This window comes from Trichoplusia ni, chromosome 8 (genome assembly GCF_003590095.1).
Source record: "Trichoplusia ni isolate ovarian cell line Hi5 chromosome 8, tn1, whole genome shotgun sequence".
Taxonomy (NCBI): domain Eukaryota; kingdom Metazoa; phylum Arthropoda; class Insecta; order Lepidoptera; family Noctuidae; genus Trichoplusia; species Trichoplusia ni.
Genome location: NC_039485.1, coordinates 11,663,714 through 11,797,793, shown reverse-complemented (window position 1 = coordinate 11,797,793; position 134,080 = coordinate 11,663,714). Strand labels below are relative to the sequence as shown.

Below are 134,080 nucleotides of genomic sequence, written 5' to 3'. Positions count from 1 at the left end.
AACAAGCATTCGTGGATCACACAAATGCTTGTCCTACACGGGGATCGAACCCGCGACACGACGCGCACAGTGGGTTTGGCGAGTGGTGACCTTAACCACTCGGCTATCCGTTACTATAAATCCTTGTTGCTACTGTAAAATTGTATAGTTCTCTTAACATATTTACCTTTTCTAGTACCTGTTGCAACGGTACATTGACTTTTCAGACCTTTTAACTAAGATAGTTGTAAATCTTTAACACATGTTTGTACATCTCATTTAGAAAGCTTGTTTACATATTCCATTGAATGTAGCATTACTTGAGGAGTTGTAATCCGTCTTAAGTGTGCCTATTTTAATAAAAAACTTTTTTCTCGAACTGAGAGTGACAAAAAACTTTTTGACTTATATCAGTTTTTATTTTATTGTATGCTTTTTGAGAAGCTTTCAAAACGGTTACATTCTAAAAGTTCGTGTTTAAGAATAAACGACGGCGTAGAAACGGCAAGCAGCGGAATGACTAAGATGCTCTTTTAAAAATGAATATGTCCTGTACAGTTTTTTTAATATACGCAACACCATCTGACTGAAAAAATGTGTAAGGGATGAAAAAGTAAAAAATGAAAAGAAATTAATTCTCCTTAATACGTACATTTAACTAAAATTTACTTTACGAAAAATTAAACAAGCTCGACAAAACTTTTTGGAACGAATTTAGAAAAACAGTTTAAACAATATTAACTTAGGTATACCTACCACCAAGTATGCTCAGGAGTCAGGTATTATATTATATTAGCTGTAAAAGTGTGAGTAATAGTTTTTGCTCTCACTTATCGTCTAACTTTCAAAGCCAATTAAGGGGCTTGGGGCAGCAACAAATTTCTAGACTGGTCATTAAACTCGCGGTAACTAACGTTTTGTGTACTATTATTAGCGGTTTGTATTTTAATAATATTGATATTGTTGTTTAGATAATATCTAGTATTGATTAGAGGTTATGTAATAGAGAATAGTATTAGATTTTTGTTTTTGTATTTATTTATTTACACGCTTTTATAAGCTTCAAGAAATGAATTAAAGAAAATTTTGGTATCTTAATTCGACCCACTTCCTGGTCTTCGATTAATATCAAATTTTGCACACGCTTTGACTTCTGATGACAATGCTTGACTAGCTAAGAAACGTCATCACAAATCCAATATCTCGGCCTCCCCAAGATGGCGGACAGGCTATTTGAATACACCCCCATGATACGGGTATCAAATGAAAAGGTTTGCTGCAAGGAATACGAAAATTAATGTCACGTGACTTAAATCGGATATGGCGGACGTCCAAGATGAGGGACAGTGTATTTGAAATGCATCCCCATAATATGGGGTATCAAATGAAAGGGTTTTGCTGTCAGTTCACCTGCATGTTAGTTTATTATAATTTTACAGAGCAACTGCCCTAAACAAAACACAGTTTAAGGGCGCTAATCGATTGATAAATATCACGTTTCGTGGTGCGCAGCCTGTTGACACACGGGAGGACAACGGTGCCTGAGTAGTTTCGTTTTTGAGATTTAGGTAAAGAAACAAAAACAGAATTAAACTTGTTTTTTGAGTAAGCCCGAAGTTGTGCTTAAATAGTAGACCGTATACCGGAGACAATGATGTAATATTTCGTGGCCAGTGATATTTTACCCTTAAAATAAAAATCTTCTTTTATTTTTTTATCTTGTGCATTAGCCCTTTCTAAAGAATTATGACCATAACCAACATATTATACGTGTATGGATGGGATCATTCATAGCGTCTAATAGCTTAATTTATTTTTATATCGGGCGGTGTGCGCACGCGCAGTTGCTGGTGCGTGAATGCTAATCACTACAGAACACAATGAATGGCGGCGTACTGACGGGCACAGTAAATATTATATGAAAAAAATAGCTAAAGCGTTTTTATAGCTTACTTTTTCCGTCATGTGTTTCATTTTGTAAAATAAAGGCAGTTCTGGATGACAAACAATACATGGAGACTTAACTACAATTTTTGTTTTTGAAATTATTACTTAACTTATTAATAGGAATACGCTATTCACTATTTTGAGTGTAATATGTATATGTAAATACAACACCTTCGTAGCAATAACAAAAATAGGCTTACTCACTCATCACTTAAATGAATAAGATAATTTTCTGAAAAGAAAATTCAAGTCTTCTTTATCATAATCCACAGCCTGTGTTTACATACTGCTAGGCAGAGGCACAATTAAATTAACAATACAAAATGCTCAATAAGTATACTACAATAATTCCGTTCCTTTAAAATAGGTAACAAAACACTTTTTCACTCACCATTACCAGTAGAGGCACGCGCGCATCCTGGTAGCATGTTTGGTAAATATGAAGTGAACTCCGTGACCCTAGCTGTGTCCACGTGTGCGCGTATGTACGCAGATTTCCTGGTATTGCCTATTTGTTTACCTGATTTGCAGAACACATCTACCTATAGCACCTATAGTACAGTACCTAGAATATATATTATGCGTACGAAACTGCTTGTTTTGATTTCGTGTTTAAGTCCGGTTTCTAGGATTTGGTTACCTACTGTCTCCAAGCTGGTTTTAGGACTTATTTTTTTTTGTATATGTGTAGTGGGGCCTTGTAGTGCAGGTGCCCGGGTTGTTTGATAAAGGGCAAATTAAGGAACAAGAGTGGGTTTAAATCAGTAAAAGTTTGACACTCCGATCCGCTTACTAAAAAGAGAGACGAATCGTCTCAGTGTTTAAGCAGTTTAAAGTGTTTTTTAAAAGACACTTTAAACTTGAGTCGACATATTCTCACCGCTTTTTAGAAATATTTTCAGCCATATTTATGAACATCCCTATAGAAAGCAGCCTTTAAGAGTCCTGTGAAATGTAGAGACAGCAAATATTTTAGAACGTCAATTAGCTACACGTCGTTCTTAATACATCATTAATATTGTATAACAGGCAGTCTACGTCATGCATAAGAACAAAAAGCAAAAGAAGAACTCAATCATTCCAAAAGGAAATTCAGATAAGTCATGACTTAATTAGCTCCTTACATCATCAAATCATTAGAATCTCGTTACGCCGAAAATACATGTCTCATCGACTTTAGAACTTGCTGTTTACGCATACATCTTGTCAAATCCTTTCAAAAACTCTTTACAAAGTATGTAATAATATGTAGCTTTTACCTTACGTAACTAATTCGCAAACTGGATATAATGTAGCGGTTAAACGCTAAAATAGAAGCAATCATATATCAATCAGCTAGCAAGAAAAAACTGCAGTCTGTAAATGCATATTTAAAGATCATAGCTTAGATTACGTTGAACAAGACATGATGACGATGGATAGTTACTAGAATTCTTTTAACTACTAAGTATAGAAATGTTTTATGAAGACTTTAAGAAATTGAAAAACCGTCTCCTTTCTGTTTCAAGTACCACCTATTACTCATACCTTCGTTTTGCGTCTCATCAAGATTCTTTTTAACAACTACAAGCATTGGTAGTTAGTCCTCTTTCGAGTGCTTTAGAAAACAATAGGCGAGCGGCTAAAGACGTACTTAAAGAGCAAAAGCGATAAACATCTTGACTAGTGAACGCTGTGATTACGAGTGGCCCTATTTAGTTACACATATTTTAATTGTAAAAGCGCGAAGGATGGTCGAATCAGTACCTTGTACCTACCTTAATTTAAATAAACGATATTGAGTTTATAGTTCTTCAAACCGTCAACCTTAGAACGATGAGCTCAAATAGTGGTAATTATTTAATTCTAAAACTTATTCGTGATAGCTTAATAAGATCAAAAGGTATTTAGCTTTACGCATTTGTAAGTACAGCTATTTTGTACTTGTTGTGAACTCAGTAACCCTTTGAGGATCATAATGTGTTGTTAGCACATTATACACACTGTTAACAATGATAAACAACTTGAATAAGTTATGCATGTTACCGAATAGTGACGATTGTTGCTTTTTCTTATAATATGGCAAAATATGTCAAAGAAAATAATGCGGTCTACGGCCGCGTCTTTTTTGACGTCATTCGTTTATTTTTTGGGCTCATAGTTCTATCTAAAAAAATGTTTTTAATGTTTTTTTATCATATAAAAATAGGATAAGACCTCTTCGGTCTAAAGAATTGGCCTTCCAATTCAACGTGAAACAATCGCTGTATCTAATATTTTTTTTAATGTTAAATGTTGTTAAATTTTGCTAACAATTTACGAAATTCCGAGAAAGAATATAAAGTAACAAGGTTCGCAGTCACACCGCGACATATACTTGAATAACAAAACTAAGTAGAGTCTGTCGGTTGCTTCGTTAAATAAATTGCTGAGAAGTTCGTTGCCCTTACTATCAACAGTTACAGCATTTATTATTTTAAATAACCGCGAATGTTAGTGATCTATTACGTTCAATTAATTTGAAGTTACGGCTTTTCCGCGGTTTGCAACACCTGTAGGCATTTTTTTTTATTGATTGGTGCTTGAGCTGTAATTGAAGAGTAGGGTAACATGTTAACGAGTTTGGACTATTCTTTCTAAGGCTTTCTGTACACGTCGTAGCTCAAGTACCGTTAAACTAGGTAATAGACAAAGACAGTGTTTTTGGGTGTTACATACCTACGTTTATTGGCTTAAAACTGATTTAATATTATTTATTGTTATTACATGCTTAAGAATCATCATTTTATTATTTTTGTCTCGTAATATATTCGTAACCTAGAATCTGGTTTCTATGCACAACGAATAAGTCTCTATTTGCCTCGTTTCACCTGGTGCCCCGGTTTGCAGTCATCGAATATTACATCATAGAACGGGTTACACGTATGTATCGGGGTCTGACCGACTAGTTTCGTATCAAACCAGGGTGCTTAATATTTAATTCTTCGCAGCTTCAATTGAGTAGCCTCATGTGTGGGGAGCCTTAGTTCAAACTGGTCACTACAGGTGTTCCTTCCCAATGTAGATGGCCCCTTTGGCGACTCTGCCTTAACATATTATTCATTCTAACACGCAAGATACAGCGATAGATCAAATTCTATATGATTTATCTAATAAAAGTTAGGTCTTGTTATTTAATTGTTGTTTTATTCATTAAGATGTTATTTTTTATAGTGGTGAAGGAGATAACAACAGAATATCAACTTTCTATACTTGAAAATAGCTCTACAATGACAATGTTTTATAAGTTTAAAATTTTGCCGCTTTAGTTCTTAACGCAAAACCGAGGCCCTTTGTGTTTTTTCTTCGTTTGAAAAATTAGTATTGTTTTTTATAGCATCATCGGTTTATGAGATACAGCCTGATGACAGGCTGACGGACAGAAAGCGGTGCCCCAATCATAAGGTTCTCTTAAAACTATTTGTATACGGAAACCTCCAAAACCTCACCTCAAATTCATTTTACATTCATTTTTAAAGACTTATCTACACCTAGCTTCAGTGATTAATTATAATTACCTTTCCAATGTCCGAAAGACATTCGGAGACTTTTTTTTTATCTTATGAAGATATTAAATGCATAACCACGTTCATAGAATATTTTATGTGACCGAATGTGGACACAATTTTATTTTAATATTTATTGTTAATCAGATTAGTATGGGGTTATAAAAAGTGGCTGTCATGGCTGCCAACATAATGGGTGGACCACCCGGGTATAGTAAACCTCTTTGTTTGTATTGGGAGACAAATTAGAATAAGTTAGTGTAAGCAGGTTTTATTTAACATGTTCCCAATGAGTCCAATGTGTGTGTATTTCCGTTTAGACTGGCCATTTATAAAATGAATAACGCCTTTTGTAAATTGGTGTTAAAACATTTTATAATTAGAAAAAATAAGAGAATTACTGGTCTTTTTTCTCAATTAAAAAGACTGGCTACCTAAAAAATGAGGAACGCCTCTTTAAAATTGGAATGAAATCCAATTAATATAATATTTTAAACGCAGGTTATAAAATAAAATAATAAATTTAAAATCTACGTATATTTTCTTTTGCTTGATGTGTTTTTAAAACGTTGGCTGATAGAAATTTAAGTTGAGAGAATTTTCTATATTCGCTTAATCTATACTAATATATAAAGCTGAAGAGTTTGTTTTTTTGTTTGAACGCGCTAATCTCAGGATCTACTGGTCCAAATCGAAAAAATATTTTTATGTTGAATAGACCATTCACCGAGGAAAGTTATAGGCTATATACTATCACGCTGCGACTAATAGGAGAAAAAAATAGGGCAGGTATAAATCATATATATCTTCTAACCACGCGGCCGAAGTCGCGGGCAACAGCTAGTTTATTGATATTTGTAACATTTTTCACGTAACGTAAAAAATCACGAACTTTAAGTAAGACGCATACGATATGACTGATAAACTAAGAAAGAAAAATGCATAGCTTAAAATCGTGGCGCCTAATATCTACACTTCATAGAAATAACTCATTGATATAAAAACAAATTTTAAGTGGTTTTTATAAGCACTTCACAAGCAATGATTATACATAAAGCATGTGTTAATATGAATTGAAATGTTTGGTCCAGCCGACTCTCTCTTAGTTCTCGAGAAATAGGATGACTTGGCTTAAATTGATTGACTGTTTACAACAAAAGAAACAAAAAATTGTAAAGGCTGTATTAAAAAGCAAGTAAACAAAACTGTATAAGTATTGAAAAAAATTGGAGATTAAAAAGCGTGGTTGATTTAGTAAAGAATATCTTTAGGAATTGAAGTTAGTCTTTACCGTACAATATATATAAAATAATACTTTTAAAACAGTAAATTGTATACATATGTTTTTCTAACGTAACTTATATCAGAGCTTTAATTCCTATTATGCTCTAACCTTTTTGGAAGCCAGATAGCGCGTTGTATACGGTGTAGAGGGGTCACTTAAAGTAGCATACCTTGCTTAAAGTAGCTCTCCAATAAAAAAGTATCACTCCTGCCCCAAGAGCATACAGTATTTAAACTACATCCCTATAAACTCTTAATGAAAAGTATAAATCATTACGTCACTTAAAATTTAAAGTTCTAAATTTAAAATTATTTTGATGATCTTCTTTACAACCTTTTTATTCGTATTAAACCTTACTTAACCAACATTATAAAGGCGTATTGCACGTGATGCCAATCTAATATTGGTTTTGAGAAAGCATTACTTCAATACACAGAATTACTCGGTTTCCATTTCTCGTTCACAGAAAACGATACGATCGGATTACGACGACATTCTTCACTCACTATGTAAATGTTGGCTGTCATTTGTTTAAAGTAGTGTTGGGACGCGGCTCTGCCCGCGTGGGAGTTGAGTTTTGCTAGGGCTCTTGTCTAATGTTATTAATTGTTTTCAGTAATTATTTATGATACCGTTGTGACTTGTTGATGGGCAGTTACTTTATTATGTAACTTGGGTACTTGGGTGGAGTTTAAGAAAATATCTTGTCGAATTGTATTGAGTGATTTAGCTGTAAACGTTGATATCGGTTAATACGAAAATAGTGGCGTTTGTCCTTTTCTGAAGTTTGACTTTTCTTCATTCTAGACGAAAATTTATGAGAATCGGATAAGCGGTTTAGAAGTATAGTGTATAAGTTTATTAAAGCTGTAAATGGATGTGGATGTGGATTTTTTTTTTTTATATTAGGACAATTTTCATGATTATATTATGACTTTTATTTATAGGTACACCTACATCTTGATATCTCCGCATCACCCTATGGTTGACTGGTAGAGAATGCCTCAGGCATTAAGTCCGCCATTGTATAAAAGTGTAAATAAATAAATCTTTTAAGTACTTAACGAATGTATTTACAAACAGACAGAATTACTTTTTAAAATGTTTTATTGTAATAATGTACTACCTACGGATAACAGATTCGTAAATTATGTGTCTTTACGTTTTGTGAAAATAACATAATTACTACCAGAGGTAGTTTTTAAAGAAATAATAGGTTTCGTAACGTAAACAAAAGCTTGTTTTTGTAATAACTGATGGTTTGGTCAACATTTTGCATTTTAAGGTTATTTCGGATATTTCCCGCTCCATTAAAAGTCGGTCAAGTTCAATAAATATTTAATGGCGTCTGAATTTTATACAAGCTTTTCCTTTTTCCTTCCTTATTGTTTTAAATTGAAACAATACGAAACTTGCGATTTTCTTTATAAAACGTTAGTGTATATTAGCAATCTATAAAACGACTTCAAAGAGGAACAGCTTTTTTTTTTGTTTTTTTTTATTAACTCAGAACTTTATTGTGTTTGTTTTTCTTTGGGTTGCATAAAAATTACATCAAGAGTTTCTCAGTAGTTTTTATTTGAAGTTGGTTGTGTGTGTTGGTAAAAAATAATATTGCTTTAACACTTTGCTTGAAATATAATGAAAAACTGACTTTCGTTGTTCAGCATTTTTTGTTACGATACATAACTGAATACAATATCGTTTTACTTGCAATAGAAATATGATTCGCTTACATGCATGCGATGCGTACCTCTGAAGTCTGTGCCAACTTAGCAACTATAATTCTTTGTAATATGAGTATTAGAATTGAAAGTTTTAATTTACTGCTCATTAACTTATTCGTATTATTTTTAAGGTATTTCGCTTGATTTATTGCTGTTTCTTTGTTTCAAACCTCTCCTTCCTCTTTATACCAAATCTGTCAGTAGTCAGCGGTGTAGCTGAATTTTTGTAAATGTGTTAAGGTGTAAAATAAGCAAGTGCGTTGTTACCTTTAATTTGCCTTTCAACGTTCTGGGTTTCTGGTAGTAGTTGGATGGCTAGACAGACCGCTACAGTAAACTACCTAAGGTGCAAACGGCTCAGATTTTATAAAGCGAATTAATTTACCAAGAAGATATCTAAATTTGGACTAAAAAGCTCTCTAATGAGTAACCAAGAAGAGTCCACATTAAATAACCACACCCATCCAGTTTGTTGCAATCTTTTTATCTTATTATTCCTAACCTCAGCGTCTAGCCAGACACAAATTGTATGAAATTGTCACCGCATGAGTGTTACCGACATCCATGATCAGTCTAGAACAAAAGAGGGATCATAAAACCACTTCTTCACATTCAAGAGTTTCGAATAAAAATAATACCAGCCTATGTACGTCTCATTGCTGGGCACAAACCTCTTCCGTATACTATTTACGAGTTTACTAACTACATATTAATGCAACAATTCGATCGCGATAGTCAAAAATAGAGACATTAAAGAGTACAGTCGGTCGTGCGTCGAAATCGAACAATGAGAAAGGTTAACGCGCTTCCGTCCCTTTATTATTCATTTACAACCTTCCCTTTGTCCGCGGCTTCCTGTCGTATACTCAAGTTTTTTGACAGATAAATTATTGTTTATCTTTTATTTTGTTGGGCCACGAAACCTGAGGACTTTAAACGCTGTTAAAATAGGGTAAATATGTAGATACACTCGTCCAGTCAGTAGAAAAAAGAGTTCTTGAAAATAACATTTTGTGCACGTGCCTTGTCGCGGACATCCCGCCCTTCTAGGTCCGTCCCACGTCCATGCTAGAGGGTGTGAATGTATAATTTGAAGTTTTCAGAACATATTATACACATTTTCATTATACCTATTTCAAAAATACATATTATGTATTCAAATGTAGTTATGCAGATAAAAAATAAATTCAAACATTGTTTTTTACCTTATGGGTTCTTCATAATATGGTACTAATAATTATTAAGTGTATTAATTTATACATAGCATAAACTTCAATAGATTTACCAAAAGCTTATACTCGCCCGTTCGTTTCGTGGCCCAACGTCAGTACTACGCGCGGCTGTCAGTGTCACTTTTTGTCGAAACATTCATAGTTTGTCGAAAACAATTGTTCATTTAATCTAATTGAATAAAACAAACAAAGGGGTTTGTTGATTTGTTATCTTCATCTGCAGACCTCAATAGGCAGTTGTTCGCGATAAACTATGATTCAACGTTAAAAGATTTAGGTATGACACATTCATTTGTAATGTCTTAGGAAGACCGCATACTGAAGCAGAATACAACTTGGACAGTAATTAAGGCCATTAAATATTTCTATTGTCTGGACAATAAAAAAGTATTTATTCAAACCGTTCCTATTTGCTCTCAAATTTTGACTTCTCAGATAACCGAGTGTTATATTTTTTGTTAGTGCTCTATCATATGACTACTGTGCAAGATAAACGAGTCCGATCATATCATTGAACAACCTTTTTGTAAACTTGCCACATAACGATGTAATTTCTAAATTCCTTGCTTATAATTAAATGTCCATGTTGCATACTGGGTGTGTCCTACTTCTGTGTGCGCCCTGCCTTCATTGTACTTGCTTTTGTTTCGCCTAATTGATAAACAAATTGCTCTTACTTGTTGTAGGTCATCATCGGACTATTTTATAAAACAGACGGACCTTATCATGATAATTGGGTCATTGTAATTTAAATTTATGTTACGAGTATAAAGAACTGTGACGTAGAGATTGAAATGGCGCTTTTTTTATTTGTGTGCGTGTGAGTTAACTCAATTCTTCGTTTTATATTTCAATAAGGTGTACAAATTATTTAATTTGGGCACCTTTAAAAATATTATGTTAGCCAAATCATGGCTACGAAAATATATATTTGTTTCTTATTAAAGTCTTGTGTTTAGTTATAAATTTTACAAAATATGCCAGTAATGTAAGTAACGAAACTGTTTAGTTAAATTTTGTTTTTTGGTTGTTATTCTTCAACCATAAACATCTACATTACAGTGTGTTTTGACATTCCAGTAAGAGTTACATAAAAAGTCCCAACATTACAAAACGAAACACTGAAGCAAGCAAAAAATAAAACCGGTCAAGTGGGAGTCGAACTGGCGACCTAGGGATTCAGTGCAGAGGGTAAAGCAATACAAAAGAAAATATTTTTCAAATTTATAACTGTATCAACTGTTGTTGAATATAGAGTTTGATTACCTTCATCATTAGTTTGTTCGTCAGTTTTCCACAGGAGCTTTAGTAATTGGATTCTGTTTTTACCGTTTATCTCCAGAACCCTAAATACGAAATGTTCCAATTTAAAAAGTTAGTTTTCGGTTAAATGACGTACATTGCGAAGCTATCAGGACCATGATAGTGGTTAAGTAACAAAGAGTTTGTAATCCGTGAAAGTGGACATTATCGTTAGGAAGAGGATAGCATTATCGTGTGAGTAATATCCGGTGCGCACGCGCATCGCGGTTCGTTGCACTGTTGCCTTACAAGTTTTGGTGTAACTTGCAGAAGCTATATGGAATATTCTAGTCTTGAGGCTGTATGGATTTCCGGGTGGTCACCGCGTCAAACCCACTGGGCACGATGTGTTGTGGGTTCGATACCCGCGTACATAAATGCTTGTTCTAAGTCCGAATGCTTGTGACTTGAATCTATTTAAAACCCTTGCGATACAGGGGCTAAATTACTTAGTGTGCAAAAAGTTGCAAAATATGTAAAACGTCAGTTTTAAGTTTATTGCGCCATCTCTTTTGAGGGTTTCAAGAAGCGACAGATCAATTTATGAATGTCTGAAACATCTTTTCAAATTCAGGCGTTAAAAGTTAAAATCTTCATGATTTCAGTTCGGTAGGTTTTGGCATGTAAATAAACTGTTACTTAACTGGTAAGTAGAGTATAAGTAGGTTTAAGGCATTTGGAACTTTGTTTACTAAGAAATAAAAGCGCAATTATCAAATTATAATATGATAAAATGAGTATAATTAAACTTTAAATGATGAAGCATCGTTTTGTGTGGTCTGTTAAGTTATCATTAAAATAAAACGTCTGCGCAATTTATTAATCTTTCGAAAACATTGCATGTGTAACATAGAATTTTCTGGAATTTGTTTTATTAATTAATTAAGTACAGATTTAGCTCCCAATTGACATATTACGCTAATCGTAGAGAGTCATTTTGACGGTTTCCTACATTTAACTATGATCTATATCTATACTAATATATAAAGCTGAAGAGTTTGTTTGTTTGAACGCGCTAATCTCAGGAACTACTGGTCCAAATTGAAAAATTCTTTTTGTGTTGAATAGACCATTCATTGAGGAAGGCTTTAGGCTTAAACCATCACGCTGCGACTAATAGGAGCGAAGTTACAATGGAAAATGTGAAAAAAAAACAGGGCAGGTATAAATCATAACTTATATATTCTACCCACGGGGACGAAGTCGCGGGCAACAGCTAGTATTTAATATTGCATCGCGGGGTGTTTCAAAAAGTTTCAAGTTACGTGCTTAGACAAGCAAATTAGAGCATAATGACCAGTGTCACTGTTATCATTCAAAATCAATTTAATTTTTATTTTTCGTATGTTTGATATGGTACAACCTGGTGTCAGAGTTTTAAACCTTATGCTTAAAAAATCCTCAGTCGTGATTTTTACCCACGATGTGCCCCTTCATTTATTTTTGAGTAATAGAGGGCAAATAGGCATATAATACATATGGGATAGCCTAAAAACTCTCCCCAATACCGGAAAAAAGACTGAGCAGAAGAATTAATGATATCACAGTAATGATTGATTTCGACAAGACAATTGAACTCTGTAAATCATATTATTATGCTATAAAAATAATTATACTTAATAAGCTATTAAACAGTTGATTTACTATGCATTTATCAGTACACGTCATCGTTATGTAGTCTGGCTGACAATGTCCGAGGGCGATGACCCCGCGATGTCAATGCATGCATAAACACCTACTCATAATATCTAAGTACCAATAAAATGTTATTTATTTAGTAAAAACTTTTTATACTGACAACTAATACCTACTAAATGAGGTTCTTCGTTTTTTTTCAAATCACAAAAAAAAAGAATGTCGTCATCATCGGCCTAGCCTTTTCCAACTATGTTGGGGTCGGCTACCAGTCGAACCGGTTTCAGCTAAGTACCAGTGTTTTACAAGGAGCGACTGCCTATCTGACCTCCTCAACCCAGTTACCTGGGCAACACGATACCCCTTGGTTAGACTGGCTGTCAGACTTTTTCAAGCTTCTGACTACCTGTAACGACTGTCAAAGATGTAGGAATAACAGCTGGGACCCACAATTTAACGTGCCTTCCGAAACACGGAGGAACTCGTTATGACAAAGATGGTCACCCATCTACGGACTAACCGCGTCAAGCATAGCTAACCTGTGATCGAATCACTTATGCGTGCTTAGCCGAGCTCCTCCAAAAAAAAGAATGTAAAATGATGAATTTGAAATACGAAGTTACATTCTTTTTTTTAATAACATTTGCGTAATCCTAATAAGTACATAGCATTAGTAATTATTCCACAAAGTCTCTTGTATTTAATTACCACAATAAATAAAGAACTCACTAGCTAATACAATACAAATGATTACAATACACTGAAGTATTAAAATATAAATATTATCAGCCAGTGTTAGGACACTTAGAATTACCGCAAGTTCGATAACTATCTGGAAGTTCTCGATCTTGCCTTTATTAAGAGCACAGATTAAAACCTATATCGATATAATTACGAAAGCAGTATGATTGTATACAGACCTATGTTATATCACCTTTTTGTTACATAATAATCAAAACGTACCGAATGTGTATCGTATATTATTCGTTTGGCATTTAACAAAATTAATTTTTCACTAGGGATGTTTTGTGGAATACGAAAGAGATATTGTAAATCTGAAAATGTTGTTGTTTGCCAAATGATAAAGGATGAATATATTTTGTTATTGACTCAATTATGATTAATGTAGTTTTGAGAATTTATTGTAATGCAGTTACTTTCAATCTGCTACCTAGTTGGTGACTTTTATTCATAGTTTATAATTAAAGGACATTATGGCAATCACAGAAAAGAGATAAGCTTTTATTTTATTGTGAAAAATCTAAGTTAATTGTAAAACATTTATGTAAGTTGCTGAAAACCTGTATTGATTCACCAGACAATAAATAAAGCTTCTAGTAAACATAGATTTTCAAGTTCAAATAATTAATTTCAACAATACTTTTGCCGCACAAATAGACATTGATTGCGGCTCAAAAAAGGACCGCAAACAAAAACACATTGCTTGTAATAATACTACATCGATTACGACTCAAAAAATAAAATGAAACATTCATGTTACAGAAAACACAATTAGATCTAAACAAGACGCTAAAACGATCACCGATCATTCTCCCAACTCTTACATAAGTTCATTGTCATGTCATTACAAAACAGTTGAACGTCTATCGCCTGAGACGCCAAGCCGTCTGAAAGATGGCGTTACGTCACAGAGGTCGTTGATCTCATGTCGCCATTTTCTCGAGAAAACTTTTACATGAGTCGAGAGCTGTCTGGCGAGCCATGTGGTGTCTGAGTGTTCACGATGTCACGATTATAAACTTTAAGAGATAGATTATAAAGGAAAGTTTGGTTTAATTTAGATTTGTATTAAAACTATTTTTTCGTTCCTTATTATAAGTTATGAGAACCTGTAAGTATATTATTATGTTAATCAAATAACTGTATGACCGAATGAACTGTGATGACCGATGAAATAAGAATTTAGGAAAAATAAAGTAAACTTAGAAAATAAGCGTTTCACGTTGACACGCGTTAGATAGACACACAAACATAGTTCAAACTTGTGTCACCCCTCTTTTATATTGCAATGGAACTTAAAAATACTGCTTAGTTTTTTTAGGATCTGAGAAAAGATTTTTTACTTTTCCACCCTATACCTCTTTTTAAGCTTCTATAGCCATGGAGAAAAAGCGGCACAACAAACGTCACAACTCACCTGTAGACAATTAATAGATTAAAAAGCTAATTAAGTATCTAAATATCAAACCTATTTTATCGAGACTACATTTTACACGATTAGAGGTTCTCCAACTTGCCTTATAAAGCCAGCTCATTTACTACCGTGATACCAGTACATGTAAATGACATAATAACGTGTTGCGCGGTTAATGTCGGTCACATTTCTCGTATCGCGCCACTCGACGCGCATTATCACCGCTCCGGTTGCAACCCAGTTTCTATGCACGTATTGTCGGGTCGCTGTGTATTGGCCTAAGTTAAAGAAATTAAACTAGAAGAAGACACACTTGCACACGTAATACCTATGAGTTTACCTGGTAATACTCTGCAGGTGAGTGAGATGCAAGATGCCCGTAACAGCGTCTTGCTTTTAAGACTTACGGCAATATAGAAGGAGGTACTATATGCTCTGAAAAAACACATTTTAAGTCGAAGTAGTTCGATGGTTCTTGGACAAAAAATTAAGCGAAGACCATCAGTCAATAAATACGGAAATACTACGTTTACTACGACTTGAAGTTTAAAAACAAGTTTGTTTTTATTTGTTTGTAATTGCGTCAATTCATAAAAAGTTAAACTATTCAAGCAATATTGCTCGTGTCCATAGAAATCTAAATAACAAGGTAATAGAAATGGCATACACCGCGGCGATCTATCGAAACGCATGTCGCCGGTGGGCGGGGCTTCAACACATTCACAGCAAATAACTACGCAATCACGCAAACATTAACATCGAGAAGCCAAGCAAACAACACTAGGCCGTACGTCTAATGCAATAAGATTGACTTTGTCGTTATATGGATTCACTAACTCACACAGTCATTGCATTTTTTTGCATTAGTTGTAGTGATTACGTAAACTACACTAGGGATTGACTACGGATCCGAAATATAATGAAAGACGAAATTATGAGTGACAATGTTTTTTGTTGTATTCTTCTATGGATTACATTATAATATGTACCTACTTACAAAAAAAAAATTCGCTAATTGTCGGTTGACAAAAAAAAAATATTATTAGGAAATACTTGGTACCTAGGTAGGTTTGGTTTATACGGTGACTTTTTAGTCGTCTTACAAAAGCAGCCCAGTTCATGTATCGAATGACTAGTAAACGTTCATAATAAGAAAATAGGTATTTATGAGATTTGGATAAATTTAAATTGCAATTTTTATTCAATGCTATGCTATAGCGCATGGCGTACTTTTTGAAATATTCAGTTGCGAGTCCGAGCCGTAAAAAAGGAGAGGGGCGCGGGCGGCAAGTTATCAAGCATGCAACTAATTTCATAGTGTATATTCGGCCTAAGTTATAGGGTACCAATTTCGTTTACCCGTGGTAGTCATCTACTTGTCTTCTGTATTTATTTGCATCCTGCGGGATTCTGAAATAAAAATATATTCAATAATATGTTCACAAAAACAAACGACTATTAAAATTGTTACTTTTCGTATACAATGTTCATTTTGGATAATTTGTCCGCACTTAACCACATCACTATTTCCGACAGTTTTGTGCGGCCGTACCACTACAAATACGATCGCATTGATAAATATTATTTTTCGTTATACATTTCTCTTTTTACAACGGTGCATTTCTGTAAGTCTCTTACTGCAGAGGCAATGATTAGTAAAGAATGCAATTGTTGCAGGATGGTGCGATATAAATATGGTTTATAATGAAGGTTATGTTTTGAAATTTAATTTTGCAATAACATCAATATTACTGCAATAATTTACTTACCGATAAAATGTTATCTATGTATTTATGTTATTACACGATGCAGATGAATTTCCAGCCTGAGAAACGCCGCAAAACACCATTTTTAGTGGTTCTTGCTGTGACGACGTTCCGCGAGCGACTGAGCGTAAGTTCGCGCGCTGGTGTCGTCCAAGACACCAGTGTGGCGACAAGGTCACGCGGCGTTGGCACTTCTATTACCTTGTTATTTAGATTTCTATGCTCGTGTCACATTTTTTAATGACATAACTTAAAAGGTTAAGACACTTCTTTAACATAAGGCAGAAGCATGTCAGTTGACTACGAAAAGATATTATCTAAAACTGTATACAAATATCTTAGTCTCTTAATTTAAATTTAAAAATAATATTTTTTGGTGGTTTGAGAAATTAATTCGCTAATCGAATAAGAAGTATAATTTGTGTCATTTCAACCTATAAATTAGCTCAGTACCGAAGTTCAACAAAATCCATACCCCAGCGTGTAAGAGCAACAATTATCCATACAACTTCACGCGCTTACACTCAAATTCTTCTCGCCACAATTCTGCGCCCGCACTACACACGGGGGTGATTTCGTGAATAACGACGGTTACTAATTGTTACTTTATAAGTAGTGTGACGAGTCAGTCTGACTCCCACGTCGCAGGCGAGGTGTCTCCAAGTCATACGAGATGATGACCATTACCTTGAGAAATTGTAACCTTACGACGGTACTTAGCGAGTTAGACGATTAGCTGTCGATTTTGATAATACATTGTTGTTTGTGCTTAGATTCTAGACGGACAGATTTCAAAGAATCATACGTACTATTAAAAAAGGATGGTATTTTAAATTTAGATTTTTACTACACGGATAAGCCGATAAGCATTTGTATAATCAACGAATGCTTTTCCTGAGTTTGCATGTCTCTGTGTACGGAGGTCGATTAAAAAAAATGCTATACTTCAAAGAAATTTCTATATCATGGTGTTGGATGACATCGCGAAGGCCTGCTACCAGTTGGAGTAAGACTCTTGCACAAATAGAAGCTACAAGGCGCACGACAAGAATTAGAACGTCGCTGAACCTTTATCACAAGGAGAAGGCTTGGAGCTGCCAAGACCATCTCAAGTTGCCCAAGCAGCTGATTCATAGGAAGATCGAATATTTACAGTGGTTCATTTATGTATAAGTATACATAATTTTCATATAAACACATTGTATCCATTTTATATTGTGGTTTACAATAAACAATATCCAATATCTTGATAGCTTGAAACTATGTAATTATTATGAATAATTCTTAGTTGAATATAACCTTATCAGTACTGATCTTTAGCTATTGATATCCTGTAGTAAATGTTCAATGCAACTTGTAGATAATTACTCGGATATTATAACCTATGTCATGGTCCTAACATTTATGATAAATGAATTACGTAAAACCATATGGAATTATGTTAGCCCAAGAGCCCACTATAGAAAGATCTTCATTAGGTTAACATACATACGTATAAAAGATGGTATTTTTACGCCACATATCACCTCCATACAAACTCCATAGATACTCATAGAAACCAAAGACTTTTGGGAAAAATAAAGGTCTGCCCGACGAGGCCTCTTGATCTATGCGATTTATTAGCACACAATTTGTTCTCAAATCCAATGAGGAAAAGGACCCCTTAAATAATCATGGTGAAAAGAGTTCAGAGATTGAAGCGACAGAAGATCACTCTAAAAAGCACCAAGGGGAAAAAAAGTGAAAGGAAGAAATTTGAAGCCAAACTAACAACCCCACACTCTAAAATTATAATCAAACCATAACATAATAGCCGTAAAGAAAATAATGGGACGAAATTTAGTTCTTCAATAAAAACTGACAAATCACAGTCCTGAAAAAAAGAGAATTATGAAGAGACTGCTTTTGCCCAGTAGTAGAAGAAACAAAAAAAAACTAACCTAGAATCGGAAAACTAAATATTTTATCCAGTAATTGAACAACGCAATTGATTCTACATTGTAACTTAACCCTCTTACACCGAGATCATCGAACAACATTCCATACACGACCATCTCATGTTCCTTTGAATTGGACCATTCAAATATCGATGTCTGATCGTCGTCTGCATGTCCGGAGGTTGATTTAATGACCCCTGATCGTCACTTACCGGTATATAGCCATAACATGGTACCAGACCTACACACCTTATATATTTATCGAATAACAGTTCCCTTTGCTAAAGGTGTGCATAGAAAGTGCTTAGACGTTTCATTGATAAATGTTGTAGGGGGCGCTAGTGGCGCTATTGTGAATTGAATAAGCTGATGTGAGTATTGGGGGTCTGGTATGTAAGTAGGTAAATTAAAACGTACTAAAATATTTAATGGAGAAAATGTCTTCTAAAGAGACGTTTCTACGTATGTAAAATAGTAGGTAATTGAATGTCAGGTGTCAGACTCGACTTAACTACCAGATAAATCATGAACAAATTGGACAATTTTAAAATTGTAACACGGTGTACAACATTTGAAGCAGTTACTTCCATAAAATATTAGCCCACTATCCAATCCAACACAACAATAAATCCTTCTAAGTGCATAAAATTGTTCATACAGACATCCGAACTTTCCTCAAACATTCAAATTGAGACCTAACGCCAAATAAATAAAGTTTATTTTTGATTTTGAAATTCAGTGTGTAGCTGTCACATGTAGCCGATCGTACAAATGATTTACAAAATAATGTTCCCAAATAAATCCATAAATTGAAATTAATTCTTTAGAGCCTCAATCTATAATGGGACATATTAAGGCTTTGATAAATGTACCATTAACATTCCGTAGAGAAGGCCCTATCTGTCATCTTATGGGATTAGAGGTTCGAATTTAAGAGAGGTGTTTTATGAATAAAAAGTTAATTGACATTTTATCTAAGCGAAGGAAGACTTTGTTACGCTGTTGTGTGTTAAATGGATTTGGAAATTTTCTAAAAGTACGGACGGTCGAGGAATTGAGCTTGGAGGTTTGACACGTCGTGAATACGTTCCTTTGAAAGTATTATTATTGATTAAGTGAAAGAAAGACACCGCTCTTCGCCTTGGAGTGCCCAGTCATGGGCAAGAGAGGGAAGTGCTTGAACTGCCATAGTACTGGGGCCGGTGTCTCATATAAGATGAAGTTTGTAAAAAAAATATGGCAACTGGCAGTCATGTTCATAAAATCAATCGAAATCATGATTTTTAAGTTTAAAAATCGAGTGATAAAAAACGAACATAGATATTAAAAACAGTTTAAACTGAAAAGATAATAATAGGTACAAACTAAGACCTTTGCCTAAAAAATGTATTTTCGAAATTTCTTCCGGACAATCTGTTAGTTTTTCATTTATAAGGACTAGGATGAATTCAACAAGATTTAAGCAATATTTATCTCTCTATCTAAGCAGTAGAGTTAAAAGCAAGACTTGATCACATTGAAGCAGAAAATAATTGACCCCATCCTTGAGCAAAGAAAGAAAAGACAAATACTGTTTATAACGTAATAACATCTCACAAGAACAAAAACAACACCAGAGAAACCGCTGCCCTCAACGAGCAAGCGTCATAAATTATAACTCCAGCCTGTTAATTGATTGTTTCACTTAAAAGGTCACATGGTCGTGTTGTGAGACGCGACTTGGATCTCGGTAGGGGTCACATTTTATTGCCGTGTAAACAAATGTTAATTAGTAATATTTCAAATTGTTTTATTATATGTTAAGAGGATGTAATGCGGCTATTACTAGTTGAGATAAAAAAGATCCCGATAAACACACGTGTTGTATCGAATAGTAATGAAATAATAGGCTTCACCATACTTTTGGTATTAAATGTTAAACGTTGTTGCGTTTTATTATAAACGACAGTAGTAAGGAGTAAGGAATTTTATTATTTTGCTGCGAGGATTTCATAACCATCCAAGTCACATGCAGAAAGACACCCATGCAGAAGGACAAGCTGAGTCGTGGTTTACATAAACGCTTGTAAACGGGGATTGAATTCTAAGTGGGTTTTGAAGTTACAAAATTACACTATTATAACAATCACAAACTTTCATCGATAAAGTAAATACGCCATTTATTCTAGTTTCCTAGATGAAAACACAAATCTTAATAAAAACGGTAGTTTTGATTTAAATTTGACGTTTGCAAGTCTAGGAGATCATTAATTCCAAGTTATGAGATGCCATAAAAATGTAGTATGAAAATCAAACTAGTTTTTTTTAAACTTAATTTTAATTACTCTAATAAAATTCTCAAGAACTTTCTATTGATTATAAAAAACTTGTTTTAAGGAGTATTATTGAATGTTCATCTCATTAATTAGAAGCAAATATTATGGCTGTCATAAAATTAAAAAGTAATCAACGGCTAAATTGTCACTACTGTAAATTGCTGACTTTCTTAATAGCTTATTAGATTAAAGTGTTGTGACAATAAACAGTGAAATTGATTGAGTTTAATAATAATTGATTAATTATAACTCTGTGACATGAGGTTTATGACATTGGTTTTACTTTTTACCGATTTATTACTAGTTTAGCGATCATTAATGTTGAATTAGATTTATTATACTACTGGTTTTTGTTTTAATTGCATAGATGGAGTGTTTTGCAAGATATTTTTGCGTAATCTAGGTATAGTGGTAAATGAACAGATCTGTCAAGAGAAGTAATAATTCGATTTTTATATTTTGGACATAAAGTTTAGTCTGGTATTGACAACTTCTTTAGGTACCTAGTACTAAATATTTGAATTAACTATCTTATCATTTAAACTCCCCATTGATCAGAATTACATAAACAATTTAGTGTTTAGTGTATTTAGCCGCCGCATATGTGTTCTATTAAGTCTTGTCTTATTTTTTGTGAAAAGGGAAATCCTCGAAAGCTCCAATGGTTCTTAAGGTCTTAATTTTATCTCAGGGTCTTTACCACCTTCCTGTATAGTTACTAAATTATGATTCGCTGTTCTGTCTGTGTCCTATTAATTCATGTCTTATTTTTTGTGAAAAGGGAAATCTTTCGGAAGCTCTAAGGTTCTTAGACTCTATTCAATTCCATGGTCTTGCCCTGTTAAGCGCTTGTTACATTATGAATGAAGACGGCGAGTACGTAGAACCACTCCGTTATTCATTATGAGGACAAAGTGGAGATTTCTGTTACCTTTTAAGAAAACCAAAAACCCTCATGTATCTCGTCAATACTCAACGCTACCTAAAATATCATCCATACCTAATCAAAATCACCAACCCATTTATCTTCTAATTAATATCTTCCACAGTTAATATAACACCAATACGAAAAGTTCAAAGATCCCTCGCAGGTGTGCCGGCAGGACGTCAACGATTGTTCCAAACAGGATTGATCTCGCCTAGCGATCCAGTCGCCAGTCGACACTGACCTCTATTAGAGTATGCTGAACTGGACCTTAAATAACAATCATAACTTTTACTTTGAGGATGTTTTTCTGAACTGAAATAACAATCATGCTTTTATCACTTTCAGGGTGCTTTTCTTCTACATTCTGGCTATGTTTAAGCTTTGTAAAAAATGAGTGTCGCCAATGACACCTTGTGATTGTGCAGAGCATGACCTTGACCTATATGAATTAACTGTCGTTGGCTGTCAAATAGTCAGTTCACTACTTTTTTCCGTATTCAGCGTTAACATGGTGAAAATAATTAAAATTTTGAATTTTGAATGATGTAGAGGGGTTTAAGGCAGTTCTAACTGAGAATTAATCACTCGAGAGTTTTCTTCACTGCACCTTGATAATTTTGACACCGGAACAAAAGAAAAATACGTATCTTTTATTTCACTGATTGGAATAATAAATTCTACAAACAACCCTATCGGTACTGATCGTCAGTCTCGCGTATTCTAATACAGGTCAGCGCCAGTCGTCCTTTACGATCAAACGAGCTGAACGAGTTCAGACCCTCTTTGATACTTGTCGGAAACATGTATTAGTATAAAGACTATTAACTTCACAGGTATCTACAATTATACCGTACTTAGTGATTTGTCGAGCTTTTGCTGTCTGTGATGAGAATCTATTACTGTTACGGGATCTAGTACTTACTGCATGTAACTTAAGGAGGTTTTAATAATAAGTTATGTTGTAAATTATACCTTATGACGTGGGATTGAGAGATTACTCTCAAACTTGATGTCATTCGATTGTATTTTGTATTTTCAACCGACTTTAAAAATGAAGGAGATTCTCAATTTGTCGTTTTTTTTTATGTTCTGAACTTCAGGCTGGTTGAACGGGTTTGTCAAACCTTTTTTCGGTGAACGAGAAATAGCTTTCATTCATCCCATAAAATTTCATCAAGTTTGGATAAGTAGTTGTTTTGTCTGAAGTCGGTTGTATGCTTTCGTTTTGTAAACGGTGGGCAGTATTGCTTATGTTATGTAGGGTCGTAGGCATTTCTATAACTGACCGGCCTTTTAAGCCAATTGACGCTTTTAATATTGTTGACGTCAATAGAAAAAGCTCGAATGTATGAAGTTGACAGGTCAAAGTCATACGTTAACGGTTGTATGAGAGTGTCATTAGTAGAGGGTCCGGTATACGGTATATCGGTAGTCAAATTTTCTCATTTTCTTAATTGTTCCTATTCCATTTACTCTTAACTTACCTTACATTTAAATCATATTATGCCAAGTGACTCACTTCCTTGCGTAGCCTTGTCTATAATGGTCTTAAACCTGTGGTTTGTTTGTGTGAAAACAACATCATAATTGACGCTCACTGAATTTATTTTGTTCGTTTCTACTTACGTGAGCAGTTTAAAGAACCAGTGCAAGTACTGTGAGCCCTTAGAGTAAAACAGCTGACAATGTGAGAGCGAGACGACAGAGTATACTACGTATAGCGTTGTCCCTCTTCCACACTGGCAGCATAGCTACTTGAAAGGATTATAGTACAGGAAACTGATCGAGTTGAGTGAATGAACGGCGGAGTCGATTTACTGGTTTCAGTGAAACAATTAAAGGTGGTTTCATACAAAAACTTTTGAATGTATGAGAAATATGATTGATGAGTTTTTATTTAATGCTACATGCATAAATAACATACATATAATTAAATTTCTTTACTCAATAGTAAATTGAAGAAGAAATTGCACTTAGTTTCATGCATTAATTGCTTCTTTTCTTTATTTAAAACGTACAATCTAATGACTACCAATACCGCTTGATTCACAAATACATACATTAGATTCATTAAAACGATAACGATCGCTCGTCAAAATAACAAAATTATCTGTCTAAACAAAAAACAATCAAACTATTATCTACTTACGTGGATAACAAGCATCAATCAATGGACTTAAATTTATAGCAACAATTACGTCAAGATTGATAGACTATAACTTTCATTTTGATAAAAATTACGTTTTGATGTGGGCGAGTCTTTAGGCCATCACAGAAAGCGGCCAGGGGCTCTAAACCTTGAGCGGTGATTAGTTCGCTGTAAACGTAGAGCTGTGAAATAGAGGGAAGTGGTAATCATAAGCATTTATTTTGCGAATATGGGTACAAAACAAAAGGTCTTAAAACTACAGTGACAGAATCATCGTCTTCATCATCATGTCAGCCTATAGCTGTCCACTGCTGGACATAGGCCTCTCCATACGTTCTCCAGCGCGACCGGTTTACTGCCACCTGCATCCAACGAGACCCAGCGGTTTTCACCAGGTCGTCGGGCCATCTGGCAAGTGGCCGTCCCACGCTGCGCTTGGTGGTACGTGGTCTCCACTCGAGAACTTTTCTGCCCCATCAGAGAGACATATATATTCTGTGACAGAGTAATGTTATTTATTAGTAGTATCTTAACTCGGTCGCAGTAGGTACTAGAAGCAGTGAAGCGGTGTCGCCGAATTCTCATTTTTTCTCGTTTTATTTGTCGTACAAATAACTCAAATTCTTAAAATTTCGTCTTGTTTCTCTGTAATAACAAGCCACATTGACGAAAAAAAACATCTTGATTGGTTGACATAAACAATTATTTGTTTTAAATCCATCTTCTGTGTAAGCTAGGGTTGATCATTATCTCCTAACATCGACATGCTACGCCTGAACCACTTCCACTTCTGTCTGTTCGTTTGTTACCATTTTACGGAACGCGAAAGTTGTCCATTTAACAGGCTGACTGCTTTTTCATAGCTATTGATTGATGCGAGGTACGCGTTACTGAACCATTGGTTCTGTCACCAGAGAAAGGCGATGAAAGTGATTTTGTTATTTAATTATAAAGTGCGTTTTATGAGTCAGTGTTTTGTATGTTAATCTTTTTCAGATTAATTTTGAGTTACAAATCTTATACCTCTTAAAGAACAGTTTACTGACGCGTATTTATCGGGATCGCCCGAGTAGTTTCGCTATCCCGCTGACGGCCAAGTGTCAACTCATGTTAAAGACTTCGTTTTGAGTCCGAAACTAGTCGAGCGATCCCGATTAATAGTGAGTACACTAAGTTAGGTAATTAAAAAATAATTATGACTTACGAAAGTAACTTTAAAAAACTCTTACACGGATACGAATTGAATGCTGAAACAGATAACATTTTAATATTATCTTGACGTCTTCTAGACTGATTCGATTTTGAGTAGATATTAACTGTCTTTTTAGACTCTGACGCAAAATAATTCCATAGTTTAAAAAAAATTGTGACAAGGTTTTTAAATTTATTTTTAGCTAAAAGTTCCAATATGAATTTAAAAAAAAGTGTTAGTTCCCCCATAAAACTAAGTCCTAGTCAAGTCCTTGGCAAGTTACAAACAGGTAGTTGTTTATGACTTGCCAAGCAGTTTTTTCATTTGGCAAGCAAGTGTTGTAGCAATGTGCACTGCACGTGTCCTAATGCAATCCACATGTGACTTGCCAACAATTGTTTGCTTTGGTCCACCTTTTGTTCACTTGTTTTATTGTTACGAATAATGCATTGTTTGAATATATTATATTTTATGAAGCTTGAAGTGAAACAATGTGTGGTATTTTGATTGAATTATTTGAATTTTTAATGTCAGTCGGGTTAGTCTCGTGTGACGAATTTTGATACTGCAGTGTAAAGTGTAGCTTTTATGCATGCAGTTTCAGATAGAATACGATGTCTAGAATTTAAGGATGATCTATTATATTAGGACGACGAGTGAAAACGGTCTCTTTGCTATATATCTCAATACACCGGCGTTGTATCCAGAAAGTTGCTATTATCACAAATAGTGGCTTTTTGTTTCTAATTAATTCGTGTCTGGAATTTAAAAGGTGTTTTTAGCTTATTTGCTCGGCTCTCTCGGTTAGAGTAGAGTGACTGAAAAAGTTAAACGTCTGACTATAAACAAGGACATTAATCTAGTCATTGAAGATAAAATAATCGTAAAAAAACTATCCTTTATGAAAAACTTAGCTGAAGATATAAAAAAGTAAATTATCCATGAGTAAGTCCAATTGACCTGACCTCCTTACCACGGTCTCATAAAAAACTTTTGCCGTTGTTGGAGCGAGACAGTATGCTGCGTACGTAGAGCGGCATCTCTTTTCTTTCAATAACTTTATTTCTATTCTATAAGTTATTGTGTTAGGTTTTCTGCATCATTCAGTTTACGCCCCTCGGCCATCGCATTACGTTTGACCTCTCTGGTTTTGTTGACCTAGAAGAAATGACTGGCCATTGATAAAACTATTTCTTGTAACAATATTGTTATTATTATATGTAAGAAGTAATTGATAATGCAATGTAATTGTGTGGTTATCTTTTTCAATGTTATGGTCATTATTTCAATCATCTGTTTATAGCAAGTAGGTATTAATAAAGAAATTGTTGCTATCATGTGTAGAAAGGCAGGTTAGGCAGGTGACTTAGTTTCGGGAAAATCTTGGAAACTCACCCACATAACCTAGTTATTTTTCACACACGTAGTATGCAATATTTCTGCGTCTAGTTTAAAAACTTTATGACTGATCTTCCATAGAATATTCCAAAACGTTTTAGAACACGGTACGGTACTGGTTACCACAAGATTCTCCACCTGCATAGCCTATATTCAAGCTAAATTCCACGTATTACCACTGCTTAACTAAAAATTTTCATATTGGTAACAAAAAATATTATTCATGGTAACTTTTGACATGAGCAAAAACTTATGCCTTATAATGATTCCAGAAGAAAGTGGTCAGACATTCTGAAGCAGCCTCTTAGACTTGTTCATTATCCATTAACTGTCATTGAAAAATAGAGCTTCGTACCAGACAGAAACAAATGAAAGTCTATTGTCCTGCTCTACGAATAGCAGGCTGTTAATAATCAATACTAATATTATAAAGCTGAAGAGTTTGTTTGTTTATTTGCCTGAACACGCTAATCTCAGGAAGGTTCGAATTGTTTTTTTTTTGTGTTGAATAGACCATTTATTAAGGAAGGCTGTAGGCTATATAACACCACGCTGCGACTAATAGGAGCGAAGATACAATGGAAAATATATAAAAAACGGGGAAGATATTCTAACCACGTGGACGATGTCGCGGGCAACAGCTAGTTATAAATAGTTTAGCAGATTAGACATCGCATTAGTCAAATGTTTGACGTACGCCGGAGGATAAGTAACCGTTTCTTTTTGGTGTATTAAATTAAACAGCCCATAAATCGTAATGTAGGAAATGTGAAAGTAACTGTCTGGCTATGTACCTAGAATGTCTGGCATACAGCAGGTAATTTGTTAAAGAGACTAACAGTGCCTTATGTACAAAAAAAAAACAAAACCATTCGCGCCGTTTTAAAACGTCTAACCTAAATTTCAAATATAGAAACAAAGAATGACATATGAAATCAAGATTTAATCCAAAAAATATTTAAAAAAAAGTTGTTTTATTTTTATTGGTTGATTCGGAATACTGGCACTTGGCAAAGCTATACTGGCAGGTAATAATAATAGCGAGATCACCACACCATGCGACAATACTGTCTAATAACAAAACCTTGGAAAACGGCTGCCATGGTCACGCACTAGTCGTATTAAACGCTGCGTTTTTGTAACGTGTATTTTGATAAAATACACTTAGATCAAAGATGTAAAGTGTGGGCGTCGACTGAAAATACTTTTTTATTTAAAAAGTATTTTGTTCTCTGTTTTCAAAACTAAAGATGGCTCATCTGTTTTTTCTATCGATTTATTTTAGATCTAATTAAAAGCTACCATTTATAGTATTTCATACTACTTACTCCTTAAGAAAAAGACCGCCCCAAAACTGAAAACAAACGTTTTATCTGTTTTTCCATGCTTTTAGTATCCTTCTGCTTAGCATAGGCAATTCCTTTCAAAATCTCCTACACCAAGCTACCTCGAACCAATAATATTTTTAATAGCTCTACCTTTTTAGGCGTTTTTATTACCTAGTGCGTAACCAGGACATAGGTTCCGTTCACACCGCACTGCCAGGTCGCGACGAAGGCAAGCGCTGGACCGGAACGATACTCGATACGGTTGCCGATCGCGCCATCATCAGGTTACAATCAACCAACATACTTCTACACCCCGACACACTTGTTTTCATGCAATTCCAACCCTTATTTCAAAGGAGTAAAGACTAGAGTTAAGTAATTGATTGGATCTTGTACTGTAAATTGTGAGATCGCATTGGCGTCGCGCCAGAACTATTTTGCCTAGATAATCTAAAGTTGACAATGACTAGTTTGAGATTTGCGTACTATGAAACTACGATCTACAAGTGTTTGTAAACCTATCCATTTGATGCAAACACAGTATATTTTTCTTCCACACTTTTTGAGTAGATGACTTGTTTGTTACAGAACCTATTGTAGCTGAACGGCCAAGAGTTAGTTTAAATATTTTGAGAGAGTTCTACTTGGGGTCGAAAGTTTGGGACTGTAACAACCAACTGCAAAAAGGCTTTATAAGGATCTGGCAAAGTACCTTGATGACACTTCTCGTAACTTCAATCTTGGCTTTACCTAACATAACCGTGCCGCTGGAACATTCCCAGCCCAATATAACACACCATACGTACACCATGTAGAAAAAAATGAGTATTAAGATTCTGAAAATATTATATAACAATTGGTACAACGTTGCTCATTGCTACAGTAATCCTTCTTTAAAAGTTAATTCTATGTCAAAAGTCTAAAACCATGAAGACTTTTTTGCAAACTTTACTGCTATGAAGATGAATGGTCAAAAATCTATGACAGAAACTATGTAGATCACTACGTATTAACAAGTAAGAAATACAGTTGCCACTGTTATTCATATAGAATCAAAAGCATCTGAGAACATTCTAGAAGTTCAAACAAAAAGTAAACCAGATCAAAATAATAAAAGACTGCTACATTTAGCGGGCAGTTGTAAATGTAATTAACGGCTCTCTTTAACGATAACGACGCATCATCAATATCGCATTAAATCACTAATTTCCGCTTGAATTCGTTCGCTATTACATTTTTGTGAATGGTTTTATTGTGTGGTGATGGGACAAAAGAATATTCGTTATTGTCACGCTTCACTAGACCTCAAGTTATAAACTGGCATAACTTAATCTCTATCAGCTAATGTGTATTATATGAAAATAGTATTAAACTGCCATTTCATGAAAACTGAGTGTCAGACCCACGGCATTGAAGTTCATTACAAACGGGCTAAAAACAAAAAAATCCATCGTAGGTACTTAAAACCGTTTCACGTTTCTTAACCACGACTGTTTTGTGTTACCGGCAACATACATCAACTATACAACTGCCTAGCTAACGCGATACAGCCTAGTGACGGAAGGACGGACAAATAGCGGTGCCTTAGTAAGAGGGTTCCGTTTTTACCCTTAAAAGTAGCACTATAAAATGCTTACCTACGATTCAGATTCACACTAGCAAATGTCAACATAATCGGTTCAGACGTTAACACATACGTGTCAGTATATGATTTAAATAATAATGTAAGTACCTACTTAATAATACCTGCGGCCGGAGGGTTTCAATCAAACTCATTACCCAGATATATGAGTCCAACAAACCCTCAAACCATATTATTTGTCATTCCGCAACCGCTAAATTAGTTACTTCACTGCATTACCGCAACTAGATTGAAATGTAACAGATAACTTGATCCTACTAATAATAACTCGGATCTCTCGAATGTACACTCGAACTCATTAATACATAGTTTCCAAATTCGAGTGCATAGTTTCAAAAGTCTCGCTGCTGATGTCACAAACATTCAAGTCATCATTGGCCTAGCCTTTTCCCAACTATGTTGGGGTCGGCTACCAGTCTAACCGGTATTAGCTAAGTACCAGTGTTTTACAACGAGCGACTGCCTATTTGACCTCCTTAACCCAGTTACCTGGGCAACACGATACCCCTTGGTTAGACTGGCTGTCAGACTTTTTCAAGCTTCTGACTACCTGTAACGACTGTCACAGATGTAGGAATAACAGCCGGGGCCCACAATTTAACGTGCCTTCCGAAACACGGAGGAACTCGTTATGACAAAGATGGTCACCTGTGATCGAATCACTTATGCGATTATAGCTTAGTCACGAGCTCCTCACTTTTCAGTGCCAATATATAGGTGTAAATGTACGGACTGTACCAGATTCCCATACTTTATTGATTCGACCAATGAGAGTTCCGAAGTGATTGTAAAGTTTTGTACTTAACGTCTGTTTGTTTGACTTTAATGATGCCTTTGGGAAAGAGTTTATGGAGTCGTTGGTGTTTGCGATTGCGTTTCAAAACCGTTGTTAAGATAGGCACTAAAAAGCTGAAACCTTATCGCTGTTGATATAAAGTCTTTCAAAAAGCTTGTTAAAAATGTGGTCAGATGTTTTCGCACCTGCTGAAGCTAAATTCGTTTCTGTGTGTGTAAAGAAGCAAACGCGGACTATAAAGTTTTGGACAGCGTTGCCACCTGAAAGTCTGACAAGTCATGTCCATCAAAGGAGCGGTAGCCCTTGGAGCAGGCGAGTCCTTGGATGGAGAACATTAATCTTCAAACGCAGTGTACCTTCAGCCCGTAGGAATGTTAGCCATAAAAGGCATGCCTGGTTTGGACTGGATACGGAAAGCAGAGGAATGGTTGTAGTGGCGAATCTTGGGCTTTATATCCAGCAGAAGTCCTGGACAGGGTGAGTTCATTATTTGACTGATTCTAACGAGGACTGTGTTCTTTAAGAAACGAAAGAATCGCTTAATTTGCCAAGATTTTCATTTATTTACAAGGCGATTCTATTATTTGTACAAAACACACACCTCGCTTTGCATCGCTGATAAAAATGCAGTGCAAAAGTGACCTTCAACGAATGCTCTATAAATACATTTGAGATGTGTTTAAATAATGTAAGTCACATAAGTATGTAAATAACTGTTAAGATATCAGGTACGTGTGATCTTTCAAAGTATTCTTACACTACTGTTTTTAAGCAAACAATGAATACCATATCATTTCTAATCGTAATTATATTTGCGTATGTCTTTTATTTAAGTGAATATTTTGCGTTATTTAATGGTTACATAACGAACTGGAAAAACAGGATTCTATTACTGAGATTCCGTCGTCTGTCCATTTATCTGCCCGTTGGTGACAGATGGGCAGGCTTAATTAAAACACGGGATGGGATATGGAAAAAAATATATGCGCAACACAAATGTTTCGAGTACCAAGTTTTTTTATCGTCTTCAAAAAGGAACAGATTCTTAATACTTCTTAATTTCATGGTTGCTACCTCATCAATTCGAAAGTATTGGATGATATGATTTGTTGATTCTTTCATATAGGGTGAAACAGTCCTCAAGAATCTCTCGCTTGTAGAGCTAAAACTACTGATTTAAATAGTTTTTATTTGGAGTCAGATGTATGATTGTGTTCTTAATAGAATATTATCTCCTCCCACTTGTAGTTTTTTTTCTTTATCTTCATCGTTTCGTGACTGTAGTAACATAAAATGTTAAAGCACGTGGCATTACGAACTTGTGGAAGTCCCGAGAGAAAGGTTAATACTTATGTCTATATTATTTCAGTTATGTGTACCTACTAGCTTTCACCTCTGGCATGGTCCGCATGGATGTCAGTTATAGCTTAAAAAACATGACGTTCCTTATGACGCAGTCTTTTCTAGTTTATTTGCTATAAACTAGAAACCCCTAGCCGGATTCGCACAAAGCATGTGCAAGCGATTCCGTGACTGTGGCTCAGGCAGTTGAAGGCGCCCCGAAATGTCAGAATGGTTTTGAAGTGCTTTTTATAAAGAACAAGATAAAGTGTCAGCTAAGTTCACACCAAATTTTATCAAAATACAACCAGCTGTTTAAGAGTGAAAGAGCAACAAACAAACTTACTTTCGCATCAATAATATTAATAGGATACGTAGTATACGTTCAATCTACAGTGTAGTCACGATTTAGAGAAGATGCACTTTATATGAAGTTTCTATATAAAGTGAAATTATATGATAAATGGCGGTATCATACGACGCTGTGGCCACCCGCGTTGTGAATGAAGAGTCATTTGTCACTTCAATAACGATACTATCAAGACGCTCTCTATTTGTACAAACAACCTTATTCCGTATCAAATTAGATTGATTTTCAAATAATTTGTTCAACCGTTTTAGAAGTTCGACTCGGGCTAAGAAGAAACGGTGATGGAATTGAAGAGATCAAATTCAAGTTTGGCAATTTGATAAAATTGACACCATGTATAATGCGTCTTGTAAATTACATGGTGATGATACAATAGTATTTGTTTAATGGATCTGTTATGAAACTGACTAGATAGAGAGAGAGCTATAGCAACCTCGTGACGTCTCTATTTTATTCTGCGTCTCTATGACTACTTAAGAAAGAGATAGCTATACTGGACGAAAAGCGGCGTCTCGCTTCCACAACAAATCAATGGGCTGATAAACAAGACATTGTTTTACGAAAAAAAGTTTGTCGTAGACACTTTACCTGCTGCTACTTACCTTTTAAAGTTTATACTTCTTGTGTTTTAGATTGAATTCGCGTTTTATAATGCGGTGAGTGTAAGTTGGTAAGTCGGGAAGGAGCTACAACATATTGCTGTCTCTGTTTCACACAACTAGCTTGTATTCCTTACTCTCGCTCTAACACATGTATATCTCTTTTCCGAAGCACCAAGTTAAATTGGCCGCTAAGTATTAAATTTAGAAATATAAATGCATTTTGTAGTCCATAGTAATTACGAAATAGGTACCATCTCCAGAAAACTACTCGCCGTGAAAGTAATACATAAATCGATTTTAATATGGCGGCCATTTCAAATCAAATTGTCATCAATCAAACTCATGTTTATACATTATTGATTTATTATATTCATTTATCAATGAGTATTCAAATAATTTAAGTTATATGATTTGTTAAGTTCAATATTTATGTAACTAGATGGGAGAAAGGAGGTTTCTGATTAAAAAGTATTTAGCCTAATAAATGACAGGTTATTTTTAATGTCATGTCAGTAATTTGATTATCGAATCTATTTGGTCAATCAAGATTGGCTGAAATTTTAAAAGTACCTATTTTAAAAATAAAAGAATTGTGTTCTCAATAGAAGTGGATATTTAAAAACAATATAAATTCAGAGAAAAAAATAAAGATGTGTAATTAAGCATTGTATTAAGCTTATGTTTACCAATAAATTTCAAAGTATTGTGAAAGACGTTTTTTCCAAGAACTAGTCTAGGAGGCAAGATTCCAATGTTTTTGGCTTAATTTGGTTGATGCCAATTTTATTTAGTCAACCTCGGTGTAAATACTTTACGGTAAAATAATATAAATCCAATATTTAAATATAATCTTGTGTAACAATAAGTTGAAATATTTTATATTACGTGGCCCCAGTACCACGGTAAATCACTTTGATTGTTCTACACACAATTACTTTAATTACCACTATCAACCATTACGTGTGAAATGATTTGAACTGTTATTTATAAAATCAGTTATCGAGACAACGGGTGGCTTGAGAGCGTTCACTTTTCCTATGTGATGCAATCTCTGATATTTACTTTGTAGGTCGGTGCTGTACCAGTAAAGCGATGAAAGAGCTAGGCTGAAGCTATAATTTGTTTTAACCAGTGGTAAATTATAAAGAAGCTTGTGGATTTCAAATGTAGTTATCTATACAACGATAATACCTTTATATTTTTTTGGTATCCAAGAAGCAAACCTGTTGCGAGGTCCCCAAATAATCATTGGAATAAGGGCAGGGGAATGATTATTTATTAGGGAACGGTTTACGCACGTATATTTATCGAGATCGCCCGACTAGTTTCGAACTTGAAATCGACGCGGCCGGCGGAGTCGCAAATCGATCGAACTCTATATTTATTTGAATATATTCACTTCATCATTGGCGTAGCCTTTTCCCAACTACGTTGGGGTCGGCCACCAGTCCAACTGGTTTCAGCTAAGTACCAGTGTTTTACAAGGAGCGACTGCCTATCTGACCTCCTTAACCCAGTTACCTGGGCAACACGATACCCCTTGGTTAGACTGGCTATCAGACTTTTTCAAGCTTCTGACTACCTGTAACGACTGTCACAGATGTAGGAATAACAGCCGGGGCCCACAATTTAACGTGCCTTCCGAAACACGGAGGAACTCGTTATGACAAAGATGGTCACCCATTTACGGACCAACAGCGTCAAGCATAGCTTAACCTGTGATCGTATCACTTATGCGGTTATAGCTTAGCCACGAGCTCCTCCTATTTGAATATATTCACTTCCAATACAAAAAATAACCTTATCCACTAGACAAATCTTCATTTGACCGTTACTTAAAAAAAAAAACTAAGAACATATGTTGACTGTCACATCGATATTTTCATTTTAATAAAATAAAAATCTCCACTAATACACAAGTACATTTCCCATCACGATTTTGCCTAACACGATAACAATCAAACGAAAAGAGGAAAAGCAGGCAAGCTTCTTATTCTTACTTATTTCAAAGATACTAATATCTATAGCATCGCTACGTTGTGTGGGAGTCATGGCTGGTTGAGTAAGCGGGCGTGCCCCATTTCACATGAGCTGCTAACTTGATAAACGCAGTGAACACGACCGTCAAAGCTTATCGCTTACAATATTCATATCGAACTTTACTGCGTGAAATTGCATCGAAATTGTTATTGTTCAACAAACATATGACGTATTTTGTATAGATTTGTTTCTTTATATTGGTCTCAGAATCGAATTTGGGTTTGTAAATAACGTGAAGTGTATACTTTCAATAGCGTGATATTTTTGTTCTGTGAGAGACATGATAGTAAATTATCGATAGTTAACGATTAACTTCCGAAAGAACTTTGCTATATCATAAATATTCAATCACATGAACAAAGACAGCCAGACACAGGACGACGCACAGACGCATTCGTGGATCGCACAATTTTTTGTCGTCCTACGCGGGGATGGAACTGGCGACACTTCGCGCTCAGTAGGTTTAGCGTGGTGACCTCAACAATCAAAGGCACTGAAAAAAGAAAAAAAGCTAAAGAAGCGTCTAGAACTGAAATTACAAACAAGAACAACCGGCTTGGTCATGTTAACTCTTTGAAGAGTTCAAATTAGACACAGTTTTTGAGGACAGCGTAAAGTGAAGGTTATTAGTGAGTCATCAACTAGCTTTACAAGCAATGTATCTCTCGACGATCATCCGAGTAATGGAACAATTCGACCTACAAAATCCATCCACATAATTAGTCATTCATCTTAAAACATGTTTGTATGTCTTTTGTTTGGTCTTTCCAATCTCCGGTTTACATATTAAACTCTCCTAGATAGAGATAAATGAAAGGAAAAAATCGCTCAGAATCGCTTGTAAGTGGGTTTTACCTTATCACTTAACAAAGACAAAATACAATTATAATAATACATTGAAGTTGTAACGCTTTAGATCGCTGTGATAGAACTTTTTGTAACAACACAAAAACGCCCGGTACCAAAACCGACAGTATTCCCACAATGCCTCTACCAATACGATTAACGAAGTATACATTGCTCGCTAATCTAGGTTAACTTTCACTTATCTCAGAAGCTAAGCAGCAATATACGTGTCATGTAGTGTTGTAACAGTTTCGTTTCTCGTTTCTACTCTCTCCGGCACCGTCTGCCACCAGTCTAGTCGGACAAAGTCAATGGCAGGCCTACTTTTACAGACGTACCGCGTCATAATTTTTCGGCCGTTACTGTAACTGGACAGTGGGATTGTTATTACACGGAACGGACACTACAATTATTAGCTTCCATTTTGGCTGTAGGTTAATTATCTTGCAAAGAAATGTTCTAGTTTCCTGCTTGTACTAGACTGGTTATATAGGTCATAAGCTTCGTATACACGTGAATAATAAATCTAGTAATCTCGTTCCGATAAAGCCTTCGCTGTTTGTTTTATCAGTGGATTATTGGTATCGTTTTGACCTAAAATGGTGCTGTTTACAAGTTGCTTATGGCTATGGCGCGGGCGGTGTGGTGTGATTTACTTTTATCGCGAGCTTTTGTTTTCGATATCGCGCAAATAATGATCAAAAGTTGTGTGATATTGGATTGATAATATCGTTTTTTTTTGGGCTCAGTGCCTTAAAGTTTAATATCCTTATAATAAGGTTAAAGTGATTTTTCGTCACCTTACAAATCGTGAAAGCTGGACAGTTCTTAAGTTTTTACAGATGAGATATTTCTGCAGAAGCTATAACAAAAAAGATCGCGGATCAGCAGCAGTACGGTCATAAATTTAGTGATTGGCCAATTTAGCTTACAAAATTATTTTTCGGTAGCCTATTTATACTTAGACCTCTGTGGTGCGAGTCCAACTCGTGCCTTACCGGTATTTTAACACATTGAAAGTTGCTACACTAACATACCTTTAAAACACATAAGTCATTATAGAAGTAACAGTAAACATGTAGATACATACCTATTTAGTGTGTTATGTAGTTTACTTTTAATCTCCGCTTAGAGGGACCATTAATTTCTGCTACTCTATTGTCAGTTCCCTTTCACCTAATCCGTTTCTTACTCTTCTTGATTTGGGTCAGTGACATTTGCAATACTCGCACATGACTGAAGCGAAAAACATCTTTGTTTACCCCTTGAAGGTACGACACAAACAAATTACAGCAGATGTGATATTCGTTTGTTTTTCCCCTTTTATTTGGGACAGGCTTTGATTGTTTTCCATGTTTTTGTGGGAAGAAAAGACGATAGTGGCTTTGTAGGTTAATATTAGGTGAATATTGAAATTAAAGCGATGATGTACTGAGGTTAATCTCGTTAATAATATTATTCCATTTTCTGTCATTTGGACAATTTAATCAAGATTGGCTGAGTCCTGTTACTTTCAGATATTTTAGTAGGCCCTCTATCAATAACGCGGTAAATGCGTAACTCTGTCACTAACGAAATGATGTCTGTCTCTCACCAGACTGTTGGATCTCATGAACAGTAAATAGTTAGACTGTTTTAAAATTTTCACAGACGAAGTACAATTGGGTCGATGGTTGATGCATAAGTAGGTGAATATTTTCGCTAAATTTGTTTTTCCTTGGCCCTATTTGTGAGGGACTCTCAGTATTGTCAGTCCAACTTTTATTTATTCATGGCTAAAATGAGTCGTACCATGGACTTAGAATAAAAGACACGTTTGTCAGATAGATACTAGTACTTGCATGATGATATGGGATGATGTTATTAATTCATGTTTAAACGAATGTCACGTAAGACCTCCAATCGATAGATTATTGCCTTGCTACATAAATATGTACTTTTAATTAAAATAAATACAATTTTCCGTTTGAAAATTGAGGAAGTTGGATCAGTGTAGCGTTTAGATTAATAGTATTCATTAATGAAAGTGGGAATTTCGCAATAGCTACATTTCAAATAAATAATTGAGCATCTGAACTTATTGAACTTAAAAGGTTTTAAGATTTTGCACAGGTGTTAGAACGAATCTCTGAAAAAACATGTTTTCGGAAAAATATTTTATTCATTACATTGATAACTTAATTGCGTTCCTTAAATAAAGTAATTTACTTGTGAGCACTGGTTTTTATTTATTAAAAAATATTTTTCGCAATTGTATGACTTGCAATAAATCCTTTAAATTGCTTTAAAATATAGTATTTTTCATTACTTCCCTGTACTTATTTAAAAATGCATTAAATGTTATTATTTTTCCGTTATACCTACTATTTCGATAATAGGACATTTATTTAGCTCAAAAAAATCAAAATCAAAACTCACCACAATAGTAGCACTTTTTGAAGGTCAAATTACATCGGACAACACCCAGTTTTGCCCACCCTTCACAGCTTCCAAATTGCTGTTCCCTTAACCATCAAATTCCTAATAGACTCCAAAAACAGACAAAGATATTATTATTTGATCAGTGATTATCAGCTGCTAACAGCATAACAGTTCAGATTATAATTGTTCATATTATCAATGACCACTTGCAATTCGTAACCTCTTTAGATAATACAGGTGGTTGGCCTCCTTCCGATCAAGCACAGATGCGATCTGAACATACATACACTCAAATTAAGTAGAATATTATGTACTATAGTGCATTGGTTTCATTGCATTGTCCAGAGTTATGTGTGTTACGGAAAACCGGTCAAAAGTCAGACATGTTTTGGCCGATAAAGGGTGATAGTCATTTGCCTTATCCTAACTTACATCTGCCCTACTGAGGTTTGGTTAATGTATGAGTAAAGAGGAAGTATTTGTAGGATCATATTTGTTGCTCGAAATGACCTCCAATCCGTAAGTAATTGAGTTTTTTCTGGAATTTTCATCACATACTTTTACAGAAGGAGTTTGACATTACATATACATTTTATAACCGTGGAAATCCTTATTTACTTCCTTTGTCCTAAGGTACATGAAGAATTATACCTCTTTCTATCAATTTTCCGATACCTGTTGCCAGGGACCAAGTGGCAACATTTTCGCAGACTACCACAGCAAAGGATTCTAAATTATTTTTTAACTTACAACAGAAAAGTCTATAAAAACAATACATTAAAACTATTTCTTGTCTATACGTCTTATATTTTGCATACATCTAGGTCTCTATATGTTCCTGTATGCTTTTGCGTCATGATTTAAGAATGTTGTATAAATTTCACTATAATTATAATTGATTTAATTAAAAAAACATGTCCATAAAGGATTTGTGCGTCATATACTTATAATTATAACCCATGGAGTGATTCGTTTTGGTAATTAAAAGAGAATGTCTCTTTTAATTACCAAAACCTAACCTAACCTAACAATTTCTAGACTGGTTATCTCGTACATTTAAAAATGAAACCGGTCTATTGGGGGGTCTACTCGTATCACCAATCTGTTCAAATAGGCTAGATGAAAAATAAATTGGATTGCATCAAAATTATAACCATAGCCACCGTTGTTTATACTTGTTTTTTTTTTCTTTTTTACATAATCTGTGACAATTTAAACTGTCTACTTATCAACTAACAAACTGACAATACATGATCAAACGGAAATGTTCCAAAGCTATTTAGGACAATGTAAATTGAGAGCACCATCACTAGTTAATGAATAGTTTCAGTTCAAGCTGAGTCCATGTTTACAAGCGCACCTATTCTCTACAGACACTGGTCTAGTTCCAACCGTATAGAACTCTAAAACAGTTAAAGTCACTTATCAAGCATGTTAATTGATATCGAATCGAGCGATAGCAATACAATTGTAAGTACGGAGTGCAATGACTTTCAGGCCCATTCTGCGAGTATCAGACCCCGTACCAAGCAATTTAAAACAAAGTCTGTTCTCGCTGTGGAAACGAGATGGAGTTGTGTGTAGTGTAGAGCGTCATCTCGCTCGCTCGTTAGTGACAGTTTTGTTTCAAGATGTCGTGGTAGCGGTGCAGGTCAGCCACTAATTTAGTACAGTTACATGTAAATGTGCGCAGGATACACTTTAGAAATCGGGTTACTTGGCATTTACTTCATAACAGTAATTATCATTTACGATAGAAACGCAATTTCCTTTTTACGCTCCGGGCTGTGATGGGCGTTTTATTGCGACGCGAAACTTGAAGAACATGATTTTAAGTATAACTCATCTATTATACTATAAGCCTTCGAGATTATTTTTTTATAAACACATTATGTTTTGATGTTCGTGTTTTGAAAGCTCAAGTATTTAGATCGATTATATTTACGCGTGATTCTGACTAACACACGCTCCTCTTTCTATGTTCTACATAAAATCATCAATTTGTCGAACGATACTTTGTGCTACTTTATCAAACGAGTTTTGATCTGTAGTAGACAAGACAAAGACACTCTGACTTAGTACAATTAAATTATTCGATATATCACACAAATGCTTGTCCTAATCGGGCATCAAACCCGCGTCACGTCGCTTGCGTTGTATTTGGCGTGGTGGCCTACGACCTATCATGCGGTTATCTATGCGGTAATAATTACCTAAATAATGTTAATGCATCTCTTGATGACCTTGAAGTTCCTTATACACATTTGCAGTGCAGGTTCGATCCAAAGCAGGCTAGAACCAATGTGGCTTGGTCACCGTAGTAATTATGCATTTTCTTAATCATTCTAAGACAGCATTGAAAAACGATGAATAAAAAATCGTGAGGAAATTTGCATTACAAATATTGGAGTTTTAAATCGCCAATCCGCAGTGAGCTAGTGTGGTGATCAAATCTCAAATCTTCTAGGAAGCTATTATTATCATAGTCATTTTAATATATGTTAAAGCATACTCTTATATAGATATTAAGAAATGTAGAAAACTTATGCAGGAACTAGGAATTATTAGATAACTAGGTAAAGTAAATGTTAGTAGCCATAAAACGTGTCATTTTAACGATTTTCCTGTTCGGGAGCTCAGCGCCAATACCAATCGTGATAAATAACTTTTAATACGTACCTAAACTTTCTCAATAATAACAGGATGAATATAAAATTATCGATACTTATTAATATAAAATATAATGGTACCTACTACCAGTTTGTTCGATCAAATTAAAATTGGAATATGTTTATAATAATTAATTACTTTTTTTTAATAAGTTGGGAGCCATTAATTGAATGCCTTATTTTGCAGGTGCGTTGGCAACACAGTTCGTAAATAAGAAGTTTTATGTCTCTATGTGCCTCTATATGTTTATTTTTCTAAACTAAAAGATGTTTAATTTTTTTTCTAAAAATAGACAAGTCACTCCTTATTAGATCTTCATTATTTCAGAGATTAGCTTTAACCAATACACTTAATTAGTAATTTTAATATTAAAAACGGACACTCCAATTTTATGTACCTACATGTAAACAAGATATAGATCTCCTATTTTAACCTGATGTAAATACGAATTCATTTAAGGGCGAGGATTAGCTTTATGCATGTTACAAGCAGAAAAACACAAATAATGTTTCATGAATAAAAAATCAAAGAAGAAATATTGACAAAACTCGGTACTTCTATAAACAGAATATAACATTAGACAAGTCAAAAGGAACCAAAAAGCAATGTGTCATACACACTACTAGCTGTTAGAACAAAAATATTCTCAACAGAATCCCGCGAAAGTCTCCTGATTGGTCGGTTGTTCTCGTCAAGTGCTGCACTGACAGTTGATAAGGATGCAGCCAAGGATCCTGGCAGGTGAGTACGTGGGCACGTGTCCAGTGTCCAGTGTTCCTGTCGACGGACCACTTCTAATTGTGTCCTGGCCTCAAGGTCGCCGCAGACAACCGCTAACTATATCAATACGAAGATTGCTGTTGAAATGCGGGTGCGGAACGAGTACTGGGGACAAAAGAAATTCAACTTTTGTTTCTTTGCAGCTTTGGTGGAGTTTGTTTGGATGATCAATGGTTTTTTTAGTTAGTCTATTTTTTGAGGCTTTGAAGAAACCGCGGATCTTAGTTTCAATGTTCTGAATTTACTTTCCAAGTAATCAACAATCAGATTTTGGATTTGTGGTGTAGCTGGAAAGCTAATTGATTAACTAATACGTCGTTTCTAAATATTTTCATGTTACAAAGTCATGTCAATTGTTTTCTCTACCTATTTTTGCATTACCTTTCCATCTTTAGCACTTTCTTCGCTCTTTTTGCCATATGCTTTATTCTTAACTCACAAGCAGTACGTAAGTCTAAACTAACGTAAAAAAGAAATGTTGATAACCAATGGCCACAAAATATCAAAAATATGATTGAACTGCAATTTATCTGCTGTCAGTACCCAGTGCGACGGAGTCCCAGTTTAATTTGGCCACGTATGAAGATTGATCGCGCCCACCCTGGGATTATTTTGTCTACACAACAAACCGTCCTGTTTGAGGTGACGGTGCACTGGACCTCAGGACGTCCTTATTTTGTTCTGTTTTGCAAGGAAATAACATTTTGGACGAGACACTTTTATTGTAGTTGATTATATGACTTTCCTTTTCGGCCAGTGTATTTTTGACATTCATGTAACCCTGATCATGACTTTATGATGTCACGAGGAAGGAATCGGACCTTTTTTCTACGAATAGTTACTGACTTTTTTTAAATACGCCTTTTAAACACCGAAATTAACAGGTTACTTCAAGAACCGGTCAATTCTTAAAACAATCTTTAAGCAACGGTTGGCATGGTCATAAAATAGGTGGTAAAGATGTTGGATGACCTAATGTTTTGTTACTTACTCTTTGCTTCGGTCTATATGCTCGGAAAGTTCTGAACATAGACTCGCACTTAGCCAGTTTGGAATAGACTATTGCTTCCATGATCAGGAGCAATATTTAGCACGATATATATCACATTTACGATAAAATGTTATTAAGATATTAGCATATTAAACAGGTAATTAACGTCGTGACGAGAAATAATAATATTGATATTCCTTTCAGTGAAAGTTCTAATTATAAGGAATTTCACGTAGTTGGTAGTCGCAACTTTCCGTTACGATCCTGTTTTCAATGTAGCCTAGTAATATGTACAGGCTTGTTTTGAAAACACTGGAAAACAGTTAAGAATTTTCCATTGAGAAGTTTCGCATCTATCGTTTTCGTATAGTACATAGTAATTATTGAGCTTGCATTCTTATTACGCTTGCCATTTAGCAAAAGTTTTAAATACTATTAAGAAATATAATACAAACGAAGAAAAAAGGTCTGTAACTATTTAATTCAATCAGGCTATCAGTGATAAAAGATCAAGGCACAGACAAAGATGATAGATCATATCCTGACTCAATGAAAAACACTTTCATGTCATAACCCTCGAAAAGAGCTGGAAGAAGACCAAACAGGCTTTTGCTCTAGTTGAAGGTCACAACTCAAAAACCACTGATCACGACGTGTCTCGGCTTCTATTCCCGATTCGATTACGGTTAATGTCATCCACGAATGCATATATTATACATGTTTTGGGTGTCTTTGTGCAGTGATTTCAATGCCTGTGAAACTCCCCGCGATAATTACTGAATTTCTTTAAGTGGAACTGGAGTTTTTCCATTAGATTCTATAAAAAACTAAGTTAGTTATCATCATGTAGTTAGTAATAGTAACTTTCCGCCGTCCTAGCTTTCAGTATAGCCGCAAAACCGTGTAAATTATACGAGTCTCTGTTGAGATACATATATCTTAAGAAATATCGCTGTCTTTTGGTCATGAATATTGTCTATTTATGGTGCCGTTCCGAATCGGGAAATGGGTGTTTAAATTCAAATGATATGGTAGCTTTGTTAAAGTCAAGTTTAGTGTTAATATATACGCGACCTTGACCTTAACCTTAATCAATGTCAAAGGTTGGACTAAGGGCATTATTTTACAAAAGACTGCTCCAGTTACTGAACGTCTGATTATTGGAATCTGTCATAAAATTTGAAATGATCACAATAAGTAATTGGCTGACACGATGATAAGAACAGACAATCAGGTCATGAGGTCAAGGCATTTGACTTGTCACGTCACGAAACACGTTACAAAACGTCACGTAAGTAAGATCACTAATTGAAAAAGGTAAATGTTAAGATTAATTATAGTTTTTGATCAAAACAGCTAACCATTTGCCTTCGCAGTTTCCATGGCCAGATACTTCACTATTTATCACTTTATATTAAGCCACTTATCTATACTAATATATAAAGCTGAAGAGTTTGTTTGTTTGTTTGAACTCGCTAATCTCAGGAACTACTGGTCCAAATTGAAAAAATCTTTTTGGATTGAATAGACCATTTATCGAGGAAGGCTTTAGGCTATAAACCATCACGCTGGGACTCATAGGAGCGAAGATACAATGGAAAATGTGGCAAAAACGGGGAAAAATATTCAATTTCGAAGGCTTCCGTTCAAAAATTCCTAACTTATATCTTCTAACAACGCGGGCGAAGTCGCGGGCAACAGCTGGTATCGATATAAGCTCTTAACTAAAGGATAAGGACATCCCAGTTGGATTTCCTTATCTAAGAAAGCGAGATGACTTTGTTCCTGGCCGAGTGTCACTGCGTAGTGTTTGTAAAACTACCGGTTAATGACTTGTAATGCGATAGACGTTTGCGTACTATACCTACTAAGGTATGAAACATTCTGTTGTTTTTTGTTATACACGTAAAGCAGCGCGATATTCCAACAATCGTTACCAACGCTCTAATGGATGGAAATGATAGTTCGCTACGTGACTTTGATCTGTCATCTCCATAATATATTGAAGCATTTTCTGTCTACGCCAACGACTTTTAAACTGTCACTCAGTAAAAGGGTCTATATAGCTTTTGTTATTTAATTTTGATTAGATTGATCTTAAAAGTGCATTTACTCACTCGGAAATATTTAATTAATTCAATTACTTTCTGGATTAACTAATTAGACCTTTTTGGTTGCGCTCCTTGAATCTGTGTCGTACCCAAATGAGATCTAACAAGCCGATGATATTAAATCAATCCACTGGTTTCTAATAGAAAGAACGTTGTATTACTGAACTAAACATTTATATTTCCACTGTACCTCTTAAATCACCAATTATCATATCGAAAGACAGCATAACAGTTGTTGCAAATGAAACAATTGCCTCTCAATTCGCCCCTCGGTCCAGAGCGCTCCAAGGACAAAGATTAATAACGGCGAAGGGCATTCATACAGAATTGAATAACTGCGCGTACGAGTTCATTGTGTGCGACAAATTGATTCAGAATCCTACGTGCTAACACCTACGACACCCGGTTCCAGTGTTTTAAAGCTAAGCTTACACAGCCACACGATCTTCTTCTAGGTAAACACGGCACGCCTGTTCTCGGTTATTTGTTTACCTGTTTTACCCAGAAAAAGATGTTCGAAGTGCATGAAAGACATAATAAAAAGAGCAATGAATATGTATGTTTAAAGGACAACAAAAGGAAGAAAATAGTAACGATATGATTAAGAGGAAGTAAATGAGATAAGACAAGAAGATGGGACGTTTAGGAGACGGTAAAATCGGTCAATCAAGAGTTGGTGTCCGAACAAAACAATCTAAAGAAAAAAGGATACATATTAAATTTAGGACTGTATTGTTTTTGCTGTTGTTATAGCAAGATACATAAATGCATATTTCTGTGAAAATCACGGTTCATGAGATTCAGCCTAGTAGCAGTCGGACAACAGAGCCTTAGTCATAGGGTTTAGGTTTACACTTTGATTACGCAGACATGATTTTTAGATTTTACACCTGTGTCTCCGTGTAAACGTATCTCGACACCCACGGAACCCGGTTCGAATGGTATTTTAAGGCTAGCTTAGAATCCGAAAGGATTGTTATTGGGGTCTACTATCGGATCAGGAATTCCTTTGGTAGTGAATTTATACTGACTGCGACTGCAACGGTAACTTAAGTGTAGCGGAATATTATTCTTGTTATTGTCTGGGACTTCGCTTGGGCTAATAATGATCGTTTGGATTCTGATTTCCATTTTAAAGATTACTTTTCATATTTTAATAAGTAAATGTACAAGTATGAATCAGTTTAAATCCATGTTAAAGATTTTCTTACAAGATAGGCGTTTGCGTTATCAGTCTATCGTCGTTTTGACACGAAAACATCCATATTATTCAATTCACAACCAACCACAATACTTTATTATTTAGCGAAAAGTTACTGTTCCACCCAAATTTTATAAACTGTCGACTATTTCAGGTCGGCAATGTAAACATTTTTAGGAAGCAATCTTCTCAGAATAAAACCCTTATTGTGGTACGCTTATATGCAAAAATGCAGCAATTAGAATACAGTCGAATGATGACAGGTTCTTTCAACGTGATAATACTGAGTATTCATCTAAATTCCCCCCAATCAGGTTAATTCCCACAATTTTCCCCGTCACTAGTAGGCCTCGCGTACCCAAGGCCCTCGCCCACGCCCGTCTTGTTACACGTTTGCTGTCGCCGACATCCTCTAATTTACGATGCCATCATAATCGCATCCTAATCCGTTTCCCTTGCATCGCACTAGGCATATTTAGTGATTCGATTTTGTTTTGCTTCTGACGCGAAATCATCACTGTAATATTTGCCGTGTTATAAAGATTTCCTAAAGAGACTATCTCACCTTTTTTCCCTTTGTACCTAATAATACGTTGATATTTAAAAAAAAAGACTTGCGTCAGATAATGATGATAAATGCAAGGCTCAACCTCCGAAATAATAGTTATGAAACTGGTATTAAAAAACTTAACTTATCGTACAGAAATGACTGCGTTCACCTTATTACGTTTGACATTTTGGTAAAGTTTCAATAACCATGTTAAAAACGAACAAAAAAAACAATTTATTGAATTGACTGTTTAATTTAATTTATTTAAATTCATGTCACTTGAACGAAATTTCTTAGTGCGGGAGTAATTTTTTTTGTAACAGGGATATTACATATTTTTTTTCTACATTGTGCAGTCTTCAGGCACAAAGGTTTCATTCGTTTTGCCAGAACAGTCCAGAAACCAGTGTGTCTGGTTACAAAGTGAAATAATCAAGTGTTATATTGGAAGCCGATCGATCACATTCAATCGTCCACATACTTCACCAGGTCATTACGTATTCGATGAACGTAAGTTAATTGCAAATGAAACCAGTTCCGTTTACGCGTTATGGCGAAACACTTCATTCAGGATTTGGTTTTTAAAGGTGTCAGATTGTTTTATATGTTGCGTGTCAGGATTGGCTGCATTTCTGGCTGGTGGCTGTTGTATTATGCCTTATATTTGATAGATCAGTGTCATGGTTATATTCTATTCGTTTATCACCCTAAGATTTACAATTTGACACTGACAGCTTTTCTACACTCATGAAAATTTTCAGTTATTTTGTTTCTTATGGCTTTATAGGTAAATTTCGATTTATTTTTATTATTTAATTATTCGAAAAAATAGCACAATGGCGAAATACCTCGACGGGTTCCTTAAAAGAAGGGGAAGCACGTGTCCCTAAAAAGCCATAACTAAAATAGTTATTGTATGGAGACATGTAATATTTCTAGACATTGACTCAAATCCTCACGTAATTCAAGTTCTTTGACAAGCTCAAATTTATCTATTTACTTTTATGGTACTCACAAGTAGCAGTTTCTCCTTCTTTGTCATAGATAAAAGCTTCCTAGTAATTCATGTGCAGCCGTACCTTTGTTTCATGATAACAATTTAGCTTTTTTAAAGACAATGGGTTGTTTTGAAAATGGAAGGCGGAATGGTCTTTTGTTGTACTCGCGAATCATGTTCTTTAAATAGTGAATAATTGTTGGGTGATAAGGTTATGTGTACATTCCTACATTGTTTTTGGGGTCTGATAGGATAGGGTTGTGCTGTAGCAAAATATGTGACGTACCTATATTCTGTGTTAAGGCCAAAAAGAACATGTTTAGATGTAAATACAATATGAATACTAAAACCCCCATTGAGCTTTTCCCAGAAAGCAAAACCTATGTTTGTATTCTTCGTTTGTTTGAATCACAAGACTCATTAAAAAGAATACGCTTTCATGCATTTGGCAAGTCCCATCGTTACGGTCGTTGAAGCCTTTAAAAATGTCACTTGACTCCGGTGTCTGAGCAACGAGTTATTTCAATAGTGTCGACATTATTAAATCATTTCGAAACAAGTGAATACACATGTATATACCATTAGTAAACAAATTAATACTTGAATTAAAGAAGGTTGCAACAGATTAATGAAATTTATTCTATCCAACTAAATTATCACCTATATCCGCCGCAAATATCTAGCAGGAAATCCTTAATATTATTGCAATAAAAGCAATAGATTTGAACAACGCGGCTGTGGTCACAACAGCCTAACAAACTTGTTCTAGCCGTCCTTATCTCCAAGTAAATACTTAATTAGCAGCGGCTATCATAGCACTGAATCAAATGGAACATTCGAATGTGGAATGGTTTCCCAACGACTTCCAATCCGAGGCCTACTCACTGTTAAAGCTGAGGAAACGAGATGCCGCTCTATATCTTGCATCGCTCTCTCTCGCTTCCACAATAGAACTGTTTGTTGAAGAGATGGTGGTAGGCCTCCAGGTCATTTATTTATCCCAACTTGGTAAGCTGAACATGGTCTCAGTGTCTTGTAAGTTTCCCTATAATAAGCATGGAAAGTCGCCAGCACATGAATACGTTTATTAATTGCTGAGTACTGAACTAGAGACGTCTCTGCGGATGTGGTTAATGCAAGACGGAGCTGTAAGGAGGTTTCATTATAACTTTTTATCATTTCTTTGTAAAGTAAATATGATTTTTGTAACATCATCCAATGTTAAAGTGTAAATTCTTTTTAATATTGAAATGTCAACTTTGATTTTATAACTAATTTATGATTTGAGGTAACAGAGGCAGGATTGAAGTTATCATTTTCGACCACTGGCGGTCCATACGAACTTATACTCCTTACGAACTTATTATTACATACGGACCTATACACTCCTTAGTTTGTTTGGATAAATCTTCTCAGAGTGTTGTCAACAGGGACAAGTTGACTCCAGCGTCATCCAAAAATGATGATAAATCCTGCTTTCTGAAAAAAATATTTCATTGCTAAAACCCCAATATGTGAAATCCACATTTGGGTGAATTTCCCGGACCCAAAAATTGCGTGGCATCGATGAAATCGGTACTAAAAAGCATTGTTATAATGTTCTAACATTTTTTTTTAGGTAGATGACATAAAAATCTATCTGTAGCACTAAATATTTTATTAATATAATTAGTAGGTTTTCCAAAAAAAAAAGTTAAACCACATAATCTTTCATCGCCGTGTTTGTCCACGACTCACCTTGATGTATTAAAGTCATCATTGATCAAAAATGTATCGTTATTTATATTAAAACTTAGTTTTATTTGGTTCGTGAATAGTTAGAGTATTGACTCGGAATACATTTATTCAAATATTTACACAATACAACGTATGGTTAATAAAAAACCATTTGTCCCAGAACTACCTTTCATCGCCATGTCCTAAACATATTTGAGAATATTGCATATTCTAACGTTTTGCGTCGCTCCCGTTTTGCGTTAAACGTTGCATATAAGTAACGTCGAAAGGCTAGACAAGGAACGACGTGTGTACGTGCCTGCGTTTTCGAGCTATAATTAAAAGTATTCAATTTTTTTGGTACTGGACATTTTTTCTTTCATCGCCGTGGATAGGTCTAACTTCTATTTCAATAAGTTTTTAATCTCGATTGAGCATTCAATACAATGCCATTTATATTTAGCTTATTTGTAAAGTGTTCATTACTGTGAATTATTACCAGTTTTTTAGTAAATTGAATTATACCCCTTGATTTTCATCGCCGTGCTCTCATTTCCGTGGTTTCCGTGGACAAAATTTGCTATGGCAATGAAAAAAAATACACGGGAATGAAAAAAATATCATCGCCGTGCCTTGTAAAACAGTTTCCTTTCATTGCCGTGGCCACGTGTTTCATTTCCGTGACTTATGTTTGTTTCGCCACTAGACAGGAATGTATCTATTTATAGTTATATTATAAAAATAATATCATGTGTGACTGGATTTTTACACATTATATTCTATTATTATTGCGTATAAATTAATAGTATTTATTTTTGTTTCAATGATTAACTTTATCATTTAAATATTCTTGTACACTATAATAACATTTCATTGCCATGGACGCCTGTTTCATTGCCGTGCATGCATGTTTCATCGCCGTGGCACGGAATTTTCAATCTTGTATATCTCGTTAGTTTTTTAAGCTATCTGCTAGATATTAAGCAAAACTGCATATCTGATCGAAAACTTGAGAAAACACTATTTTTTATTGTTCTAAAGTTGAAGAATAAAAAATCCACGGAAATGAAGATTTTTTTGGACCTGTTGAAATTCACCCATTTACATTTCTTAAAAAATATGTATGAGATCAAAGTTCTTCATCTTCTATATGAATGGTAAACCGGATGAGTAAGATAAAACCAGATTGAATCGAAAGCAAAATCAACAAAATAGTACAGTACTTAAAGCCTCTCGAAATGCAAATTAAAAGTTAGTATTCATTAATCTACAAAATAAACTCACAGTAACCACATAAACAATGCAAGTAATAACAATTAACAAGATGTAATCATGTTTTAGTGACTTTCACCGATCGGGCACAAGTTTGATTACCCGTTGACTCTATTAACTAATTGTTGAGTACTGTTTGAAACGAATACAGTACTTTCACTTCGTTAGGGAGTTATGGGACTATGGAATTGTATATGATGATTTATAATAATTAGGACATTTGATTGATCGAAAGAAATTTGCGAGGATTTTGCGTTCGGATTTATCTGGATGTAAAGGAATCTTAAATGAGTTATCCAATACTGACTATTTTTTGTTGAAAGTGGGGTGCTCATTATTTTTCGAAATAAGGTTCGCAGAAATTTACGATTTTAACTTGAATAATTTTATCACAACAATGCTTAAAAACCTGGACTTTATTTGCTTTAGTTTTGTCGTATGAACTGGGTTTTCCATTTTAATTAGAGTATAGGTTTTTAAAAGTTTGTAAAATAAAAAACATTCGAAGAAATTTCTTTTTTTTATCTTTATTAATGTTTAAGGGGTTTTTATCCACATCGATACGTAAGAAATTTCTTGTACTTACATCGTAAATTGCAGCAACTTGGGAAGCGTTCAATTAATTTTTTTTTTCTTTTACTGTTACTTTTTCGTCATTTGAAAATGCTTATTAGTATAAATAAAAAATGGGACTTCCATGTCGCAAAGCTCAAAATCGGGAAAATTATTGTTGAAATATATTAGTGCCAAAAAAGTGAGTGGTCTTTTCCAAAAAACATTCAATCTATTCTGCGGACCCTAGAATTAACAATTTTAAAATTATTGCATTAACCGTACGACACCACCAGACAAACAAAACGTATAAACATTAAAATATATTACTATCAACAGTAGCGTGCGTTACAAACGCAATAACTTCCTATTTAACCTCAAAGTTTAATTCATTTGATGTTTTCACGTCTCACTGACTTCGTTAGGGGACGTAAAATTTATTGCGCATGTCAACCACAATATCTGTAATTCGGTAATTGTTTTAGGGATGACAATTTGAAGGGGAAATGCTATGGGGCCCATTGTGGCAGTCAGTGCTAATGTGTCGGTCGTGTAGTGCCCCATGATAATGGCCCGACCCGCTAGGATAGTTGATTTTATCTGTATATCTATGTGTTTATTAGGATAGTAAGTTGTAGGGATATATTATCACCGTTGTCGGCTTTTTGTGTTTCGTTTAAAGATGTTTTTGTTTTATGCAGGTTGCATGTTAATGGGTGAAATTTTGGATGTCTTATTACATTACATTAATGCTGTATTCGTGACTAAAGTAGTTTTAGTACTTAAGTTTATTTTTAATTTTTTGCAATGAAACTAAATTTAATTGTGATGGTGTCTTATATTTTCCTTTTAATAAGGGTATTGTTATTAGTGTCTTTCTAAACCCATTTTGTTCATACATGGTGTCGATATTATCGTTCAATTTGTTCATGGTTTGTTATAATATTACTGTTCGTTTGTCACTATCTTGTGGATTATAATTAAAAAAAAATTCATAAAACTGAGTCTTAATAACTCCTGACTGGTATTCAAATCTTCACCATCAAGATACTTTACTTCTACAACTACTTTTAAAACTTGATCGACCCAATCTTTATAAAAGGGTGGATCAAGTATTGCACCTTTAACTTCATCAATATTCAATGTTCTACTTTCCATTTTATTTTGCAATATAGTTTATATTTAGTCAATTGACCTGTGTTACACTATGATTGTTTATTGCTGCCATAACATCCGGCAGCGTCACGGTTGCAGTACTTCTATGAATCCATTCATAATTATCCGTTGAGTTTGGTTACATTAAATGATTCCCAGAATTTTTTGTATTGATAGATTGGTTTTTATAATTGAGAGATTTAAAAGGATGGTTTATGACATTATTTTAACATCCTGATTTGTACGATACGACAGTAACAATAACGGATTCAAAAAAATTAGATTGGTCAGACATTTTATTCGCACCTTAGTCTCAAATACTGTTAGGATCTCATTAAACTTAACTGCTATAGACAAACCTATTGCAATGCAAGAGAAACACAAACAACGATTCATACCATATATCTACATCCTTGTCGAACTATAAGTAATTATTATGCCATTCCCAACTACAAAAGAATAATAATGCTGCCCGGACTGCAAATGTTTATAAGAATTCAAGGGGTCAGACACCAGTTATTCGTCTTATTATTGACGATTCCCCCATTCACGCTTCCTTTTAGTACAAAACAGCTGTTGCCGCTTAAAAAGAATCTTACAGCTCATTGGTCGACTAAAGACGTGAGCCCATGGGTGTTTTTTCGGCGAAATTCTTTGTGGTATTACGGGGTGTAGAATGGTGCGAATTGGGAATAGACTTGCACTTTATAAAGAATCGAAAGAGACGTGACATTTTTATATTGAATTTTACTTAATAATATTCGTTATGAAATTTATAATATAAATAGTATAGATAGTTGTATAGCTAATATAATGAAGTATCTCTTACAAGAATTACAACCAAATTTAAAAATTTGGGGAAAAATTGGGAGATTCCTCATGGATACCTGATGTCATAAGAGTGTCAGACGAAGAGGAAGCGGTGTCAGTTTTCAAAGTAATTTTAAAGACTGCTATTTAAGGTCTTTAGACTCTACTTACTAACTAACCAATGTTTACATAATCCATATGTTTTCCAACCTACTTTCCTGCTTGAAACCGCAGTCCACTCCGTCCAATTCGCCTCATTCCTTATAATAAACTTACTAAATTGAAATGTCAGTAAGTGGTACAATTAGCGTTTTTGAATTCAATTAGCAGGCTGATATTTTGTCACGAGTGTAATTTTGTAATTATCATTACAACACGACTTAATGTATATCATAACAGTGGCAAAGTAGAAAGGGTTCGACAGACGCATTATATGATTGTTTGTTTGTAAAACATGCTTTAAGAACTGCAGTCATAGAACGAGTGGAAGATGAGTGCCCCTTTTAACTGACTTCAACACGGTGGAGGTTACCTATTTTCTCAGTACTTGGGACTGGATAAACCCTTTTTTATTGATTTATTGTCCCATAAAATCATCAGGCTCACTAGCGTTTATTGGACGTAGTTGTACGTTTTTGTCTTAAAAAAAAACATTACCAATCAGTTTGTGTGGATGCTGCAAAAATTATTGTACTACTGTAGATTTTAGCTACGACTACCAGCATAGCATAATTTGAAATAAACAACGCATGCTACGTTTCTTCCTGTGTGTACAGCCCCTTATAGAAGTGCATTCTACGCGTCGTACTGTCTGCGGTTTTCGTTCGAATGCACTGGCCCCGTTTGTGTTGGCATTCTGTCATTAACTTTATACATATATGGATATTACAAATCTTTTCCTTGTGTTATCAAATTTATGAACTACTGATCTTTATTTTTATACCACACTTCAACCTCGATTTAATATGCACTCACTCTTTCATTGCGGTAAGGTAAAAAATAATGTGTTTTCCAGTTTTTTTTATTTTATCGTTTAATACTACGAAACGGTTTAGTAGTCTACCTCCTGAAGGTTGAACATCAGTTGAGCGTTATAGAACAACAGAATTAATTTTCCAATGCTAGAATATTCTGAAAGAAAGTAATATCAACTTTATCGCTATTTTACTTACGGATGAAGTTTTATTAAAACGGGTAAATTTCATTTTCCTCTTGCCTTGACGGAAGTCCATTATTACTAGTCTATCCCTTTATTACTTTGACCAGTAGCTGATATCTGCCAGTAAGCTGAATCTTTTACAAGCATTACATACTTATTCCTTTAGGCAAGCGTATTTGTCGCAGAGTCAGATGTCATGCGGTTATCTTGAGTTGTAAATATCGGGTTGGGTTGTAATGTTGGGTAAAATGTTCTGGAATGAAAGTCCAATGACAGATGTTCTGATTGTGTTAGCTGTGAAGTTAATATCTCTGTAAATGATCTGTATATTAGTTACATTTATCTGAACGCTAATGCTCAAGTTATAAATGACAAGGCAAAATCACGACACCTGACTTAAATGCCCGTTGAATTTTCGATTCTAAGGCAAAAATTTTGCTTTCTCTTGTTTTTTTCTACGTGTTAGGTTATCCGAAAAGGATAATATATATTATTATTTTAACTTTTGGGAGGATGATTTCTGAGGAAGCGGATTTTGAAAATGTTTCATTAAAAAATCATCATCTATAACTATGAATAGCTCTCTGAATTCATGGTTCAAATCAAGTCCTATAGGTTTACTAACAAATGATTGTATTTTAGGATTATTTGGAAATACAGCGTCATATCCAACAATATTTTATAGTTTTGCCATTTTCACTCTTAATTAATCCATTTCACGATTTCTTGCTAATTGGTTGGTCTAGCAGAGTTACGTGCGGTTTCTAAGTATGAATTATTCTCGCGTAAATATTTGCGTGAGAAACATGATTTTATGACTAATTTGAATTTGATTTCCAGTTCTTTTCTCTATTGTATTCCAGATTTAATATTTTATCACACGCTTAAAATATAGTGTTTGCATACGTTAATGGTATCGGTAAAGTTTTACTATCAATACACCTGGTATTATTATCTCTCGAAATATTATATACATGTTATATTCGCCGATGTAACTTGTAGTAACAGCGCAAATCCCAAGTTACGCTGGCAACACTGTAAGAGACGATGGAAGTTCCTATTAAGTAAATAAGGGCACTAGTTTTCACGTAATCTTGTCGCTTAGATACAGATTATCCTATTCCAGTCAGTTTCATTATCGTGTGTGACAATTGCATTTGTTATCGTGCATTGACTCGCCTCAACAAGCGCCTCGCTGTGCTACACTATTGATCGATTGATACGCACGTTCATAATTATGCGGTACTTATTATATTATACATACTATGTGCAATTTTATTTAAATAATATTAAGTTAACCGTCTAAATATATGTATCCAACCGTATGGCGGCAGCCCCCATGTTATTGAACTAGCTATTGTCCGCGTGGTTATTTCGCTGTAAGTAAGGGGTTACTGAATTAATTTATAATTTTATTTAGCTCGCATCTTCTCCCCGCGTTTGTTAAATATTTTATTACTGATCTACTTTTATTAATCATAACATAATCTACATCCTTGATATCCTACAGACATCTTTAATAAATACGCTATCTAACACTGAAGAATTTCTCAATTCAGACCAATAGTTCCTGAGATTAGCGCGTTTAAACTAAGAAATTCTTCAATTCACCTTCAGAAAATCTATACTAATATTTAGGACAATGATGATAAGATCCCAATCGACCTCTGTGGTCGAGTGGCGTACGCACCGGTTTAAAGGTGTTGCTAGCTCTGAGATCCCGGGTTCGATCCCCGGTCTGGTCAATGTAAAGATTCACATTTCTACATTATCTCGGTGAAGGTACCACCCTTCGTTGTATTTGGATTCCATAACACAAGTGCTTTAGCAACTTACTTTGGGTTCAGAACAATGTTTGTGATGTTGTCCGCATTTATGTTATATTTATATATTTTTTTATTTCATTTATATTATCCCATGTATTTAATGAATTCCATACTAAAGCGATATAACCCACTAAGTTTGGATGTACTTGAGATCCCCGAAGACTTGACCTGTATGTTTAAGAAGAATTCGCAAGATTAGCTACTCAATATAAATATTTGTTTTGTTATTAAATAATTATGATTATATCTACAAATATTCTGTGTCAATACTACCAGACAGTCATAAGTGATTCATGACTCTTCACACGCTCTCTGAGTTGTACCGACGCGTGAATAACAAACGAATAATTTAAACAAATTAATGTATTGTTTATTATTCAACTTATTTATATTATTATTTATTATGCTTTATAATTATCTCTTTTTTTCCTTATTCGGCCTAAGTGATGTTTGTATATTGTGTACATATTTAGTAGGTAATTTAATCTTATAAGTATGTTTGATAGCTGTTTAGTTGTTCATCTCATTGTAAATATTAATTAATATTCAACTATCTTCTTGCCCAGCCTTTCCCCAACTATGTTGGTGTCGCCTTCCAGTCTAACCGGCTTCAGCTAAGAACCAGTGTTTTACAAGGAGCGATTGCCTATCTGACCTCGTCAACCCAGTTACCTGGGCAACACGATACTCCTTAGTTAGACTATTTGTCAGACTTTTTCTAGCTTCTGACTACCTGTAACGACTGCCAAAGAAGTATGAATAACATCTTCTACCTTCTTTGTCTATCCTTGTATTGTATATCCATTGCTAATTTTCGACAAGGACAGGTATTATAGTCTTCTATGAGTCCAATACAGACAACCGATACTTTCTTCTATTTACTCGATACTTGTGCAATTTTAATTCGAGTAATTTATCGATATTCCAGTCAAAACTGCCTCAGATCAAGTTAAGTACTGTGTTTAAATCGTTAACGTGTAACGTTCTCATTATCGGTTACGCCTAAGACATAATCGCTTAACTAGGTCGAATTAAATCTGTAATTATTGAAGTAATTGCTTATTATACGTTGGGAAATATTTAATGTTGTTTGCTGAAATTGTGACAGGTTTGAATAAAGACTGATGTTAGTCCTTCTGCTCGTTGTAACTGACTCAATAAATTGTCCTTTTTTATACGTACTCCTTGCTTTGAATGATTTCTGAATGAAAAGCTAGTAGTCTATAAATTCTCGTGAACGAATAAAATCATGTTATTAGCAAGATAACAATGCTATAAATATTATTTAACTGTCACAATTTATGTTTTTATATCAAATAAATCTGTTTAGAAAACAGCTAATAAACCTTGCTCGTTGCTTGTCTAGATCAAAAGAATCAAAGTAAATTACTGCACGGTAAGGAAGCAGTCAATTGATTCTAATGTGTTTTATTAATCTAAGCTTCCAATTATCTAACCATGTAAAAAATGGCAAAAAACACTCTTTAGTTGTGCATAATCTATACTAATATATAAAGCTGAAGAGTTTGTTTGTTTGTTTGAACGCGCTAATCTCAGGAACTACTGGTCCAAATTGAAAAAATCTTTTTGTTTTGAATAGACCATTCATCGAGGAAGGCTTTAGACTATAAACCATCAGGCTGCGACTAATAGGAGCGAACGTACTAAGGAAAATGTGAAAAAATAGAGCAGGTATAAATCATAACTTATATCTTCTACCCACGGGGACGAAGTCGCGGGCAACAGCTAGTGTAACTTATATGTTAGTTAAATGTTTCAGGTACTATTTATACAATTTTGACAAATCTTCCGAAAACTGACTCACCATACACTCGCAATAATCGATAGCGCCTCTCATAAACGTCTTTTTTAATATTTACTGACGTCATCAAGTCCCTTTTGTGATGGGAGTATTTTTGAGCTTCCTGCATTTAAGTAGGAGTAGAAGAGCGAAGAGAGAAGCGCTATAGGGGTGGAAACAACCAACTAACAGCCATAGATTTTCTCCTTCTTTTAAGTACGTAAAGTATTATATTTATGACTCAGTTTCACCAGTGCAGAAGAATAAAGTTAATGTAGAGATCCATTTCGAGAACTTTTCTTTCATCATCATCATCTCAGCCTATTGCCGTCCACTGCTGAACGTAGGCCTCCCCGTAACCTTTCCTACGAATTTTTATTTCAACCTTTGGGTCAAAGTTAAAGATAATATTTACGTAGTTATAAAATGTTGATGACCACGAAGCTTGTACAACGAAATAGTTATTTACAGTAGTCATAATGTAAACGGTTAAAGAACCTATGAATACTGAACGAGAGGATTGTGAACCGCTAGGTCATAAAGAAGATTCAATTTTATAAAGAGATGTGCGCTTGACCGACTTGAAATATGTATTTATTTTCTTTGTAATACATATATCAGCGTTCTCATCAGTGGTCATTAAAATATACACAAAATAATGCTTGTCCAATGCGGGGATCGAACCCAAAAAACGTTGTGCATTTGTTTCTGGTGTTGGCGAAGTACCTATAGGTACCACTCGTTCATAGAAATTTGAAATTGTTATCGGTTTCTATTCTTAAACGTTGTGACATTATTTATGCATCCTAAAAGCTCTGTAATAATTTCTAGATACTTAGTGCGGTCAAAAACTGAACTGAGTATTACACTAAAGTAGTCCTTTTTGCCGATGGAAAATCATCAAATGACTCCTTCCACTTCTTGCCGAGCGGAGGGGAGTGTCAGACACCTAATGATTAAAACCCACCCATATTCTTTACTCTTTCCTTGGTCTACCAGGGCTACGGTAACTAAAATAGTCCTGGTCCTCTGATATTATAATCGATGAAATTTGCAATCTCGTCTCTCTTCACACTTCTAAAGAGCTGCTGAGAGTCACAAATATTATGACAATGCACAGTATTGAGAGCGGTAAGGGAGTAAGGCCGACCGGGTGTACCCTGACGCAATAATAAGCGATCCTTACGGCCTTACGTGGGACCCTGAATCAGTGTTGTGTAATAGGTACCACTTTGTACTTGATCAACCTATCGACCGTTAAAAAGTATTTGGTCAGTAGAACAAAATAATTCTTATAACGGATTCAAAGTCTTAGCCTTAAGTGATCGCAAGTCAATGTCATGTTGATTGTACCTATATTTAGGTACATAATATAGGTACAATGTAAGGCATGATGTTAGGTTTAATTAAGGTTTTACCTCATATTACCTTATAAAAATATAGAAAAAAGAGTTATTTGTGTATAAGGATAATACTATAAATAACTCATTTATGCAAAAACCAAACCAATAAATTCCTACAATTCGTGAATAATATCCGTAATCTAACTTCCGCTCAGGATGCTACAAAATACTCGCAGTTTAAGGTATTGTGATAATAAAACCAGTCCCAAAAGGGCGTGATGACGTCAGTAAATATTTAAAATGACGTTGATAAGAGATCGCTATCGAGTATTGTGAGTAAATAGTGAGTCAGTTTTCGAAAGATTAGCGAAACTTTTTACCTATGTCTTACATAAATAATACATATTAAATTTAATTTTCTGCTAACCTTTGCCAGCTATTTGATTTCGATTTTTTTATATAATTATTATGTTATTCTTTTCTTTCTTTATCTGATAACTATTTTGGCCCTCTTCGCTTAATTCTGGCCAGTTCTTTTACATAAAAAAAAATATTCCGTATCCAACGGGTAAAAACGGGCACCACTGACTGTCCGTTGGTCACAAGGCTGTATCTTATGAACCGGAATAGTTGGAGCGCGGCAATTTTTACAAAATAGGTATTTGTTAAGGTTCATTTAAAACTTAAAAGTATAATTAAAATTTCGATAAGAACCTTATTATGATTTTATAGAAGTAACATTACTGGGAGAATCCTTATCCAAAAGTTTACCGCGTGATAGATATTGGTAACGACGTCGAACAAAAATCTACTTTTTGCCTTTGTCATAAGACACTTTCAACGTTTCAATTCTTTCAAAATATTCGATTAAAAGTACAGTTATCACCACTTAGCCAAGCCGAAAGCTCACTGATTACTCTATGCCAGTCTATGGTTATTAAACTTATTAAGATTGTCCTTTACTGGTTTCCAACGGTAAAATTCTCTATTTGAATTCGTTATCAGCAATTAAGGATTTTGAATTCCGAATGCTTTATCAATATTTATCTCCTGATTTCGTGTGTGTTATTTATTATAATTTTATTTTATTGTATTTTAATGGCTGGATTAGCAGAACGAAGTGTTTTAAGGAGGTTGTAAAACATTTTAATTGTTTAAATTACGAACAGGAAGCTTCGATTTTAGCACATAATTATGTTGAAAAATGTTGTAGTTTTATGGTAACCACCTGCCGTGGAGAATCTGTAGATCTGCTTTTTAAACGTCGAAGTACTTTTAAGGGGCAAAAAGGTCCAAAGAAGAAATAAGTATTACAACAACATGTATGTCCTATAAACTCCTGAAATAGTAAAGTCCCATTTCAGTACTTGGAGGTAACCGTTCTAATGTTATGAATATGACAAACCTTAAAGTTACATTGTCATTAATTTTTCATTACAAAAACGTATTGAAGACCAATCAACACTTAGGCTACTTTCGATATTAACTCACACAACGGAGGCAAAAGTTGTCTTTATAAATATTTCTATACCATTGCAGAGTTATATACATCTTAATATGTGACTCATGCAATACAAATTCTAGAAAACACGAGCTTATCAAAAAAGATCTTTAATTCTGAAACAGATTTACCATTATACAAACAAGGTCTGATTACAGACAGACGCTTGTCTTGTACCCATTGAAATCTCAACGCACAGACAACCTTACTCAATGTTATCTGGAAACGTGGCTAATTGATCGTTAAATATTCTCGATAATATTAATATAAGACTTCATTATTCAGTAACAAGCTCAGTTGTAATAATTGCTCAATCAGAACACTTGGATAAATTTCTTACATTTAGCGTTTAAGTAAGCCGCTTTGGAAAGAGAAGGAAGATTGTTGGAGTGAGATCTGAGTATGCAAGCTCGGTGTGTGTGAGAGAGACAGCTGTTTTTATATCTGACTTCAAAGTATGCAATAATTTTTGTATCATACCATAATTATTGTAAGACTTTGTGTTGTTTGTGAAGAAGTGAATTGTGATTTCAGCTATTTTTGAAGTCGCGCCACCTTTTGTTTTTGCTAATCAGTTTTAATTTTTCGTCTAGTAAGGAAATATTCGTGGCCTTATTATGAATCTAGTAAAATAACGCTAGAATTGAACAATGCAATGTCATTTACACCGCTTTGCTGAATTCTAGCGTTCATTGTTTTTACACTTTTTTTTAATAACTTTCGTCGGTTTTACAATTATTTATTAAGTAACCGTTTACTTAAGCGTGTTTTTCTGGATTGTCCTACTACTTACTAGTTTCGGACTCAACGGCAGCGTTCGACGCGCGACCCTGCTGCCGCGTCAGCTCATGATTAAGGACTCCGGCATCTCAGCCAAGAAGCGGGCTCTAAAACTAGTAGAGTTATCCCGAAAAATACACGTGAATAAACCTTTACTATATAAACATATATTATCATTTGTAAATTTTAAACACGTTATCGTACCTATACTTAATTTTTATTACCTTATCACAAAATGTTTTTTCATAAACAATTTGCTACACAGCATTTTTATTTTGCTTCAACAAGATACGTGATACCGTTGATTTTATAATATTGGACTGTTCCATTTAGACTTATTTATATGTCTGTCTATCCTAGTTTACTAGTAAGCTTATTAAAAGTCCTTATTCATGAGATCTTCACACCTCGACTGGTTCGTAGACTGCATTTTCTGTTGGATTTAAATATTTTATGTAGATCGAGCGTTCTTTATTGTGCGTCAGATTGTGATTTGTTAACCTATGTATGTATTCACGAGAATACAATTGATGATGTTGAGAAGGGTTTTAGCTATTGTTATTGTAATTAAGATAAATCCCAATATGATATTATTTCAAGAGAAAAAAATTACGAGTGACTTGAAATAAACTAGTGAGCGAAACTCGATGTTTTTTTATAGGACTAATAGACAGCTGTTTTACGTATAAATGAGATTGAAACATTTTAATGTTAAGAGAAAAATGCTTGACCTCAATGACCTTCTTCACCCCCTTGAACCCTTACTCTGTATAAGAGCCGACCCTCTTGGCCGACTCAATTGGTCTGCAGAACAAATTATTATGTAATGTTAAACATTTTTGGAGTTATGTTAAAGACTATGCACGATTTAGAAACTACAAAATGGATTAAATTCATTTTTTTTTTAAATCTCGTCATTTTAGGCCATTTGTAGAACTCAATACGTCTCGATGTCTGTTAGAAAAAAAAACAACCAAAATTAACCATCCAATTCCGTCAGTATAAAGTCCGTCAATATAAGACATTGTTTGTTTTCTTTGATCAATTTCCATTATTATTTTTCTGTTTTCTTTGCCGCATTTACGTCATAAGGGCCATGTATTCACCTCTACATCAATTACTTCAGAGACAAGAAATATCCACAAGGCTATGACGCGGGTCTAACATAAACTTATTGCTTCTTAGAAAACAAGAGTTTGTTATGGAAAGTTTACAGGGTGTGGTTATAATGGTCATTATAAAATATGAAATTAGGATCTCGTGTCACCGTTTTTGGTATCGAACACTTTCGACTTGACTTGTGTCTAGTTTTTGGGTCTAAAAACAGGCCATATGTAAAGGTGTCCTCAGACCCAAAAAAAAACGGTCAACATATTCTGTCAAAGTGCTTAACAGTCAATAAGGAAAATAAATGTACCTACATCTCTTATGTGGTGCGCTATGAATTCAGGCAATTCCGGTATTTGGAGTATTGTTGAATCTAAGCTTCACTTAACATTTAGTATTTCTTTTATGAGAATTTTTTCCATAGTTTGCCAGGAGCACCACACTCATAGAAGCAAGTCAAGACTCTATTCAAACTAGCCGTATACCTAGATCTTTTAAAAAACAAGAATAGATATCCGGTCTAATTGAATTATAGTGTGTTCCTTTTAGAAGAATTATGATGTATTTGTTCATGCCAAAGCAGTTTATTCGTTAAGGTTAACAAATTATAATCACTTATTTTGAACACACTCTGTATAAACCAACGCAACGTTGGAAAATTTGATATAATTATAGTTTATAACAAATCAATTAAGTCTAGACTCGATAAGCTGTCTCCAATATTTTTTGTCATTATTTGCTTAACGAAGTAATTGATGTGTAAGTAATTATTTACTTTAAGAGTTATTATAATGATTGCTTCTAAATATGGCTGCAATCGGTTGATAGAATATTTTTGGGTCAATCTTCTTACGGGTCAAGTGAAAATGGTCAATATTATGTATCGGATGGATTCTCGTTTGGCTAAGTGGCATACAAGACAACGCTGTGTCAGAATAACCCCCTACGAAATGTCGATGAAAGGCCTTAGGGAGGCTTAATAAAAAAATAATTAATATAGTAAAAAGGGGCAAAACGTTCTCCATCATGAATACGAGTATACACTTTGACGACAATGTTAACTTAAAAGCTTGTATCTGTAAACTCGTACATCTACATAGCTACGCTTAATTAGTAAAGTGCACATTTCTAATAAATTAAATGCTTTTATGGGACATTACGCTATAACAAATTCATTATCTGGCGATACCAAACTAACAGATAAATCCAGAATAACTAAACACAACTTACACATCGCTTTGCTGTTATAAAACAGACATAATTCAAGTTAATAATCGCATCTCAAAGAAAAAAAAATGTTTTAGTAAGAGGCGGTACGAATAGCTGAGGTGGCACGATTGTCGTACGATCTTGAACCGTACACAACACCGTATTCCAACTACACAACACAGTGTTAATCCACCTACAGCGTGTGTCGTTCTGTGTGTAATTGGTGTACAGTATATTTCTATTACACATTCAGTGACCGAGTATCTAGTCATTATATTCACGCGATGTTGCGGTCAATGATTTCAGCGGTTTTTGCTTTTTGCAGGTAATTTGTTTGCCGAAATTATCCCGTATCATAGACGGTCTAACTGCAGAAGAAGTTCTAGAAAAGTCATCGTTTTTAATGGCGCTGTTTTAAGGTTCGTAATTGTTGCAACTACGTAGTTACTATTAACTTGTACTATAATCGTAATTATTTCTCCAAGCGTTGGGTATCGTATCGATACTATGTGCAGTGGCGATTATGCAGTGTAGTGTACCCCTATACTGTGTCTAGTGGTGAACACGCGTCGAGTTTCGGAATCAGCCGCGGCGTGCGACGGACGGACGGCCAGCCAGTCCGCACCGAACCATCGCATCGACACCACGCACCGTTCACACGGACGTGCACACTTTAGCGTGATAACTTTAAAAAAAAAGCCGGCCGTGCTTCAAAAGTGACAGTGCGACAGTGACCGGAATTGAGTGATCCGATTTTTTTCCTCCCGAGGACTTGAATTGCAACGTGCATTCGACAACGAATTGAAATTACAACGATACGATTTTTGTAACAATTTGCACGATATCATTGGTAAGTATTTTTAAACAGTTCTTTGCAGTTAGGTAAAAAGTTGTTACACTTGTTACATAGGCTGTTTTAATTGGAACACTTGGTTAAATAAATTTGCAATTCCTCAATAGGTCATCAACTACCTATGTAGGTATTTCTATTGGACCTGCTTACTTTATGACATAATTTTATGATAAACCGATGCTCGGATGTTTTTAGGAAAGTCTTAATTTGCATTTCATTACGTATCAAATTAATATGCGTAGAACGACAATTAAATTAAATACGATCGAAAACTTCACACGTTTTCAAGGTTTACCGACAGTTCGTTTGTTTCCTATCGTTTATTTTTTCTTCATTTGATGGCTGCGTGGATCCGAACAGGTTTGGTTATGACATGATAAATCAATTCAGCGTGTGTATATCGTAAATTGCTGGAGGGTATAATTAAAATATTCGAACTACCGATTAATGGTATTGTCTATGGCAATCTAACACCGCCTAACAAATATCTTATCGCGAATCGCAGCCGGCGTAAAATACTAAACCTAGCTACCTACCTAGGTATATAGAAACTATACGTTTTATGATTGCATTTAACGATTTCCTTGCGTTGAGTTCATGTACCTTCTCTTGGTAGTTAACTGTATCTGAATTTCTAAGTAATTTTAATTATAACTGCTGATGGGCATTCCTTGGCCTTTGAGCGAATTTTAGATGTTCATTGAGTATCGGAAGAATTTGTAGGAGTTTACATGACGGTCTATCTGTCAATCATATCGTAACTAAATTATTAATTGATCAAATGAATTGCGACTAATTTACTACCTACGTAAGTGTATTTAAAATGTATACATATATGTTTTTTTATTAACTGTCACTTTTGTTTCTTTTTTTCACAAAACTTAATTAACCAAGACACTTATTGTTTTTAAGTTTTACAATGTAACAAAGGACAGTTGTTTAAATAAAACCTCTATTGTTTTATTTTGACTAAAATATGTTATTTCAATGAAACCCAGAACATACAACAAAACATACACATTTATAAGCCAAATAAAGATTTAAATTTGCATAAACTGTTGATTGCACGGTGTTCTGTGCCGGCGGCAGCTGCGCTCGCGCACCTTTGCGCTATCGTCGTAATAGTGATGTGATTAGTATCGATTACGATTAACCTTCCAACCGCAGCACTACTCTAGCTAACTTCCTTATTTAAATTGTGTATTATGTTTTGTGTGGTCTTCACGTCAGACTATAGTATATTTTTTTCATCGCTTTTGTGTGAGACTGCTCCCAGCTGATGCCCAGATGACGCCGGGTTATTGTCATGTTACGTGACTTTGCACTTGACACGTATCAATTGGCTGTTGCACTTTTTTAATATCTTTTTAAAATTTCCTGATTTAGACGTTTCTGATCAGCCAAAATGCCCAAATGGAAAAAGTGCTTACGCAATTTGCGACCGATTTTTGCATTTTCCTGTGGATGTGGATTACCCGAAGACCCATCACGTAAAAGCAACTGTACGATATTATACCAAAGAATCAAAACATGATTTACCGGAGAAACGCCATGTCGACATCAACATAATTGTGTCTGAACCTATGAACGTGACACCAAGGTTCAAAGGTACTCATGACTTGCGTGATATGCTTACAATGAATCACCTACACAGTTAGAATTTAATGTCCCTACAATAGGTAACTTTCAGTGAACAATACGATTTCTGGTTTAGAAATAGATCGCCGTAACTACGACGTGTGATGTAACTTCCCAAAATATTTACATTCGGAAGAAACAAATGAAGTTCAAGAGCTAGTGGCATTTGAAATATTAATTATAATTTCTACCGACGCTTGACAACAAGACAATGTCGTATCGAACATCTGGAGTTTCTCGAGTGTCCATGTTGTATGGAAGTTCAGCTGTTGTTTCCAACACCCATAATTGTTGCGTTCATACACGAGCGCCATTTATCTCACGCAAACTACGAGTGCAGGACGCAGTCCATCACAAATGTTATCAGACAAGGCCTTTTGAGGAAAAATGACGCATTCATTACATATCTAGGTGAATGTTTAGTGAATGTCGCTTCGGCTTGTTGACTGGTAGCGGTACAATTTGCTCACCCGTTCGGAACAAATTAGTTTTTGCGAAAACAAACTCCTACCTCATAAGATTGTTGGTCTAACAAAATATTGTGGCAAAACTGTAAGTAGATGAAATAAAAAATATTCACAAGCGTCGATTTGGAACGGAAAGTCAAATTACCGGTAATAAAATTTTGAATTGCCATGATTGCAGACTAGGCGATGATTCTTCGCTATGATTATGTTTGCCGATACGCTGTTTTTTATACAATGTACTTTAAAAATATTTAACCATTGTACGATTACCTCCAACAACATTTGAACAGCAAAAACTGATTACAAAACTTTGTTTGAAAATATTTTGGTTATGGTGTGGCAAAAGAAGTAGGAAATACCGCGACAAAAGCTGGCAATTAATTAAAAGACGGTTCTTTTTCTGTAAAAAATGTTACACCATTTGAGGATAGCTTGTTGATCCCAGATGTCGTTTACAAATTGTTAGACAAATTCTTGGCTTACGACAGTTTACTTGGCATAAAATCTGATTCTATTGCAACAGCGAGACTTAATCCTTAGTTTGAAAGTATCTCTAAATGCACAATAGCAGCAATAAGGAAAGAATAACGGTTGAACAAAAATGTGTTTTCACTTAACCGTATCAAAGTGAACATTTTCGAATTAGCCATATATGGTAATGCACGAAGTTAACGTCTCTGGCGAGCCATTGCTGCCATTGCTTTCCATTCGCCGATGCTGTGATAATAGCCGGATGGTGAACTGTTGCTATGCCATGACATGCCTGAACGTTTGCATATTCGGAAACATACTTCACTTAGAATTATTATTTCGTTAGATACGGATGCCTCTAGGTCAAACGTTGCTTCATCTTTATCATCATCGGATGTTGTTCTTGATAAAATATTATCAATGCCCTTTTTGATTAATTAACTAATTTGTTTTGTAAATGTTACTTCGATTGACATTCATTTCGATAAACTGATAGTAGGTTCCGGTTTTTAGGTATCAGGCAATTCAATTTCTAAACGTCTTTGATGTTTTTGCTGCACTGCATCAGTTACATTTTCATTGTTATTTACATTAGCAAACAATGCAAATTGACGACTGTAGATTTTGCATAAGGTCTAATTCAAAGTTCAAATAGACTCCACAAGGTCATGCCAAATTTTATTTACCGTCTTAAATTATATATTGAATTACTGCATACTCGTGACCAGTCATTTATTTATCGATTACCCACATTAGCTGTCACGATTGTGTGACTGAGAACTAAACCCCGATCCACAGTTTGGTTTAAACTTAGCAGGATTTGAATCGTGTTTAATATTCCAGTGGTAATAATAAACATCTATCGTCGAAGCCACGGCGAGTACTTCTATGACATCGATCATATTTTATCGCGCCCGTTGACGATTACTAATGCGAGCCGTTTAATTCTGTCATTGTCAATTTACACTCGATGTAAACCAAACACCTTTCCTAATGTATTCACCGTTATATTACGAATGATAATTTATTGCTAGTTAACTGTACACGTCATTACAGCAGAATTTAACATGCTTTGAGATTTAAAACTCCATTTATGATCTTTACGTGAAACGAGCGTATCTGTAACCGTAACTTACAGTGTAATGTCACGAGCCAAAAGATATTTTATCTGAACGCTGAATGCAGTGAAAGCACGCCTACTTTCACCCCCCAGTTTGATATAATTTGGCCCGCGAATTTGTATCAACACTTGAGCTTGCGCGGTGCAAAAAAATGGTGTCATTAGGTCTTCATCCGATGAATAATGTTAGGTATTGTAGATCGCAATCAGTAAGCTACAGTTTGAAGTAGATCAGAAATTGTTTGAGATACTGGTTATTAATATATTGTCTGTCCCACTGCTGCACTGCACAGTCATTAATCCACTTGTGTATAGAACTATGGACTAGTATTGATGCTTGTGTACGTACCTGTATTGTTATCTGACGTCCCCAGTGGCCACAACAGTGTACTGTAAACCTATTTTATTATGAGCTATAACTTACCGAGAGCTAAAATATTATCTGGTTATAATAACGCTTGTTTCTTGAAGTAGGTGGACTCTTGTCCACAGATTGATATTCTTAGTTTTATCTACTTATTATGACTTCATGTCATACACGAGATGAGGGCGTGTATCAAATATTTATCTAACATGTTAGATTGTCTTTGTAATTATTAGCATGTTTAGCCAATTTGTCGCTCTTTTTTAACAGAAGTAAGCAATTAGGTAGAAATGCTTAAAATAAATTAGTTATAGAAATATAAAAATCAAAAGGCTTACAATTTATTGTTTACAATAAGTAGGCAACGAATATAATAATTTTGCGAAGTCATAGATTCGTTAACTCGATAAAATTAAATGAGTTCCGAATCTACTTTTTGCGAATCAAAAATTAATTTATGGATTCACTCTGCGCGATGTTCTAGAAAGCTCATCATATTGAATTAAAAATGCAAACTAAGTCGGAATAATCAAATATTAAGAAAAAACAAGTGTCAAGGTTAAAAGAATCTTGTGACTTCCTGTGCTAAAATAGAAAGACGTCTTTCTCTCACCTACTTGGCTATTATTAGTGGATACAGCTGTGTATACTGCACGGTAATGTTTAATTTCGTAATCGTTAGAATGGGTTGTGCCCGTATCTAATCTGATTAACCTATCAATGGTACTAGGACCCATTGTTTCAGGTCTCGTTCTATCGTTTGTGATGTCACCGAGTGTGCTACATTCACGTATAAGAGCATTGTTTGGGACTGTTCGTAGTACTAGTGTTTTAAACGTAAATGCTGGTTTGTTTGAGGTGTTAACGAGATTTTGATATTGTGAGAAATCTTATCTTCCATTGTTGGGAGTGATGTCAAGACGAAGAGTATGAATCTGAGTTTTATTAAGTACTGACGGTAACGTAAAATGCTGTCAAGGTCAAAGTTTTAAAGTTGTTCGGTCCACTGTATTATGTAACCAAGTATCAAATTATTACCTAGTAGCACCTACAGCACTAGGTTCTTAACGCATTGTTCAGAACTGAAAACAACTAATTTCATATAATTTGACGTGATAATAGTATGTTGTAGAATAGGTGAAGTAATCTTGTCAAAATTAAGCTCCATTAGCTAACCTTGGAAGCCTAAAAAATAATCTAGAATTACATCAAAACTTAACTCAACAGAATGTTACAACTAATTATTTAATTTTAGAACGACTACACAAACGCATTTCATTTTCATATCTATTAGCTACCAGTATTTTAAATGACGTTCCAAATTTAAATGAAACGATGTATGTAAAGAACGATTTGACGGTTAAATTAGTGTTGTGCGCAACGCGTGACTGGGCTTGTATGGGCCCATTCACTAAGGTGCGTAAATAGGACATCTCTAGTAAAGGTGCGCCGGCTTAATGGGTCATATACCATTATGTGATTGGGCGACGCAGAAGCCATTGTAATTGTCACAAGGGTATTGTGTAACCGAATAACTTGTATTATTATGAAGAAGTGACCAATCGTTGTATCCCAGATCCCGGTCTACTTACATAGAGTTCTTACAATGATTGTAAAAAATAGTATCGATTATTGCTTTAAACTCGATTATTACATTACGATGGTTCTCTAACTTATAATTTGTTTGGAATATTAGTGAATCGCCCGATAAATGATCGTAACAAATTTAAATTTGCGGAAAATTCGGTACTAAAATCATGCTTTACGAATTTTACAGAATTCCTTTCAATTGTCAAGTGTTCAATCAAACAAACAATACAAAAGGCTGTTTGATTGTTATCTAAAACATTTGTTCGTTTTATCAAAGTGTTGGAAAATCCCATATTCTGAGAATTTAATTTACGTAAAATTTCAATTCAAAAACAAGAGCCACTTAAGAAATTTTGTGGATTTAGTATTTTGCATACATAATCACTAGTCCATTGATATCATATTATAAACTACACATCTAAAATAATCTCTATATCGATAAAAAATATATCTGAACATCCTTATCTATGAGCCCAATGCTCCAATCCTTATTTGACTTTCCCACCATACACCAAAAAGTTTAGTTACCAGTTGCAAAAATACTGACTATTTTCAGTACAGTTCTATGTTAAATACATAGCTCTATTTATGAGACGTCATTAGCCTACGTCAGGTCACAGCTAGGAATGTAAAACAAAACTGGAAATTGTAACGTGCTGACGTCACATTTGAATTATAACATTCGATGTGAGTTATGACCGTTGACGGGAATAACTCAATCAATAGGACAAGGTTTGAGTTCTCGATTAATTCATCGATAAGACGTAATCGAATCGATGAGATCACTCGATTATTGAGATGTTGGCAAGCGATGCACTTTCGTTTGTTTTTATTGTTGAGTGAAATATGAATGAGTAAATCTGCTTCATTCTTCCATGGTGATATTAACAGGCTTGGCTGCTTATCTGATCGGTGCCTGGCAAATGTTGACAAATTAAAACAAGCAGTTTTCTTATGCATTGAAAATAAAATTTTATGTAAATCTATACAACGATAAAATGGAGTTTTAAATTGCAATTTAAAGTTTTAAATTATTTATATATTTAATAATGATTTATTGTTAGTCTAGCAAGAACCTTCTAAATGACTTTGTTTTCCATTTAGGTAAGCCTGATAGGCTTTGAGACCTATTTAATCAATATAAGTAGGGACATTTCGTTTCTTTAAGTACCATTTGAACAATATCGACAAATTCTAGTAACTTCAATATTGAATTTATCATAACCCGTATCACAAATCACGTTTCGCGATAAACGAAGCTACTGTGCACCTTTGACAACTTGTAATTGATTCTATAATTGATGTATATTCATGAGAAACTCATACTAATTAATAAAATGATAAATTGTACATGAAGAGATAACGTTGTTGACAGTTTAGATTAGGAGTCTTATCTTTGCACATTCTACCTGGCATTTAGCGAGTCTTTTGTACGTTTACCGAATTTGTTCAACAGCACAAAAGATCTGCAGCTGATTTCAGGATGCAGATGGCATGATTGATTCAATTATGAGGTTCAAAAGTAGAAATTTGCAGTGGTTTTTGTAAAGTTTAATAAGGATCCTCGCCCTTAAGGGGGTAAAACGGGGATGAAAAGTAAGTGGGAAAATTCTGTGACTTTCAAAGTTTATTACGATGATTATATCTTCATAATCCCGCACAAGAAGTCGCGGGAAACGACTACTCAATTAATATTTAGCGTATAAATTGAGCAATAAATGTAATTCGCTAAATCGCTAGACGTGGGAACTTAACTGTTTTCGAATGCGTTCCGGTTCCAAAACAAGACTGGCATGGAAACGATAAAATTCGTCAAACATTCAAAACGAACCGGTATTCTAAATAGACAGAATAAATTGTCTATTTGCAGAAGTATTTAGTCCGCGTCATATTGTATTGCAAACGCAAGCTTGGGAGTTAATCTCTCTGTCATCGTTATGCAATTGTTTCTTATTCAAATGCGCCAAAATGATCATGAAGACATAGTATGCGGTTGTGACATCACTTATCACCGCGATAACAGTATCTTTAGGCAACAAATATTGATTTTGTATCTAGAAATCACACTTCACGAGCACACATACTATTCGGTTGACTCAAAACATTACTAGAATTACTTATCTAGTTTCTTACACTTTCCCAGGGCAGTATAAAGAATTCTTTGTCAGTTGATTATGGGCAGTTGAGAAATAACATTAAACAAAGACCACTTCAAACCAGATGCCTCCGATCCTCTCTAATAACTTGGGCTACTGACTACTACCCATGCATTTAAACTCTGTCATATTAGCCGTCGATTTCTCTCATAAGTCCGTCTATAACTGCACCCGTACATTTAAATGTCATTTATTAATTTTATTAAACACATTAGTTTTGACTCGTAGAACAAATATACTACTGCATACCCCACTTTAAAATGTGATATTATCTGCAATTTATTTGAACTGTCACCGCTTGATTTATAGAGCGTATCTTAGAAAGTTGCAAGTCAAAATGACTCGTATTTCTTTAGTTATTAGATCGATAATTCTGTTTGTTTATTTCGCGGCATGTTTGTTTGTAATAGGAAAATAGTAATTAAGAGGTAATATGAGACATCCGTCAACTTATGACCGCTGATAGTGTTAGATCAAAGTCGATGCGACACGTGATTCGCGTTTGTTTTTGCAACTTGATTTATGAGTACTTGTGCTATATTTTTTACTTCTAATTCTACAATGTAATATGGGATATAGGCAGCTAGTAATTTAAGCACCTATAATATAGATGCTGGAGCTCAATAATTCTACTGGTAAAGGATGGTAAAAGTTGCGATCCAGTCTTTAAAACGATTTTTATATCGGCTACGTCATAAAAATGATCTGTGATGTTTCGCTTACGAAACAAATTCGTTGGAAGACTGTTGAGCTAAATTATTGTTGACCACTAAAACGAATTCATTCGCTTTAATTGTCATAACTCTTTGAAGTGTCAACGTAGAGTTTAATTTGCTACAAATTTCCTGTAGCAGGCAAGTAAGCCGCTCTTATAGTTCTGAGGAAGTAATTTGTGTTGCGATTAGCGAAAAAGGTCGTAGGTCACGAGGAGAACGAATGATAATTCCATTTGCAGTGACTGCGTGTAATTGCTACGTAAGTGATTCTGGTTTGGATTTAAATTATGTTGTAAGGATGTTGTAGCGTCGAGATTTGAATAAATCTGTACCTACTAATGTAATTAAAGGTTAAGAGTCTGTTGTTTGTGTGTCGAGATGTCTTTTGGAAAAAGCGTTTGTATTAAGTCAATTAAGACGAATAGGCGAAATTGAACTTTAAAGTTTAGGTAAAAACAATCTATTTTATCTTCAATGGTTTTTAGTTTAAACAGTTGATTTTAATTTGCCTTATATTAAAATCATTGATATTTCTCGAGGAAGATTCCAAGCCGTTTAACTTGACATTACTTACCTTGAGAGAAAAGCAAGGTTAGTTAAACCGTCATCTACTTTTTATACAAAAAAAAAACAAAGACGATTGTTTTGAAGTCATCTGTAATGTCTGTCTATCAATCGAATGAACATGGTCTATGTTTACCTAATAGAATTTAAAATGCAACATTAACTCAAGTTTTTCCCGTAATACACACATTATACATCGATACACACTGTATTATCAAAGCATTACGCTCCGTAATAGAAAATAACTAGTTGTAAGTGTTCATCATAAACGGTTGCTGGCACAACTGTACAATGCCTGTACTATGACACTCTTAAACCTTCCTCTCTTTTGCGGAAACGAGATAGCGCTCTACTCATCCCATAGCGGCGTCTCCCTCGCACAGCAATCCTGTTTTCAGAGAGTTGCCAGTTCCCAGATACCGGACCCCCTAATGTTTCGCCGGCAGCACGCACGCGTCTATTTTCGCTTATTACTACGACTCTTATCGTTCCTGGAGACCTGTTCCTAGCCTCTATGTATCCCAGTCGTGTCCAAGTATGGAAGAAACTCTTCCGTGTCGTAAAAGGCGTACTGAGCAAACTCAGCTGACAAGTTTTAGATCGAAAACCAGTTACTAGTTAGAATAGTCTCCCTTAAGCCTATACGCTGTAAAGATGACTTATTAAAGACATCTGTTTATGCGAATCGTGATGTGTATCATGAGAATCATTAAGGAGTATTTAAGCTTTCATTTTTATGGTCTTGTTTTAAGGATCAATTTAAGAAGGTTCGACACCTTTCGTTATTAAAAAAAATATTATCAAGATATATATTTGCACCTGTTCAATGTTGATTGCCTGCAGTTGTAAAAACATCTGCGGCATATTTAATTATTGCAGTTTCTTTTTTTTATGCAATACCATAAGGCCACATGGAAATTGAAATTTATGATTGTGCAATGTAGCTAATATTGTCCGATCTTCTCTTCATTAAAGCGAAACCGCCAAGGAATCATAGATTAAAAAGAAAAATGTTGTTGCAAACGACTTAAGACAAGCAAAAACTATATCTCAAGAATGACACATGCTCAGTAATTGATAGGCTCGTTAGATAAATATTGTCAACCGATGAAAATCAATCCGTCGAGATCGCGACGGGATTAATCAGCCTACCACTTACTCAGAAAGTAATAAAAAAATAACTGTTCCAGTTGTAGAAGCGAGATGGCTCTCTACTTCGTGTATCGTGCTATCCTGCTTCCTCTACTGCAATGGTCCTTTAACTCTAATGGTAGTATCCAGGTTAGCATACCGAGGTCTTAAAGCTTGTTAATGTCAATAGAGAAAGAAAACCAAATGATTTAATTATTTTTGTAAAGGACTGGTTGTTGCCAGTTAGGCCAATGCCGTGTTCGATTCTTAAAAAAATAATGGTAAAAATAATCCCTCAGCCCAGAATAACCTTAAAACTAAGTATCCTGCAACTTTGTGCATATTAATCAACAATGTTGGACTCTTTGAAGGGGATAAACTTTCCCATTTATAACTTCTGTGTTTATTTAAGTCTATTTTCTTACAAACGTCATCAATTAGTGGTTACAGATGTCTTTGAACGATTACGTAACTCTGTCAGAAACATTCGTAATATACGCGAACTCGCAGGCACCAGAGGTATGCGCTTTAAGTTAACAAACATGGTTAGAACGTGGACTCTCTGAATATGGTCTGACAAACTATACTGGTAGTGTAGGCGTTTTGCAGATCAAGTAGTGTGAGTACAGCGATGTATGTTCTCTTCAAATTGTAAGATATAATGAGAAAGAATTATGAAATTAAATAGCATAGTATCCTAAATTCTCATAAATTGTAAAATAAATAAAACGTCACGTGGGAACCCTTTAATTGATGGCGGATTTAAAATCGTCGGTTCAATGACTGACAAACGTTACACAATAAGTACAATTAGTTAAAATTAACTAAATGCGGGCATAATCCATTGCTGTTTCGACATACTCAATTCTGTTGTTAACGAGACATTTGGCGACGTAAATATATTCATGGAATTAAAAAACTGGATGGAAGTGGCACTACGCACCTATCGGAACTAGTGTCGGTAAATTCATTCATATTCTAATACCTGTCGTTCTTTATCGACTGTCAAATAATAAGATACCTACTTAAAAAATATTGAACTATAAGATTTTATAACTTTTCGGAATGTCAGTGACAAAACAAAATCAGTAAAATAGCTTTCAAATCTGTCATAATTTAAATTGTACTGTTGATCGTCTTTGCCTGAAGAAGGCTCGCGTGTGTCTCATGGGACTTCTTGTTACATTTCCATGTTCTGTGGATCCATCGTTACCATTTACGATACGATTCTATTCCGGGAAGGGTTGCCCTCAGGGGTGTCACATTAATTTTATTGCCATGTTTTATCTATTTATTTGTGTCCTCTAATGTTTGGTCGTAAAATAAAATTGGATGTTTATACCATTGAGTATCGGTTTGGGGAGGTTTTTTGTGAAGAAGATTAACTGAAGGTGGTTTACGAATGTATGGAAGAACATTAAAGTTGGTCTTTATGTATTGGTTATTGAGAATGTATGTACGTATGTGTACATATCATACAATGTCAATACCAGGGAGAAATCTCGTGAGTAATATAAATATTAAATATTTGTTTCATATGATTGTCTTCGGTACACATCTGTATGAGAGATATGTATTTGTTTTTAAATTATGTTTGTGTTTGACATACAATATATCTGATCTATCACAGAATGTGTAAACATGTTTTGCTGTTTTCTTTTCTTATATTTGCTACAAAATAACGATTGTATGTGGTATACCTAATATACCTATAGCAGTGATAGTCGTGTAACATGCCCGTTGGACGGCCACGTGAAAGGTTATGGGTTCGAATCCTGCCACACTACTAGCTAAATGGGCAAAAAAAACATCAAAAGGTGAGCAGAACCACTGAGAAATATTTTAGCTATAGACAGCTATAGATTTTTAGACTATATTTTATTTTTAGAGTGCATTGACGTCAGTTTATACATCAACCAAAAGAAAATAAAAAGAAGTGAAGGAGAATATTCTAACATTACTAGCTGACCCAGCGAACGTTGTTTTGCAGATTTTTTTTTCTAGTTGTATGTATTTTTAATGCCACATTATAAAAAAATAAACAAACAAACAATTTTGTCCAAAAAATAAAATATTATTTTTTTAGTGTGAGCAACCCTTATCACTTAGGGGTATGAAAAATAGATGTTGTTCTATTCTCAGACCTACCCAATATGTATACAAAATTTCATAAAAATCGGTCGAACCGTTTCGGAGGAGTACGGTAACTAACATCGTGACACGGGAATTTTATATATATTAAATAAATAAGTCTGTTTTCAATGAAGATACATAGTTGTCACCCTACATTACATGGTAGGCTACTATGTGCAGTAACAGCCATCATCCATGCAGAGAAAATTTATATGCATATATACCTAGGTACATTTCACACTCCCATTGACTCCAAAATTAGCTGAAACTTCACGCTTCCCAGCAATTCTGGGTTACTGTCAAGGATTATGTCAGTAAACATATTCGTACTCTTATAGAAATATTTAGCTTCCCTTCTCGGTACTGGTTAATCATCTTAACCTTGGTGTTTATATTCTGTTAAATAACAATTCGGCACATGGATAAACATTACGCACAGCGTTGAGGGAAGCGCTTATAGCTCCCATAGCCGTTCATTACATAATGTGGCGAACTGGTGCTATTTCTGTTTGTTTGTTCTTCTTATGTTTGTACTGTTCCTTTACTATGAGCTGTAAAGGAAAATATTTTCTTATTAAAAAAAGACGACTCCCTTCTTAGCAATTTCCGCGGACGGTTTCACAAACTCAGACTCAGGACAGGTACGTGGACCACAAATGCTGGGATATCTACACGTCGCTTTCCGTGGATGCGTTAACCATTCGTCTACCCGAGCAATAAAATTTACCAAAATTACTAAAGATTACCGATGTAGAAGAGAGATGCCGATGCAATAATACAAATACCTCGCCTCCACAACGATACATCTCGTGTTAAGTTTTCGTAGTAGAGGTAATGGTCTTGATCTTGATAGTCACTGAAGGCAATCGCGTTCGATCATTGCCGTTGATCGGTTTGAACCGTTTAAGTCCATAGTTAGTGAGGTCATTCAGAGCCATTAGGAGTTACTTAATGTATGCTGTTACGTGCATTTAAGTGTTGGAAATTACGCCTGTTTTTATGCGTAATGACTGTATTAGTTGAGGTAATGTTACTAGTAGAAAACAGTCATCATCCTAGCCAGTTTGGTTCACGGGATTTCAGACTTTTTTTTTTGTGATCTAGAAATTGACCTTCGAGTTATTTTTCAAATGTTCCACATTTTTGTATGCAGCAAAAACATCATCGCCATTGTAAATTACTTGTCTCCAGAGCACTATGCACGGAAGTTTCGACATTCCTACTACCCACAATCAAACAACACATCTTAAATATGTCCACAAGACATCGAACTAACTGGTTGCCACGTCACCTGGTCGATATCCAGGTGATCATTGCTCGAATGCTTCTCATCACGTTGTCACAGCTTTTGACATTGATCCCTGATGGCCAACTAGTGCCACTATAATTTGCTCCAATTTAAGTATAACTGGCACTACTTGATTGATTTGTAAGTAAATCAGTAGTGCCAGTAACAGGTTGTTGACAAGTGGGCGTTCTTGTCAATTGAGTGTCATAATTAGAGCTACGATTAAAGACCGGCGAGGCTGTTATTTGGTAATTAAATAATTATTAAGTGTTGTTGTGTTTCTACTTCACAGCGAGAACATTTAGGAAGAAGCGATTTAGACTGCTTTGTTTGTATTAATAGTAGGTACTGTCAAAAGGTCATTAATACTGATTGGAACGATATATTTAATTTTGATCATCTGGGAAAACATAAAAGATGTATGAATGAACATGAAAGATGCTACTAGGACTTGTCCAAATGAATTTAGAATTTAAATCCCCTGAAATACGTGCTAAATTGGCTTGCAACTGCAGTTCAAAGAATATTATCCGGTTTATACTGCAATTTGAAGCTACGGGTGTCTCGTAAATAATTCCTAGTGCTTAGACTAAGGACAGTAAAATCTATACGCAGGGCCAACAGCTTGCATGCGACACAACGCCTACATCTGGCGTGGGTGATCAGAACTGATTCATGTAAAATACTCAGACAACTGAATGTAATATGTGTTCTTTAGGTATGAACCCGGAACTAGTAAACAAGACAGAATGAGGAGACGGTGATTGGATAACATCCATTTCTTCTGAAGGTATTGCCGTAGTGGCTCGGTCCTCTGACACGTCCTATTTTGGGAATCGTTTGCTAATTCATGGAGATGTCAGAACTATGTCACATGACTAATCAAATTGAAATGTCATTTGTTTAATGCCATATGTTTAAGCGCTTTCGATTGTAGAGCTATCAGTTGGCTGGAGGCATAGGGCAGAAGAGTAAGGAGTCACATGAAGCTTTTCACAGGAATGGGATGTAAAGTGTGTTGCATGACAAAAGGACGTGTAAATAACGAGTTTCGAGTTGCTTCTAATTTTATTTTATTTCATGACTAATTTTTGACAATTACAATTTTATCAGTAATTATCGATTGATATCTTCTTATCTTTAATCTGTATTACTGACATATATTCAAGGGAGCATATTTATAAGCAAGGTCAGATGATACACGATAATTATCGTTGTATTTCGTGTGATATAAAATTAGTTGTATTGCTTAAGTTTTTTAGGCATTTTTTTATGTATCAATGAACACTCTGTATAATCTAGTGGTCGATGACACCACCCTGTATACAAGCCCTAGAACTTGACCACGACAATACAGGTCTCACCCACGCGAACCGCTCTCCAATCAAACCGATTCTCGCTTTCCAATATCAAGAATCGAATTGGAAATTGCAATAAACATAGAATCGATTAAAGTGCGGTCATTCGATTAGATATCCAGACGTTTAGTGTTGACTCCGACATTTGCTTACGGGGAAGCATGGTGATAGGATTTAAATGTGGTGATATTATGGGCGCATTGAAAGCAACAAGTCTTTCTATGACGGTGATCTGTCGGGAATGTTTTGTTTCTGTTTACGGTATTAATTCCACATGCATATGTACATACAGTCACAGATGACTAAATAGTTACTATGTAAATACAGTCATATTTTTAAACGAACAAACTGGTAACTAGTGCCTGCTCTTATGTCACCTGAATTAAAAAGTTACCAAACTAATATATATAATAAATCTATTTTCAAACAACAAAATGTTTTCAGCCTATTCTGTTTTATTTATTTTTTGTAGAAAGAACATAATATGACTTTTCGTGTTTGTGACCGACGTTTACGGAGAAGCCGCAAAAACAAACGATTCTTGCGAAGTTTTGCAAGAATTGTTTTTTGTTCCTTGACCTTTGTAACGTTGAACGAATATCAGTGGTTACACTTTGACATTGACAGCGGCAGCGTTCTATAACTAAACAGGTTTAATTTTCAAATTTCGATTCTTCAACTGAAGCGGTGACTGCCATTATGATAATTAAATTAATTCTAATTTCAAATCTCAACCAAATCTCCGTTTAAAATTTGTAAAAAGTTTTTATGTAATCTGTACCTTCATACATAGGTCAAAAAACTAATATCTTTTAATTACGATATAAAGTTTCAAGCCGCCGATTTGTAAAAAATAAATAGCTAGGCCTATTAAATTTTATGACAGGAATTCGTCGATCTTATGGCCAGTAACAACAATCAAAGTTAAAAAAAACTGTTATAATTATATTTTGTTTTCGCAACAGTTTCGTGAAGGGTAATTACTCAAATTACTGGTTACGTTGTTACTAAGTGATTATAATGCGAAGACAACCGTATACACGATTGCTTTGCGTTTTATGTGAAGAGTCATATATCTGTAGGTGTCGGATATCGAAGACAGGCATTAAAATAAAATCTACATTAAAATTTATACATAATTATCCATTGTATGTGACGTTTTTGGTACTTAATTTTGGTCGTGAAAATGAGACTGTTTTATGTCTTCACTTTATGATAGTCTTTTTTTTCGTATGGATGAACAACTTGGTGATGTAGTGGTATGTGTTTCCTAAGAGTGTTTTCCTTCCTCGTTTCAGCAAGTGATAATGATTCGAAAAGGTGTTATTGCGTGCCAGCGCTCGGGTAGTCCAAAACTTATACCACTTAGCTATTACTGAATACTTGCGGGGTTGGGGGCCCAGATAAAAAAGCCCCTTTTATATATTTCCATGGTACATTAAATATCAAAAGCGTAAAGTAATGCAAAACATTCACGATTTATATCCATCTTAAAGTTAAACCCATCAATGTACAACCGCAAAATTTGTACACATTCTCGGAGATCAGCTATCAGCAAAAACGCGTTCTCTCCAACTAATTAGGCAGTTGAAAAGGACCGCGCGACAGAAAGTGGTCCGCGCCATTACTTTAACCTTATGTATGCTGCTCATTAGCTGACAGTTTGCGGCTACCCAACCCATAACATTACTACACCCTCACTAGATCACTCAACAGTCCGTTGATTTTCAACTGTTTATCATCTTCAACATTCGCTGTAGTCTTAAAACACTGTTAATCGTGTCGGTTAACCAGAAAGTGGGACAAACCCATCCAAATTTGTCTTCGCTTTTTAAACAGCCTCGAATGAGAAACTCCGGAATACGGAAGATAATAAACCGAGTATTAATAGATATTCTTAGGAAAACGTTACAAATGAGATGTCAGATAATCTTGTATGGTTTGGTGTCGTGTAGGTCCCAGACGTAAGGTTCAAAGACCTGAACGAAACTTTAGCGAAACGTGTTCCATGCGATACGGAAACGTGTCCTGAGCTGACTAGAACCACCTACTACACCAGTACCACCAGTACTACACTCTGTTTTACTAGAAGCAGGATTGATTTTATGCGGTTTTACCAGTTTTCAGTCTTCGCTAATCGAACCGCTGTTTTTGTTTTAAATTTCACTTACATTGTAGCTGTTTTTATAATTTTATCTTTACAGCCAACAATTGGGACTGTCGGAAAATTATGTCAGTGGGCCGACTCCTGTCATTATAATTTCTATTAAACAGGTGTGTCATCCGACAATTAAGGTTTGCTTGACAAGCCCAGCGCAACACGTAAGGTCACAACAACATTTCGGTAAACATGACTTCCGCCTACTTTAGAGGATGCTTCAAAATAATTTGACATGCATCTGATTAGATTGTGAACGTACTCAGTATTGTTTTGCATTGTAATGCATCGGCGGTTCGATCCGTGATTGGCATAATTGTACAGTCGTACGCAGTCAATTGTTCCAATATAAATATGGCTTCATCTAATTGTTATGTGCAGGCTGAGTATAGCGTGTATGTCGCAGAATACGTACAGATGATTAATGTATTGATTCATTTAAAGTAGGTACAGAAATGTCCGGCTTCCTGTATAAAGTTGATCCCATAGAAGTTCTCGATGCACTTAAAGATCCTTATAGAATTTACACTATTAGAGCTTAAAGAAGAGTTCAAAAATGCTTGTAATGAACGATGTTACTTAGAAACTGTCGAAAAATGTAGCTACAAAACCAAGCAGCAAATCATTACAAGCGGTTGAAGTAACATGTGACAAAGATGAAAGTCTGTTGAAAACAATGGCTGTGCAACGCACATGACACTCTGAACTTTGTAGTTAGAAATTGTTTATTACGTACAAATGCTTCGCGAGTATTGAATTACCTAGCAAGTAAATACTAAGTCGTAAACTGTTTAAAGGTTAGTGGTCTATTGCAAATCATATGCAAAATTACAAATTACATGAAAATGCTTTTTCGGAGATCACGATGACAATGTTATTCCAAAAATTCAGTTATGTTTTTTGGATAGAGAAACAAAAGCGAGCAAAAAATGGGGATCGAAACAAAACACACTCAAATTGAAATTTTAACACGACCCGAAAAAGTGTTTGAAATACTATAAATATTAAAGAGGTACACGTGAATTCGGTTGACCTGTCTGGTCCTTAACGTATTCAAGGTCTGGCTTCAAGTACATGACAATATTAACGTGTGACACCCGCTTTTGTAGGGGACTAGCTTACTGTGAATTTCGTTGTCCGCTGACCTCTAGCCAAGGACAACTAGTCACAATTTAGATGGCCAGATGGTAGATATCTATCCAACTAACCTGTTTGGTAACTCTGAAACCACATGAATATTGCATCAGGTTGTATATCTTATTTGTTGTAATCTTGCAGTCTGTTTCACGCAAATGTTAATTAAATCACATTTAGCTTTCCTGCATATTTGATCTAAACTTAGAAGCTATTCGAGTAACAATTTCAAAATTTTTCACTTAGAATAATGTTCTTTGCTAAGGAATTCTTGTTAGTGACACAAAAAGGAACTTGATTAAATCTTTTGACTGCACGGATTTCTTAAAATTATGAGATAGTGTTCCGGATTCCTGACTAACAGAAACCCAGAAAGTACTTAAGGAGCGATGGTTTCTAGATAAAGCAGAAAAAAGTGACTGGATGTATAATGTGAAACGTAATAGAGTCACGTATGCAGGCTGGAAGGTCGTCCATATTTGTGCAAACAGTCAGCTTGGAGATAGCAACGTTTGTACGCGTAAGTAACCAAGATAATACGGTACCGGTGCGGGCGAGCTCAACTAGAGAAATTTTTGAATTCCTACCTGCGTTGGACTCGGCGACGCCCGATGCCGAGTCACAAAAAATCGTTTCCTTTACATTCTGTTTACAAGACCTCCGACACTGAGGTCCCTTTTGTGGCCATCCCCGCCCTCTACCTTACCTACGACCCTTTTTTGTCCGCGTGTTTGTCCACAATTATTCAGAGTTTGCGAGATTACGACTCATTAGAGTCCGTTATTATTAAATTTTTTGAGACCAAATAAACAAAGCATTTGGAAATTTGATTCTTTAAAATATTTTAGTGTAGAATAAATTTAATTTCTGACAGTGTACTTGCAATTGCAGAATTTTAGAAAACAAAGTCAAATAATGACAAAATTATAACAGGATGCAGTAACTCCTAAATATGTAGGTACGAGTGTCAATGACGCGGCCCACGTTATATAATCGAAAGTGATCCATGGCAGCTTCATTTACATAGATGATGTCATGATCTGTACTGTAGTGCTTGTGGGCAAAATTCTATGAAATATTATCACAAATTCCTCGGAATGGTAAAGTTCCATAAATATTTAAATTTTGGTTAAATACAGATTGAAAACGAGGTACGTATGTGTTTTAAAGTATTGTCACTGGAAACAAAAGTGAATCAGATGTCATCACACCTACAGCTACGCCCCTCACTGCCACACAGCGATGCAGTGATTCTCTGAAAATGACCTAAGCTGCCAAGATGTTTTTATTCGCTTGTTTAAAATTACGACAAAATTTGTCATTGGTTTTTTAGAACCACTTCTTTTCTCGTACAGGAAATAAGCGGCTATCAGTGTTAATTTTTTTGCAAACGCTTTTTTTTGCTTTGAAATTTGTTTTTTGATTAAATGTTTTAAACTTAACGTAATCACATACGTAAGTACGTGTAATACATCCTGGAATGAATTTAATCAAAAGAGATAAGTCCACCTATCTAAGAGTAATTTATGACGATATTTCATAATTACTTCACATAGCAGCAAGGTTAACAACATGTTAATCCAAGTTGCTTATTTCAAACATTTTCAATAACCTATGTGGATAGTTCTAATAGATATAGATTTTGATATCATAACCACGTGCGGTTGTAACGTGTTTGTTTCTAGATTAGAATGTTTAAAAAAGTATATCGGGGGTTAACTTGCAATTTGCAACATGACCGGTATCTGATAAGTTTTTACATTTCCCAACCGTTTTACAAACGTGGGTACCTATATATTATTTACTCATGGCTTAAGTTCTTATATTCCGCACGATATTTTGTTTGTGCTTAGTATGTCAACAGAGTGGCCATGTCACCCCTCCGACCTTGTATAGGCAAACATCTTTATCATCTTTCCATTAGTTACTAGCTCACATTTACTTTGATATCTGCTATCTTATACGAGCCGTTAGGCCCCGCGATTTTAAGTGCTCTGAAATATACCTATTCTAATTTTGCGAATATCTAATCTTAACAGAAAATCGTGTTTATTTGAAATAAACAAATTTCTGTTTGAAGAGTTGACACTGTCAGATCAAGTCAACGTTATCTCTATTAATAGTCATAAGGGGAGAACGACTCGTAAAGGTTAAAAGCAAATACGTAAACTATTTGGATTCGCTCCTTAAAATATATTCTAAAACTAAACTAAGAGCACCAGAAGCCGACAGTAGTGATCCTTAAGAAAATAAATGAACAAACGGTAGTTTTTCTTTAACTTTATAAATGAACCGTTTCAGAAGTCAGTTAAGAGTCACAGTCAGATGATTTGAGTTAGCCAAGATTCCCACGGCGGCCTGCAGCCAGTTGTGAGCCGACTAATGAGCAGCCGATGGGATTACACGTACTAGTGCAATTTACGCACTAATGCATAGCTACAGACAACCGCAAATGTGTCTAATTTTGCGCAACTCACGTCCCCTGAGAATTCTAAGGAACTAATAATAAGCAAAATTCTAGGCTAGTTTTTTGCTCAAGTATCGTTTCGTTCCGGTCTTAGTACGTTCTGCGAAGTGATTTTCTGCTAGGTGCTAAAAACCATATTGATGTTAATAAGATTAATCTTGTTTGTACATTCCTGATCAAGTAGTTAATGAATAATAAATATTAACTTTTTATCATGTGTTGAGCTCTTGAGCTTTAGTAATGGGCTATCTGCGTTGTGTTGAAGCCATAAATACTTACTTCAATCGAAAATAAAGTACCGATGTGTATGTTGTATTCATGTCTATATTCAGTTCTTCAATTCGATTTTTGTAATTGAATAAATTTGCATATTTTTTAAATTGATCACATTCGAATTTGCATCGCAACGTGATTTGTTCTCAAACTGTCATTTAGTCTAACAATGTTATACGGTCGCATCCAAATCTAGCTTCAGATTCATCATTGTTTGTAACGATATAATTATTCTATTAGTTTCATTGTCATTCTTGTTCTAATGCTTAAGTGAAATCTTATAAGTATGCTTATTATAATTTTGGCTGAGTATGAATGAATGCTCTGTTTTGCAATTGCCACCCACACGCGTATTATTTGCAAAGTTGTCTGCTTTCACCTCGGGACATCTGTCATTGACCAACACTGTCTCCAATTGTTCGTGCCATTCAACTGTGACACGTTAAAAACTTCTCAGAACTATGAGCGTTGCTAATTCACGAAGCTTTATGTTTCCACTGCATGAATCTCTTCGGATTAACCGGTATTGGTACATCGAGAGCTATTTTTAGTTATTTATTTTTTCATGTGAATTGCGTGGCGTCAGAAGCAGGTTTTATACGAAGGGTCATTTGTAATTCCTTTCTGTTTACATAATTTAGTCGTTACCCTTGAAAATGATAATAGCTAAATGTTTTAGAATAAATTAAAAATATAATTTACGTATCTTTCTTTTCGTATTTCGTTTAGATTGTTACACGGCGTCTAGTTCGCCAATTTGGTACAGACTTGCATTATAACGGTAATGTAAAACGGGAAATAACTGTGGTCACGAAACGGATGATGTCGTTTTTGTCATTTTGGACGTATTACGATATTCCTTCAAGGCTGGACACACGTTTTGGTACAAATTATCATATTACTTGTCATTAAATACAAAATCATCTATGGTCATCTAGGCAATGAGGACGTGCATGTTAATGTAAGCAAATACAATTATTTAACGCGATATTACGTGTAAGTTTTAACGATGTCCGAATTTGGCAATAAGAGGTGAGTGCAGCTCAATGCCTCTTTTGGTTTACGTTCCGTACGGTATCCGCAGCCGTTTGAATTCACCGTTATTTTAACTACCGACCAAAGCTGATGTTATTATAATTCATAGTTAGGTTGGTAATTTGCTTTCATACAAGATATGTCTTAAGATGATCTTGGTTATAACCCACTCTCGTGCCATGGTTCTGCTGTGGCAATTAACTAAATTAAATTTCCGTGACGTGTTTTTTTAAATTTTATAACTTTTTCGTATTGTTGTAAATATGTCATATATGTGTCATGGTTTGCTTTGACACGGGTGAAGTCACCGCTTGTTAATAGATGACTAGAGGATGAAATAATCAGCTAAGTTGACACATTAGGTCATTGTAATAGTTTACGATTATGATAACGCTTCTAAAGTATTCACATGCATAAATGCGTGGAGAATAGAATTGTAAGGAAATAAACAAGACAATCGGAAGTGAATTATGCGTAACTAGTTGTTGCCAGCGGCTCCGTCTGCTACTAATAGAAAATTTCGGTAGCACAAAATCTAGATGAAAACTATCCTAAGTATGTGGTAATTCTTTGTAACAAATTTCGTCCAAATACAATCAGTGATTTTCACGTGAAAGAGTAACAAACATCCATCCATTCGTGAAAAAAACTTTCCCGTTTATAATATAGTAGGATTCATAAGGGAAAAGGATGTGATAACTTTCAAATTCCCAACTGAAATAAACATGTAAACATTGGAGTAAAAATTAAAATCTTTATCAACAAAACGTCGAGTCAAATCAAAGTCAACCTTTATCATATCAGTAACCTTGTCACATTAAATACGATGGTTTTATGACGTGGACTTTACCTTACTGATTGACGTCATATCGCTAAACAGACAGGTTGCCGTATGTGTCGAACGCATTAGTGAGTTCTTTTGGTACAATTGACGTAGCTTGGTAATTCACAAACAATTTGAAATGTAGTTTGTAGTTGCATAACTTGGAAATAAATATGATGAAATTTTCTTGTAATATCTCTTAATTTGTTTCTTGATATTTTCTTCTTAAATGAATCGGAAAGGAGACAGCGAAAAACTGTTTTATGTCACCATTGCTAATATGAGCGTCAGGGATTCAAGATTGCACTGTAAAAAGTAACAGGTTAGCTCAATCACCCTTTTTGAACATACAAATTATAGGTTAGGTTACCAAACGACTGTACTCGAAATAGAAAGATAGAAAAGACATTAGGATCTTGAAACGGGATAATTCTATAGCAAGAACATTTCAAAACAATAACAGTTTAGAAGTGCGACACGATAGTGTAAAATTCTAACTATATCTTATCTTATTAGGAACACTACTATTTTATCGAAAAGGAAACATTTGTTTTTGCGTAGAATTTCTATTGAATTTTTGTTTTCCCACGTTTATTATATGGGCCCACGCCGACTCCCTGTGGCACTCCATAACTGAATCGTGTGTACGCCATAAAGTTGGTGCGATCTAAGATAACCCCTGACCTGATATTGAACCTTTAATGGTGATCTAGAATTGCATGCGTTATAATTTAAAGTATTATAAACTGGACCGTTATTTGAACCGCATATTTAGTAACTTATTTCAGTAGTATAACGATAGTATGTACTACCAATACTTATTTGTTTGTCATACAATGATAGGTTTTCAAAGTATAAATAGATATAGATTCGCAATCCATTTGGGGTAAAAGAATTCGTAATCATACATATGTATAATATGTTTGGAAAAAATGGGCTGACAAACAATCCAATTAAGTTTATAATAAAAAGTTTTCATGCGAATGTAGAGTTATGACAATAATAAGCATGTTTCCACGCGACCGTTGCCTACCGGATCGAGAAGATTAAAGATCGCATGATATCTTACCTGCCCGAGATAATGGACCGGCTTCGATCGAACATCTGTTCAGGGGCTCGCCATTGTACCGCAAACTATAGAAAGTACTCTTTAATTCGGTCTCTTTAAACGCACACGAGCAAATATTTTTATTATTCCATCAACAGCTGTGTTATTATTACCTCAAACTTCTGCCAATAAAACAGCTATTTTCTTCGCTACAAGATAAAAAATATACTAGAATCTTGATGTCGGCTGGTGTATTTATATTTTGTTTTGCTTGTTGCAGAAGTGCAGGACGTGGGATGTTTCAACACTGATGACGTCTTTATTATAAAGGTGAGAGCATAAACATTTATAACACAAGTAAATAAAAAAGAACAAAAAAAGTAGATTTTAAAAGAGTAAATATGCCTCAATACTCGTGATGGATGGCCTGTCTTATAAAAACTTCGAGATTACTATCTCTTCCATGAAACGCGTTGCAGTTACTCTGAGCGTTTAATTTATAACAGTTTTTAAAATGTTTACAGATGTTAAATAATAAACTGGTCCACTTTGGTGGCTATCTCTTTCAATTTAAATTGCATGTTTTTATTTACTCTCTCCTTTCATTTATCCGATGCTTTTTCGTGTATGGTTAACAGTTACCTCCTTTTAAATAATTGGCCGCTAATAAATATTTAAATTAAATGTAAGTTTTTAGTTCAATAGTAGTCTTTATAAAATGTAAGGTGATAAAACTTCAATTGTTTATAATGCGAGGTCCAATGACCAAAGTTCGATTATCATACAAAATTAGCTCAACTAATAAGTGTCACGTTTTACACTAGACCGACTATTAATTAGATAACATTAACTGTCTCGGCTTTAATTATTATCATTAGCCACTTATATCGCTTCTTTATTATGTTATTTAGCTACATATCATTCGTTGTCTGTCATGTTGTAACTATGCTAAAGAAAAAAATAAGTTTCTTTAATAAAATGTTAATAGCATTTTTATTTTCCATTGTTGTCACATCAGGATTCAATTATGAAGATGGGACAATTGTTTCTAATTAAACCTTAGCTGTAGGTACTTTCGTAATCGGTCCTCAATTGATGACCATTAAAGTGAATTGAGTGCAGTCACTCTTGGCCTTATTGCTACCATTCCCTTTGTTGTAATCATTAAAAATAATCGTATTTACACCAAATTCTTCACAAATGAACCAAGCACATGTTAGTACAGAATATGTAGGTATTAAAAGATCAACTTTATATATGGAATTTGTAACATCACCTTTTGTATTATCTTCTTAACCTTGCCGTAATCCTTCTCTAATCTATTTGAAATCCGTTTTCATTGAAGGCGTTCCAATAATTCGTATCGCTATTATAATTATTAATCTGATTGCCTCATTCCATACATTTATGGACGCATATCGCATAGTCAAACGTTAGCAGCGGTGTTTCCTTGCGAAACGTTGCAAAAGCGTGTAACTTGATTCCTAATGACATCATGCAGTCAGATTCACTATCGATAGGATAATTTGCATTGCTGTTGCCAAGATAACCACACCTTCACATCCTATTTCATGATTTTATCTTGTTTGTTTTATTATGAGCGTGCTAAAATCGTCTAGACTGCTAACACTATTTTGTATGTTGGTACAACAAAGAATTTTCGATTTTATTATTTTTCTATCAAGAATTATGGGATTCCGGTTGAGTTTTATAAACAATTTGTACAATACCTTCAACAATGTATTCTAACTATTTCAGATCATGCGATACTCATGACGTCAAATAATTCAAATAAGGTACTAAATCTAGGAAAGGCTTGCTCAGGATGCTACAAAAATCTGTAAACAACTATGATACAATAAAAACTAATCTTGATGGGCCATAAAATTGTGACGTAAAAGCGTAATCAAATTTTCGGTAGTAGAATTTTTTACGCGCCACTTAACAGGATATTCTAAACAATCACTGACGTCACTCAGATTAAACCTTATCTAACTTCGATAACGGTACTTTTGGATATCGATATTATCCCAGGAATTGGAGCAAAAAGTTCAAAGTAAAAACGGTATACGGGTGCTCTCAAATTTCCTTATACATGGAACTTACAAAAAACAGCGTTCGACAGAATGTGCCCGCCTCATTTTTTGTGGTACTTGCGAAACACTTTCGTATTGTCGATTCGTATTTGTGTCAAATTTTTGCTTAAAAGTGAAGTTGGTCGTTTTTGTTAAGTTGCAGATTTGCGTTTCTTGTGCAATTCTAGATTACATATTTTACTAGTATACTCGTGTTCTATTTAATTATATAAAAACTTTTTTCAAATCGAAATTATATCGAACAAGATATGATGTTTCATAAAAGTAGTGACTCAAAATTATCTGTATTTGCCTAAAATTAGACTTGATAATTGCGAATATGTTGATTTTTATCTCAACCTCACCCAAAAACGTAGTCTTTAATCTCACAATGAGTTAAAAGATAACCATCTTAATTAAACAGATAATGAAAAATTCACACGTTTTTGCGTCATTAAGGGACCAAATTGGTTAATAATTGTTTAAATTTATACTACTAATATCATTAGTGTTAATGGAAATTTATCTGTCTTTCTGTCACAAAAAATTAAACGGCTGCTGGATTTAATGGATCGCACAAATGCTCGTTACTTTTCGACCCATCTCTACGGAACCCTCATAATGTTAGAGGGACAGTAGCAAGTTTCAACAGACCAGCTATCATGGTTTGTGATATAAAAGCCTGGTGATGGACGGACCTGGGTGAGGGTGGGCGAAAAAGGGTGCTATCTAAAGTAATTTGACCTTCAAAAAGTGGAATTTAGTAGCCTAATTTGGATAAATGACTTTTGATTTGATTTGACTACTCTCTGTCTAAGAAACCCTAATAAAACTCGGTTTATAGTAGGACTACTAGTTTTTGACGTAGTAACAAATATTATTTAAATAAACTATGCAGAATTTTCCAGATTTGTTTATGACCTGAATATAAAAGCAAAATCTTTTATTACTTCAACCTTGTCTTACTAAACTATAATAATTATATTATCATCTCAGTCAAAAGTCAAAAATATATCATTGTAATAAAATTAAGAAGATAATATCGTATGATACAATAGGTACTATTTACATAATTGCACTCAGTGACTTTAATTTATTCGTAATTTAAGCAAATTTGCCGTGTTAAGTACAAATTATTAACTTGGATTTTTTCTAAACGCCATTTTAGTCTTATTCCTCGGACAAGTTCCTTTGGAACCTGAGACGTGAGGCTACAAATAAAAAGAAAAACAACATTTACGTAACACACTTTTTATGCATTAAATTATTTTCTAGACAGACACTAGTGTCACAAACCTGGTGCTTACAAACGGTAAGGAAAACATTGTAAGTACTTAATACTAAGTCCCAAAAATTGAAGCCTGAAAATTGTCAAAAAGCTGCTGTAAGATAGCGTAGCGATTAGTGCTTTAAACTCTGTTCGATGGATAAATCATACCATTATAAATATGATGCATTTTCCAGCCCTAGGATAAAAACGTTATTCTAATGACCTGACGCCCGTAAAAGATAGTCCCGCCTATAAATAAGTATTGCAGTTGGAAAAGTTATCTCGTATGACATGCATTAATATGAATAACTGGGATTTTTACAACGTCAACTAAGTTATTAAGTTATCAGTAAACCGAGGTCAAATCGGTTCAATTACTTTGATATCTCACAAGGTAGATGGGTAATACCTAAGATTTAATTGCTATCGTGAAAAAATAAAGTTAATTGATTTAAATTATTATAAAAAATATGTTTATTTGTAGGTTTGCTTTATTGGAATGCTTTATATGGAATATATTATGCTTTTTATGACGAACCGAAAACAAGTTGCAAAAATAGAGTTTAATGAGTTGAAATAGAGTTGAGTTTTATTTATTAATGGATTAATGGACTAGTCAAAATCCTCTGACGTGTTGAACAGGAAAGTTTACTACAACTGGTCGTCTAATGTATAATATTATTTTCTATTGTAATGCATTGAAGGAACAACAGGTGTTTTCTCTCTCTCTCACTCTTGCAGTTAATTCAATAATTCTAAAAACACTTCAAATAAATTACAATACAAACGATGGATCAAGTTCTGCTAAAATGTTCAGCACTATTATCTCAATAAGTAATTTGACTTTGTGACGTCAGATCGTTAATTATTCGCATGTCCTCAGTTGCAGCAAAAAGTTGTTGTTCACAAAATAGCTATTAGGTTTCTTTTCCATTTAGTGTCAATAACCAGCTTTGACAACGAATACGGAAATTGAAACTAAAGGACAGTTCAGTAATGTAACGCATTAAATTTGAACACTGGTTTTTACACGCGGCTATATTGGATATAAATCCTGGATCACAGCGCAATTAAACGGTGAGCATAAATAAACATGCTCACTCACAAACTTTTGCCTTTCTATCAGTACTGCGTCAAATACTTATAAAATTTCTCAAATGCCAAAAAAGTAACAATAGTTGTTCGACCAAAAAAGGTCGTATATGAATACTTCAGTTTCATTCAAAAATAGAACAATGCAACGTTATGCAAGCAAAATACCCAATTACTGGAAAAGTTAAAACAAAAAAAATTACGTACACGCGATTACATAACATTCTAAATAAAATATAATACATATATTTCCCACTTATCACACTTATATAACTAGGTAAATTTAATTATCATCATGTAAAGATATTTTTGGGTCTCAACAAAATTTGCTAGCGTTGCGATAACCTTGAACAATTAAGATTAAAAGAAATTCGACCTTAAATGATTAGATATGATTTATGTAATTAATAAAGATAAGACTGACAAATATGTTTTGTCTTTATTCCTGTCTTTTTACGTAACATTTTGCATAAGACATTTACTACAATTGCAATTCAAAATGTAAGTTACAACTTATGGCTCGACTGATTTTTATCAAATTTGTCTAATAAATCGTACATAAATTATCTTTAACACAAAATATACAGAATAAAAATCGCCTTATCCATGTGTGGGTAACTCTTATAAATGTTTTGTGTCACTGCCTCACAAATTAATCGCTGTTAAACACAAAACACATAGATCCACGCGCACAAATGCATTGAACTCAAATATTTCCTGGCACTCCAGAATTCAATAAAAAAAAGAAATCAATTTAACCAAGGAATCCCATTAGATCCAAACATTGGTACACTTAAAAACACTTTCAATGTTAACTTGCAAGTCACGACGCGTGTTCGGATACAATTTTGGAAGCTTCCTCTTGCCACAGACCTGATGATACAGCGAGACTAATTGTTTAATTGTTGTTTATCACGCAGTTCACAGTTAAATTCTGTAATTTAGGACGCGGTCTGTCCTAGAATTTTCAAACACTTTTGTTACCAAAAGGCTGTTTGAAGTATGTAGCGTTGTCAGAACACCGTTCAAGGGATTTGGGACACAAAATTGTCCCAGATTGAAAATTTTGGTACTTACTAGAAATTTAATGACGAAATCTTCCTTCCAAAAAAATAATTCGTATACCTGCAGTCTCGTATACTTTTTTTATCCTGAAGTGGAACTACGTTTTGGAACTACGCTCTATCCAAGTCTGACGTGAAAACCGAATCTTATACGAAAGAAAATTAGCATCTACCCAGTTTTGAATAAAGATTGCACGTATTACGTTTCAGCAGAATATTGCAAGACTAGAAGCCGACCTCAACACAGCTATTAATATGCTAGAAGTGGAAAAAGATGTTTATTGCACCTATTAATATGTCAATTTACAATTCGTTGCAACTTAAATGTGCAATAACACGACGCAATTCAGTTTTAATACTTCGTTGTTACGCCACGTGCCCCATCCAGCGTTCATTAAACATTTTATTGATTTGCGTGCATCAATAATACTAAATAAACAATGTTCAACAGCTTCCCTTTGTGATCTATACTTCTATGAATACGAATTCTTTGAACATATTCATGGAGTAAGACAAACACGATATTTCAGTGAAACGATTGCTCAAGAGGAAAATGAACTTAGCGAGTAAACTTAAGACAATACTGAGAAGGTCAACTGCATCTGATGGTTATCAAATGTAAATATGTATGTATTATCCTTATTAGTTAATAGTTCAAACGATATTGAAATTTTTAATATTCCGAAAATATGTAATGAGAAATTTGCCTAAAACGTTAGATCGCAACAAGCTTTCGCTCTTCTTACAGCTGCTGAATTTTCCATAGGTCCTATTAAACAATAAAATTCTTAAAAATATTTTATGAGGTGTGGAATAATACTAACTCCGATGTTTCATTTTGCTTTTAATTTGAACCTTTGACATTAAAATTCAAGTCAAAGTCCGATTTATTGACGTTGTTGCGTTTTTTTACCTTTTTTAATTCACTATTATTAATGGCTTATCATTTTTTAAATGTTTATCTGAATTGTAGGAAATAAACGTCTTTATGTAAAAAAATCGTACGCTCTATGAATCAAGTTTTTTTTCTTTCGGTCATGATTTAAATATGGACGTATGTTAAATTTGATTTTATGCATAGCAATTTAATTGTTTAATTTTATTTTAAATCATATTTACTTGTTTATTTCTTTACCTTATCATTATCATTAGCAGCTTAAATCCTTATGCGTTAGTGAAGCACTTTACTCATATCTAATTCTTTGCTTAAAATTAAATTTAAACAATAAAATAAATTACAATAACAATACTAATATATGCATACCTAGCTTATATCTCATAACATAATATATTTCAATATCTATCTTTCAAACATGCTCAAATATACTCGTAGAGCATTTCCTAATCAATTCGTCATGAATACTGGCGACCGCTATGCTTTCCTAGGCGTCCCCTAGTCTCAGCTGATTAAATCTTGGCGGGCTGCCAGACCTAACCTACAAATAATGAGCTGCCGGCTCTCGATATATCTAACGTAATCAGTTTAGTACGCTGGCCTAGTGATAGTGACCCAATGGCCTACCGCCACTTATTAAGTGTTTTTGCAATTGTGGAAGTGTGATAGCGCGTTTCAGTGTAGAGCGGTATCTCTTTCTTACTATGACGTTGTGCTCTCTGGTCAAAGATGACGTTCTCGTCTACTGGAAGTAAAATCTGTATTACAAATTTTACAACTGGCGAAATATTAACGGGCAATTTAAAATGGATTTCGCCGTCAACATTTTGTTGATGATTGTTTTTTGTTTTTAAACTTATGTTTTTTTAAACTTCTCCAGGTTTGTGTTCGGTATTTAAAAAATAAATAAATGATGTTCCGAATCTTGGAAATGAAAACCGAATTTTCAAGACACTTATTCAGTCAGTCAAGTACCTATTCAATTTTCTATTTGTCTTTCTAATGTTTTAGTTTTTCAATTATGTTACCAAGTGGGAACCGCAAATATTTTCGAGTGTAATTGATATAGCAGCTATATATTTATTTTAATGTACCTAGTATTTGCAGACAACGTGCAATTTGTCGACAAAAACCAAGGTTCTAAATTTAAAATTTGCGAACTCATTGTCTTACTAGTGCTGTACTACTACACAAATATTTTTAAAACATATCGACAATCTGAATACTTTAACGTCGCGCGTCGTGCCATTGATCACCTTTGACGCGTTTAAATTCGTCGTTATGATACAAAGTTTAAAAGTAAGACAAAAACCTTGTTATTGCCTTGAACTACGTATGGCTTATACGGCAAGTAGTTTTTTTTTAAGTTATTATTGAAATGATTCTGTTTGCTGTGGAGTTAGACATACTTATTAAGACAATGATATTATCTACGCAGCATATTATTAGATTAAACATTAACTGACCTTTTTTTCAACGTTAAACTGGCAGTTTTTATATGGCGTTCGTATTTTGTTTTTCAATGCAACCGTTAAATAATGGAATAAGTTTATCCCCATTCAGCTGTCATTAATTTTGAAATCAGAACAACATGGCGTCATAGACATCAATCAGTTGAAAAAGTTTTGCAATTTTAATATGAGTTTTGGTTTGTAAAGAAGTGTTTACGCGTATCCTGTGGACGCCATTCCAAAGTACCGTTTATCTGTATGAATAATACACTATTAGTCTTCAAACTGGACTATCATTCGTAGGTATATGGCTTTCGAAAAACAACATAAGACATGACACCAGTATAAGAATGCAGAGAAGAAGAATTAAACGCTTGGTTTAATTTACAAGTGGCGCGATGGCGGTCCAAGTTCGAATTATGTTTTTTTTCTGTAACGATACGAATGTTTTGACTTTTAAGAGGACGCGATAAAAATATTTCAGTCATTATGCATGTCTAAATACGACACAAATTGCTTGACTAATAATGACGGGACAAATATTAGTAAAAAATATGAAGTTTTATCTCAAACTGCTGTAGCATGTCAATAGAGTGACTTTGTATTATATTTCATATCTATTTTATTCATTGTTGATAGCATAAAACGTTGAATGGGACAAACGATCAGGGGGCCAATTCTGCTATTTACAACGGCCGATGAATGAATTAAATTTGGCTTAAAATGACAATTTTCGTATTGTGTTAAGCATTTTTCTACACAATAATTATAAATTCAGTACGGGGCGGTACACTGAAGGTCAATACAATTAACTTCCAATTATTTTATTGGCAAAAGCTTAAGAGAATAGGAATAATTTCAAATTTAATCCAATTGCCATTCGTTCATCGGCCATTGTAAAATAGTAGAATTGGGGCCCAGCTTTTATAACCACTTACAGCTAATGTTAATTGTCTTTAAATATATTATTATCTCCGTAATATTTAACGAAAAGAATACAAGGACTATAATTGAGACCTTGAATACCAATCTAATCTTAATTCGAGTACTAGAAGAATATTCAATTAGAAAAAGAATTATGTGATAAAGCGACCTCTTTTAGCAAAAACAAAAAGTGTAGTAAAATACTAGTGTCAATGTTTTGTTGTGGGTGTCTTTGTACATGTGACTTGAATGTTTGTTCCGTGACACAAGGATTAAGTTAAAATAATACGAAATAGTATAGTAGGATTCTGCAAAGGACGATATGGCTGTAAAGAGTTTTTATTGTAAGGTGACGTCCGATAAAAAAGTATGGAAGAAGAAGACATAAAATAATTGGGATAAGGGCAGGGGTATGACAATGAATACAGTAATGGGCGGCCTAGGCGCGGGCTGGTTCCATGTGGCCCAGAACTGAGAATCCTGAAGGATCTAAGCGAGGCCTTTGCCCATCAGAGGGAAACAATAGGCGAGTTAAAAAAAATGTATAAGTAGGTACCTATCATATGTATTGGAAATTATTTCGCAAAAATCTCGGCTGTCTTTTTCACTTTCTGTTTACCAGCTAAAGTGACATCAAATCTGGCTTGACATTACTCTTGTAATTCGCGGGTAAACACAAAGATGAGAGCGAATGTGAAACTGTTAGCTTGAAGAAGTGGCACTTGATTTTATTGCTTGCAAAAAACATGGTAAGATATTAGTTTTTGTTCCTGTTTGGAGTAACTTAGCTTAGAAGAAGGTCTCTATGAATGATTTAATGTTTGTATTGGAGTAAAAAATAGTTCTGCTCTTTCTCTTGGTTCCGAGTCTTCTAGAAAGCATTCTTATGTACTATGTGTCTATTGTACTCATAGTTTTTTTCAAGAAACAGTACAAAGTACCTACTCAAGACAAAGCCTAACGAGCATCACGATGTGTCATCGTGTTGTTGTTCCATAAAAATGTTTTAATAAAAACATTATTTTTTCTCCTCTTCTGTACTTTCTTTGTCATCAAGTAAAAACCAACTGGCAAGTTTTGAAATTCCCAAATATTTAACAAAAAAAAAATAGCTACAATAGCTCGTAGACTATTTGATAAATTAATTGCGAAGCTAATTTCCTTCGTCTGTACGTCTGCTGTCATTAGTGTATATTCCGTCGGGATTTTTTTATCACTGAGTTTATTCTCGTCATTGATGACACTCGTGCGTGATCGGTAATTTCCGGACGCATTTGATTTTAATAAATTTTATCCGACGAAGGTTACATGGTTTTTATATCCGATAAATTTATAGCTATAGAATATCCTGTTTTAATAGCTTAATTATGTTATTAATTTTTATTCTTAAAAAACGAATAGTAGATATATCATATTATAAACCAGATGGTGCAAAAATACTCGTTAACAATTTATTTCTGGGTCTCACAATCAATAAAAAAAAAAATACAATTTCGAACGCAGATTAAACTATTTAAACTGTTACAGCTGTGTCCCTTTATTTTTATTTTGTACAAACACTTTTTTGTTCTGGCCACTATCAGCACTTATTGACTTTCAAATGATTGGAAACTGTCCGACGTTACGTCATTCGCAGTAAGTAATGCAAAGAGGTTGAAACAAGATGATTCTGTAGAGGTCATTGTCTCTGGGCTATTAATAGTATCTTTAGTAATTACTGGATCGACCTTAATTTATTGCTAAGTAATGAGTAAGGAAAATTACACAAGGAAAAATATTCTGTGACCTAATTTACTTTAATTAGAGTAACAAAGAAATTGCTAAGGTCATTGATAAAACTGTACCTAATTTTAATTAGTTACCAACGGAATAATCAAGGGGGAGTATTTGCTGTCAAAACTACATTTGAAACTATAGTGAAGTAAAGACTATGATAATTATACTTTTGCCGTTTAAAAATGGCGGTGTGGTATTTAATTGTATTGTCAAATTGCTTTTGGAAGTAAAAGGGTGTTTAAAGCGAGGTTTTTTGTTCTTTTCAACATTTAAGTACACAACTATCGCTGATACCACTAGTAAAAGAAAAATACGTAGAAAAAATTATCAAATAAAATATAGCTAACAAAAAACCATTACTTAAGTTAATTACTAATTAGATAATGACACTTTGATTAAACCAAATCCGTTACTTCACACTAAGAACAACAAGTTATTAACCTTAGCCGAACAGTAACGATCACAAACATGTATTGTTACATAATTAACAGCGATAAGTCTAATCTTTCCTTAATTACTAACCAATAATTAGGTAAATAGGTTATCCCCGTATCATAACCTCAAAGGATGACCTTTGTCGTTGTGGGAGCGAGATACCGCTATACGATTAACATCTCGTCGTCTCGCTTGCACGACGATACCTGTACTACTTCAAGCGCTCGTGGTAGGGATTCCACGTGGTCACAATTAGCTTTTAAAGTTAATTTTCTGTATCGCACTTGGCATATATCCAGTTTGTATTGTCTCCCTCACCTTGTAACGCAAATAAAATAAGACTTTTCTCTCAAATGCAGTGAAAACTTCGGGCGGATTGTTTGGTTTTAAACTTTTTTTTAATTTTGTTCTTTTTTTATGCCGGTTATTAAGTTTAAAAAAGTTTGGTTGCTGTTGTGTTGTGTATAAAGTTATTCCAGTGTTGTGTGTAGAAAGTGAATAAGACTGGTTTATCTACGAATACTGATGGTATGTTATACTGCAATTTCTAATTGTAAGATATCTTTAGAAATGTTGTATGTGATTTGCGTTTAAGACTAGAAACCGATTTTTTATACCGCTTTGCATTTAGATATGTAATAAAATTCCCTTCTGTTTACGTTCACAGAGTTTTTTCATATTCATAATATAAAAAAAAAGAAAAGTTTATTTTTTCATTCAATATTCAGAATAATGAATACTAATTAATTAATGTTATGCTGAACATGATTCTATTTTTTTCTTAGTTTGATTTTCTTCGTAATTAATGCTAACTTTCCTTGTTAATTATTTGTGTGATTGCATATAATATGTAGGTGGTTTGCTCTGTGTAATAAGAGGCGGTGAAGCGTTAATGACCCGGCCACGAACTACCAGTTTGCTTAACACTTGCGTGACTTACATAGTTTAAAATTAATATATTGTGTTCATTTGACATAATCATTTCGCGTAAGACGTTATTTGTTCAGTTCCTATCTTGATTTTCATTTTAAATGTTGAATTTCTAATATAAACTAAGTTCTCTAACGTTTAACTTTTTTTTAATGATTGAGGTACTGACAATGCGACCTATTAAAAATTCAATTAATTATTCAAGAGCAAGTATATTCATAAAACAATGATTTGATTTGCTACTTGCAAACTCACATCTAAAATTACGTTTTACACGAACACTTGAGTATTTTGTATATTTTTAAAGCCAATATAAATCTCGTAGAGAATTCAGTAAGTGCGCAGTGCGTGGGCTTTTCGTCTGCAATGACACTCTGAACATCGGTCTACTGACACGAAACAGGAATTCAGGGTCAAAATATATAAACGCACGTTATTAACAAAAATATTGAAATTGACAGCCGCTAGTTAACGTCACTTTAACAAAAAAAAACGTCGTATACGTCATACGTCATTGCCATGTTGACATATTTTTTGTTTGAACTACGTTCTTAAGTTTAAGTTTTTTTTAGAGTGTGTTTATAAGCGGCAAGTTTAAAATTGGAACGTTAATTTTTTCTTTTTTTAAATTGAATTATTCTCTTAAAATCTTATTGAAGACAAGTAAGACAATAAGACAAGTAATTATTGTCGTGTGCAACATAAAAATTTTAATTTTTGATAGTTTTATGCCATGCGACGAGTACCTACCAGTACGTTGTAGATACATCAATTTTATTTAAAAAAATATGCTGTACATATCTATAAGTGATTATTGGTATAACAATAAATAATTTTATTAATGCGATGAGATGTAAAAGTACAGATAAAAAATAACTTTCATACACCTACACGAGCTAGCGATGATATCAGTTCACTATACGTGTAAACAATACGATTATACATAATTCATGTAACACTTACGAATATAAATTAACTGGTTTAAGCAAATTAAGTAACTTACGTAATGATTTAATTAAATATTACTACTAACCCATTTATTTTTGAATGGTTTGATAGTTTATGTATTCGAATTATTTACAGACAACAAAGTACACAGAATAAAAACGATAAAAATTTTATCTAGCGGAAACTTGATTTTAACTCAATTAAAGTTATTTAATAATACGTAGCTACTATCAATAACATAATAAATCATTGATATAGATACAAAATGTATTAAAAATAATTCTTAAAATTAAACAACTAATTAACAATGTATATCCAGTATTTATTTTCAATAAATTCGAATTTAAAATCACCTATATTCTAATATGATGAATTCCTATTTCAAATTCATATTTTGGCATTCCACGAATAGTTGATAATGACATGTCATGTCGGTCAGGCCAATCGGCTCAACCCGCGCAATTTCGTATTTTACAACGCAATGCGCATGCGCACCGCGGACACATAAACCCGTCGCTATTAACGAATGAAAGTGGAAGGCGAATGTGTATTTTATTACTTCAAAGAAATATCACATTATTAAACTCCACAAAGGTTATTATAAATTTCAATTGACACGTAAGATATTGAATTCACTGGGAACTGTTAAGCGTAAACTATTGTTTTAATAGATCCTAGTATGGGAAGTGTTGACAACACTCAGTAGATCTTTAAATAGTCGTTTTTTTTTACCTAAAATTGTCGTTAATCCAATCAAACTTCGTCCATTACAAAACAATTCTGGAACTTTCGTGATAGTCTTTTGTTTTTTAAAGCAGAGTGTTGTGCGTCAACTTGACATAAACAAAAATTAGCTGTTTCCAAAGACAATCCCTAAACGCGACACGACCTCACCGGCTCATATTCTCAAAGTATTTATGTGACGTCATTACTCAGTAGACATACAATAAATCGATGATGTTTTCACACAGGTGAATACTTCATTTCATTCCGTTTCACAGAACACATAAAACAGCATTGTTTCAAAGACAGATTATTTACAAACTTTGTGATCAATGAAAAAGTCAATACGCGACTGAAAAAATGTACCTTCGCCGCCTATTGTGATACATGCTCGTATTGCGAAAACATGCTGTGGCCTACATAACGAACGAACCTTTAACATGGACCTATTGTCAAGTTTTGCAATTATTTCATACCAATATTTTGTAGACTGCATTTTGCGAGCATATCGAACTGTCACAACTGTCAAAACGAATAAACTTATCGATACTCGATTTTCTTCCGTGTACCTAACTACACTAATTTAAATTTCGAATAAACCCAATTTAAAGAATTTAAACATCAACACCACATTCGCGCCTAATTTAAGAATTCATTTGTTTTTTTTAACAGTTAAAAGAACGAAGGAGGTCGAATACTGATTTGTACATGTCTGTTTGGCGGGAATAGCGTTCATCTAAAATCTATTTCCTCGATTCTTGCGTACGTAAGTATATAATACGTAATGATAGGGAAATCGCGGTACGGTACAGTTGGTACATTTATCTTAGAATTTATTGGCTGTCCGGCCCACGCAGCGTAATGGATTGAGTTGTAGCCGTGGCTAACGTAAATACATCTTTAGGTTCAAGTGCATAAAAACTAAATATTTATATCTAGGCGAAGGTTTTTGCCAACGTATCTAGATGTAGCTTTAATATAAGTGTTATTTCGTATGAAAATATTACTGTATATTTTTGATGCTTGACCTACTTGTCAATGGGCTTATATAATTTATAATTCGCGTGCAATTATTTTGATAAGTTGCGTCATAAAATTTAAGGAGTCATTTTTGGATCACTTTTTTTGAAAATACATTTCATACAAACTTAAGGAATTGTACTATTTGTAATTTATACTATTGTCAAGTTTATTGTGTTTCGTTAAAGTCAACAAGGAAACCACATTAAAAACTTTTCCGTAAACTTTTATCTTGCACGGCCAATTGGTTCCTACACGGTCAACTACAATAAAGTTCAAATACAATTTAATTAATTAAAATAATTATATTTAAACCTCAAAGCCATGATACAATTTTCAGTAGACTTATAAAAGGTGCGTTTAAACGGGCAAGTAGAATTGCTTCATGCCTTGCTTCTAAATTGAAAATTCCCGACAAAATGGCCCATAAACCACAGAGTATTAAAAACTTCCAGATTGGTTTATTAATTGCTTCAAATTGCTCCATTATTATTGCCGGCAATTATTGCTTAAAAGTCGTTTAAACGTTCTACAAATATTCGTTAATTAGGTTACGAGCAGTACCAACTCATAGGGCTCATACGGTGTTTAATGCAGGACAGGAAATACTATACTAGCCTCTCTTTCACACAACAACAGTGCTTACTTTCTTAACTCGGCTTAGACCAGTAGAATCCAGTTCTGTTTCAATGCAATGACGAAAAAGTTCTGACTCAAAAGGCGCACACTAGCGCCAATACGGATGACGATTTAACTAATTTATATTTGTGCGAAAAAAATTAAAATACATATCCATTATTGTACATTAAACTACAAGACTGACGCTGAAAAAGAAATTTTCGTCTCGATAAACAGCTAACGACGCTGATAAAATTGCATCGATACTCGATCTTGGTCTGATCCAATTTAAGGACCGAATCGTAAACCTGAAACTGATTAAAAAACAGAACATAATCACTTCCAGAAGTAATCACGCTTCAGCAGCTGTTTCTGCATAGATACGATTGAGCATATCGTATAATTTGTATTACATAGTACCTACATAGCATGCAAGATCCAGTTCTCCCATATTTGCAATCGAGTGGGCAGTGTCGGGTTCACTCCCCGGGTAATGCTCGATGTATCGTATGCTATGCTATGCCATGCCATAAAAGACCTCTTTGATACTAATTAATCGAGTTAGAACTGTTAATTATACTTGCTTGATGTGTTTACTGTAAGTATTAGACTGTAAATAAGTGAGTGCAGACTGTAGTGCAGTGACTCGTTTGAGTTAACTAGTTCACTTCCATATCTATCCGATGTTTTAAAGATAAATGCAGGGTCTTTAGAAACTAAATAGAATCCATTACCTAAAGAGTAAAAACAGCAGCTCAGCTGTGCCTGCTTCTCTGTCAGAACCGATTTCTTCTTTCTTTAGCCTATTTGGTCTCATTCTTCAGTGTCGCACCTTACCAGCTTATCTTTAACCTTTTGACGTACGAGTAAAAAAATATTTTTCTTAAAGGTCACGTACCTAAAACTCCCATTCACTAAGAAACAAATTCTAGGAATTTCACCTTGATTTTAGTGAGAACTGACTTGAGCCTTGGGGTTTCCCAAAGACGTCTGATGTCTGTCCAGCGATTGTCAATGATGTAATCAGGTGAATCATAAAATATTGATCGGAACATTATACCTAACTGGTTTTATTGTTATTTTACAATAAGTGTTTGTAACTTGATTTCGGATAATAATGAAATACCCATAAAATACTGGCCTTAAATACTAATAACGTGCCTTAGTTAATACCGGAATAAGTACCAAGAATATTAGTTTTAGTAAATTATCCAATAAATTTAATTACACCTTACATCCGTTATACGCTGCAAGAACAGTGATTTCCTTTTGAACTCCCGACGCAAAAAGAGACTTGTTACAAGTTTGACAGGTCTATCTGTCTATGGCATCATGGCGAAAAAGTGTCTTACACATGTTTGATCAAAATCAGGACATAATCAAGAGAGTTATTGGATTCATTTGATGGGAAAATTGGCGGTGGGCTATTGCCGTACAAAACTTGCCAATGCGTAAGCAAGACAGCGCATTACCCTGTTCCTAGCTCCACCTTCCTCGCACAAACAGCTTCACATCTGTCTCAGTAGTAATAGTCCCTGTCTTTACTTGACATGACGAGAAATATTCTGTTTATACTTAAATAACAAATGGTTGAAACTCCCATGATTTATTAGTTGAAAGACGTGTAACAATTACTTACGCTCTAATCTTATCTGCAGTCGCAAAACTTTCTTAAACGAAGATATTTTCACTCGTTATCTCACTGTATCAATGTTTAATACTGGTTTTAAATGTGTGTTGTAATTTGCAATGCTTTATTTACATAGTACTTAGTAATGAAAATATACTTAAGGAATAGATTGCGACTTGTAATGTACATTAATACACTGCAGTTGATTTTGAGAATGTGGTTAATGCACATAATACACTGTAACAAAGTTTTGTCACAAAATGATTTAGTTTTAGGAATGAACGATTCTCTATCATTTTATTTTTACTTAGGACTGTTTTTTTAAGTCTATTTGAAAGAAAGATTACTGAAAATTAAAAATTACTGACAAAAGAAAATCTTCACAGCTTGTCTCTCAGCACTTAAATAAAAAAAAACTTTTTTTCAAACATCGGTTTCCACTGGAATTTAATCCTTGTCGAGGCGGTAAATATTACCAATCACAGTGGTAAATAACAAAAATCCCGAACTTTACCAATCAAAGCCCATTACTCGTATTGTTTTATTTTTAACCGGTAACTTACCGGTCTTGCAGCAACTCAATCAATCACGTTCTCTATTGAAACGGCAGTACAACCACAAACAATAAACGAAAGGAATTTCTCATTTCCTTCAAGTGAAACTTTTTGAACTTAAAACCTGAAATTGTTATTGCGCTTTACCGGTAACGGAAATGCGTTTAGACTGAAAGGTTTTATTGAAAATTTAGTGCAAGTATTTAAAGTGTGATGAGGATAGAAGAAAATAATTGGTCAAAGCGTTGGTCAAAGGACTATCTTACTAAAACCTAGAGGAGCTCGTGGCTAAGCTATGCGGCACAAGTTAAGCTACTCTTGACATGGTCGGTCCTTAGACCATCAATGTCATAACAAACTCCTCCTTTACTAGGAAAACGATGATGATACTTAACTAAAACCTACATAGTGTTTTACTTCTAAATAGCGTCAATACAGGTAGGCCTAGATCCCGCACAATAGGTTCAATAGTTCGCTAAATAAACCGACGAATCGTACACAAGTAGGGCAGGACAACAATACTGCAGTAGGTACATGCTTACATTACTGTCACAAGGCTGACTGACTGCATATGCATGAAATTGCACATAAACGCATGTAAAGAGGCCGTTACATAAATCAGACTTGCTTTATGTCTGCTTATAAGAAGTAAATATGACTATTTTCAGGATTCCAATGTTGAATATCACATTATAAACAGGGTCGCATATAAAGTAACGGCTCGATAAGGTATAGGTCACAATCACCTTCCTACAGAATGATTGATAGTGGATGAGTCTTTAAGAAAATGTCTTCAGTCGTCCACGTCACCCAAATTTGGCAGAAATCTTGATATCGGTGGCTTTATTTAACTTCGCTTCGGTTTCGGACATCAAAATGTCACCAGAATACTGTTACATCATGTAAAATCTCTCACAGCCTTTTTTGTACGCTTATCATGTTTTTTAATGCTGGCAATACCTTCCGGATTTGTATGGAATTCTCCGGAAGGTCTTGCCAACATTAAAAAACATGATAGCGGAGGTTTAAGTGCATTCACTACCAATTCCGGAGGCATAAACACATTTAAATATTTTAAACTTTTAAGTTCCAACAGATATAAGTCAAGGACTAATTAGCATTGCCGGAAATGCGACAGCATTGTATTCAAAAATATTTTTTCTGAGAACAAAATACAAGTTTCACTAAATAATGTTAAGCAGATAACAGAAAACGAAGGCCCATTATACAGGCAGTTATCACTAAAGCAAAAAGACTTATAAATCTGAAAATGCATTTGTCAAGGCAAGAATAATAAAAAATAATTTACAAGACGTTTATAAATTGGCAACACTTAAATGGCTATATCGGAAGAGGTTTTAAGTTGATTCACACTTTGTCGTGTCATTTTGACAGTTGAATGCCTGTTGCATAAAACATTTAAGGTCATAACTTCTTTACAGTAGTTTTGTTACGAGAACGTGTCGGTTCACTGAATGCTCTTTTAAATAATTCTTGACTTTTATTTAACATGCAGATGTTTAACGGTTTACATAATTTTCGTTTGGTTGACTGAGCTCAATCATTTAAAACATAAGGACAAAATGATCTGTTATTCGAAGGCGTCTACAGTTTTTGAGAAAGTCTTTTTTGTTGAATGGTTTTGCTGAAATCTATTTGTTTAAATCCCAAAAGAAGCCGCGTGTTGTTCGTAGATTATATCATTTGTATCGGTAATACAAATTTATTAAAAAGATCGGATATATCACTAAATAAAATAGCTGGCAGTAAAGAGTAACGAGTGTTGTAAATTAGAATTGTACGCGGAAGATATTAGAAACTGTGCAACGAACAAAAACCAATCAATAAATTGTGCAACTTTTGATGATAACCTGTGTAGGATATTCGGCTGATCAGACTTACTTCCGTATTACTTACACGTACTTATGTTTTTGCACAGCTAATAAACTGAAAACATCTCGTAATTTTTTGCATCATACATGGGTTTGTGTCTATAGACTGTCTTTTTAATGTACCGCGTTCGTATCACACGACCAATCGGTGTGGGACAATTGAGTGATGTACCATGTCGTTATGTAATCGCGAAATTGCTATATAATATCTCTGCAATCACACCCCTGTATCTGTTGATAGACGTGTGACATTTTAGACCCACGGTCGCCCGGTACGAGTAACACTGCACAAACCTTGTGCTCGTGAGTCAGAGGTTTCCTCATCGACAACCCTTTCATTAACTCTATATTTTATTTATCACTTACAAACTTGTTAATGAATGACTCATTTGTTTTTGTTGTTAAATTATTAATGTGGGTAAAGGTCTTTCAGTGGTTTCGTGATATGTGCAATGATCAATATTATAATCTACATTTAAGTACTGTTTTTTTTCTTGGGATCTGTCCTCGGAACCTTATTCTATTTAAAATTTGAAATGGAATAGAGTATTTTTAAAACTATTATTTTATAGTGGTTTAAATAGATGATTCACCTAAATAGTCCATATAATGCTTAGATATTGTTAATTGCTAGTCATTTCTGTGCCTTGAGCATTGTAATCAACTGTTGTTACAAGCATTCACTAAATATCTCATTTGATTATCAACTTATAATTATTTCGCATTCTTGTTTGGTATTTAGCAAAGTCATAATATTTATTTGTCATTTATGAAATAACTGTAGCTACTCATATTGTATTAACGTACTTTGTTCTTACCTTAGCGTAAAAATAATAATTCAGAATATACACGTAATTATACTCAACTCATTAGAGGTCAATGTTTTTGACAATGGAAAAGTCTATGGAGGTACCTACTATTCGAGGCTTTTACCGTTGGTTATCTTAATGAGACAAAATGGTGGTTTAAGGTAGTCCTAATTGCTTTCCAAAAAATATCGAGGTAGCTTCTTCACTGCCCTTTGTTTTGTTAAAGACTCACTCATACATATTTTTTATTTTAGTTGTGTGCCATCTGAAATTCATAGGACGTTTTAAACTGCACAAACACCCACTAAAATAAATCTAAATCTGCATGCAACCTTGAAACAAAATCAAAATATATTGGCATAAATCTATTCTAAAAATATTCTCTGGGTATTGCGCAATATTCGTTGGGGTCCAAACAATACGCCCTCGTTTGTCCAACTCCTGAGTTCCGTCGTTGGCATCACATTCGCACAAATGGTTAACTGCCGGCTTCCTGCCTGGATAACATTGAACCACTTCTTGAAGCGGCCAAGTGCACCGAGGATGTTATTACGCCGACTAAAATAGAACGAATTTAAAATTACGCATACATTAACACTCCCCCAGGTGTTCTGGTGTGTTATTTTGATTAGAAAATCGTTTCCTTGTGAGCTGTCAATTCGAATGTTCTTATTTCTTTGATACTAGGTTTTCCTCGAAATTTTGGCTTAAGGTCATAAGATTGTGCTATGATGGCACTGCACAGTTGTAAAACAATTATCGTTGTTACGTGCTAGATCAAAGATCCTTAAGGTAAAGATTTTCCTTCTACAACTACTTTATGAAACTAAAATGCGGCGAAGCACATTGTTAATCTCGGTAAACATAGAATAATTTCAAGTCTAGAAACTCGGACAGTAATAAATGTAAGTCAAAGCAAGTGGGGCCTGCGCTGTAGCAGTAAAGTTCTACAAGAGTTATAGTTTGAGAGACGTTTAAAACGATGTCTAGATACCGTTATCAATGAAAGGAAGCGCGTAGATTCAAATTGCTGGCTAACTGCAGTTGCAATAATTGGAGAGGTGGAGTCTGTAATAGACCTCGGGGGACCGTTTGGCCGTATGTTATTCTGTCCTATATTTAGATGGCAGTTCCCGAGCAGGGATGTTGTGATTTATATAATAGCGCGGGATGACCAACCGACGTCCTATCTGCGAGTTAAACTAACGATACGTGGTTTTGTGTAACTCAGCCATGTTTGCACTGAATCAATAAATATTTATGTAACGCATATAGACTGCATTGCGTTTGTGGCTGATATTCGATACGATAACACGGCTAATAGATTAGCGCTTAAAACATATGGACGGTATTTACCGCACGTCACTTAGCGTCATGGCCGTTAGTAAGATCGATGATGAATGTGATTAAATATTATGTCGCTGTAGATTTGAAATTATAATTATTTTTTCTTTAATTCCAGGTGCTGAATCCAAATTAAGATGACGTGGCTTCGAGTTTCAACGTGCTTCCTCGCACTCTCGGTGCTGCTCGCGCCGACCCTCGCCTCCGTGTGCCCCGACGGATGCGTCTGCAGCACCACACGCGACGGCCTCCACCGTGCCACCTGCAGCAGTCTCACTGAATTATACAAGTTCACTCTCCGCCAGAAACATCACAATATAAACATCCTAGATCTCTCACATAACAACATTACGAAGCTCAACCATGAACTCGACCGGCTTACAGAAGTTGTCACGCTGGATTTGTCTACCAACGGTATTCAAACTCTCAATAAATTCTTCCACAATGCAAAGAAATTAGTTCATCTTAACTTAGCCAACAACAGGATACAGAAGCTTTCTTTAGTCCATTTACCTTCAAGCGTTAGTTCATTAGATTTAACTAACAATCTGTTGAAAGATGTGCCTTCGGATCTCGGACATTTAGTTGGTCTTGAGCATTTAGAAATGGAAGGCAATCCCTTGGACTGCTCGTGTGAAAACATATTGGCACGGGATCGTTTGCTTCTTGCAAACGTTTATATAGATACTGTCAAATGTGCTTCACCTAAAAAGTTTCGCGGAAAGTCCTGGCTAGAACTCAAAACAAAAGATATATGTAAAGTTCCTAAAACTGAAAATAACTTCATGGATATGATGATGGGCGACCAACCTATCGATGCCGTTCAAATCGGTGAGGAAACTACTGCATTGAAATCCATGCCCCTTGTAGCCAAAAGTGATTTGGAAGACGGCAATGTAATACAAGGAAGTGATGTCGTAGAAGACGACGATCACCTACAGTTTTTAAAAGTAGGGCACAATGCTTCGCCTGCACCTTACGGTCAAATTGAAGGGTCAGGCGATGGAGATGCTGAACAAACTACAATGATTGTATTCATGGACACTAATCAAGGACGTAAAATTGATCCGGATTTAGCGGGAGATGAAGTAATACCCGCAGACATTGAACAGACTACTGAAGACCCTCTGGAGGATGGTTCTGGAGAAGGTTCCGGATTCTACGGTATTTCAGATAGAAGTCATATAGTAGAAACTACTACTACCACTACTACTGTTTTTGAGGATCTTAATCCAGAACCCGTACACCCGCTCATAGACGATGACAATAAGATGAGCACGGAATATCCTTTACCAGAAAAGATAACATTGTACCCTGGTGGTACTGATTGGATCAATTCTGACCCAGAAACCACAACTGCGAAACTTATGACGTCACCAACTCCACGTGATACTACGGTATCTCAACAAATTCGCGTAACCCAGGCATCTGAAGTTCATGGACAAATACTCGCTGAAGATGAAAACCAGGCACCTCACAAGACTGGCACTTATGTATGTATCGCAATCATTGTAATATTACTTGTTGGTTTGATCGGATTTGCTATAATTAAAGGACAAATGAGGAAACGGAGAGATAGAAGGCTTTTACGGCAACAAAAGAGAGACGTAGAAAAGGCATCTAAAGAAATGGTGGACATGAATAAGTCCTTATTGGGAAAACCAGCTTTAGAAGCTCCAGTTGATAAAAAAGTTAATGGCAAATACGAACTCGTGCCAACACACGAATCCCCTCAGAAGAAAAGTGACAATGGAGACGTTGGCAACGGCGTCAACCACGGTAATGGCTTAAGAACTGAAAGCCCTAGAGACACCAATCAGAATAAAAGTAGCTCTAGAGATAATAATTTAGCAGACGATAAGCTACCACAACACGAGACTTCCTTCGATTCAGAGCCTGCATCACCAGATTCCAGAAAAGATACTAATTCTTTGTCAAGTGAAGATATATTTGTACCTATTAATGATGATGATGGTCCTAAACTAAACGGTACTGGTGACTCTGATATATCTCAGCCACTAATGAATGGGGACCAAAACACTGATTCTGATTTCTTGTCACCGTCTCGAGAATATGTACCAGTTTACTCACCCGATATGGGTAGGGTGCGTATAAAAATGACGGAAACGCCGAAACCCAAAACGCCGGTACTAGTCACCAGGAGTAGATCGAACGCTGGAGACATCATTATAACGCCGACAGATGCGCTGAAGTCGACCACTTGAAATCCGGTCTCAGTCGAGAGGACAATAACACTTCGTGTATATAAGTGTCAAACAACAAACACTTCACTATTGGCGAAATTCTGTGATTATATTGAGTGTGTAGTTAGGTCAAATCTCGAGTACGACGGATTGAAATCGTTTCGTTCAACTGTGTGTAAGTCTAGAACCTTTGCTGCCAAAGTGTGTTTGTAGTCGACAGTGCCTTTATATTAACATTGTTAGTGGTATTTATAAAAGTATATTGCGCAATAAGTAATAAAAATATTTTTATACGTGTAAAAAGTGTTGCCATGTTCATGATAGTTGTAAAAGTCTTGTTAGTTATATACCGTGGTCGTGCGGAGCTAGATGCCGGGCGTGAGGGCGCGGGGGCGCGGGGGCGCGGGTAGCGACCGACTCATGTTGTTGTACAAACATTGTGTTCTGTGAATCTGTGCGGTACGTTTATCCTGTATGTCCAGTTATGTGTATAGTATAATGGGGTACAATTCTTGAATTGTTAAATTTTCAATGGTTGTGTACTTACTTCTACCCAGAGAATATTTATCTATACAATTATGTATAACAACGTAAGGTCCAACTGGCTATGTCTAGTTATTGTTTTCTCATTTCTGTGGAGAGATTCATTCTTTCATGGTCTGGCTAAGCATAAGTTCCTTAGTAATTTTATTGAGTTTAGAGTTTAAGAATGTGATACCATTTATTTTAAGTAATCTGAACTATTTTCAAATTATGTATATAACTAAATCAAATTCGTTTAGTGTATATTTCGTAGATCTTTATAATTCATCTTTTTTATTTTATATTGTAACTAAGATACTGCTTTTAAATTAATTACTCTGTATCTTTATGCTTTTACTGACCTAATTTAAATTATTTTAATGAATGTAAACGTATCAAGATTTTATATGAATCAGATTTTTCAGAATAATGAACAAAACAGAACAATAAATAGTTCAGTAAGCAAATATAAATTTAATGTATTTTTATTTCGAACTATTTTACGATATAAATGGTTGAATCAAGTTTTTCTATTGTTTTATTATCCCATCAACCCACATTTTTGGAACCCTCAGGAAACTAGAAACATAGACTGGGCACCTGTAGTCAGTTTGGTTTCAGTCAAACTGGCATCAAGTAGGTGTTTACTCTGGAAACTGACACTAGCAAAGCCCAAGAGGCTGATTACACTCAATTGCTTGATTGACGCATGAACATAAATTTGACACCTGAAATGGTAGGTGTTATGGTGTATGGTAGGTAACGGTAGGTCAACCTTAACTGTATGGCTTAAAGTATGGTTGTCAATAAATATTTCCACTGGCAAACACAGCTTATAAGAAGACTGCTTACATAGCGTACTCCATGCTAATTACTACTATGCGCTGCGGGTTCGAATCCCGATTGAGACAAATAATTCTATACGCTTCCGATGTCGATTCTGGTTGTTGTTCAAGCACGTTATGCCGTGAATTATTGATATACAATTATCAAGTGACGTAGCAAAATAAAAATAATTTTATTTTAAAACATTACGTGTGATACAAAACATGGAATTTGAAGGGTGTTTAAGAAAACAACAATATTTTGCAAAATAAAATACGACTGCAGGTGGCAGTCAGATTGTTTAATATTGGTCTATATTCCATACTCTATTTGATATTATAAATATTCTATAGTGACTGGGTTTGAGCTCTACTCTAAGAAGTGTTACTGAAATTATAGTGGTTTCGCGGTTCATTTGAGAAAGACAGCGACATCTAGTATTGACACTCAAAACTACTAGCTAACTTCGCTTTAAAAATCATAAGATGTCGAAATTGACTACTTCCAGAGGACTAACTATTTAAAACAATTTATAAAATTAAATGTACTAGAACAATGATTCCGTTACAGATAGTAAGACTTAAAATACCTAAGAACTTTAAAACTGTTACTATAAATTCTGCTGCATAATGATAGATGGCGCTGTGTCTGTTTTAAGAGACGTCTATAGAACCAAATTGCTGTTATTTTTGTAATGTATATTACTGGCATACTGTCCATAATATTTATTTTTTATGGGAAAATAAATTAGCAAAACGTATAATTAGTAACATATTTACTATTCATAAAACAAACTTTACAAAATACTTAACATTAGCACATTTAACTTAGGTACTGTTTCTATCTATTAACAAAAGGAAATATTTCTTAACATCTTACTTTACCTTAAAAATACTTGTAATCTCATCCATTTAAAAGTCGCTTTCTCGGGGCTGACCGTCGTCGTTCGAATACCTTCTTAATCTTGGTCGTAAGGGTCTCTCCATCTCTGCCTGAACTTCAACAGTCACTACGTCACCATTTGGCTCATTGAACTCTGCGTTATACTCTGACATTCTTCGCCGCCGAGCACCTGGCGACTGCTCCAGCTCCGCTACTTCATGGCTACCGTATCTGCTAATCTGCCTCTTTGGTCTATTCGCACGTCTTCCATCATCGGACATATCTGTTAGTTCAACACCACCTACTGCTACATCGCCGTTCCTTTCAGTTTCTTCCAATAAATCACCGCTGGATTTAGTTTTCCTGCGGCCTCTCTTTCGTCTAGTCTTACCAGAACCGGTTTCATTAAGGGAGTGGCACGATGCGTTCAGTTTTGGCATTGACAGAGCTTCGTCGTACGAGGGTGGTGCGATCAGGTCTCGAGGGTCTGGCGTGTTACATAAAGCTTCTTGTTCAGCTCTCATTCTCAGTTGCCTCAACCGATCTCGTGCCTCTTCCACTTGTCGCTCCCTTTCAGCTTGAATTGAGGCCAAGCGGCGCTGTGTGGATCTTCTTATACAGTTCACTAATAAAAGACATGTCACTAATCCTATGATCATTATAGTTATGAACCATATTAAGCTATCTGGATTTGGTGTTTTAGCGGTGGGATTCCAGATAAAGTAACAGGCTGATAACCAGGTCTGTCCATACATTGAAATTGGGCTGTTACAAATTAAGTTGTATGATTCTTCCTTTTTGCTTGGTTCTAAAGTAACGTACTCGAAAAAATCATACATATTTACGTCTAAGCAATCACATCTCCACATGTTATCGGATAAATCTAGTCTTTCGAGATACGGATTAGAATCGAAATACGATCTTTTCCAGATGGCAGTAAATCTGTTTCCAATAACACTTAGGCCTGTTAGGCGAGGAAGCATGAAGAATGTGTAATTATTAATGAAAGTAATTCGGTTGTAGTTCAAGTTTAAAAATTTCAAGGTATTAGACGATACACCATCAGGAATATGTGACAGAAGATTTCGAGATAAATCCAAATCTACGAGACTTTTAAGCCCTTCCAATGCATCCACACCAATACTGCTAATTTCACATAAACTCAAATCAAGTACTGTAACCGAATTCGATTTTAAATGTCCAACACTCGTTATATAATTGCGCGATAGTTTAACTTGTGTTAGCGTTGGCATTTCTAGTAGCGTATCATGAGGTATGGTCGCTATTTCATTCCAAGATAAATCTAGATATTTTAATAACGTCAGACCGCGGAATGTATCACTTTTCAACGATCCGATGTTATTGTAAGATAAGTCTAAGTATTCTAGCATAGTGTTATTTTCAAATTCATTGCTTCGTAGAAATCGAATCATGTTATGATTTAGTATTGCTCTCCTTAGATTTGGGAAACCTTGAAGATTAGGTTGCAGTACATTGCAGTAAGAGATGTCCAAGTATCTTAATGAGTCTGAAAACAAATTGTAAGCACTGGCTGATAGTTCCAGACGATAGTTATGAGACATTTTTAAGTACACTAAGGAGGGTAAATACATCAATTCGTTATGATTTATTCTGCTAAGAGCACAGTTGCTGACGTCAAGGGTCTTCAAAGTAGATGAAATGAGGCTGTGGATTCTTATTAACGGGTTAAAGCTGAGCTTCAGGACTTTGATGTTAGTCAACCCACTCAAAGGAGATCTTCCGTGTAAGGAGTCTATCTCGCAATGTTCTAGTATTAAAGTTTCCAGAGAATGACTTATGATCAGCTCCAAGTTGGCGAGGTTGCCCATCGTTTTGAATTTATTGTGTGATAAATCTAGTACTTTTAAACTGGTGGCTGGTTGGAACACATCATTTGGGTTGAGTGCAACCCATGAGTCGAAATAATTTCTCGATAGGAAGAGTTCCTCGAGTGATGAAAGGTTCTGTAGTGCATTCTTAGGTATTTCCGACAGTCGGTTCCCACTGATGTCCAACGAAACTATATTATGGAACTTGTTCAAATTCGCAGGAAAGACGGAAATGTCGTTATTCGAGATGTTTAGTTTTTGCACCTGAAATGAAAACAAATGTTTTTAAGTAAAAAATCGTGTAAAATAACTTAATTGACAAAAAATTACGTTTCCCAACCACATTTTTATTTATGGCAGGTAAGCATTAAATTCGTAATGATGTTTAATAATATTTTCTGGTGACAATTTTGCCAAAATCATTTTTCAGGAACTCATTTTGCAACTACGTGCAGCATACGTTACAATTCTACCTAGGTAAGCTGAAGGTATTATTTTAGCTACATTATCAGGTAACATCCATACCTGACTACTAAACCCATCTGGGATATCCGTCAGTCCTCTTTGCGAGCAGTCGATGGTAGTTTGGTCAGCACTGCAGGTACATATGAAGCAGAGATCTGTCAGGTCCCTGTCAAGTTCTAAGGCCTCTCCGTCGGCCATACTGGTCAGCAGCAGAACACATATCGTGGTGGATAGGCGAAACATTACGTCTTGATATCATTACTGCCTGGAATTAAATGTTAGACAAATATTTTAGTGGTCCTCATTTTTACTTCAGTATGGCAGAGCCAGATATTGCGTGTAAACGCAATGTAAGTATTTTTTTAAAAGGTTTCTGTTCTTCGAGACAGAAAAAAAGCTCCTTACTCCCTAGGCCCTATTTTGTAACTATACTACGCCTTTACGGCAAGCGGTAAATCCATCTCTTTCAATGGTCTGTGAAAACTAACAGACAATATTTGTTGTAAGACCAGAATGATCATATAGAAATATAGTGGTCAGAAAAGTCTAATTTGTGTTGACAATGAGAATAGAAATAAGTTATCTGTGAACATTTTGTGTGCTCAATGACTATTCCTATTAAGACAATATCAAAGTTGATACACTGTTGTGTGTTTATTTAATCTAGTAGGTAATATTAGGAATAACTCGTGAACGAACGGTATGAATCACAGAATCCTTCTAATATGATTCATGGCAAAATCTGTGTATTTCAACATTTTTACTTTCTTTTAACAATTTATATGGATTTAGTTTAATGCAAAGATTTCCCAAAAAGTATTCAAGCTAATATCCAAAGCATAGAAACAACAAATTCGTATTCAGAACCAATCAATCGATAGACACTCATTCATATCGATAAGCAACAGATTTTCGAACTATCAGTTCCAATGAAATGACTAACGGATAAAATATGAAACAGGATACAGTAAGTTACCTACCTTTATGGTAAGCTAGCTGTTGCCCGCCCGCTTCTCATCGAAAATAATCGCAAAGGAACATAATATAATCGGGTTAGAAATTTTCTATTTGTATTAATCTATTAATGTGTGATATTAGTGTGGTGCACAGATTTTCGTCTAAATCGGTACACCGTTTTTTTTGTGAATGAGGAACAAACATCCATACATACAAACTTTTGCGCTAACAATAGGATCGTAGAATCGATCGATCGTGGAATCGTAGGATTGTCCGAAATTAAATATTATCACAACACCTATAGACAAGGCATTTCCTATGACCATACATTCACACAAGGACGACTCAAGGAAGGTTAAACTAACCGTACTACCACTCTCACTTTAAACGAAAATGAGATATTTTTTACGTTGTGGAACAGAGAGGTCTCTCTACACCAAATAGTACCATCTCGCTCCCACGATTGCCACAGTCCCACATTTAGGCTGTAATGGTCAGTAAGGAAAACTGTTTCAATTAAAACACCTGTTCATTGAGTTTCTTGTCACGCAGTTCTGTCAAAACTAAACCAACAGTGCAAAGGAGGCGTATGAAGGAAAAAGTACGAAACCTAAGCCAATGAATAAGTGTGTAATACAACAATTTTATCTACGTTATCAGAGATTGATAAAACAGTAGGATACTCAAATTTGGGTCGACTCTACTTGCTTATTTGTATCAAAAACGTGTTAATTTAGGGCATAATAAACTGTATTTTCGAAAATAAATTATATGAAGGGAATCAGAAATACTTCATATCGACTTTTTGTTAATAAATTGATAAAAGATTAAATGTTACTTCATGTATCCAATAATAATAATCTTTTTCGCATTAAACGAAAATTATCTATACACCTGGATCGATGTTGAATATCCTGAAGTTTAAAATAACCCTTCTATCCCTAATGATTAAGGTCAAATTCAAATGTTTATATAAGGTTTGAAGTGATTTGACCTCATTAGACAGGTGTTTACCGTGTAGTTGAGTGGTAACCTCTTTTTTTAGCCTATCAATAGGCCAATATCAGGTTACGTTACCATGAGTTTTCCGATAGCACAACACGAAAAATCCTTATTATATTTTTAGAAAAAAAAAAAAACAAATGCTCTAAACTGATTCATACACACCTTTTCACCTCAGTTTTAATTTATTTCGAAATTAGAACAACTTCACCATTCAAATCTTGTCACATATCGAAACTTTTTGCACATAACTTGACACCTTTTTTTTAAAACAATTGAAGCTAGTGTTTAGACGTGCAGTCCCTACGGTTTGATTACATTGTGTGACTCAAATTTGTGACGTGTTATCATTAGAGATAAGAATGGCGAAAGCGATGTATTAAGGGGCGCGGTAATCGGTTACTCCGGCTCACAGGGCTCTGCAAAGATTATGTAAGTTTATAATGACTATCAGTGTAGAAATTCTTTATTTGCAGTCAACAGGTGAATCTGATATTTGTATTGATAACGCAAAGGTTTCGCTGTGGTACTTACCGATTCGGTTTGTTGAAAATTTAGCGTGAAATCTGCAGCGCTAGAAATAGCGTCTCTTACGTTTTAAGTCCTTTGGTATTTGGGAAAATGTTTGCTCAAAAATATCCAGCAATGAGAATGTAACGAACACGTTTTAGTTATTCATAAATTGTTAATACAAAGGGTATACCAAAACAATGCAGGAGGTCATCGTCAAACTGCATGAATTTGATTATTTTGACATTTTATTTATCATTTTGGTCAGTAGATCAGCCTTGCACAATTATATAATTATACTAACTTTTACCAATACCCTTCTACCTTCACACTTATAAATTACAAGCTTGATAGATTATATTTATACTTTGTTATGCGCAGCGCCATCTATGCTTACTTTTAATAAACCTATACTGTGTGCTATTACTTTCGAAGTGTGTGGCAAAAGACAGCTACGTACGACGCCCATTAATGACCGCATTTGACAACAGATGGCAGTACCAGTAGTTAACGTGAAATACATATTTTGTTTAGTATTCGTTTGCGTTATTTGCTCGAAATTCGTTCACTTCATTATCGTTATGGAAATAATTTAACAAAATGTAGTAAATAATACAATTGTTATTAAAACAACATTATACAACTTAATTCTATTTATTAAACCTAATTTGTGCACAAATGTTTAATGTTACTTAAAATTATTACAATTAAATTATCCTTATAATATACATACATATAATTTATTTTACCGAGTCTTATAATATATGACAATTTCAATAAATATTCATAGCTTTCACTCAACCTTACATCACTCATTCGTCAATAGTAATTCTAGTGTGTATTTCTACCGGCCGTCTCAACGACCGTCTGTCTCCCATTCTCGGCCTACTTTCTGTCAAATCCCCGATAGACCTGGATCGGCGATAGTTCCTGGGTTCCTCCTCTTCATCCACAAAGTCCGGCAAAGAATGGAAGGAAGAGTTCAAGCGGGGCATCAGCAACGCTTCATCGTAACTTGGCGGAAGGTCCTCACGTAAGGGCACTCTCAATACAACAGACTCGACCCTCGACTGAGGCACTCCGCCATTGAGATTCAGCACTGTGGTCTCCGGTTGCTGCCTGATCGGCGTCGGGCTACTCACAGCCATCAGACCGCGGCACACGCACGATGTTATCACCACACCTATTATAATCCCCACCAATACTGCCATCGTAGTAAACGACGGCGTGTTCGACTCCATTGGGTGCCATGTCTTGATGTACGCTTGCTGCCAACTCATCTGCGTCACATTCGACGGAGTATAGCAGATCAACGACTTGATATCGAAGACCTTAGGCGGTTCTTTAGTGAGAAACTCATATGTAAGCAAGAGATTAACGCTGAACCCCTCGCAGCTCCAACGGTTCCCTTTCACGTGTACTTCCCTTAAAAATGGATTCGAAGCGAAGTGTGAGGTCGACCATACATCTCTAAATTCGTTGCCTCTCAAATCTAGTACCGCTAAATGCGGTAGCGATGAGAAGGTACCATCAGTCAGTGTATTTATCGAATTGTAACTTAGATTTAACTCTTGAAGGGTGTATGAGGCTAGGTTGTCCGGGAGCGATTCGAGCTGATTCATAGACAGGTCGATTTCTAAGAGCGAGCCCATCCCGGCAAGAGAGTCGACGTTTATATTTGCGACTTGACAGCTGCATAACTGTAAACTCCGCAAAGAAGGAGATTGGAAGGCGGGCACGTCGGAAAAGTAATTTCTGGATAAAATGAGAGTGTCCAAGTGGTGCGCTTCAGCGAATACTTCGGCCGGCAAGTCGTAAATTCTATTCTCTGATAAGTCTAGGTAATGTAATTGTGGCATCGTCGTGAATGCTCTGTCATCTATGATGCTAATTTTGTTTTTGGATAGGTCTAAGATCTTGACAGCATACTTCTGAGCGTTGATTATCCACGTGTCGTAAAGGTTGTTGGATAAGTTGAGTGTGGTCAAGTTCGTCCATTTTTCTAAGTAATCGGGGATGGGTATATTTAAATGGTTGCCTGACAGGTCCAAAGCTTTGACGTTAGTGAAGTTCTCCAGCTGCGACGGGAAGGACCGGAAATTGTTATTCGATAACAGTAGTACTTCAGCCTGAAATTGAAAAGGTTAACATTAGTTGCGATTGTTTGCGAGAATACGCTATTAGAAAAAGATGATTATCATTTGTCTTGTATGTAAATCAAAAAAAATTACTTCAGGATTTTTTTTATTTAAGTCAATTGATTAACAGGAAATGGATCCTTTAGAGGTTTGTATTTATCACGAAATATTCTGCTGTATGACATAAGACAGTGGTAAATCTCACAGCAATAGTAGTTGAACGAAATAAATGTAAAAAAAAGTACCCTCAATATTACCATGGGCCATAGTGCGAACTAAAATACGGTATTCACACGAATCCATAAGCATAGCAAACTTCTAGTCCTATTAAATTCTACCCTTACTTACATCCTACCATCAAAAAATCGATCTTAGCTCGAACTAATTAAAGTCTACATTACAAATCTCAATACGTACATCGTAATCCAGTTCATCAGGCAAGTCCTTCAGCCCTCGGTTGGAGCAGTCCAGATGCAGCAGCCCGTTCACCATGTACGTGGTGCATGGCTGCTCGTCCAGGTCGTCCGCCTGCCGCCTCACCACTCCCGCAGACACCAGCGATATGACCAGCCAAATCGATAGCGCTGATTGTAATACATCTGGGGACAAGGATGTGTCTCATTTGGGGTAATGATGATAGGGACAGTTTGAGTAGTTTTTTAGAGAAAAAAAGGGGTAAGCGGGATAATTTACAGTAAGAGTACACCCCTTTGTATATGGCTAATACTGATGGCTACAATGATTGATAAAGACCTTGTAAGTGCTTTGCAGGTCTTGAAATAACTGTTTCTTGTGGTAGGTACTTGTGTTATTCGGTATGTCAGGAAGCATTACCTCAACACACCTGAACACATTTTATTGAATTACATACATCTGGAGACGGAGATGGTTGTATGTTATTTTGGGGTAATGGTGATGGGGGGAAAGTTCTAATGATTTTACGGAACGAAAAGGGATAATCCGAAAAATTATATTAAGAGTACATAACTCTGTATATGGCTACTACCTGACAGCTACAATGCTTGATTTAGATCCTGTAAATACTTTGCTGATCTCGAAATAACTGTTCCTTGTGGTGGCTGTTCTTTTATTTGGTATGTCAGAAAAGATAAGAACAATTTTAGCGTGTAAGTTATTCATTAATTATATTGCACTAAGCCTAATGTCATCATAGTGTAGGTACATTGTACTATTCGATATTCTGTGGTGTAAGCAAATAAGAAGATTTAGTGTGTATCTATATACTAATATATAAAACTGAAGAGTTTGTTTGTTTCTTTGAACGACCTAATCTCAGGAACTACTGGTTCAAATTGAAAAATTCTTTTTGTATTGAATAGACCATTCATTGAGGAAGGTTTTAGGCTATATACCATCACGCTGCGACTAATAGGAGCGAAGACACAATTGAAAATGTGGAAAAAACAGGGCAGGTATAAATCATAACTTAGGTATATCTTCTAAACACGCGGTCTAGTCATCGATTAATTTAGCCTTAACACATCAAAATATAAGATGTAGGCACCGAATGTAATTCAGGTACCGAATAACCATGAAGTGTGCATTAGTGTAAAGTTTTTAATTTAATTTATTTATAAATGATCCACGGTGGCTGGTACAACAGAAGCTTTAAATCTATGCTAGTGGGTACACCAAATAAATATAAACAATAAGCACGACGTAGTTTTGTATTCTATTTTTTGGAAATATTATGAACACAAAATGTTGTAACTACTAACCTTTACATGAATTAGGTAAGTCAAAACTCAGAAAATGAACAAAAACAAATAGAAAACCCCTTTTTTGTTAGATATAGCTTATCTTCTCACTGTTTGTACACGGACAAAAAGACATTGACCTTATTAGGATTAACTAGGTGGCTTTTCACTTCAAATCTATTGACGTTTTTAATATTACCAACCAATGACCATTAATTTAAAAAAAAAAAAAATTAAAAATAAACTTGGTAGATTAAAATTAATTTTGTAGTAAAAACAGTTTTAATACGCATAATAAAGCTCAGCATTTCTTATTTTGGGTGATTTTCATTTTCAATAATTAAGGTTAAGTTCTTAACAAGACCTTTTAATGTTAGACCTGTGTACTCGTGGTCGCTTTTTAAATGACTGGGTAAGAAAACGCGGTCCTTTTTGGTCTATGAAGTTATCTCGTAAATAACAAGAGATGTTAAGACATTTATACTAAAACTACATATTTTGCAACACACTTCATTCAAGGTATTTCCAGTTCATCTTTTGTTATTATCACACATTATCTCGCAACTGAAATCCACTTGTCACAACCTACAACGAGATTATTTTAAACCTAACTGTTTTTGGATTTGAATCTTTATCCCAATTGTGATAAAACCGAAAATGCTTTGTCATTGTAAAATATACTGATTCATTTATTTATTTGAAGCGATTTTCTAACTTACATTAACGAGAGCGAAGATGTTTTTTCTTTTAATAAATATTATGCCATTATTAATTCCATATTTAATTTAACATGTAAGTAATTAAAAACTTTAAAATGTAAATACCACAAAAAAGTATTTAATAAAATAAACAAGATTAAAATAATTGAATATTAAATCAACAAAAAATACATTAATTAAAAAAAAAAACAAAACACAATGCTTACCGGATGCCATTGAATATAGATCTTAATCAATCCACATTAAGACACATTTTCACATGATTGAACCACTCACTGTGATATTCGTGAAATGATTGGCATGACACAAGATACCGGCCGATACTGTGAAAATATTTTATTTTACTCGTTAGTGACAATTTCTTGGTGGTACTTTGATAGGCGCACCGACGATACTAGGCGAGTTACAGAATTCGTAGGAATGTCCATTATGTACAGGATGATCAATTTTTGGGTGCACTTAAAAAGTACTGCAGAGTTGGTAAGGTTGTTTTTATTTCATTTTTCTTTTACTTATTACAAGGTTAGACGTGTAGTAAACAGACAATCCTTAATAGTTTTTTTAATATTACATTAAATTTTAATTTTTATTATTTAATTTAAATTAAATTTATTACCGGCTTCATAACATTTGATATTTCTACGAGAAATGATTATGATGTAATTTCTATTCATTCAATTTCGATCAAGTGAAAAATGCAAATTGCTGTTAGCTAAACTGGCTAGCTAGAATAAATTATACTGTGTTTAAGTTTACCTATATGTTATATATTTCTTCGTATTGTGAAATTTCGAGTCGACGATATTTCGTGCTGGAATTTTCCAAAAACAAAACGCAAACCTCCCTATATCAGTATCCGTTATCGAATTTGTCTTATCACTGATTAGTTATCGACTTATCGCTAACGTAAAGAAAAGTTTTGCCTCGAAAATGAATCATTGTACCCACCTTTTTACCTTATATGCAAATATAAACAAAATTATATTTAAAAAGTATTAATTATAAGCAGAATGTAACATTTTGAACAGCGGTTTGTTGAGTTAAAGTTATTTAGATAATCTATTGCTGTTTGCAACGTACGCTTGAGGTATCTAATTAGAGATAAGATAATTTTAAAAGTAAGTCACTCGTGCTGTTTACAACTCCAGTTGAAATCAGATTCGTTCAAGATTTGAATGAGTTTTGTCAAAAATAATAATAATATGATGGATACGCTAAAGGCCCAAAACGACCAAATTGCAATAATACTAGCCGTTCCAGCAAACTGTTTTATCCAATAGGTCATCATCATCATCAGCCTATCGCAGTCCACTGCTGGACATAGGCCTCTCGAAGTGCACGCCACTGAGATCGATTTTCGGCTTATCCAATAGGTATGCATACAAATATACATGAGAATCGGTCGAGCCGTTTCGGAGGAGTTCTATTGCGTACATCGTGAAATGAGAATTTTATTGTTTGATTAAATCATTCTAAAAATACGATGTGAAACACATCAAAAATGGTGACGCGAGGAATAACGTCACTTGTAGATGATAAGTGACGTCAAGGGAGATTTAAACTTGCTGTTTCATTTTTTTTTTTTGTTAACGCGAAAAGAAAATAATAAGTAACAGATATTTTTCGGCAAATTTGCCTGACGTACTAATAAGATTTTTCTAGTCAAACAACCGTGTGACAAATTTCATCTGATTTGCTTGAAAAATATTTTTAAATTTACATCAATCGTCATTCAAATCCTTCCTCAAAACTATTTTCATAAAATAACTATAGTTAAAAAAGCGTTTAGTCAATACATAATAAAAGAAAAATCTCTCTAAAAAATTAAGCCAAATCCACCATCGACTCAAAAGCAAGACCTAGTACAAAATACTCGAAGCTAATCAATAAAGCGAAATAACGTAAACACCATGAAACAAGCTGTCTCCAATACCCCCAATCCTAAGTGCCACAGGATTACCGGGAACAGGTGTCGGGGTCTAAAAACGTGACACGTTCTCGTCACGCTTGTCTGGGCTCGTTTGCGGCGTGACCCGCTTCCCCACCCCCAGTTAGCTCTCAATGGGGCCAAGTTGAGATGTTCGCTGGTAAATACGAGTACCAATTATTATGAGAGTTTAAGGATAGATATGTAACATTTTTCTTTTTTCTCCGAGCGATAACGCTTATTGAATCGCTCTGGCATGTCAAAGTCACGTGACATTGCAAAAACAATTGTCATTTCTATGAATGTTCAGCATGAATGAGAAACCTTTTTGATTCTTGAAGGAAAATTAATGTTAATGACTTGACGTGCTAAAAATAATGTTGAAAAAATCTAGGACTTAAAAAGAATATTAATTTAACACAGAATGATCGACACATATTACTCTGAATTTTGAGAAATTTCCCTAAACTAAAAAAAAACTATGAATAAGTACTTAATCCCCAATACGCCTTAATAAAGACCCCTTAATTCAGCGTTTTTTAAAATACATACTGTATTTGAGCTTTTTGAAGAAGGTGGCTGGCAGCGGATGGATGCGGGCTGCCCAGGACCGGGATGGTCGGCGCTCTTTGGGGGAGGCCTACGTTCAGCAGTGGACGGCGATAGGCTGAGATGATGATGATGATGATGATTTGAGCTTTTATATAAGTGACTAGTTATGGGAATATAATGTTTCATTGCTCAGATCAATGGAAAGCGGAACTGAAGGTTTGAAGCATGGGGATTTTCTTTCATATACAAACATCCACATTTTTTAAATCCTACACAGTAATATTTTGAAGGCATCAAGAGTTAAATGAACTGCATTACTGATTATAAAAAGTTGAAAACTATGATATTTTCTTATTTCCTCTTACCGCATCACACAACCCAACCAACTAATGGCATATCGTTAAAATAATAATCAAACTTTAAAGATATTTCGTAACATTTTGGTTTCGGCGGTGCAAGTTCAATAAATAAGGATAAAGCCCATTAGAGCCGGTCCAGCAAATCTTCGGCCGCCGAACGCCACTTACTTAGACTTAAAGTGTTCCGGGGAGGTATTTTGTTAAAGATTTGGGATTGCTACGTCCATTTTGAGATATATTTCGCTACAACTAACCGACGTAATTTTGTCTGCCCCCGGATTCCGTGTGGCCAGAAAAAAGTTTTGAAACGAAGCTCATTTGCTTTTAAAACCCACGTGCAATTTCTTAAAAAAAATATATGACAAGCGCACTTTTGGATTAAAATCATATGGAAATTTCTAAGAAAATAACACTTTCTTCTACAAAAAGAAATGTAAGTTATGTTACAAACGCACATAAGCATATAATTTAGCTGTTAAAAGATAATATCATATCCAAACTTTCATAAATAAAGCCTGCCATTGTGTTAAAAACAACTTTATAGCACTGCTAAAATTACAAAAATATTCGAAATACGTCTACACATCACGTGACTAATATAACAAAAATAGCATATATATTTGGGTAGTTTTCATCATAATATTTCTGGTCTGCAGTTAAAGTTTAGCTCTTCTCTAAGAAGGCTCATATAATTTAGAATATTTTACAGACAAATACGGTAAAATTAACAATTGAATTAAAAACCTACACATTAGAGACAAATACATTTATTTTATCTTTAATAATGTTATGTGTGCAGCGTTATCAAGCAACTACGAGGTAGTTTTATCTGATAACGAACCCATGTATTCTAAAATACTAGTCTTTTACTCTGGTTTAATCGTTACTACAAAAATAACTGTGCTTAAAATATCATTAGATAATATTTGAAAGTAAATTTATAATGTTAGAAAGTACCTACCTATTTAAAAATTTAAGAATGTTTTTCGCGGAAGCACAGTATTGGTAAAATATATAAAAAAATGGGTTGTGACATTTGAAACTATGAATGAAAGGTTTTAACCAAGAAAATATCAGTTTTTATTAAAATATATATAGAATTTTTCAGTAATAAGAGTGTTAGTAATTTTCAGCGCTAAAGATTATTTTTTATTTAAAACGTCTTTTCAGTTCAGACATGACACACCAGACAGGACTATATACATAATTCAACCACCAAATGTACCTACTAACACATCAACAAAAGCGCCAAACACCTACCTACCAAGAGCTCAGAAGCTCTCCAAACCCTTAAGACTTAACGACAAAAAATCCAAAAAACAATAAAACATCATTCATATCAATTGGGGATCAAAACGTAGAATTATAAGGTCCGGGTCTTGCTGACCCTTCGTATAAAAGGGATCAGGGAAATATGATAGGTACAGCCTATTTATATTGTGTCCACTAAGGATTTGCCCTCCTCGCTAACCCGGTTGACCCGAAACGAGATGCCAATTTGCTTTATTGACCTCCTGATCTGGCTTTGGGGTTATTGTTTTTTATAATACGAAGACAAGATCGTATATCGTATATTTATAATAATGTATGTAAACATAATAGTATAAAACACAACATACCGTATGAAGAAATACTTATTATAAGAAACGTCTTCCAGCAGCAACGTGATGGAAAAAGCGGTTGATCGTCAATGGTGCGTTACCGTTAAAGTTAGTCAGTCTAATTCTGAGTGCAAGTAGTAAACAATTACTAAGTAAACATCTAAACAATCAATTAATTTTTTTTGATTATTCTAGATTGAATTAAAATTAAATTGCTATTCTGCCCTCTTCCTCTCTCCTATATTTTTTTGCGTGCCCAACAGGGTCCATATTGAACTCTAACTGCTATTTATTTTCTACCATCTCTATAACATATGGAATGCAATAAATGATTGAGTATTGAGTATTGAATGACTGATCAACTTTTTGTACTGGACGCTTCATAGTTTTAACGACAAACTCTTCTTTTGTGAAAGAATAATTAAAAATAAATTGTTAATACATAATTCACTATCTTCAGTTCACCTTTACTCTAACGACATAATTTCGTACATCTTTAAACAAAGAAAAAACAACAATGAACATTATACATTGCCGTATTGCTATTCAAAAATATTCCCTTCAAGCTAACTTAGACATCAATGTATGTTAAATTCTATCTAACCTCCTTACTGAACAACTTATACACTATACACGTATGCACGTATAGTATACGCTAAGACAAGTTCCCTCTCAGTATTCAAACAGAGCTGACAAATAAGAAATTAGTGGCTCTATATTTGAATATCTGCTGAATATTTGCCATTATTAAGAAGTACCTATTCCAAGTCGACTTTGTCTCGGTCTGAATCCGCTACTTCGCCCGTCCTCCGACTCAAATGTCAATCCTTTTATGTTAGGCATGGTACTGCTATCGATAATTTGATTATATCGATATCTTTTAAAGTAATTTCAAATCATTGTTCAAAAATAGTATGTTTAGAGACTATAGCTTTCACTTAAATTTTTTGATAGAAACCTTTACGAGTTTAAAAATTCTCCAAAAATAGATACAAAAATACTTTTAAATCGAATTTTTGTGATTTTTTTGTCACAAAGATATATGATACTGTAGAATTAAGTCCCAGCTTGCACCTGCTACGTTTTACATAAATTTCCAGCTGCAACTTGGGGTGCCGGGAGTTTACAACAGGGTTACCGTGGCCGGTACGCGAAGGACAAAGGTTGGTATATAGTGAGCAGAATTCTGCCACTCCCTTCCACTCAACCCAAAGCATCCGGAAAAAAGGTAAAGCTCGATAGGCTGTATTGTTATTGTATTGATTGATTTAAATTTCCTTACAAAAAAGGGCATAAATGATCCGCGATGAGACATTAAAAGCTGGTATCAAAATAATAACAATTGAAAGATACAAACTAAAACAAATGTACAAATACTTATCAGATTCTCAACCAAAAGAAAATATAAAACTTCTCCTACCAAACTTTCCTTGAATTTAAATCATCGACATGGTAGCATCACTAAACCGTTCACAACCGTTTTAAGTATTGATGGCAGCAGAATAAAACAGCATTGAGTCGATGTCGCATCCCTAAACCAGGCAGTCGGGAAACAGGCTTATTCGTCCGATGAGTGCTATCGCTCGTGAGTCGTGGCCTCTTAGAGCCGACTCCCGCGGGACCTCAACCTTTTACAGTGTGTACCCAGCTTTATGCGATCGACTTTCAATATGAATTTCAGATGGGTTATAAGATTGTACGCTTTGTACCACAAACGTATTTGATAAATGATATTCGAGACTTTCTGATGTATTGCCAGTTAATCTGTGATCGGGTTTATTGTTTGGCGTTGTTTTGTGATCCTGTTAGTTTGAGTAATGTTAAATAAGGTGGTATTAAGTACTTAATTAACTGGACAGCCTAGTACTCATTTTTTGTTGGGATTAACAACAGTTGGCATCATTTCTGAAAACTGATTATTTTTTCGTAGTCTCTGCATTTGACTGCTTCAAATTACAGTGATTTTTTTGTAAAGTCTCGCCAAAAAGTCCTTATTGGCGAGACTTTACAAAAAAAAAATCACTTTGTCAATGTATTTAATCGATAACAACATGTCGAACACGAATATCAAACGTCTTGTCTTTCGCAGCCTTGTTTATATTATGTTCAAACACAACATGCATTTTTACGTGTTTACGAACGAAATAACTAACTCGCTGTCGAAAAAGTTCTTCGCTATTTTTACTTTTGCTCGCAGTGCATCCTACCCACCTTTCTCCAATTTGTCCGCCCAGAAAGTCAAGAGAAGTCATAACGAAAATTAAATACGCTTTGATAAATTTTTGCTGGAAGCCACGTCTTACTTCAGAGCTCGTGTATAAGTTTTCATAAAGTTATAGTTTCTCAAAGCCCGTCTCGAAACTGTGGAACATTCCAGAAAATGGGGAAGCAAAGCAGCCGAGTGAAACGTAGACGCCGGCTGAGGCGGAATAAAGTTGACATTTTTGCAAAGCTACGTTAGAATTTCAACAAAATTAAATGTGGCACTACACGAAATGAAAATAGTGTGAGCGAGGCAGCCCCCCCTCCCCCTACCGTTGTACTCCTCGCTCCCACCTCGCTTCGCGCCTTATTTTTGTTGAGGAGAGACGAGAGAGTTTATTTTGTATTTAACCCTACTTACTGTAGTGATTATTAGCTGAACTGAATCTGATGTAAGCCCATCGTCTTTTATATTTATTTCACAAGATAATAGTTGAGGAGTATGAAACAGATACTCAAAGAGCTTGGGCAAGGCATTAAAAATGAGTTAAAATTCTATTAAGCAGATACTAGGAATTTTAATTTCATTAAAAGATATCCGTAGATAATGCTTCTGGCTAGAGATATGTTACATGTTTGATTTATCCCGTGCGTCCCGGTCTATATTTCGGTGAAAATTAATATAATGATAGCTAAACTTTGTCGCTACCCCAATAAAGACAATCTTGTAATGAGAAGTCTAATCTGAATGATGAATGATGACTGAATATGAATTAAATTCAGAAATCTTAATTTTGTATTCCTGTATCACACGATTGGATTAAATAGGCCCAAAGTATAACAATTGTTGATAAGGAGACCCAAAATTTGCTCATTAATGTCCTAACTACATCACAGTCAAGAGTTTTACCCAAATATTTTGGAAAGGCAAATGTAGTATGCAAACGAGATGCAAGTGCACATTAGCGCAACGAATAACCTCTGTCGTGGCGACTATCGCGTTCGACATAAACTACCGCGCACATTACCGATGGGACAGACGAGCAAAAATAACAGACAACCAACTACATTACATTTTCGACCAGCCTTTTACAGGAATGCGATGACTATAACCACCGTTAAATAAGACTGAGTCGTGGAAGAAGGTTGGAGTACCAAACTTCTTAGGGTACCTCATGTCTTTCTTTCACAACTTGGAATCACTTGGTATTTAACAATATACGTGCTTTAAACTCGGGGAGAGTCCCATGTCACATGTACATTTTGTCACATTGTTTTTTGGTGTTACACATGAGACATTCTTAATCGTTTTACTTGCCAGCTAAAATATTGATTAAATTTACGAGAAAATTTTGACTCGTCCGGAGTTCCTGATTCCAAATATTGTGTTCCAGATTTTAGATTCCAATATTTAGAATCTAGGCCTCCTCACGATGTTTTTCTTCACCGTTTGTCAGTGGTGTCTTTAAAAGACAATATATTACTTTAAAAAAGTCACTGGTCAAAAAGTCAGTGGTACTTTGAATACGTTTGCATCTAACATGTGACCTATTTTCTTTTGTCTCGTATTATTAAAATACTTTGCTGGATATCTAAGCTAACAGTGTGTATTTCAATAGACCATCAAGAGCACACTATCGTAAGGCTAATGTGCTCTGATCGTAGCTTACGAGTTTCATTGCTGTTTTACTGTTACGACCGCTGACGATACTTTTATTGCGACAATTATATTATGTACATATATATTTGTACATGCATAAGTTTCTATAGATAATGTTTTGTAATTGTAAGGAGATGCCACTGGTCACCAAAAAGGTGTAACAAAAGTGACCAGTGAGTGTGACCTTAAGATAAAACTTTTTAAATTTTTCATAGTTTGACTCCTGATGATAAATCAATATATCTACGTGACAATTACAATATAGACACAAAATAGGTTCAATTATTTTTTTATAAAGACCTTAACATACGACCTCTAAAACCCAAGCCATCACGATAACAAACAGAGAATACTAGCTTATGACGTCATTAGTCATCCAAGCCCCAAGCACTAGTACTAAGTGAGTAAGGTATCTGCACCATTTATCGGCCCAGTTGAACTCGCAGCTAAATGTCTCCCGTAATTGGCGCCGGTCCATCTACAGGCAATTAGGAGGCGGCGTTTTAAAAGATCCATATTTATTCGCCAAGCCATACCTACCGCTGTAAATGTTTTGCACTGCCCTGATTACACTGGTTACGCAATAAATTTGCTTATTTGCCTCGTTTTTGGTGCTTTTGCCAAGATTTTTTTCCGTAAGATAAGGAATAAATACAACTCATTATTTACTTAAAAACTCTACTTACCATGAGTGCTGAACTGATTAACTTCTCTCTATTTAAACTCCTATCTTTAAACAAAGAAACTTAATACTATTTGTATGTATTATTCAAACATTGCCCGTGCATTAAAGACCACAAAGCACGGTATAGTTTGCCGATAATGTTACCAAGTCTACCGGTCAAACCAAGGAGGCCTAATGTACAAGACGATGCCGCCATATTGAATTAATAAGCTCCGAACGTTCCAAATTCAAAAGCTTCCACGCCGCTTTCTGGATGATAATGACCTCTTGCATGCGGCTAGTAACTCAAGCAAACTTGTCTATACCTTAACAAATTTACGTTTTCTTAATTCGAAAATGATTTGAAGACTCTATCTCGTGTATGTAGAGTCGAGATTGCAACATCAATTTATGTTGTTGACTGTATCTTTCGGTTGGTAGTTTAGTATTGGACGTTAGAGGCACAATGCACTAATTATATCAGTATCTTAGAAAGCCCCTTACCAGCCCCTTAACAGTTTTCCACGGTATCGGAGGGGCATTAGTGCATTTCCCAGTAATGCTTCTAAAGACGGTTGGCGCACGATGACCAAAGAGATGGGTGGACTACACTGAAATTTAAACGGAGATAAAATTAATAATAATACAGAATTAATTATTATGCATCTGGTTTTGATTATTTATCTCTTTTTGTGAGCGCAAATCCTCCCCCGAATATACCCAAAAAGTACAAGATCTCTTCGGATGAAGTTATTGCTTGAATAGAAGAGGATAAATAAAAAAATAATGTAATGTTTAACTAATGTGTTGATGACTGGTATAATGTATCGTTTTGATAATATAATTAATTTATCGGCACTGATTTGATAATCTACATCTACTCACGTAGATAAGAGGTAATATTTGTCATCACAATTTAGTTATTCATAACCTAATACAAAATGATCGAGATCAATAACGAAGTTCAGGGTCCAGTTGATTGTTAAACCAGGTTTATTTTGTACAGTGTGATCTACCTTCGGCTAATTTAGAACTATCGTCCAGTAAAGTGGTTGGTGCCGTCTTGTGTCCACAGACTCCGCAACTTGGTGCTAACTATTCTGGGTCACCACTACGACCGTAATATCTTATGTGTGATCGTTGATAGACCTCGATCGTGATTTAATTGAATTTTGCTTTGTTTTGTTTTGTGATTTTTCATCCAATAAGTAAAGAAATCCTTGTCTTAGTCGTTCATTATCTGAAAAAATCAGACACGATGAAGTTATTTTAGTTATGTGTAGAGTCATTGTTATTGTCAGTGTAGATATAATTTTTTTCAATGTCGGTCATTTATTTGAATAAACCATAATGGACTTAGTTTTTCCCCCAATGTATGAAACTACAGTAAATGTTTAAATTTGTCGAAATCGTTACGTCACTTGTCTCCTTGACTTTAAGTGGCAAAAACACGTGACATTTTTTTTTAGATTGTCGATACACATTGTTACCCACCAGAGTCCCGAAGCATTCTTTTAGTATAAAATTGTACATGACACCGTCTAAATTGTGTACATTTTTTGTCATGATATACTCCATATTTTAATTGCTTTCATATGTCAGATGCTCATTGCGTAACATTTGAAACCTTAAAAAAATGCTTTCAACTGAAAAATAAATAAATAAAACTTATTAATGAGCCTATCACTACTAACTACA

At 34.8% G+C, this 134,080-nt stretch overlaps 3 protein-coding genes across 3 annotated transcripts; 1 reads left to right on the top strand and 2 right to left on the bottom strand.

Moving 5' to 3' along the window:
- Positions 1-63,962: 63,962 nt before the first annotated feature.
- LOC113496895 (protein windpipe) lies at positions 63,963-112,878 on the top strand. Its single transcript, XM_026876279.1, has 3 exons — positions 63,963-64,238; positions 88,456-88,505; positions 109,744-112,878. The coding sequence occupies exon 3, from the start codon at positions 109,763-109,765 to the stop codon at positions 111,848-111,850; it is 2,088 nt and encodes a 695-aa protein (XP_026732080.1). The 5' UTR covers positions 63,963-64,238; positions 88,456-88,505; positions 109,744-109,762; the 3' UTR covers positions 111,851-112,878.
- A 1,056-nt stretch (positions 112,879-113,934) lies between these two features.
- LOC113496893 (insulin-like growth factor-binding protein complex acid labile subunit) lies at positions 113,935-118,805 on the bottom strand. The gene is made up of 3 exons (XM_026876278.1): positions 118,498-118,805; positions 116,434-116,638; positions 113,935-116,172 (listed from the first exon to the last, which is right to left on the bottom strand). Exons 2-3 carry the CDS (start codon positions 116,614-116,616, stop codon positions 114,088-114,090), a joined length of 2,268 nt encoding a protein of 755 aa, XP_026732079.1. The 5' UTR covers positions 116,617-116,638; positions 118,498-118,805; the 3' UTR covers positions 113,935-114,087.
- Positions 118,806-119,561: 756 nt separating this feature from the next.
- LOC113496653 (leucine-rich repeat-containing G-protein coupled receptor 5-like) lies at positions 119,562-123,830 on the bottom strand. Its single transcript, XM_026875936.1, has 3 exons — positions 123,624-123,830; positions 121,398-121,579; positions 119,562-120,971 (listed from the first exon to the last, which is right to left on the bottom strand). The coding sequence occupies exons 1-3, from the start codon at positions 123,631-123,633 to the stop codon at positions 119,655-119,657; spliced, it is 1,509 nt and encodes a 502-aa protein (XP_026731737.1). The 5' UTR covers positions 123,634-123,830; the 3' UTR covers positions 119,562-119,654.
- Between the last annotated feature and the right edge of the window lie 10,250 nt (positions 123,831-134,080).

Coding starts and splice junctions, on each gene's coding strand:
- LOC113496895 (XM_026876279.1), top strand. CDS start 109,763: ATGACGTGGCTTCGAGTTTCAACGTGCTTCCTCGCACTCTCGGTGCTG.
- LOC113496893 (XM_026876278.1), bottom strand. CDS start 116,616: ATGTTTCGCCTATCCACCACGATATGTGTTCTGCTGCTGACCAGTATG. Junction 116,173..116,433: donor CAGATGGGTTTAGTAGTCAG/GTATGGATGTTA, acceptor TTTTCATTTCAG/GTGCAAAAACTAAACATCTC.
- LOC113496653 (XM_026875936.1), bottom strand. Junction 120,972..121,397: donor CTGATGAACTGGATTACGAT/GTACGTATTGAG, acceptor TTTCAATTTCAG/GCTGAAGTACTACTGTTATC.